We start from the raw sequence: 144,179 nt of genomic DNA on the forward strand, positions 1-144,179 counted from the left end.
GCTGTTTTTGGAATGTCTTCAGTCTTCATTCTTATTTGATGATATCCTGAACGAAGATCCAACTTGGTGAAGTAAATTGATCCATGCAATTCATCCAATAATTCATTAATGATAGGAATGGGAAATTTATCTTTAATAGTGAGCTTGTTGAGCTCCCGATAATATGGAATCATACACCAAGATCCATCCTTCTTGTGAACCAATACTACTGGAGCAGAGAAAGAACTTTGACTAGGTTCAATTATACCAGCATCCATCATTTCTGCAACCATATGTTCAATTTCACTCTTTTGGACATAGGGATATCTGTAAGGCCTGATGTTTGGAGGAACGCTTCCTGGAATCAAATTAATAGCATGATCATGATCACGAATAGGTGGGAGGCCTTTGGGAGTCTCAAATACCTTGGAATGATTATCCAAGACTTTTTGGAGATCTAGAGAAATGGATGATTTTGATGTGGGAACCTCTAGTGAGCATAATTGTGCAATTATGCGTCATTGTTCTTTCTTTAGAATCTTTGTCATTCTGTTAGAGCTGATTATCTTTCTCGGTTTCCCTGCGATACCCCTTAATTCAAGTTCCTTTCGTTCTGAAGCGAATTTCATGAAAAGTTCTTGAAAATTAAAAGCTATTGTACCCAAGGATTGTAGCCATTGGACTCCTAGTACAACATCAACACTTCCCATTGGAATGGAAAGCATTGGGCTATTCAATACATATTATCACATGGATAGCTTGATATTATGGCACTCTCCTGAGAAATTTATGGTTCCTCCACTTACAACCATCACTTGACACTCTGGTGCTAGATATACGAAGCAATTCAATTCCTTGGCTATCTTACAATGAATAAAATTATGGGTACTTCCTGAATCAATCAACACTATTACCTTTTTCTTCTTGATATACCCTTCTATCTTGATAGTTTTAGGAGTGGTAATTCTAGCCAATGCATTACAAGATATGGTCGGATTCATTTACTCTTTTTCTAGGGTTTGTTTTTGGTGTATATCCTCTTCTTTTGATGTTTCTTGTTCCTTTTCTTCCTCCTCTTCACAATCTATGTAAAATAATTTCTTCTCGGCACACTTATGACCTTTAGTGAATTTGCTATCACAACTGCAACAAAGCCCTTTTGCTATTTTTTCTTCCAATTGTTGTGGTGTCAACCTTGTAGGTTGTGGATGGCTAGGGGCAACAACACTTCCATCTTTATGATTGTGAGTGGTAGGCTTCTTTGTTGCCATAATTTTTTTTTCCATTTTTCATGCAAACTTGAAAGCCTTCTCCAATGAATCTGGTTCCCAAAGGAAAACCTCATGTTGGATGTTATCTTTTAAAGTCCCTATGAACACATCACTCCTATGTTCTTCTGGAATATCTTTTACCCTTATATTCAATTTTTGGAAGTCCTCAATGTGCTCCATCATTGAACCCTTTTTTCTGAGATTTATCAATTGCCTAAAACAAGTGTTGCTTTTTGTATCCTCATAGTGTCCTATCATTTCATCTGTAAAAATAGCCCAAGTGACAATTCGTTTACGAGAGAAAAGCCATCGATACCATACAAACTGATTTGGTTCCAAATATAAAGTTGCAATGCATACCTTTTGTGTGTTTTGCACATTATGGAGATCAAAAAATTTCTCCATCTGTAGTATCCATATTCCGGGATCCTTACCATCAAACTTCCTCATATCGATCTTTGGAACATGGTGGTTCTTTGATCCAACATTAGAGTCTATGAAATCATGATTAACATGTATTTTGTTCTCATCATGAGTTTCCTTTACTACCCTTTCGCCATTAGTAAGCATTTCTGGTAGAAACTTTGTCAAATCTGTCTTCAAATATTCCATGCCTTTCTTTAAATCATCCATCTTAGCTTCCACGCCGTCCATCTTATCTTCCACATCATTCATCTTAGCTTCTACGCCTTTCTTTAAACCATCCATCTTAGTTTCCACGCCTTTCTTTAAACCATACATATTAGCTTCTACATCTTTCTTTAAACCATCCATCTTATTTTCTGTTACTTTTTGTGCAAGTGAAATTTGTTGCACTTGGTCTTGTAATTTTGATATATCATGTTGCATTTCTTCCTCTTCTTCATGAGTCATGATAAAGATTTCAGGTTGCTTACTAGGTGTTTCCATTTTCTTTCTTTGGGGCATCAATTACTGATAATAATGCTTCACTATTGCCTTTGAATTCCTTCAAACTAATTTTTCAAACCAAGCTTATGCAAAAATTTAAAAAAAACTACACACCTTTTTTCACTTTGTAGGAGCTCGATATTGAATCTAATGTATATCTGTAATTTTGGATCTCCCAAGACTAAAATTTCTTCCTGTGGTAAACCTATAAGTAATATTTCTAACCCTACAAGTCTGATCAAGATTGGATTCTCCAATGAAGAGTTATGCCAAGTCTCCCACGATGACCTGAGTATAGACTAGTTCAGTAGAGCGAACTTGTACGACATTCTGTGAGTCACTGTTTCAACCTTAGGTTCTGAAAATGATGCCCAAAAAAACTACAGTCCGTTCTCTTTCTATAATTTCTTACGAAAATTCAATCTGATACTCATAGCGAAATTTATGATGATTTTCGCAAGGTGACTTGTTTGGAATGTAATTCGCGGGTCTACAAAAACCCTAACTTCCTCAGATTATATCTCTGAAAATATAGCGAGACAGGATCAAAAATTCGGAGCTGAGGTTCAGACCGATTTCTTCTCAAATGTTTTTTTTTTTTTTTTTTTTTTTTTTTTTTTTTATCTTTTGAAACTTTATAGCGAAAGAGTTATAGTGAAACTTCCACAATGACCTTTTTATATGAAATTTTGGAGCCCACAAAAACCCTAACTTCCTCAGACCATATCTCTGAAAATATAGTGTGAAAAGATCTGAAATTTAGACTCGAGGTTCTGCGTGATTTATTCTAAAATGGGTTTTTCTTTTAGCTTCTGAAACATCGCAGGAAAAATGTTATAGTGAAAATTCCACGATGACCTGTTTGGAGCAGCAAAACCGTAGAATCCAAAGCTCTGATACCAAATGTTACGAAACCAGCTCACAAAAAGATAGAAAAGAAAGATCAACACCTTAGAAATAAGCCTCTTTGAGGGGGAAACCTCCTTTACATTATACAAATGAACAATTCTTGGATGATACAAATGACAAGACCTCTTTTCTATATATAGGATTCTAAGGGGTCATAATATAATAAGAGCCGACATAACAATAATAATGTAAGGACCCAATAATAACAATAGTGGGATTCTATGGGGCACAATAATAACAATATGGGCATTACATGGGCACAAAAATATAATAAGGGGGTTGTACTAATAACAATAAGGGGTTACACTAGTAGTATAGGGACCTAACACAATATATGAGAAGAGAAGCTAAGGATAGGGAGAGAGAAAATAGAGTGGATTTATACAATGTAGTAGCTGAGAGGCCATGGAACTCACTTTTTTTTACTTGGAACCATTTTCAATTTAGAGAAAGAGAGCAAAGCACCCTCACCTTCCAACTAGTTTTTCTCCTCAAAGGGTTTCCCAAGATATAACTTGTTTTCATTTGTGATTTATGAGTTTTATTTTGATTTTCCCTATTTTCTACATAAGTATAATTTTCATGCATACACAACAAACAATAATTTACAGATCTCGAAATCTTAGGAGAAATAAACCCTCATGGTGTAGGTTTTATATTATCTACTATACTTTTGACACATCTATTGTGATTAATTTTCGAGTGGAATATCCATGTAAATTTACAAATGAGTCCTCCCCCATTAGGAAGAAATGGTATCCATTGCATCAAATTCCATCATTATATGGGATTTTTTTTAATATGGCTCTTGGTGAGCCACATGCCTTGGTGAAGAAGCTGCATTTCTTTAAGGACTTGGTAGATTTGTATGTGCTACTAGTGGTATCGTTTGTTTTGGTGTCCATGATCCAATCCACTCTATCATGTGCAAATTTGGTAGGATTGTGTTTTGTTGACACTTAATCCTTGTGATTGGGTGAATATATGTAAATAGATAAATAAGTAATATGAACAGTGAACAGGAGATGAACTGAACAATCTCTCCCTCATGTATATAATGAAGACCTACCTGATGGAATAATACATACAAATCATTTTTTCCTAGAGGTGTTACTGCCTGGCCTGACATGGTATCAGAGCTAGCTCCTTTTTTTAGCTTTTATGCCCTTTGTAACTCCCTATTCTGCTCCTCTGCTCCTCTGCTCTCCATTCAAAAGAGTTGTCCATTCAAAGCGCTGTCTCTCCATTCAAAACCACAGTCCATTCATAATTCGCTGCATACAAATCACTGTCCATAAATGTTGCATACTGAACGTTGCATAGTGACCTTAACGCTGCTACCACGTTCCTCTACTACAACACTAGAAGCATTCCTTTGCATCTTGTTTTTCCATACGCTGCTCACTCCCTATGCATTGTTTTTCCATACGCTGTTCGCTCCATATCTCTGCTCATATCTTCAGGATTTTATGTTCGACTACAGTCCTCTGCTCTCCTCATTATATTTTATTGAATACATTCACGTCTTTAAACTACCACGAACACCAGGACGAGGCTTGTTTGGGTCGGAAGCAAACGTGGCATGTTTGTTAATTATTTTACTTTCCTCGTAGGGAATTTTCGGGTGCTTTGCCTCATGGTGAATTTCCATTGTTTTGATATTAGGGGAAGTCGTTTTAAAATGAGGGCATTCATACTTGGCATAGCCACCTTTCTCAACACCGAGATGATCAACTAAACCCGCCTTTCCTCCCCCTCTGCTTGTAGTTGCTGCATCAACTTTTGCTGCTATTTCCTTGGCTATGTGCTTCTTCCCCTCAGCCCCCACGGAAAAGAATAAATTTGCTGCCAATGTTACAGGGTTAACTCAGAGAATCGTGTTTCTACCACTGTTGAAAGAGGAGTAGGAGATTGTAGAAGAAGAAACCGAAGCTGATTTCTCCTCGTTACCGCAATGCTGGTGCCCAGAGAATCAACAGAACGACAGTGTTGAGGTCGTGTATAGCGTTGCCAATAAAAGAATTGGCAGAGTTGAGATTATAATGCAGCAAGGAACCCATGCGGGTTCCCATCTCCAAGTCACCAAGGGAGCAAGTATTCCATCGGAAAACGATTGATTCTACCTGGATTGTCAAAGATATCGCAGAGAGAAATTGCGGTCTCCAACATAAAGTTATGAAGAATTGTGAGGTTTGATAATTCCAAAAGCTTTCAAAGTATATGCCAACATTAGATTAGAACCCATATGCTTGCTAATGGGAAACACTATATGGAATTGTATTGAAGTTTTATATAATATACGTTGAGATTAGATTGGTGAAGACCAAATTCAGATAGTTTTGTTACCCTTTCATGTAAAACAATTAAAGAACATGGCAAAAAAAAAATGATGAGGAAGAGATTTGAAATCTTTTGAGAATGCATAGCTAATCTATGTTTTATATTTTCATTAAAGACAAAGATAGTACATGGAGAGAATTCCCTTTTGAAATGTAAAAAAAAAATTACCACCAGAAGTACAATTTTACTGTATATTGGCACAAGTATTTTTCTATCAACAGAAGTTTTTTTTTACAGAATGCATTCAATCATATCCATGGTGGGAATAGTTCTCACTCGCAAGGAGAACTATCCTGAATGGTCCCGGATGATAAAACACACCCTCATTTTCAATGAGTTGCGGAAAGGAGTGTGTGTCGGAGACGGAGACAATGAACCAGTACAGCCTACCTCAGACAAAGAGTTCGTCATTTGGGAAAACAAGAACAAAAAAGCTTATGCATTAATCACAGCATCTGTAAATGAAGAGGTGAGTCACCATATTTCATCATATTCAACTGCCTTTGAAGCCTTACAAAAACTGAAAGAACTCTATGAATCACATTCTTCACTTGAAGTTGTTCAACTCATGATTAAACTCTTCACTCTTGAACTGCAAAATAATGATCCTCTTGCTCTTGCATCTGAAGTAAAGTCTATAATGCATGATATCAAATCCACTAAGGTTGAATTGGATATTCGTCCTATCACTTTTATCAAGGCACTTTATCCTACTTACTCCAAATATCTTGAGTCATTGCAAGCAAATGGAAATCTCAAAGATATCACCTTTGACTCTCTTGTGAAAAAGTTTGTTGAAAGAGAGAAAGCTTTTGGAAAGAAGACAACCCCTAAATATTCTGAAGAGGCTATGTGCCTTACTCACAAAGAAAAGCATCCTACTCAAGATTCTTCAAGAGGAAGAGGTAGTCGAAGAGGAAGAGGAAGATATTTCAGAGGCGGGGGGGACAACATTCTCAAGGAGAAAAGGCAGATTTGCACTGCATTCGCTGCAAAAGAAATGGATCACATGATCCCTCTACATGCAAGCTACCATGGGACAAAATTAAACAGAAAAGAAACCAACAGAAAGGTAAAACTGATGATACAGACAAAGGTAAAGCACCTGAATCCGCTCATTATGTTGTGGCACAATGTAACATTGGAGTAAATGAAGATTTATTTAATGCTTCACTTGCTTCTTGGAAAAATGATTGGTTGCTTGATTCAGGAGCAACCTACCACATGACTCATAGAAAAGATTTTTTGAAGATTTCACTAACAATGTTGATGGAGAAGTATACTTTGCACACCAATAAAAAATCAAGCCATTAGGGCTTGGGACAATCAGGCTTAAACTGCCTGGTCTTCCAGACTTTCTTCTGCATCATGTTCTATATCTCCCACAACTCAAGAGAAACTTGTTGTCCTTGGTCCACATCCGCCAGCAAGGTCACTCCATTCATGTGTTTGATGGCAAGCTTGAGGTAAGAAAAGCATCTGACCACTCACTTATCATGAGGGGAATAGAAGAAGAAAGGCTTCTCAAGCTGCAAGGAACCTCTACTCATGCACAACATTTCTCATACAATTCTCATCATGAAGAAGGTACGCTTCCATCAATTTTATTATGACATGCTAGATTTGGACATTTGAACTATGACAATCTCCGCTTGTTGAAGAAAAATGGTGTTGCTGGTTTGCCTACAATTCCTAGAAAACTTAAGCAATGTGATGCTTGCATTCTAGGAAAGCATAGAAAACAGTCTTTTCATGATTCACATTCAAGAGCACATAGAAAACTTGAATTCATTCATTCAGATTTATGTGGTCCAATGCCTATTCCTTTTGCAAATGGAAATAAATATATCATGACATTTATTGATGACTACACCAGAATGTGTTGGGTTTATTTATTGAAGAACAAATCTGATGCTTTTCAAACATTCAAGAATTTTCATAAATGGATTGAAAATGATGCACAATCTCATATTGGGTCTATGTGCACTGATAATGGAAAAGAATACACATCAAATGAATTTGAAAACTATATTCGCCAACATGGGATCAAACATCAAACAACTGTGCCTTATAATCCCCAACAGAATGGTGTAGCTGAAAGAATGAATAGGACAATCTTAAATATGGTACGATCCATGCTCTTCTTCAAAAATGTAAAGATAATGTTTTGGGCTGATGCTGTTCTATGTGCTGCATATATAAAGAATAGATGTCCATCTAATGCTATAAGAAACAAGACTCCATATGAAATGTGGTATGAACATGTTCCTTCGGTAAAGCATCTTAGGGTCTTCGGTTCCACCTGTTATGCCTTGATACCAAAGGTACATAGAAACAAACTTGGTGCTAGAAGTCGTAAGTGTATCTTTCTGGGGTATTCAAACACCTCCAAAGCATACCGTCTCTATGATGAAGTAAATAAAAAGTTTGTTGTATCTAGAGATGTAATTTTTCTTGAATCATCCAAAACTGACAATGTTGTTGAGCAACAACTTCATCGCTTGGATAGATTCGCAAAAGAAAAATCATTTCAAGAATTTGATAATCAGATTCCACACCTTGAAGGGGGGGTTCCTATACTAGATCAACTTGTGGAATCTTCTTCTGAAGAACATTCTCCCTTGCATGAAACTCCAACAACGGATGATGCTTTAAGTGACGTGATTGATTGAATTGGGAGACTCAATCTTGATTCAGTCCCAACTCAATCAACGGAACAGCCTGGACCATTTGAGAAAGGTCCCCCAAAGTGGCTGACAAAGACACTTGAAAGTGTTCATCCCGATGAGGTTGGAAAGACAGGAACTAGAGATTCAAACCGGCAAAATGGAGGTGATGTGGGTGACTCTAATTCACCTATTGATATGGATGTTTCTTATGATTGTGAATTGAACTTCTCTACAAATTTTGAACCAACTTCCTTCAAAGAAGCTGCTTCTCATGATGAATGGAAAGAAGCAATGCAAAAGGAGTATGATGCCCTCATAAAGAACAACACTTGGAAGCTGGTTGATCCTCCATTAGGAACCAAACCAATTGGCTGCAAGTGGGTCTACAAGAACAAGTATAAAGCTGATGGCTCACTTGACAAGCACAAAGCTAGGCTTGTGGCAAAAGGTTTTTCACAGAAGGAAGGGGTCTATTATGAGGAGACTTTTGCCCCCACAACAAAATGGGCTACCATCTGGACACTCTTTGCCCTAGTAGCTAAGAATGGTTGGAAAGTCCATCAAATGGATGTAAAAACTGCTTTCTTAAATGGAGATCTAAAAGAGAATGTTTTTATGTCCCAGCCTAAAGGATTTGCTGTGAAAGAACATGAACATAAAGTATGCAAACTGGTGAAGTCCTTGTATGGCCTCAAACAAGCACCGCGAGCTTGGTATGAAAAACTAACTGAGCATCTTTTGAAACTCAATTTCAAACATTATGATCTTGATGATGCAACTTTGTTTGTCAAGAAAGTTGGAAAAACAGTTGTATATCTTGTGGTATATGTAGATGATATTTTGATGATAGGGAACAATGAAAGCTACATTGCATCCATAAAGAAGGAATTGGGGAAAAGTTTTGAAATGGCTGATTTGGGCTATGTTCATTACTATCTTGGCATTGAAGTAACCCAACATCCGAAGTCCATATTTCTTTCTCAAAAGAAATACATTGGAGATCTGTTGAAAAGGTTTGGCATTACAGAGTGCAATCCTCTTACTACTCCAATGGAACAAAACTTAAAGCTCACATCTATTGAAGGAAAAGAATTTGAGGTTGCAACAAAGTATAGATAGCTTGTAGGAAGTCTCAACTACCTAACTACTACTAGACCGGACATTTCGTTTGCTGTTGGAATCCTCTCCAGGTTTATGCAAAAGCCTTGTGAGGGACATTGGTCTGCTGCAAAAAGAGTTCTAAGGTACTTGAAGGGAACTCAAGACTTTGGAATCAAGTATACACAGGTGGACGACTTCAGCTTGATTGGATACTCTGATTCAGACTTCGATGGAGACAAAGAAACTAGGGTATCTACTTCAGGATATGCTATGAGTCTTGGATTAGGAGCTTTCTCCTGGAGATCACACAAACAATCAGTTCCAGCAGATTCCACAACAGAAGCAGAATACGTGGCAGAAGCAGAAGCAACAAAAGAAATTGTGTGGCTCAGGAAAATTCTTGAATATTTGCAGGTAAAACAAGTACAATCAACTCCACTCATGATTGACAATACCTATACAATAATGTTGGCCAAGAATCGAAAGTTACATTATCGAACGAAGCACATCAATACTAAATATGATCTGATTCAACATCGTGTTGAGGCCAAAACAATCCATCTTTGTCATTGTCCCACAAATGAGCAAATTGCAGACATCTTCACCAAAGCGCCTGGAAGAGAAAAGCTTGAACGATTCAAAATGATACTTGGACTCACCAACATCCCTTCAGATTAAGGGGGGGAATGTTGACACCTAATCCTTGTGATTGGGTGAATATATGTAAATAGATAAATAAGTAATATGAACAGTCATTGGGAGATGAACTGAACAGTCTCTCCCTCATGTATATAATGAAGACCTACCTATTGGAATAATACATATGAATCATTTTTTCCTTGAGGAGTTACTGCCTGGCCTGACATGTTTTCTGGGGGCCGATTGCTCAACTACCTCCAAGGTGTCTAATAGAGGTGGGAAATATAGTCAAACCATCTCCACATTAAATACATGGTGCAAACCAAGGAAAGGGGGGATATTGAATTCAAAAGAATTTTTATCCATATTATTTTTTATTGTGTAAGGCCCATATCAAAGTGGTTTATGATTCATATTATGATATGCAAAGTTCTCTTTCTGCAAATGAAACCACACCTTATCATTGACCTAAAATGTGTATAGAACCTTGTGATGATCATGTCATTTATTGTACTTGGCATTGGCTTTTTGTAGGATATCATGAAACTATTGTTAGAGGTGTTGGATCCATTAAAAAAAATTTACTTCTCTATCTTCCTTGACCTAAGCATGGGAGGAATTCTATGGTGAATCTGCAATGGGTATAGCTACATCAATTAGGTCCAATGGTTGGAACCCCATGCACACTTGAAAAATATTACACCCAATAGGTCTATGAAGGGCTATGTTATCACTATGCTAAACATATGGAAGGATTTTTATCCCATGTACATTAATGCTTAGATTTTTACAAGTGCAAGATATCCACAATCTTCTTGTTGATCACTTCCATTTGTCCATCTATTTGGGGATGAAAGGTTGTTGATTTGGTAAACTTTATATCCATTAGCGACGGTCGTAATCTAGAATTGAAGGTACCGAGCAACCTGTTCTACCTATCTAAAATAATAGTTTAAGGTAGCCCAAAATGAACCCAAAGATGCTTAGAGAAGATTTTATAATTGACTTTAGTTGTTATACTATTCTTGGATGGTGCTAAAATGGCCATCTTAGAGAACTAATCAACAACCACAAACACACAATCATTACCATGTTTGGTGGAGGGAAATCCTACATTTAATCCATGGAGATTGAATCTTAAGGTTTATCTGGGATAGGTATTGGAGTGTATAACCCTTGCTTCTTGATGAAAGGTTTATTAATGGCATAGGTAGTGCATGCTCTAGTCAACTAGTGGCCATCATGTTGAAATTTTGGCAAGTATAAATACTTATAAAGTATTGCTACTATCATTTTCACACCAAATTTCCTTTCAACCTAACTATAATGTGCCTCCCAAAATAGCTTGGAATTCTCCCTTGAAGGAACACAAAGGTGGCTCAGGTAGAAAAACAGAACATCATAGAGACGGAAGTCTAGAACTTTTTTTCCTCCGATTAACACATGGTATGTGGTGGAGAAGTCAAGGTTGTTGTTTTATAATTATTGTTGTAATTTGTGTAGGATTTGAATCAACAAAATCTTCTTTAAAACCATATGGCTTATCCTGTGAAGATGGACAACTAGGGTTTTTTGGATGGGGTATAGAGGCAAGGGCTTCTAAGACATGTTCATGAAAACCCTGTTTAATTTTTTCAGCATGTGGCAAGGTTTTCTCTTGATGCTTCTCTGAGGATTTAACAAACTTATTTCTAAACTAAAAAACATCCCATGAATCCCACAACTAGTTTAATCTAAATTCAACCAATATGCAGATCAATCCTTAATGAAATAGGTTTTGGTCAGGGTTCTTTAAACCCCTTTGCTAATATATGGACATTTTTGTGAGGGTATTTTGCAGATAATAAGGAAAAATCAATTTATAGCCTAAGAACACCATAAGAAACCTAAAATGGTAATAAAACACCAAACCATATCGACCTTCGCATGTTATACATCTTCTAACAATCAAAACCAGATCACGATACTTGGGTTTTAGTAAGTTCATAGGAGTAGCTTTTATACTGTATATGGTTTTATTTGAGAGAAATAATTTGTTCCATGACACGTCCTTAACTGATCAATTATTTGACCAATGTTAACCTTTTGTAGGTAGCTTTGTAGCCTCTTCCATGAAAGCCTCATTCACCAAAATCTCCATATTCCCAATTCTCGTGGCTTTGCCATTATAAGTTTGTGCAAATGCCTTTTGAACTTTAACATTGGGTGCTCTGAAAGATTTAATGAACTCCAACCAACCCACTTTCTTGAATAGGGATAAGTATTCTTCATATGCCTAAAAAATTTCATCTCTAATAGGTTTGGCTCTTACAACCAAAGCCATGGAAAATATGCCTAAATTATTTGTAGGCAGATGGTAGGGACTTGAACCAAGGTATTAGTAATAGAGAAAATAAACTAGTAAGGATTTGGCAGAACGAAAATCAGTGTAATGACATACCAAGGACCTCTATGAAATAGTCAAGGTTTCAAATGAAAAAATGAGAGTATACAAAATCCGAGAGATTTTTGGATATGAGGCAGTTTGAAGTGACATGAGGAAATGGGTACTAGCAGTATAGGGAAACGATAAAATCATTTCATATTAATAATGAAATAAATTGAACCTCGAGATTTTTCTCCACAACCCTATTCCACATGTAGGGTGTGTAATATGCCACATAATCATTCACCACTACCACATAATTGTTGAAATTGTCACAAAGCTAATAAATCCAATCAATGAATTAACTGGAAACCTCGTCACATATGAAACAAAATGACCACTCATAATTTTATTCATTGACATAGGGATAGGTGCAATAATCAAAATTACAATCCAATAAATGTTATCAACTAGCCACCAAATTCATATGTATTCATAGTATAATCTCCATTGATAATTGAAAAGGGGTTGGGACCATACAACTATAGATTTCACCCTCGAAATATTATGTATTATATAGTAGTTTTAATACATCCAACTTAGACCAATCACTGACAATGTTTAGGATAATTAAATAATGATATCATTATAACATAAAGCTGATAAAACACAAATATTTTTATCCTTTTATGAAAAAGGTTAGTCACTAATCACTAGGACCAATTTTTTTTGTAATAATGAAAGGACCTAACCAAAACTTCTAAAATTTTGTATGCTCTCCCTTTTCCTCATGAATTTTTTCCCACTTAAGTGCTAGATCACTTACTTCAAATTTTCTTTCAGAAGAGGAATTTTCATCAAACTAGAGCTTAACAGATTGTTGGGAAAAATATTGGGGGGGGGGGGGGGGGGGGGTGTGAATCAGTATTTTTAAAAAACTCACAATAATAATTTTTCTTTTCTGAAATGTATACACGACTTGACTGAACCCAACTAGCGTAGATATGCGACTGTTGTAAAAGAAACTAGCGTATGCCCAGTAAAATTTGTAAAACAACTAATTATTTCTCTATTAAACTTTGAACCACAATGTAAGAGATTTATCAGGCATTTAGTAGAAAGGTACAGTAAGAACAGAACAAAGTATCACACATAAGTAAACACACATGAACACCAGGATTTAAGGTGGAAACCCAATGTTGGAGAAAACCACCACGGTTGTCATCTCAATATTCAAAACTTATTTATATCAAAACTTTCTATATTCTTGTACTAGTGTAGACTCATACTAGTACGTAGGCACCCACCTACTAAAGGCTACAACCTTCACTCTTTCTCTAGATCCTACTGGAAGGGAGCTCCAACCACCTAATCTGATCACCATCTACTACTTGCAGGAAGCTTCAACTTCCTCATTAAAGGCTTCAACCCTTAGCAACTTTCATGGACCATGTTTCATCAAATTTTCAGACTGGATCCAATATCAACACTTATGTTCAATAATCACTGTAATACAATCATCAATATCTGACAGAAGCAACCAATCACTGAAACTAAAACAAATAACACTTAATAAAAAATTCAACCAATCAACTGGAACAGTTAGACCACTGTAACGAGTACATAGAACCGAACTCAAAATATTGTATCAACACATAGAATCAACTGCAACCCTGATCATTCATTTTCCAAAATTTATACGCTACTTCACTTAAGGCAACCCACATGCATACACACTTTTCTGTAGAGAAACCCACGTACAGATATTAAAATATTGAGAATTGAAAACTTGACCACTATATTTATGAAAAGGAACATTGAATCATACTCAGATCTACTACAACACTATGAACCAATTACAAAACTGTCTCTGATCTTTAATCACAATTAACATGCAATCTTAACATTCTTCAATCAATTCACAATAACATTCAACTTCGTCATTCAGATCTACTTCAAACATTATCACTCAACCCAGATCAACATGAGGACATCATTGACAGACAATAGAGAAACAAAAGGATTGATCAGGTTGATTATTCATTTATGAACATAAACCCCTTACTTTATATATGCGGCTTTGCAGACATGAACTTGCGTGTATACGCACTTTTCCTGAAACCAGCCAATGTATAGATTTGCAAATTTTGCCCTAAAATTCCGCAACTCTTCAGAACTTCAGAAAGACCTGGATCATAATAATCAAAGATAAAAACATGCGTCAATACTTAGATCTAGTCAATCCTTGAACATATCATTTAATAAAAATTCATTTCAGGTCTCATGATCCTGATCCATCATTGTATTCATCGGTGCATAATTATTTAATATCAATGTGACAATTATGGCCTTTACAATGAAAATATACTTCATATTGAAGTATTCCTCAAAAACCCTTTCACTTGCACACTTTAGCACTTTTATCTTCACCTATTTATATAGTTTAGCCCTTATCCAATACCACGGGTCAAAACTACATTAGTGTAAGTGGTAATCTTTTGATGGGATCAATATTTGTTTTCGCACTCATTACTATGGGCCAATACCATGGTAAGGACCCCTGGTATTTAGAATACCATGGTGTAAAAACCATACACTACTTTTCTTCACTGAAATCACATGCATACACGACTTGCCTTAACAAAAGCCACGTATAGTTCTTGAACTTGAAACTTTATCATTCATATGAACTGATTCCTCTAAACTTCCATGCATTCTATGACATCTGTAAACACCTAATGTTTATATCTTTATCATTTTGGTATTCTTTTGTATTCATTATGTCACCTCTGAACTGACCTGTGAATTCTATTATAAGTGCGTTTCCATCAAGGACAACACATACATCATACTGACAACAATCTCCCCCTTTGGACTTGATGGCAACCAATTTGGTGTTTGGTCATCACAATCTGTAAATAACATCAAGCCAAGCACCAAGATTTTTAAAACATCAAGTTATTCTCAAAACACCAAGATACTCTTCCCCTTTGACATCAAGGGCAAAGGGCTAGTCAATGTTAAATGAATACTTCCATATCTCAACTATTGAATATGAATTATTCCCATGCTCCCCCTGAGCACACGCTGAATTCTAAGATCATGCTCTGAAATATCTAACAAATGTTAAATGAAGTAGATGACTCTATGACTCAACTGAATATGACCTTCCTATCACTAAGGACCCATTCTTACATCAATCACCCAACCAAGTGGGATTACATTTAAACAAAACCACCCAACCAAGTGTCGGATTACATATTTGACATGATCTCAAAAGTCCATACATGACTGAATATGACAATTATTACATCATAGGTATTTACATGACCTTTACATCAAATGATAGATATAACATTAATAAATGAGACCAAAAGATCTTAAGAGTAGCATACTTTAGCAACCAGAATGCCAACAATTCATTATATTCTACAAGGCTAATGCTCCCCTTGAACCTGTGCTACCCATTAATCACCAGACCATAAAATCAAATCATAGCTGCCAGAAGCAAGTCAGAGGCTGATCTTGAGTTAGTCCTACTATTTTTCTATTAGAGAAACACATACGTGACTGTTTGCATAGAAAATCACGTATATACATGGCTATACTTCATGAAACCCACGTATAGCCAACAACCTTCTGAATCTTCACCTTTAGACTGAGAAGACTAAATTAATAGCAAGATGAGGTAGAGACAACTCCTAATTTCTGTATGAGATATTTAAATGCTTCTCTAGGAATGGGTTTAGTAAATATATCAGCAACATGTTCTTTGGAGTGAACATACTCCAATTTAACCCTTTTCTCAAGCACTTGTTTAAATTTGTAGAAAGTGATACTGAATAGGAATATGCTTGGTCTTGGAGTACATAACAAGATTTTTCGAAATACTAATAGCACTTGTATTATCACATAGGATGGAGATGAGTGGAGAACATTTGATTTGTATATCTTGTAATGTTTACATCATCCAGAGAAGTTTCGTGCAACAAGATGCGACGACTACATATTATGCTTTCCTTGTAGATAAGGTAATAGAAGTTTGTTTCTTTTTGAACCAAGATACCAATCGGGGCCCCATTTAGAATGCACCTCCACTAGTTCTTTTTCGGTCATCAACATTTCCAACCCAATCCACATATGTGTATGCATGAATGGTAAGATTTGCATCTTTAGGATACCATAGACCAAAGTCTTTGGTTCCTTGGAGATATTTGAATATTCGCTTTACTACCTAAATATGTGGTTCCTTTGGATTGGCTTGGATACGTCCAAAAATCCCAACTGCATGCATGATATCTGGTCTAGTACCTATTAGATATAGTAGATTACCAATCATAAACTTGTACTTTGGTTGGTTTACAACAAGAGAATCATCATTAGAATTGAGGCTACATCCTGTCATCATGGGAGTACATACAGGTTTGCATTCTTCCATCCCATAATTCTTCATAATTTTCTTGAGATATTTTGTTTGTGAAAGAAATATGCCATATTTTGCATGTTGCATTTGTACACCAAGAAAATAGGTTAGTTCCCCAAGTAAAGACATTTCAAATTCTTGTTGCATAACATAAGAAATTTTTTGACTCATAGATTCTTCATTACTGCCAAATATGATATCATCAACATAAACAACAACAATTAGCAGTTTATCACCCTCAAATTTTGTGTACAAATTGTTGTCTATGGATCCTTTTGTGAAACCATGTTGTTGAATATATTTGTCAAGACGATAATACCATGCCCGTGGAGCTTGTTTTAGCCCATATAAATCCTTTTTGAGTTTGCATACAAGGTTTTCATCATCCCCCAAAATGAATCCTTCTAGTTGTTCAATATATACTTCTTCTTCTAGATCTCCATTAAGGAAAGCAAATTTTACATCCATTTGATAAAATTTGAAATCGCAAAATCTTGAAAGTGCAAGAAACATTCTTATGGCTTCAAGTCTTGCTATTGGTGCAAATTTTTCTTCAAGTCTATACCTTCTTGTTGAGAATAGCCTTTACAAACAAGTCTAGCTTTGTTTCTAATGGCTTCTCCATTTTCATTCAACTTATTTTTGAATATCCATTTTTTCCCAATAACATTTTTATGATGAGGTCTTGGAACCAATTCCCAAGTATCATTCTTTTCAATTTGATCAAGTTCTTCATTGATGGCCTTAACCCAACATTTATCTTTACTAGATTGATTTACATTTTGTGGTTCAATGGTGGATATTAAAGCTAGATAACTAGAAGATCCTACAAGAGTTCTTCTTGTTTGTGCCCCAGATTCCTTTTCTCCTAGAATTTAAGTTTCTGGATGATTCTTTTGAACATACCTAGATGGAGCCTTTCTTTGTCTGATGTATCTTCTTTTGCTACTTCATTAGTTTCATCTTCTATATCATTCCGATTTGATGTAGGAAAGAATTCATCATCATCATCATCATCTTTTGATGATGTTTCCCTTTTGGTCCCTATGCATGCTTCATCAATCACAACATTAATGCACTCAACAATTTTCTGAAGTCCCTTATCGTAACATTTGTGTCCTTTACTTCTATATGAGTAACCAATAAGTATTCCTTCATCTACTCTAGCTTCAAACTTACCAAGTTTTCATCATTATTTTTTATGAAACATTTGCTTCCAAAAACTCTAAAATGCTTTACAGTGGGAGGCTTACCATACCAAAGTAGATACAGAGTTTTATCACTATTCACACAAAAATGAGCCTTGTTGCGAATATTTATTACAGTATGTTCAGCATCACCCCAGAAGGTGTAAGGAGTTCCAGAATCATCAAGCATAACACGGGCCATTTGTTGAACAATTCTATTCATTCTTTCTACCAAGCCATTTTGTTGAGGAGTTTTAGCTACAAAAATTTGTCTTTTTATGCCATGTTGTTCATAGAAATCAAAGAATTCATCTGATATGTACACTCTTCCTTGGTCAGATCTGAGACATTTGAATTTTAGATCTAATTCATTTTAAACTAATGCCTTGAAGACTTTAAATTTATCAAATGCTTCAACTTAATGTTTCAAAAGACTGATCCAACACATTTTAGAAAATTCATCAATGAATAAGATATAGTATTGTTCTCCACAAGGTGACTTTTTCCTTACTCGTCCACACAAATAAATATGTACAAGTTCAAAAGGCTAACTTGCTGATCCTTCTTTGGCATTGAATTGAACTCTGGTTGTCTTACCAAATTGACATGACTTACATATGGTACTTTCTGGTATGGTGATGTAGGGTAGATCACGAACAACTTTGAGCCTGCTTGATTTTCGTATTTGATAGAAGCTTATATGTCCCAACCTTCTGTGCCATAACCAATTTTCTTCTGCCTTGCCTAGGTAACATTGTTCTTGGCCACCTCTCATATATATATATATATATATATATATATATATATATATATATTCTTCGGGGTTCTTGTTCCTTGTATTATGGTCTTTCCCATGTCAAGTTCATGAACCACACATTCTTGTGATAGGAATACCACCTCATTTCCTTGATCGCACATTTGGATAACACTCAACAAGTTATTCTTTAATCCAGCAACATACATAACATTACCATCTTTAACTTTTTCTTTTAGAAAAACATAACCTTTACCATTAATGATAGTAGGTGAGTCATTTCCAAAAGTGACATTCTTTTCTTTCTCTAAAACATTGTATGAAATAAGTTTATCTTTATCAACTATCATGTGTTTTGAGCATCCGCTATCAATGTACCATTGATTTTCTTGTCCTTCTGCAAACAATGTTATGCCACAAATTTCAGATTGTAACTCCTTCCTTTTCCATACCTTCGAACTTGTTGATAGTTTCTCCTTTTGAGATGTTGGCTATAAATTTCTCCTGCATTCAGATTCTTCATGTCCAAATTTATTGCAAACAGAGCATTCAATTTCATCTATAAGAGGTGAGAATATATTATAAGAGTTATTCTTGTCTCCTATCTCATTCCTTTGTTTTCTTGCTTCTCTAGTCATGATAGTTTTGTATGCTGTCACATTGAGCAACCTTATGACCAAAATTATGACATGAGAAACATTTTGATTAAAGAAGAAATTATATGACCATAAAATATTTTGCTGTTGTTTACCTTTTTGACTAGTGCTTCTATTGTTGTTCATCCTTGGATTGGAGTGAACATGATTTACCTGTGGAATGCCTTTATTATTTTGCTGAGGACTGAAGCTTTGCTAACTGGGTTTTGTTGCATTACTGAAGCTTTCCTAATTGATTTTTGTTGCATTACTAAAGCTTTGTTGATTGGTTTTTGTTGCATTATTGAAGCTTTGATGACTAGTTTTTGCTACATTTAGATAGCTTTTGGTGGTGGCTGAAGACTTTTCTGGTTGAGATGTTTCTCCAGTGTATCCAAGAACTGTATTCATAAGAGGAGAGCGTTCTACCTTGATAATTTCATTTAGGGTTTTAGATCCTTTAGAAAATCTAAGATTCAGAGTTTTTATTTTCTCAAGTTCCTTTCTTAGACTTACTATTTCACATTCTAACTTCTCATTATGCTTTTCTTTTTCTATGAGTTGATGCTTCAGAGTATCTTTGGCTACTTTGTTTTCTTCCAAGAAAATTTTGAGTTGAGAAATTTCTTCAAAGAAATTCGTTTCTTCTAATGCATCCAAAAATTTATCATTAGAATCATTAGTATTTTTCTCAAAATCCATGAGTAATTTAAGATCTTGATCGGATTCACCTTCTTCACTATTTGACAAGCCATCACTATCTTCATGAGTATAATAAATTCTTCTATTGTCAAATTGTCTCTTATTACCTTTTGCAGAATCCTTCCCTTTGTCATGATTGTCTTTATGAGGAAATTTAGTAGCATAATGACTAACTCTACCACAAGCAAAACATTTGAAGGGAAGCTTACCTTTGAACCTTCTGGTGCCTAGTTGAAGTTTCTTTACAAAGTTCACTTCATCTTCTTCTGATATGTATCCTGATTCCTTGCATTCCTCCTTTTCTTTTCCTTTTGTAGATGCTTTAAATGCGGCTTCTCTGACTTCTGAGGAACCTCCTTTCCTCATTTCAAAAGAAGTCAAGATCCCATGAAGTTGAACAATAGTAAGAGTTTGTAGATCCTTCTTCTCTTCAATGGAAACCAATTTTGACTCGAATTTAGGAGTTAGAGATCTTAAGATTTTCTCTACTAAAGTAGTGTCCTTTATTTCTTCACCCATATTTTTCATGTGATTTACAATCTCATATATATGTAGAAAGAAACTGGCAATACTTTTATCATTATGCATTCTGAGAGTTTCATATTGAATTTTTAGAGTTTGGAGTTTAAAACCTCTTACCTTGGTATCGCCTTCATAACTTTGAATGATTCTGTCCCATATTTATTTTGTTGTGTTTAGTTGCATAAATTTGAAAATTTTTGATTATGTTAGACTTCCCAATAAAGAATTGAAAACTTTGGTATTAGTTTCATACGTCTTCTTTTCTGCTACATCTGTGGGAACTACCACTGGAAATTGGTAAAATCCTTCCACAATTGCCCAAACATGTGCTCCAAGAGACTAAAGATAGGATTTGGTTCTTGTCTTCCAAAATATAAAATTATTTCCATTGAAAAGTGGTGGTATGATAGATGCCAATTCGTCTTGATTGCGCATCTTGGGAGATCTTGCTTCAAGAGATCAAGATGAAGGACCTTCTCTGATACCACTTGTTGGAAAAATACCGAGAGGGGAGGGGGTGAATTAGTATTTTTAAAAAACTCACAATAATAATTTTTCTTTTTTGAAATGTATACGCAACTTGACTGAGCCCAATTAGCATATATACGTGACTGCTATAAAAGAAACTAGTGTATGCCTAGTAAACTTTGTAAAAAATCTAATTATTTATCTGTTAAACTTTGAACCAGAATGTAAGAGATTTATCAGGCATTTAGTAAACAGGTGCATTAAGAATAGAAAAAATTATCACACATAAATACACACACATGAACACCAGGATTTAAGGTGGAAACCCAATGTGGGGGAAACCCAATGTGATGGAAACCCACTGTTGCTGTCGTCTTAGTCTTCAAAACTTACTAATATCAAAACCTCTTACATTCTTGTACTGGTAGACTCATACTAGTACATAGGCACCCACCTGTTCAAGGCTACAACCTTCACTCGTTCTCCAGCTCCTACAGGAAGGGAACTCCAACCCCTTGATCTAATCACCAGATGCTACTGGTAGGAAGCTTTGACTTCCTCATTGAAGGCTCCAACCCTCAACAATTTCCATGGACCACATTTCATCAAATTTTCAGACTGGATCCAATATCAACACTTATGTTCAATCATCGATGTAATACAATCATCAATCTCTAACTGAATCAACTGATCACTGAAACCAAAACAACTGACACTTAATAAACAAATTCAACCAATCAACTGGAACAATTAGACCATTGTAACCAGTACAAAAAACCGAACTTAGAATACTGCATCAACACACAAAATCAACTACAACCCTGATCATTCATTTGCCAAAATGTATACACTACACTTAAGGCAACCTGCGTGCATACGCGCTTTTCTGTAGAGAAACCCACGTACAAATCTTAAAATATTGAGAATTGAAAACTTGACCACTATGTTGTAACTCTTTTATTTTTGATAAGTTAAATATTAGTTTAAAAAATCAAAATTCCATTGAAAAATGATAAGTTAGGATATGGACCAAAAACAAAATTGAAAATAAGAAAATGTTAGGATTTATTATCATTTTAGGTCCATATCATTAAAATGATAGGGTGGTTGCTCTAAAAAAAGAAGGAAAATAAAAAAATGTTAGATAAGCAGTTAAAATAAGAATATTTTCTTTAGAAAATAAAAATTAAGGCTGCCAGCTCAAATGAACCTTTGAAATTGTTGTTTAGTTTAAAATAACATTTAAGTTCCTTAATCGGGGTTTAATTATTGTTTAAACTTGGCTGCTTTGCAAAAAGGTCATAACGTATGGTAGGCAGAAGTGAAAAAATGCCAAAACAATATCAAATAACCACCGAACACCTTTCAAAAAATATCATTCACTATGCTCGGTTCAATGACGAAGGAAGCTTTGCGGCGCCCCTTCGGTCGTTTCTCGTTAACGTGAAGGGGGGGTGGGGGGTCTGAAAAATAGTTTTAAAGGCTGCCCTCTTTTGCTATGTGGCAATCCCGCAACGTTTCGGGCCCCCAAAGCACAAAACCATAAGCCAACGCACCCCCCCCCCAAAATCCCGCCAGCGGTTTTTCCTTCCTTCCAACCATTGACCTTGTTCTCATGCCGTGTCATAGACTCGTTATCCCCTCCTCCATATGAAATCCGCCATGTCACTATTCCCTTATATCTCACCCATTTACCATCTGCCACGTCGCAAAGCCATTGCGCCCTATCCTCCAAAGCCATTGCCAGCATCAGTTAACCGTTTAATATCTCGTTAGACATTAATTCTTGCTCCTCTGCAAATTAATTTCCTACGACTAGATTTAAATAGTATATTAATCATGATTTCACCTACAAATATCCCATGGCTCTACTCTTTACTACTTTTCCGCTTCCATCCATACACCAAAAGCTTTATTCGCCACTCTGTGTACATTTTCCCCTGTCACCGATCTTTAAGATAAAACAGTTTTTGAATTCCCCCCTGCACCAAGATGGCTTCTAAAGCTAAAACAAAGAAGGCTATCGAAGAAGGGAATCCATCCACAACATTGCTTGATTTAGATCACCTTCCCCTTGTAGACTCCCTGTTCAAAGTCATTGACTGTGAATGCGAATTCTATTTCCACGAATTTCATTTATGGTTAAAACAGAAATATCTAGACAAAGAAGATCCCATTCATTTCTCAGAAAGACTTTTGCCATTGTACTCTTTTCCCAAGACTCATCACTTCCCTAATTTAATCTCTTGGTTTCAAGCCAGGTATGATCTTATACTAAGAACAATGATGACTCAGGATGGAAAAATCCTGATCACCATTCCTGCTCATAGTATAAACCAAATGTTAATGATACCTCCATCTAACTACCTCAATCATTTTTCACCAGCAGCTCTCATGGACCTTTACAACAAACTCACCTTCCCACAGAGAGCCCTTATCTTTGAACTTTTTCTACCAGAGGATGCTGAATTACCAAAGAGAAATCCACCTTATTCATCTTCTATGTTCCCTGAAGCCACTAGACATATCATCTCCCTGCTATCATACCTACTAGGCTATGAAAATGATTAGTCTGTTGATGAATCCATCCTTGGATTCTTTTCCATTTTCAACAAAGAATATCAACCAGCTTTCATGTATAATTATAGCTAATTTTTGGTTGATAATATACATGAACAATTTATGAATTTTACCACTATTTCTAGGAAATCTAGTGTCTTTTCGATCTGCTAGTCCCACTAGGATTGGTAGCTGTCCTAGAAACAAACAATCAAAGCAATTTGCGATTTCCTTTATGTATGATAGATAAGAGAGAAGCAAAGGGACCAACTTGGATCTTCTGCTTGACTCCTTGCTTGATTTCTCTCTCCCTGGATAGAGCTTGTGCTTCTTCTCTTACTTATCCTGCTCAGTGAATACCTATAGAGACAAAGTAACAAAACAACATCAAAGCATCTCAATCTATTATATCATAAACAATGCAAAATCAAAATTCATTGATCATACAATAGCATTCACAAATTACGACATTCACAAATACACGATTGTATGGAGGAAAACTCAAAGAACTTTATTAATAGTAGAAGGGATAATTACAACCCAGTTGTTAGATCCAAAATCATCCTCCCAGCATCAAAGCCTTCTTCACCTCATGAAAAGCAAGATCACCCAACAATACAATGCCTTCTCTCAAAGACAAACTATCAACACTTCCTTACAAATTACCAAATTCCAGCCTCTAGATCTCTCAGATGAGGGATCCATTTATAGATGTCTGCAAGGGTGTGAGTCATCTCTGGGTTTTTGATTAGTCTCATTCCACTTGTTGTTCCTAGTTCCACTTGGAGATTTCTTGGATCTCCTACTCATCCCTGGGAGAATTTAGAGAGGCAAGTGTCATAGGAGAAGTTTTTAGAAGATTCCATGAGCATCCACTTAGCAAACAGTCTCTGACATTTGTCCATTCTCGCTCATTGCACCCTACAGAAGGCCTCTTTAGTATGCATCACACCTGGCTAGTGTAGGAGTCAGTATGCATCACACCTTGATAATGGAACAGTCAGTATGGTCCAGTTTTGGCCAGTTCTGAGTGGTTTTTCGGGTGGAACTTTTGTGGAATGATGTAATTAGTTAACCATGATCCTTTAGGGTATGAAAAAATACTTTTAGGGGTTAAAGAGTGCTTGGTTTATTGACATATAAGATTGGAGTTGCAGTGCCCAAATATGTCTATAATAGTTGCCTCCTAAAGCATGAAGTCGTAAATATGTTGATGTCGGGTGAAATGCTTTATCGTGAGGATCCGAGGTAGTCGAACTGGAAGGTGACCTATATAAGTTACAATACAATACATTATCATCATATTGTTTTCATGATCTAGCTGAGGCGGGCATTGCCATGCTAAAATTTATAAATTAATTTTCATGTACATAGGATAGATAATTGTCTGCAGTTGCAGACTAGTGATTCTTCATATGAAGAGTCATCTTCCCTGGATTAGATGACTATCTGTGTAGCTTCTGTGTACATTTGATGTATTTATATCCTAGAATATATTATAGCCTAGATGGATGAACCTTGATTCGGGGTCTTCAAACTCGTTCAATCTTCGCCCAATGTACAAGTCGATCCATGTGAAAAGATGTCTTGAAGTTGAACATGGAAAGACATCGCTTGATTACCAGCCAATAATGTAAGCTATTAACAGGCGCGAGAGGAATCATTGATAATGATAATGACCCTCAAGGTACTATAGTACAATTCATGTGATGTGAATATATGATCTAATGTCGAACACCACGCAAAATCTTTCGGTCGAAGGCCATTAATGTAAACCTGTTGCCAGAAATGAGAAACTGACCATTGAGGCATGCAAGCTTCAAAGTACTGAAAGGGTTGTTTCTAAGTCAACTTCTTGGATAATGAGCTGATGTCGACAAGAAGTGACCCATCATAGGAGGGCCTTGATGAATCCCACATCTACGACACGAAACGAAGCAAATGATTTTCTGGAGGTGAGAAACGATCTGATGATATAAGGTTCAGGAATGGCAGTCATGAAAAATGGAGGTTGAAGGTATTGCAGTGGATGAGACATTAACTGGATGGTGAATTATTTGAATGAATTCTCTTGAACATATTGGTGACACTGAGATGGATTGGTAGTGTTAACCCCAAAAGATGGATGGTATGGAGGACCAATGGTGATATGACCAGTGAATGGAATAACCCAACCCGACTCAATCATGGTGATGGAATGAAAGTGTCATGTTCAAGAGCGACTTGCTACCATAAAATTCTTCAAGTTTTCTCCCCTTTTTCCCCAGTCATTGTTGACCTGTACCTCTTTATTTTTGTTAAGATTGAGGAGGATAACATTTGCTTGTTCTATAATTTGCCCTTCGGGCAAACCTGTCGCTATGTTTTAGCGAGTCTAGCGATAGTGAAACTCGTTCTTGTCTGGGTGGACAAGTTTTTCGCTATTGTTTTAACGAGTTTAAAAACAAACAAAACTTGGTCCTTTTCATGCTTAGAGATTTTGAAAAGGGACAAAAAGGAAACTTCAGCAGTTATTTTTCGTAGCATAATCCCTTAAGCTCGAAAAAGGATAAAATAATACGAAAGGGATGAATTTTCGATCACTTTAGTGAGCCGAAAAAGACAAGCGCTCAAAATTTTTCATGAGATAATCCCTCAGGTCTGAAAAAGATTAAAATATACAGGAGGGATGGCACTTCCCCTTACTTTAGCGAGCTGGAAAAGCCAATAGCTCGACAATCTTTTCATATTTAACGAGTCTGAAAAGAGTTTTAAAGGGGACTTGTTTTTTGAGGAACGAGTGGAGTTTAGGGTAGCAACTGGTTCCAGGTGAGCTTGGAACTTCTCAAAACATGGTGATGTGAAGATGGTGGCTAACAGGACCACTCGTTGCAGCTGTTCGTCAAAAAGGTAAACAATCAAGTGGAAGCATATTATTGGCCAAAAGAATGGAGGTGATGGCAGGAACACAACCAAGGCTCAAAAGGCTAATATGATGGCAATCACAAAGGTTATTTACCTAGGGTAGATTCATTTTTTAACGAGCTTGAACCGTGAGAAACCATGCTCAGTGGTATGTTTATTTTTTAACGAGCTTGAACCATGCGATAACATTGCTCATTTTAGTGGTCAGAAATGTTCAATTCACCGTCTAGCACATTAGATTCTTTTATAGGTCATTCAACCTGCTCAATCACTCCATCAAATTGATTAGAAATACATATATATGCATGATAAATGAATGAAAACTAACATTTTACTTGAAGTATGTGAATAGTAAACATAAAAAGTAGCTTTACCTTTCATTTTCATTATTTCATTTTGAATTTGGGATTTTGGAGCTCTGGAGTGGTTTTCCCCCTCAAATTTCACCAGCTGATTTTGAGAGATTCGGTGGACTATTCTCCGTGCCGTCAGGACCAGGTAGGAGCTAACCCTGATCTCTTCATTTTCATTCCATTCTTTCTTGATTTTGAGCAAGTTTTCCCATTCTTCTGGGCCCCTAGGGTTTGAAGAATTCGTTCTCTATCCATTGCACCTAGCCTATATCAAAAGGAGTGATGCATACTAAGCTATACACTGGCCAGTCAGTATGCATCTCACCTTGCTCAAAGGCAGGGTGCGATGGGCGCAGAAGGGAAACTTTATACAATGATTTTTCATGTAATTTTTGCCTGTTTTTGCTCAAATTTGGATCCTAACTCATCTTTTGTTTGCATTTCAGATTTTTGTTGGATCAAGATGGTTGTCACATGGCGTGAACGCGAACATGAAGAAGAGGACATGATTGCCTTACACAATCAGGGCACAATTATTGCATTACGAAATTGTGGTTTGCTGAAAGTCTTCTGCATATCCAGCATGAGGCAACAAATCAGTTTGTTGCAATATTTTCTCAATGCTTGGGATCCAGTCAACTAGGTATTCCAGATTAGAGGCAAATCCATTCCATTGACAGTCGAGGATATCTACTTTCTGACAGGGTTATCGAGGCGTGGTGCCCCTCTCTCACTATCAGGATCCGCCCGTGGGGGTGAATCTGTGAGAGATTATATTCGCCAATTTTGTAGAGATGGATCTCAGCCCAGTAGGGATGGAAAGATCAATATCCAGGATGTCACTGATTGGCCCTTGAGGACCATTTTATTTACCTTTGCTAGATTGGCTGGCAGCGCGACTCTTCATTTGGCCAATAGATCTTACATGCAGTATGCCCTAGAATGCCTAGAACCAAAGGTGTTCAACTGGTGTGAGGTGGTACTTCCTGTTATAAAAGAACAACTCTCCAAGGTTAAGAATGGGAGATCCAAGAATTTTGGCTATGGTTCCATATTGACTGCTTTTGCCTTGGAGAGGATTCCACTGATGCAACCTCAATACATTTCATTAGGATTGCCAGCATCGGGGGAACCATAGATGCATAGATGGGTTGATCTTATGGCCAGACATGCTGGTCAGTCACAGATTCCTTTCTCTGATGCCTTCTTTGAGTGGTTCAACCATTAGGAGATGGTCTTTGTGGAGTATCCATATGTCGGAATGGATTTCTGAGGCAACCCAGATTTGGCGCTACCGGCTGGTGAGTAGTGGAGTGCTCTAGGTAAAGTGATTCGACCACATCTTTGTTTATCAGCTTTCTAATGTTTTTGTGTTTTTAAATGTTGTCAAGACTAATCAAAATCATATGTGTGTGCAGATATTGGGCCAGTGTGACTAGTGGACAGCCCACGGGTGGCAGCTGACGTTCCAGTAGGAGAGGCTGTAGGGAGGGCTGTCCTTCGTGATCTGGATATAGCAGAGACCCTGGCAGTACTGCAGGATCAGATCGAGGGTCTCACTCTCGGTATTCAGGATGTGAGGACCGACGAGTTACCTCTAAGGCTACAGTGCCATACTACTGGTGTGCTGAGTCGATGGACTAGGCTCTTGCGTATGATCACACAGGCTGTGACATGTTATCACCAACATCATTAGTCTAGGATGATTTTTTTGCATTCATTTTTGAGTTTCTTGGTCATATGACCGATTTTGTCTTGGACACAAAACATTTTGTAAAAAACTATAAACAGTTATATATTTTTGATTTTCAGAGTTTTATTCTAGTTAAGTTATGCAATCCTGATGCAAATATTAATATAAAATGCTTTCTTTACAAATGCTGCAAATGTCTATGTAACACATAGTTTGCTAACGAATCAGTTAACGTGTTTAAGTTTCTGGAAATATGTTGATATTGAATGGAATCAAACTATCTTTCCAAAATCTTGACTCTTGGGAACATGCGATAAATAGCTGGGTTTCGAACAGAATAAATGCCAGTCAACTGTAGAATGATGAGTTGTTAATCTAGCTTGAGAATGAGTCGGTGTATACCATGTGAAATGGTATTAGAGAGAATTTCAATCAACGCACTATATTCAGTGATCTTGTTCGGCGACCGACCAATACATATCCCCTGAAACTCACTAACTCATCGCTTGGAGTGAAAATGGCCCAGGCCGCAGAAGATAGATTCCGCGTACTACGACTAGCTTCGTCGGCATACACAACAAATGGTTCCAAAAAGTCTGACATCTGTAATCAAATGTAAATTGGATTACCTAACCAAAGTGATAACTCTTAAAAGAAAACAAAAATGTAACAAAAGTATATATACAAAGAGTGTACTACACTTAATCAAGCATAGTAATGCTTAAGATACAACCCGTTTCAGGGTTGTGATAGTGGAATCCCATCATAATCGACCAGATCGTAGGCTCCTTTTGTCAATACTCATTTAACAATGTAGGGGCCCATCCATAATGGTTCAAATTTTCCTGCTCCCAATTTGTCAGAGTCCCGATTGTAAATCAAGACCAGGTCACCTTCTGAGAAGACACAAGGTTTGACATTTTTGTCAAATTGTGCCTAGATATGTTTCTTATGTGCTTCGTTAGCCAGTGCGGCATCACAACGGGTTTCATCCAAGTGGATTAGTTCCAAGAAATGAGCCTCTTCCTTCGAAGTTTCGGGAAGCAGATCAATTGCGAGCTTGAGAGACGAAATTTCGCACTGAATTGGTAAGACAGCTTCCAAACCATACACCAACTGAAAAGGCATAAATCTGGTCGCATTTCTCACCGAAGTCCTATATGCCCACAGAGCTGAGTACAGGATTAAATGCCAATTCCGTTTGTGGACTCCAATCATTCTCTGCAGCATGCGCTTAAGGACTTTGTTGATCGCCTCAACCTATCCGTTAGCCTGCGAATAATATGGAGTAGAACTATCGTGGGATAGTCCTAATTTGACAGTTAATTCTACCATCATGTGATTGTGAAAATGTGATCCATGATCTGTGACTATAGCCTGTGGAACACCGAATCTAGAGACTACATGATTGAAAAAGAAAAGAGCAGCCGTTTCGCCATTGTTGTTTAATGTAGGGATCACCTCGGCCCATTTTGTAAAATAGTGGACAACGACTATAATATAACCATGCCCCCCGGCTAAGGTGGGGTTACATGTCATGAAATAAATGCCCCATTTAGCGAATGGCCCAACAACAACTACTGGATGTAGAGGTGCAGGTGGTAATCTAGTTTTGCGATAAAAAACCTGACAAGCATGGCAACTTCTAACTACAATTATGCAATCTTTGAATATAGTGGGCCAGAAGTAACCAGCTTGTAAGATCTTTTGTGATGTAGCGTAACCAAATAGGTGCCCCCCACATGCACCTGAATGATATTCATTCAGAACTTTTTCAGCCTCCTCATGCGTGAGGCACCTTCGCATAACTATATCGACACCACAGTGGTAAAGTGTATTATCGACGATTATGTAGTCTTTGACTTGGTATCGAATACGTCGTTGTTCCGAGCGAGAGGTGTTTGGTCTAAAAGTTTTGGTTTGGAGATAGATCAATATATCTCCATACCACGGATCACTTAACAATATCAGAAATAGAGTCTCATCCATGATTGATGCTTTAGATGTTAAATCATTGGATGATGATGGAAGGTCACAAAGTAACTCCGCAAAGATGAGAGACTTATTTGATTTGGATTTGGTGAATTCCAGATCAAACTCTTGCAAAATGGCTATCCATTTGGAATATTTTCCCCTAGTAATTGACGCGACAGAATGTAGGTCATACAGTTGCAATCTGACATAATGGTAGTTTTGCGAAAGAGTATATAGTGTTGAAATATTTGTACTTCTTGAACAGCTGCCAAAGCTAGCTTTTCAACATAGGAGTATTTTCTTTCTGTATCATTTAAGTTTTTACTTAAGTAATATACAAGATGTTATATTCCATCATTTTATTGTACTAAAACCATAGTAATTGTTGTATCTGTGGTGGCGAGATGTAGGTTAAAGTATTTTTGATAGTCAGGGGCATACATTAATGATTCCTTTATTAGGGAATCTTTTAAAGCATCAAAGGAAGCTTGTGCAACCTAATCCCAGTTGAAGGGTACTTCTTTTTTCAAAATACATGTATAACCTTTAGCAAGTTCGACGTAATGTGGAATGAACCTCCTCAGAAAGTTTGTTTTCCCTTGGAGTTTTTGAATCTGAAGCAAATTTGAAGGTGGTGGCATGTCAAGGATTGCCTGAACCTTACATGGGTCGAGTTGAATTCCGTCCTTAGAAACTATAAAACTAAGTAATCGACCATAACCAACACAAAACACACACTTGTGTGGATTGAGTTGTATCTTGTAGTGTCGGCAATGTAGAAATATGGTTCTCAAATGCCATGGATGATCAGTTCGTTTTCGCGAATGAGCAGGTAAATCATCAAGATATGGTTGAACGATGTGTTTGATGTCATGGAAGGCGTAGTTCATTGCCCTCTGAAAAGTTGCCCCTGCGTTCTTCAAACCGAAAGGTAATTTGTGATATGTGAATGTGTTCCATGGACATATAAATGCAGTCTTTGATTGGTCTTATGGGCGAATATTGATTTTATTGTATCCAGAAAATCCATCCATAAATGAAAAAATTTCGCATCCGGCACATTCATCAATTATCTGGTCGATGAAGGGTGTAGGATAGTTGTCCTTTGGACAAGATTGATTTACGTCCCTATAATCAATGCACACTCTAATTGTTCCTTTTTTTTTCATTACAGGAACAATGTTTGATACCCAATTGGTGAGTGGAATAGGGTAAATGAAACCAGCATGCAAAAGTTTTTCAACTTCTGACTTAATGGCAGCGGCTTTCATCGGGTGGACCAGTCGAAGTTGTTGTCGTACTGGTTTGACATCTAGATACATCTTGATCTCATGTTCAATGATGCTTGAGTCAATGCCTGGCATTTCTTCGTATGACCATGCAAAGACATCTCTGAATTCGCGAAAGAGAGCGCAATAAATTTCCAATTATGATGAAGAACATGATTTTCCAACATGAATATTCTCTACAACATTAGGTTTGGTCGAGATATGAATGGCTATAGTTTCTTCAATATTGGATAGATTTCACTCGGAATCCACTGTATTTATAGTATTTGATAAAAAATCAAAGATTGAAGGATGATTAAGGTCACTTGAATAATCTTCTTTGTTATCTTGAAGGTGGGAACAATGGTGGTAATCTTCCCACGGCATCTCTCCTATCATCATTGATTGATTGATTCCTTCATCTACAGAATGTGTATGAGACCAAGGATTGGAACAGGTACCATACTCGAGAGTCCTATCTATCCAAAAAATAGCTGAGTGTTGATTTGGGTTTGCCGCCTAGGCCCAAAAAATTGATTGCTACAAAGATTCTATGGGGCTTGGGGGCAACACCTCGCGATGATCCATACTATCAAAATGGTCAGAGTTCTTCTTAATCTTTGATGATGTAGAAGATATCATATGATAGGTTTCCACTGTGGCCACTTCCGCCAGATTACTTGGAGGCGGGAGGGCAAAAGTACCCATTAAGGAAGGGTCTTTTAGGAGACCTACTCCAACATGTTGAAGCATTTGAGAATTTCCATGGATCAATGGAATGCTTCCAGTAGCTTGTGAACTGTTGGGGAAAAAGGTTAGTTGGTCAATGATTGTAATTCCACCTTGGAAGGGAAATGAAATCTTTCTAAAATATGTTGACACAATGGCGGCCATAGCATAAATCCAGGGCCTTGCTAGCAAGATATTGTAGTCAAGGTTTCGATCAATGACCTCGACTTCAATTTCTACTGTTTTACACCCGAGTTCAACTTGCAAGTCACTTAATATCCCATATGGAATGTATGTTCTTCCATTGAACGCTTTTAACATCGTTGATGATCGCGACAAGGGTGGTGAGCTTAAAGTTTTCCAGCAACTGATTAACATAATACAGGTAGATGCCCCCTCATCAATGATTGTTCGATGAACAGTTTTATTGAGGGCTTTTACCTGTATGAGGAAAGCGAGTTGGGCCGATAACTGAGGTTCATATCCTTTATGGTTGAAGGCCACAAGATTGGAATCTGTTGGGTCAATCCCACCTATTGCTGATAACAAAGCTTGCTTTTGGGAGGGGCAATTTTGCAGTACTTCAAGTGTTGACATAGCGCATGGCGATTACGCTAGATCTTCCACTATATTATAATTCTGTGTTGTTCAAGCACGAGGATTAAATGTCGATTTATGTATTACTCCCTTTGGTGGCTTTATAGTTAGTTCAAGAATGATGGGCACAACAACCTCTGGTGAAGTTGTTGTCAAACTACTGGGTTGATCTGTAGCCTTGTTGTTCGATGACGGTGAATCCTGTAATCTTTATTCCTTGTTGATATCAAAGCATCATTTTGTTGTTTCAAGATGGATAGCATAAGCACTTGGGATGGGGAAGCTTGATCGATAGCAACTAGATTAGTTTCTGGGTTCGGAAACGGATCAGTCAACACCGCTGAGGTACTTGAAGTCTTTAAAAACTTCGTGACCTCAGCTCGATGTGGAAAATTCTTCATGAAATGGTCCTCATCGCATATGAAAAATGGTTGACGAGGTTTCTTTTTCCCAGTAGGGTTTTCAAAAGATTTTTTAGGAGGTGAATTTTCCTGTTTCTTCCTATTATTTTTCCCTTTCTTCTTGCCCCCTGGTTGCTTTTGATTCTTGCTCTTATCTGATGACATGGCATTAATCTCCAAGGAAATAGGTTCATCATTTTCTTTTTAACTAGACACTGTGAGGGCTTTTTTAGATGGAGCCTTTGCAGTTTTCGTGCTTGAGACCTGATTACACCATCACTGGCGTGAGAGTCCCTGTTTGATTTAGGAGGGGGAGGAACGGAAAATTCTGGTCTAGGAGCGTCAGGAATTTTGTCGTAGAGCATGCCGGACTGAGTATAGATCAAGTCTAAATATTATGCACGAGAAATTACTTGCTCTTCAGTGACAACTCCTCCCTTAGTGACATCCACAGTAATAGAAGGTAATAATGACTTAATAAACCATTCAGCTAGAAGCTGATAAGGAACATACGTCTTTACCATTCGATGACAGTGTCGCCACTCATGACTATGATCAGATATGTGAGTGGCTGTCGTTTGTTTAAAGTTGGTAAGGAGTTCTGTCCCCATTTCGTACCTTATGGGTAACTGAAAATGGGTTAAAAAGGTAGTGGCAAGGGTGCTGAAGTTATTGAACAAATCTCTAGGAAATTCAGTATACCATTTTGCTGCCAGACCAGTTAGCGTTCATTGAAAAAGGTGAAGCCTAATCGAATCATCATTCAGGGTGTTAGATGAGCACCACAAATGAAAGGTCATTACGTGATTCGATGGATCTTCACCCAGATTTCCATTGAATTTAGGAATATTAGAGGGGAGTTTATGAGGAATCGCTGGCCACCAAGGGGCGTATGAAATTGGATCATTTGCCAATTGGTTCAAATCTAGTAATTCTAGAGTAGCTACAAAAGGAAACTGTTGATTCAGGTTAGGTGAAACATACCTAGGATAAGATGGAATTTCCTGAGCAGTAGGTCTTTGCATATCAGCATAATGTATCTGATGCTGGTAACTTTGATAAGGTTTTTGGACATAACCATTATAGTATGGTTATTGATAACCATTTTGATAATGTGGTTGTCTATTACCTACAAAGCCTTGTTGCTCAGGACCTTGGTAGGTTTGCTGGAATTGTGGTTGTTGGTATTGTACCAGCCATGGTTTTTGGACCATCTGTTGTTGCCCAATACTGGAAGATTGACCAAGATGCGGAGTGATCATAGCCATTTGGGCCTGAGTTGTTCCAGGTAAGGAAGCAATAACCTGAGGTTGTGATTGAGCCGTAGAGACAAGAGGCTGTTGTATCGCAACCTGAGGGACTTGAGGTTGACACACCATAGGTAGTGATTGTACTTGCAACACAGTCACAATAGCAGGTGTAGTGGGAATATTCGACACAAGTTGGGTCGGTTGCATCGAATATACAACCCTTGGTTGTTGAGGCAGTATTGGTACCCAACCACTGGATGTAATTCCAGTTGGAGATGAATTCTGTTGTAAACTCTCATATGGTTGTTCTCCAGGAGGGAAAAATGAAAAAGAATACTGCCCTCCATATGGTGGCAGTCCAGTGTTCAAAGGACATATTGGTCTCTGAAGACTGGATTTCCCAAATTGATATTGGCATTCAGGATCAATTTGCTGAGTTTTAACATAAGAAATACCAGATGGGATTGCGGATGAACAAATAGGAATAGACCATGTCATCGAAACAGTCCCTGAATGGAATCCAGCTAGTGATTGGTAACTAGTTGGGACAAATGGTATACCAGCAAACATTGTAGGAATGGTAGCAGGAAGCTCTGATATAGCTGTATCAGATGATATAGTCCTAGATGTTGATCATTGTTCAGACATATTTAGTCTATCCAAAATATTTTCTAGTGATTCGACAGGAACTTGCGATGAAGGATGATTAAAAGAACTAACTTCAGGATTAGAAGGATATAAGTGAATCCCAGTTCCAAAATGCAATGGGGTACTGGATGGAAGATCCTCTACTATCTCTTCTATTGTAATCAGTCCAGGTGGAAGAGGTAGACCGTCAGGTCCGTAAAATACTTCTGGAGCCGAAGAAGGTATTACTTCTGCAGTGACAGATACCGGAGGGGTGACACCTTCTGAATTCTGGAAATCAACTTCCAAATGTTCAGGTAAGTGAACTTCAGTTTCTAGATTAGCTCTATCTAGAGTTGTTTCAGGTATACAAGTGTCTACTGTTACAATAGGATCAGTTCTAATTTCCTCTTGCAACTACAGAATTCCTTTTCTAAAGGTAGATGTACTAGAAATGATCAGAGTATCTGTAGTCTCTGATGATGTTGAAACACAAGTTTCAAATAAATCAGGTGAATTGGACTCAGTTAAACGAGACCGTTTTGCCCGGAATGGTTTCGTTTCTGGAGTCAAAGACGGTTGACTCGCTAGTCTCCGTGAACGATGGGGTTTTGATTGAATTTCCTCCACGATTGCGGATTATTAGATCAACTCAAAATTAAGGGGAAAAATGTTATTCTAAATTTAAATAAATTTTAATGACGCTTTGACACAACTTTTTCTTTTTCAATTTTTAAGAGTAGAGAAAAAGCTAAAGATGACTCTAGTCCCCTTCAATTTTTAATGAGCCTGAAGTGACAAGTGCTCAGATGGACCTTTTCTTTTAAGGAGTCGAAAAGGAATGAAAGTGACTACTCTGGAGATCTAGACAAAGCGATTACCAAACCAATCGAAAAACTACAAAATACACCTTGGTGATAAATTAAAGAGAAATAAACAAGGACTTATGTACGACAGTCAATCTTCCTGAATGCTGTGTTCAATACATTGTGATCGATAGGGTGGCAGACACAACTTTCTATGGATAAAGGATATCATCCTATTGTGGTCTCCCAATATATACTTGACGGTACGAGGAGCACAAGTCCTTACTAGCACTTGTTATATCAAAGAGGAGGAATCACCCAACCTTCGATGAAAACGATAGTTACTAGGTTTTACAACGCCGGAATACGTCTCTAGCCTAGACCTCTAGATATGTTGCATTAGGTTCCAAAGCATTGTTAAGTTCATTGAAATTTATTTTAGAGTTGATCTTGCATAGAAGTTTGCCTTTCAAGGTTCATCGTGTGATGTATATGTAAAATTCCTAAATATGCAATCTAAAATGATAAACAATCGTTGTTTATTTTTTAGCAATGAAAATCCTAGCTACTAAGGAAAGAAGGTTACATTTCTTTCAAACAAAGAGCAAAGAGCACACACTAAATGCACTTTTCCTAAATCATTTTTCGCACACAGTCTAAATGAAAATGCAGATGCATGTATTTGTTTTTCATTCCCTTTAATGTGAGTAATGCCAAAAAAGGAAAACTAAGTATAGATCTGAAATATTTTCTTCAAAGCAATATTTCGACAATTTCTTTTCAAAATGAAAGGAAGACTAAACGACACTTTTCGATTTCGAATAGAAAACTACTTTCGACACTTCAAATATTAACAATTCAAATCAAATACAATGACAAAAGTACAATCGACTATCTAGAGGAGGAATACTTTACGACACTCTTCCTTTTGACTCAAAATGACAGTTACGACAATTTTTTGCATCAAAACGATAGTTCGATTAAGCTACTTTTGACAAAGGATCGTAAATGATGGACAAATACATAAAAACATTTACTAATCCTAATCAATGGAGGCTGAATTATGTAAACGAAGGAGGCTTTAGTAATGAGAAACTGATCATAAGCAGCAAAACAACTGAATAGAGCTGAAAACAAGGAGAAAAAACCAAAATTTCAAAGAGGGAAATAGTATTACTCAGTCATCGCACCTGTGATTCACAGAAACAGGGATGCATCTCACCTACTACACATGGGAGGTGTGATGCATACTGGCTTCCAGTGATAGACAGTGCGATGGGCTAGGGAGCGAAACTGAGGTGGTTTTTGCTCAAATTTGTAGTTGAGTTTAGTGATTTACGCTGAGTTATTATGAACAGTAAAGAACAAAGTATAGGGGTATGATCTTAGGAGGTTATTGAGCTACCAAAAGGTCATTTAGAATGCTTGTAAGTCAGATGTTCAGTTCATAAACTAAACCGGAGATAGACTGAAGCAACATTCATCTACTTTGCAATTGCAGAGAAAGAGCAGTTCGAAGGCTATCTGGCTAACTTCAGGCTCCATCAATAGTTTATAAAGCAAAAAATCAACAATAAACAAACAAACTATTCGCTCCCCAGTGGAGTCACCATTTTGTTTTTGGGAAAACTAGTGTCTTTTCGATCTACTAGTCCCACTAGGATTGGTAGCTATCCTAGAAACAAACAATCAAAGCAATTTTCAATTTCCTTTATGTATGATAGATAAGGGAGAAGCAAAGGGACCAACCTAGATCTTCCGCTTGACTCCTTGCTTTCTTTCTCTCTCCCTTGATAGAGCTTGCACTTCTTCTCTTACTTATCCTGCTCAGTGAATACCTATAGAGAAAAAGTAACAAAACACCATCAAAAAATCTCGATCTATTATATCATAAAATATGTAGAATCAGAAATACATTGACCATACAATAGCATTCACAAATACTAACATTCACAAATACACGATTGTATGGAGGAAAACTCAAAGAACTTTATTAATAGTAGAAGGGAGAATTACAACCCAGCTATCTGATCCAACATCATCCTCCCGGTATCAAAGCCTTCTTCAGCTCATGAAAAGAAAGATCACCCAACAATACGATGCCTTCTCTCAAAGACAAACTATCAACACTTCCTTACAAATTACCAAATTCCAGCCTCTAGATCTCTCAGATGAGGGATCCATTTATAGATGTCTACAAGGGTGTGAGTCATCTCTAGGTTTGTTGGGTCCCTATAATACTAGTGATTACCCAATTACTATTGTAGTTATACCCCTTATTTATATTGTTGTGCCCCTATTACCCCCATATTGTTATTTCTGTGCCCCATAGAATCCCTCTGTTGTTATTTTTGTGGCTTTATATTATTATTGTTAGGTCAGCTGGATTATATTGTGACTCCTTAGACTCCTATATATAGAAAGGAGGTTTTGTCATTTGTATCATCCAAGAATTGTTGATTTATGTAATGTAAAGGAGGTTGCCCCCTCGAAGAGGCTGAATTCTAAGGCGTTGATCTATCTTTTCTTGAGCTGGTTTCATAACATTTGGTATCAGAGCTTTGGATTCTAGGGTTTCGCTGCTCCAAAAAGGTCATCGTGGCATTTTCACTATAACTATTTTTTTGTGACATTTCAGAAGTCGCAAAAAAAACCCATTTGAGAAGAAATCGCGCTGAACCTTGAGACCGAATTTCGGAGCTTTTAGCACGATATTTACGGAGATATGATCTGAGGAAGTTGGTCTTTTTGTAGACTCCTGAATTACATTCAAAACAGGTGACCTGGGGAAAATCGTCATAACTTTCTCTCTGGGGATCGGATTGAAATTTCGTAAGAAGGTACAGAAAGAGGACGGACTGTAGTTTCTTGTATGTGTGTTTTAGATTCAAAGGTTGAAATAGTGACTCGTGGCACATCATACATGTTCGCTCTACTGAACCAGTCTAAAAGCAAATCACTGTGGGAGATTTCACATAAATCTTCCTTGGAGAATCCAATTTGGCTCAGACTTGTGGCATTGGAAAAAGGACGCAGAAGGCTACTACAGGTAGCAATTTCAAAACTGGATAATCTGAAATTACAGAGATACATCAGATTCAATATCAAGCTTCTATAAAGTGAAAAAAGGTGTGTAGTTTTTTTTTAAATTTTTGTGTAAGCTTGGTTTAACGGAATTCAAAGGGCATAGTAAAGCATTATTAACAGTAACTGATGCCCCGAGGAAAGAAAATTCAAACACCTAGTAAGGAACCTGAAATCTCTAGCATGACTCATGAAGAAGAGGAAGAAATGCTACATGATATATCAAAATTACAAGAACAAGTGCAACAAATGTCACACTCACAAAAGCTAACAGAAGCTAAGATAAGTGGCGTGGAATCTAAGATAAATGGCGTGGAATCTAAGATAAAGGGCATGGAAGCTAAGATGGATGATTCGAAGACAGATTTGAAGAAAGACATGGCAGATTTGAAGATATATTTGAAGACAGACATGGAAGAATTGAAGAAGTTGCTACAAGAAAAGGTCACTAATGGTGAAAAGGTAGTAAAGGAAACTCATGATGAGAACAAAAGAAATGTTAATCATGATTCCATAGACGCTAATGTTGGATTGAAGAATCACCATATTCCAAAAATCGATATGAGGAAGTTTGATGGCAAGGATCCCGCCACATGGATATTACAGATGGAGCAATTCTTCGATCTCAATAATGTGCAAAACGCACAAAAGGCACGTATGGAAACTGTATATTTGGAACCAAATCAGTTTGTATGGTATCAATGGCTTTGCTCTCGTAAACAATTTATCACTTGGGCAATTTTTACGGAAGAATTGATAGCACATTATGAAGATACAAAAAGCAACACTTTTTTTAGCCAATTGATAAGTCTCAAACAAAAGGGTTCAGTAATGGAGCACATTGAGGAGTTCCAAAAATTGAACATAAGGGTAAAAGATATTCCAGAGGAGCATAGGATTGATGTGTTCATAGGGTCTTTAAAGGATAATATCCAACATGATGTTCGCCTTTGGGAACCTGATTCATTAGAGAAGGCATTTAGGTTAGCAAGAAAAATGGAAAGCAAAATTATGGGAACCAGGAAGCATACCACTCACAACTATAAAGACGGAAGTGTTGTTGCCCCTAGTCTTCCACAACCTATAAGGTTGACACCACAACAATTGGAAGAAAAAAGAGCAAAAGGGCTTTGTTACAGTTGTGATAGCAAATACACTAAAGGTCATAAGTGTGCTGAGAAGAAATTATTCTACATAGATTGTGAAGAGGAAGAAGAAAAGGAGCAAGAAAGGTCAAAAAAAGAAGATATACTCCAGGAACAAAGCCTAGATGAAGAACAAATAAATCTGACCATATCTTGTAATGCATTGGCGGGAATTACCACTCCTCAAACCATCAAGATAGAAGGACAAATCAAGAAGAAAAAGGTAATAGTGTTGATTGATTCAGGAAGCACCCACAATTTTATTCATTGTAGGGTAGCAAAAGAATTGAATTTCTTCCTATATCCAGCACCAGAGTGTCAAGTGATGATTGCAAATGGAGGAACAATAAATTTCTCTGGAAAGTGCCATAATATCAAGCTATCCATGGGAGAATATGTATTGACTAGCCCAATGCTTTCCATTCCAATGGGAGGTGCTGATGTTGTACTAGGAGTCCAATGGCTACAATCCTTGGGTACAATAGCTTTTAATTTTCAAGAACTTTTCATCAAATTTTCTATGGAAGGAAAGGAAGTTGAATTAAGGGGTATTGCAGGGAAACCAGGAAAGATAATCAGCTCTAATGGCATGACAAAGCTTCTAAAAAAGGAGCAAAGAGGTGTAATTGCACAATTATGTTCGCTAGATGTTTCCACATTGGAATCATCTATTTCTCCAGATCTCCAAAAAGTCCTGGACAATCATTCCAAGGTATTTGAGACTCCAAAAGGTCTCCCACCTATGCGTGATCATGATCATGCTATTCATCTGATTCCAGGAAGTGTTCCTCCAAACATCAGGCCGTACAGATATCCCTATGTCCAAAAAAGTGAAATTGAACGTATGGTTGCAGAAATGCTAGAGGCTGGTATAATTCAACCGAGTCAAAGTTCTTTCTCAGCTCCAGTAGTATTGGTGCACAAGAAGGATGGATCATGGCGCATGTGTCCAGATTATAGGGAGCTCAACAAGCTCACTATTAAAGATAAGTTCCCCATTCCTGTTATTGATGAATTACTGGATGAATTGCATGGATCAATTTACTTCACCAAGTTGGATCTTCGTTCGGGATATCATCAAATCAGAATGAAGAATGAAGACATTCCGAAAACGGCATTTAGAACTCATGAGGGTCATTATGAATTTTTGGTCATGCCTTTTGGCCTTACCAATGCACCTTCAACATTTCAAGGTTTGATGAATTCAATTTTCAAACCATTCCTTAGAAAATTTGTGTTAGTATTTTTTGATGATATACTAATCTACAACAAGTCTTGGAAGGATCATGTTGAACATGTTGACAGGGTGCTACAACTATTGGAGGAGAAACAATTATATGCAAAAAGATCCAAATGTTTCTTTGGAGTCCAGGAGGTGGAATATTTGGGTCATATTGTATCTCATGAAGGAGTTAAGGTAGACCCTAGCAAAATTAAAGCCATTAAGGAATGGAAAATCCCCACATCCATAAAGCATCTGCGAGGATTTCTTGGGTTGACAGGGTATTATCGCAAGTTTGTTAAGAATTATGGGAGAATAGCAGCACCTCTAACAACATTATTGAAGAAAGATTCATTTTCATGGACTCCGGAAGCAACAAAGGCCTTTGAACATCTTAAAGAGGCAATGTGCCAAGCACCAGTCTTAGCTACACCAGACTTCACAAAAACCTTTATTGTGGAATGTGATGCTTCAGGAAATGGAATTGGTGCTGTTCTAATGCAAGATGAAAGACCCATTGCTTTTGAAAGTCGTCCAATCAAGGGAAAGTTTTTAAGCAAAGCTATTTATGAGAAGGAAATGTTGGCAATACTCCATGCACTTAAGAAATGGCGACCCTACCTAATGGGAAGACACTTCAAGGTAAAAACGGATCATGATAGCCTTAAATACTTTTTAGAACAAAGATTATCCTCTGAAGAGCAACAAAAGTGGGTCACAAAGATGTTGGGTTATGACTTTGAAATCATCTACAAAAAAGGGAAGCAAAATGTGGTGGCAGATGCACTCTCAAGAGAGGATGAGGATGTGGAAGCATTGTTGTGTGCCATTTCTATTATCCAACCAGATTGGATAAACGAAGCAAGGGAGGAATGGAAGAATGACGAAGAAGTGTGGGCACTTATTCGAAAGCTACAACAAGATTCCAGTACTTCTGATACATTTAGCTGGCAAAATGATTCGTTATGGTACAAAGATCACTTATACCTCTGTAAGAATTCCCAGCTAAAACAAAAGATTCTTATGGAATTGCACACTTCTCCCTTAGGAGGGCACTCAGGATTTTTAAAAACTTACCACAGGGTTAAGAAGGAATTTTTTTGGGATGGCCTTAAATCAGATATTCAAAAGTTTGTGGCAGAATGTTTGGTTTGCTAGCAAAATAAAGTTGAAACAATTAAGACACCGGGTCTATTACAACCTTTATCCATTCCAAGCCAACGTTGGGAGGAGGTTTCAATGGATTTTATCACAGGTTTACCCAAGTCTGAGGGAAAGAGTGTCATCATGGTGGTAGTTGATAGACTTACCAAGTATGCACACTTTTGTGCATTATCACATCCATTTAAAGCCAGTACAGTTTCTACTGCATTTATGGAAACAGTTCAAAAGCTACATGGAAACCCAAAGATTATTGTAAGTGACAGAGATCCCATTTTCACTGGAAATTTTTGGACAAAATTATTTTCTTGTCTTGGTACTCAGTTAGCTCATAGCTCATCTTATCATCCTCAATCTGATGGGCAAACTGAGATAGTAAAAAAATGTTTGGAAGGATATCTTCGTTGCTTTGTATCTGATAAATAGACACAATGGGTCAAATGGTTGCCTCTGGCTGAATGGTGGTATAACACTTCCTTCCATACAGCAACCAAAATGACCCCATTTATGGCACTTTATGGGTATCAGCCACCATCCATCACATCATATTTAAGAGAAAATTCTAAGGTTCAGGCAGTGGAACATCACATCGAACATCAACAACAAGTCCTCCAACTCTTAAAGGATAACCTCGTGTTGGCACAAAGTAGAATGAAACAACAGGCAGATCAACATCGTAGTGAAAGAAGTTTTGATGTAGGTGATTGGGTATTCCTACGGCTACAACCATATAAGCAAATGTACCTAAAGCAAGCTAAGAAGGATAATAAATTATCACCAAAGTATTATGGTCCATACAAGGTGTTGCAAAAGATTGGTACTATGGCATACAAATTGGAGCTTCCTGCAGCTTCTCGATTGCACCCAGTTTTCTATGTTTCATGTTTAAAGAAGGTTATAGGTGACAAGCTCCCAATTCAAACAATATTGCCAGAACTTGACGAGGAAGGAAAAATTATATTGGAACCGAAAGCAGTCACAGAAACAAGAACTCGACAGCTACGAAATCGATCAATTTCAGAGTATCTTATCAAGTGGAAGAACTTATCCGCTGAAGATTCCACATGGGAGGATGAGAATTTTATGAAGAAGTATCCAGAACTACTCAAGCATTGAGGACAACACTTTTTTGAAGGAGAGGGGCATGTTGGGTCCCTATAATACTAGTGATTACCCCATTACTATTGTAGTTATACCCCTTATTTATATTGTTGTACCCCTATTACCCCCATATTGTTATTTCTGTGCTCCATAGAATCCCTCTATTGTTATTTTTGTGGCTTTATATTATTATTGTTAGGTCGGCTGGATTATATTGTGACTCCTTAGACTCCTATATATAGAAAGGAGGTTTTGTCATTTGTATCATCCAAGAATTGTTCATTTATGTAATGTAAAGGAGGTTGCCCCCTCGAAGAGGCTGAATTCTAAGGCGTTGATCTATCTTTCTATCTTTTCTTGAGCTGGTTTCATAACAAGGTTTTTGATTAGTGTCATTCCACTTGTTGTTCCTAGTTCCACTTGGATATTTCTTAGATCTCCTACTCATCCCTGGGCGAATTCAGAGAGGCAAATGTCATAGGAGAAGTTTCTTGAAGATTCCATGAGCATCCACTTAGAAAACAATCTCTGACATTTGTCCATTCTCACTCATTGCACCCTACAGAAGGCCTCTTTAGTATGCATCACACTCGGCTAGTGTAGGAGTCAGTATGCATCACACCTTGACAATGGAGCAGTCAGTATGGTCCAGTTTTGGCCAGTTCTGAGTGGTTTTTCGGGTGGAACTTTTGCGGAATGATGTAATCAGTTGACCATGATCCTTTAGGGTATGAAACAACACTTTTAGGGGTTAAAGAGCCCTTGGTTTATCGACATATAAGATTGGGGTTGCAGTGCCCAAATATGTCTATAACAACCACACAAGGAGTTTTCAGATATATCTCAATAATAATCCATTTGATTTTGTTTCAACAGGGATATTCATTGCACATTCAACTTAACAAGTAAGATGAGTAGGGAGTGAATTAATCAGTGATTCACTGGACAAAGTTAGTGAAAGAAACGTCAACAAAGTTTACATTCTCTCAGTTCATATATTATTTTGTACATCTAGTTCTTCATTTACTTAATAGCCAGGAAGAGCCTAGAATTGGGGAAGATATTAGGAAGACATTTCACTTATCAGAACAAACCAATACTAGTGACTGGTACCTGTACCAGAACTACACTGAAATTAGAATATATGGCAGTGAGTTAGCTCCATACAAACTGCCTAAGTATGTGCCAATGAGGATATTTTCACTGGAATACATCACGCAGTTTATAAATATGGATGAATTCCATTTTGTCTCAAGTAAGAAAAAGTCACAGTTCAAACTCAAGGATAAGGTAGGAACATTTATTTGTAATACTAGGTCTACAGGTACAGAGGCAGACAGATTATTAAAAAGCATGAAGCTCCAGCCAAGATTCACCTGGTCCTATGATCCTTTTGGGATCACTTTAGCCCTTAGAGTTTAGTTAAGGAAACACCTTACAACCATACTGCCATGCCAGAATTGGAGAAGTTTATGAACCAGGAGCAGTGATCTGAAGGGACTCTTTTAGAAGCAAATGAACAGGTTATTACCACTCCACAGGTGAATACTCCAGTCACTCAGAGTACTCAATATAAAAGAGATAGAGAGGAAACTCAATCAACCACATAATTAGTTAAAGAGTACTATATACTGCAAAATAAATTGAACACCGGATTGTGTAGAAATTCCCATTTGTAGATTAGTTGATAATGCAATAGAGTAAAGCAAAATACTTGATCGACTTCTACAACAAATTTAGTGGAAGCTTAATCGAACATGAGAAACATCAATAAGAATACATATAGTTGATAAGAAAGAATAAATCACACATAACACAAAAGATATAACTTGGGGAAAGCCTCAGCCTGAAAACCCCAACTCTGTATTATCATACATGTGGAAATATAGCCAATATTACAAAAAGAATCAGCTCAAAAGCTATCCTGCTCACTCCGCAACACCTCTGCTACTCATAGATAGTCAAAGGCCTCTATCTAACCTCTGGTCTACCCTCCAAGCCTCCTATTTCTTTGCTCAAATTTTATTAGGGTCCAGTGCAGCCACTTGTGTGAATTAGCCTCTTCACACACTCACTAACCTCTGATCCAACTATACAGTCCTGAAGGAAATAAATCCTCATCATGGATGAGCTTCCTTTATAGGAAAAATATTCATCCAACTGATAGTACATTGTCCCTTCTCTAATCTCAACTGGGTCTCTGTCTGAACTAACATGCATGAGTTATTCATAAGAGAATCTTCAGTTATCTGAAGTGCAGTAGTTATATGCAAGCATGCATTAACTAACTGAACTTACTTAATTTAAACAAACTGTTTAAATCAAATGTAACTGTACTTGACTCAGTTAACTGAGCCAACTAATTACTACTCAATATAGAACTCATCCTTATCTCTTTAACTGATGGATAAATTTCTCAATTAATAGATAAACTGTTGCACATCCTTACATAGATTTCAAGTTTGTTTTTCCTTAACTAATTAACTCAAGATGAATTAGTTAATTAATTTACAAACTATTGTTAATATCAAATTCGAATTTTACTTCCTATGTTTAGTATAGGTACTGACTTAAATAGGAATCCATCTTGAACTGCTAAAAATAGAATGCTATTTTTAGCACTTCCATTTTTCATTCCCTGTTGCTCAATCCAGCACTGGTACCCAAACTGCTATTTATAGCAGTGCTATTTTTAGCATTTCTTGTTGCCATTTTCAACAATCCCTCTCAACAAGAAAGGCTTCCTCTTGAACCTGATCCTATACCTTCGGAATGATCTGCATGCAACACTTCTACCAAGTGTGGTTGCTCCAACAACTCTCAGAACAAAAAAAACTCCCAATTGACCTCTCTATTGGGCTAGAAACATACTTTAACGTTGAAGCTCTACCTACTGCTGACAAGTGCTCACTCTCTGAACTCTACACTACTGCAACATCTCCATGCATCTCGCATCGTTGCACACCTCTCTGTGCCATCTTGCACTGGTGCAACACACTTGTGCCTGTCGCATTGATGCAACTTGCTAGCTCTGTGCTGTCTTGGGATTCCTGCACTGTAGCTCTCTCTACCGCTCCATCCCCATCTGTCTCTACCCAATCAGTCAGTCCTAATACTCCTCATTGGGACTCCTGTAGGAAATTTGAATCAAAGAGGTTGGGTACCTCAAGGATCTTGCCCCTCCTCCTTGGGACAATCACTCCACATCACCCCACCTCCTACCTAGAGGTATGACTGCATGTGATCGCTCTGCCCACCTAGCTCAAATTTCCCCCCTAATGGAGGTCTCTACATGAGTAGATGTATCTACTCAATCTCCGCTTAGCTTCCCCTATTGTGGCTGCTCCACAATCTCCTGAAGCTACTGCACTAATTGTGGCTCCTCCACAATCGTCTGAGGCTTCTTCTAGCATTTCATGTTGAGAGGTAATATACTCTCCCTCTCAACCACCAAGTCTCCATCAGTTTCCTTAGTCCTCAAGGATTTGCATGCACCTTGAACCTCAAAAGAATACATGTTCTTAACCCGTGAACTGATTTCCTTCACCTATCTAGTGATGATGTGTCTAAGGAAAACCTTTCCCTTACTGAAGACTACATCATAGCCTCTGTCTTCCAGCATCGTGATTGACACCAAGTTTCTCTTCAGTCTTGGTACATACTTGACATCGTTCAAGGTAAGGCGAGCTCCATGCTCCCTTTGAAAAATAACCGTGCCTACACCTGAGACACTGTACTTTTCATCATTACCCATCGCTATGAGTATCTGGAGATCTTTCTCTTCCAAAGTACTGAACAAAATCTTGTCGCCGGTCATGTGGAAAGAATCTCCACTGTCAAGAAACCAACCACTTCCCACCATGGATGAAACTATGCATGTGAAGAGTGTGAATCCAACTCAAACAAGCAAGTGACTCACCTTCTAACCCTTCCCCGGATCCCTTCTTGGATTTCCTCTATGGACAACTTGTAGCAAAATGGCCCACCTCATGACAACAAAGCATCACACTTTCGATTTGTCAAACTTCTTCCCACCATGGGAAGAACTGGATTTGGAATGAGAAACCTTTTCCTTCCCCTTCTTCACCTTACTTGCTAAAGCACAATTTTCTTCATCCTCCATGGATGAAGAACCATCTCTGGTGCTTCTTCTTATCTCGTCCTGCATCAAATCCAACCAAAGTCGTTCCCAATTTGATAGTTTCTCTCTTCCATTAACTGAGTCCTGGTAGCAATGCCAGCTCTTAGGAAGACCGAGGAGTGCAAGACTCACCATGTCATCATTAGTTGTCACGATCCCTACACTTCCAATCTCATCCATGCATGTGGTGAGCTTGTTCAGATACGTAGAGATTGTGTCACCCTTTTCACACTTGATCTTCCGAAGCTTGTCTTTCAGTGCCAACTTCCTCTGATCACTGCTATTTTGATATAGATCTTTCAATGTTTTCCACATTGAAAACGGTGTCTCCTTCCCATGGAGACTTGAGACTATGTGATCTCGAACTCCCTCCAGAAGGATTCTCCTTGCTCTAGCCACACATTTCTTCCATTCAGCCAATTTAGCAGCACTAGTTGGCTTGGGGACTTCTTCATCAAAGAAGTCCTTTAGACCGTTATCCTCTAGTGCTGCTTCAATGAGATCCTTCCAGGCTATATAATTTGAATTGCCATCAAGGGAATATTCGAGTCTCAAACCATTGAACGCCATAGGTGAAATAGAGATGTAATAAGAACTTGATTTCTATATTGAGGAATCAAAAACTTCAACTTCTCCCTTCTTGTATATTGTTCTTCCTTGATCACCTGTGCTCTAATACCATGTAGAAATTCCCATCTGTAGATCACCTGATAATGCAATAGACTAAAGCAAAATACTTGATCTACTTCTACAATAAATTTAGCAGAAGCTTAATTGAACATGAGCAACATCAATAAGAACACATATAACTGATAAGAAGGAATCAATCACACATAACACAGAAGATATAACCTAGCGAAAGCCTCAGCCTAAAAACCCTAACTCTGTATTATCATACAAGTAGAAATATAGCTAGTATTACAAAAACAATCAGCTCAAAAGCTATCATGCTCTCTCTTCAATACCTCAGCTACTCATAGATAGTCAAAGGCCTCTATCTAACCTCTGGTCTACCCTTCAAGCCTCCTATTTCTTTGCACAATTTTGATTTGGGTCCAGTGCAGCCACTTGTGTGAATTTTCCTCTTAAAACACTCACTAACCTCTGATCCAACTACGCAGTCCTGAAGGAGATAAATCCTCATCATGGACGAGCTTCCTTTATAGGAAAAATATTCATCCAACTAATAGTACACTATCCCTTCTCTGATCTCAATTGGGTCTTTGTCTGAACTAACATGCATCAGTTATTCATGAGATAATCTTCAGTTATCTGAAGTGCAGCAGTTATATGCAAGCATGCATTAACTAACTGAACTTACTTAATTTAAACAAATTGTTTAAATCAAATATAACTGGACTTGACTCAGTTAACTGAGCCAACTAATTACTACTCAATATAGAACTCAACCCTATCTCTTTAACTGATGGATAAATTCCTCAATTAATAGATAAACTATTACATGTCCTCACATAGACTTCAAGTTTGTTTTTCCTTAACTAATTAACTCAAGATGAATTAATTAATTAATTTACAAACTGCTGTTAATATCAAATTCGGATTTTACTTCGTATGTTTAGTCCATGGACTGACTAAAATAGGAATCCATCTTGAATTGCTAAAAATAGAATGTTATTTTTAGCACTTCCATTTTTCATTCCCTGTTGCTCAATCCAGCACTGGTACCCAAACTGCTATTTATAGCAATGCTATTTTTAGCACTTCTATTTTTAGCATTTCTTGTTGCCATTTTCAACATATTATCACTGTCATCAGGGAGAAAGCCATGAGAAATCATTGATCTTGGAGATTTAGAAGATGTTTCATCAACAGGGACCACTGATCCCAAACCTCCTTCTACTTCTTCAACTCCTTATTCAACTGAACCAGTGGAGATTATTCAGTCAACTGAGACCATCTCAGCAGAAGATACTAATATCTTCTCAACATTTTTGGAAATCAAATAGAAAAATGAAAGTCTTAGATCACAATTATACAGTTAGTTTTGGAAGCAGACATCCACTTCTCAACACAGACTTCTCTTTACCTTTGACAGTGAAAGAGGAAGGATGAAAATGGAATTTTTGCAAGCTCAAATTCCATTTCCCAAATCTATAGCAGATTATAAGAAGACCATATTTTTGTTTGATGTAAACAAGATACATCCTATTGACCAAATGGATTTGCATAGGCAATTAGGGGAAATTTTATTTTCAACTATGACTACAACTGCCATGTCTCTTTCAAAGCTCAGAACTGCCTTATGAAATGTGCAGTCACAACTTAAGATTGAAAAACTATCATCTTTAGCTAAAGATAATAGATTAAAGTCTTTAGAAGATATTATTATCAAAATTCGATATGATCCCCAAGACTGTAAGGAAATTGAAGGAATATACTAGAAGAAGAATATAGAGATAACAACTTTGAAGAAACAGTTGAAACTGCCTTCAACTGAGGATCCTCAAACCAAAGAGATGGTAGAAAATGAACAACATAGGGATGAGGTGTTGAAACTAATTATTGAGCAAAACATATAGATCAAGAAAATGGAATAACAAATAGAACAACTGCTCAAGGAAAAGGAGGCAGCATAGCTTGTCATGATCTCAGTACATATTTAATCTCATCTCCTACTAACATTGCTTCATCTTCCGAAATAGTTGAAGAAACAAGATTATCACAGGAATTATAGGTACAAAAACAAAAAAATGAAAAGATACTCTAGAATTTCCAACCCCTAGAGTCATAGAAGGTAAAGAATGATACCTTTTATGTAGAGGAAATTCAAAAATCACACAGGTTAGAACAAAGGGTCAAACAATTAGAGAGTAATACTTCATATCCCCCACTACTTATTCATTCCCTTCTACTTCTAAACAACCTAAAGAATCCTTCTCTGTATACTCAAACCCACTCTTTGAAACAAAATAAGACATTCACTCAGAGGTTCATAAGCTAGTTATTAGGACTCCCTTAAAATCATTTAGGAGATCTCCTCCTTCATCTCCTCCTTCTTCACCTCCACAAAAATATACACCTTCTCTATCACCATATTCCTCTTTTTCTTATTCATCATCTACATAAACACCTCATACACCATCTTCGACTATGGCATTCCAACCCATTGTACAAGCTAGATATGAAGCTTTAGTTTTGCCTCAAAACCTCGATGCATTCCCTCCTGGATATTTAAAACAACTTCCTATGTATAATAGAGAAACCGGTTCCTCGGTTGAGGACCATCTTCAAGCATTTCTAGATTTTTTAGATAATATGAACATAGAACAAGAAAATATTTATATGAGGTTGTTTGTCTAATCTCTTGAGGGAAATGTTAGAACTTGGCTTAGGCAGTTACCTGCAAATTCCATTAGGTCTTGGGAGGAGTTAATGAATATATTCAAAAACCAATGGGGTGTGAAGAAAGATGATCTTTACTTTATGACTGAGCTTGAATAACTGAAACAAAACTTTGGTGAACCTGTGGCTGATTTTATTAAAAGGTTCAACAAACTTTACCATAAGATGCCTCTTGATTGCAAACCCCCTGTAGCAGCAACCAAGTCTAGGTTTTCAAAATCCTTTGAAGATGATTTTTATGTAATGTTAAGAGAAATAACTTCTAGGACTCTTGAAGACATGCAAACTAATGCTATAGAGGTGGAAGCAAATAGGGCTGCCTCAGCCACCTTGAAAGCTAAAGAGGAAAAGGCCCAAAGAAAGCTTAAATCTAGTCAAGAGGCCTCTACTTCTTCAAAAACTAAAACTGAAGATTCCAAAATTGATGAGATCACTTCATTTCTTAGAAATATATCCAATAGAATTTCCAATATTGAAACTCAACCCAAAACAGTTCAACAGACGGTCACTCGACCTCAAAATCAAAATCAAGGTCAATACAAAAGAACTCCACAATTACAAATTCTACAAAGACCTAGTAACGATTAGCAAGTTCCAACACATTTGCTGATAGATGATCAAAAAACTGATGAAAATACCATGACTATCACCGAAGACATTAACAATATGGATACCTCTTTTGGTCAGACCACTATTGTTACTCTTTCACAAAATAAATAAGTTCAAGAAGATCAAGAATCCTCATAGGTTTCCAAATACCATGCCTTATTTGAATTTCTGATTACAGAGGTAAACAAAATATATGTTCTTAGACCTAGACCTAGCCTTGGCAGACCTCTTAAGGAACCTCCAATAATTCAACCTCATACAAAAGTTGTTGAAACTCAGGCAACTACTATTCGACCATTAAATCAGTCAACTAATATAGTTCAAATTGATAAAACTGCCTTTACTACATTTAATGTTGAAAAGGAGTTAGAAAGAGTTAAGATCCCTATACCACTTTCAGAACTTTCAAAAAATCCTGGATATAAAAATCAAGTTTCCAAATGGATACAAAACACCTCTGTTGATGCTGAAAGCGATGTTATTAGCCTTTAGGATGAAAAACTAGTAGTTGTCTTTGGTCCTAGTTTAGATATGATAGATGAAATAGTACCCCCTTTCTATGTGACACTAAAGAAAAATGACTCCATGTTATATAACTTTATGCTCGATTCTGGAGCATCACATAATCTCATGCCAAAAACCATCATTAATCATTTAAATCTTGACACAACTAGATCCTATCATGATTTGTACACCTTTGATTCCAAGAGGGTACCTTGTCTAGGATTGATTAAGGATTTAGTAGTCACTCTTGCCCAAATCCCAGTAAAGAGCATAGTATTAGATATAGTTGTCACTGATATCCCTCCCAAATTTGGAATGCTCCTTTCAAGGTCTTGCTGTGCCAAATTAGGGGGAACTCTTTAGATGGACATGTCTTATGCCACTATTCCAGTTTATGGGGGAGAACAACTTAGGTTGTATAGAGAAGTTAGATTTGTCCACACTGCATGCAAACCATATCAACCAAAGAACCACCCCATCTATTCTATTGATCAATATTTTGGATCCTTTCAACTCTCTTCAAATCACATACATGAATCTCAAGTAAAAATTGAAGATGTAGTTGAAAATCCGATATCAAATCAAACTGATGTGTGGAAGCTATTTTTTGATGGTTCAGACTAAGGATGGAGTAGAGGCTAGGGTAGCACTAATCTCACTAGAAAAGGAAAACATTACACAATCATGTAAACTTGATTTTGAAGTTACCAACAATGTAGCAGAATATGAGGCTTTCCTTCTAGGACTATAGTTAGCCAAGAGTTTAAAGGTACACAATTTGAGTGTTTCATTGACTCCGAACTCATTGTGAGACAGGTTAGGAATATTTTCCAAACAAGGCATCCTAGGCTTAGGTCTTATCGAAATGAGAATTGGTATTCCATTGAAAATTCCTTTAATGCCTTCAACTTAACTTATGTCCCTAGAAATGAAAACATACATGCAGATTCTTTGGTTGTCTCTGCAAGCTCATTCAAGATTCTTGATCAAACACAAGTGTTATACCAAATCAAGGTCAAATACAGGCCATCCATACCAGATAACCAAAAGCATTGGTAGGTGTTTGAGGATGATGAACAACTAAAATATTTCCTTCAAGTTGTAGGTGAATTTTCTCTTCTGCAAATTGATGAAGACAATCTTGACATGATTAATCCTCAAGCTAATGATGATCTAGAAGTAAACTCCAAGATTACAGACCATGACATCATACAATTATCAAACAAATTCGTTCCTAAAGGGTTAATTCCTTTAGAGAAATTATTTGATTATAATGATGTCTCTCGAAACCCTCCATCCATTTCTCCTGAAGATGATATCGAAGAAATCAATATTGGAACCCAAGAACAAGTGTAAAATATAAAAAACTCTACATCTTTAACCCCATAATTTAAAAATGAATATCTTAAGTTACTTAAAAATTACAAAGATGTTTTTTCTTGGTATTATGCTAATCTTAAAACCTATGACACATCCCTCATTGAACATAAGATCCCATTAAAAATTGAACCTAAACCATACCAAAAAAAAGTCAGAAGAAATAACCCAGTTCTTCTAGCAACTATTGAGAAAGAGCTTAAGAAAATATTAGATGCACAAATTATTCTTCCACTAAGATATTGTAATTGGATTGCCAACCTAGTAGCTGTCAAGAAAAAGAATGGTGAAATTAGACTCTATGTTGATTTTAGAAACTTAAATAAAGCATCATTAAAATATAACTATCCCTTACCTAAAATGGATTAGTTACTTCAACAAGTTTATGGAGCTAACAAACTTTCTATGTTAGATGGTTTCTTTGGTTATAATTAGATTATGGTCAACAAGGAGGATAGGGAAAAGACTACCATCACAACACCTTCGGGGTACTTTCATGTATGCTAGGATGCGTTTCGGTTTGACAAGTGTAGGAGTTACATTCCAAAGAGCTATGGATATAGATTTTGTAGGCCAGGTAAATAAATTTCTTGTTATTTATCTTGATGATCTTACAATCTTTTCTAATTCTGATAAAAAACATTTAAAGCACTTGATGAAGTTTTTTGAAAGATGTAGGAAATTTGGAATATCATTGAATCCAAAGAAGTCTCTATTTGCTATCACAGAAGGGAAATTGCTTGGCCATATAATTTCTAAAGATGGAGTATTCATTGATCCAAACAAAGTATCAACCATTCAGACATTATCATTACCAAGAAATAAAAAGGAAGTTCAAGATTTTCTTGGTAAAATCAATTTTTTCAGAATATTCATACCTAATTATGCTGAAATTGTCAAAGATATAAATAATATTATTAAGAAGGGTCACGAAGTTAAATGGATTGTCTCTTCCAGACATGCATTTGATCAAATCATGAAAGCTATTTCTGAAGCTCCAACCTTGGCCAGTCCTGATTATACTAAACCATTTAGTATATTTTCCTTTGCTTCTAAAACAACCCTTGCTGTTGTTTTACTACAAAAGAATGAAGATTCCCATGATCAACCTATAGCCCTTTTTAACAAATTCATGAGAGATGCTGAGCTCAAATATGACATAATTGAGAAACAGGCTGATGCCCTAGTCTAGTCTTTGAAATCTTTTAGGATGTATGTTCTACATTCAACCATCATAGCCTATGTCCCCAACAATGTTGTTAAAACTATTTTCACTCAACCAGATACTGATGGGAGGATAGGTAGATGGATCACTCAAATTTTGAAGTATAATCTAACTATGAAAAACACAAGGCTCATAAATGGTTAACGATTAGCTAAGCTTCTATCTGAGTCTAACTACAAAGTAATAGGTATGAAATCTATTTTGGAAATACCAAGGGAGAATCCATAAGAACCTTCCAAATATATGAATGAGGATAATCCATAAGAACCTTCCCAACATTGGAATGAGGAGAATCCAGAAGAACCTTTACCTTCAGATCAGGCCATTTCTATACATATTGATGAGAAATTTCTTTTATCAAATTGGTATCAAGATATTGTAAATTTCTTGATTCATTATGAATGTCCTGCATCATTTTCCAAAATTCAATGTAAAATTCTCAAGTTGAAAGCAATCAAATACTATATCATAAATGAAAATATGTACTGGAAATACCCACTCAATATCTTGTTATTATGTTTAACAAAATCAGAGACCGAAGGGATCATTGATCAGTTTCATGCAAGATTTTGTGGAGGACATTATTCTTGGAGAGCAACAACATATAATATATTAAGGGCAGGATTTTATTAGCCAACATTGTTATTACAAGTAGGAGAAAAGGTCAGAAGTTGTGTCCCTTGTCAAATGTTTTCTGGTAAGAAAAAATTGCCAGCTCTTCCACTAATCCCAACACTGGTCTCAACACCTTTTCTCTAATGGGGATTAGATTTTATTGCGAAGATTCATCCCACTTCAAACAATCAACATAGATGGATCCTCCCTGCAACAGACTACTTTACTAAATGGGTGGAAGCAATTCTAGTAAGAAATGCTACTGATGCAGTAGTGATCAAATTCATTGAAGAAAACATTTTATCTAGGTTTGGTTTCCCAAGCCAGATTGTTACTAACAATGCCACAACATTTTCCATTGTTAAAATGATTGAGTTTTGCTAGAAATATGAGATTTTGTTACACCATTCAACTCCATATTATCCTCAAGGTAATGGTCTTGCAGAATCATCTAATAAAAGTTTGGTAAAGGTTATCAAAAAAACTTTAGTAGATCATAAAAAGAGCCAGGACACTCATCTAATTTATGCAGTTAGGGAAAACAAGATTACTCCAAAGAGATCTACTGGAAAATCTCCTTTTTAGTTGGTTTATGGGAAAGATGCAATTTTCCCTACGAACTTGGCTCTCCCTCTAAATCATAAAATTATCAGTATCTTATGTAATTTTAAGCATATTTTGTTTAATTTCTGAACATCGGTCAAAGGTTTTCCCACTTATGATGATTTAGCTTTCTATCTGAAATTTAAAGTAATCATATATCCTTACTATTCTTTCTGCACATCTTGTCAACTTAAATCACCGTGTGAAGTTAAATATCAGCCCTCTGGTTGTTTATTAGTACTATCTAAAAGAGTTAATACATCATTCTTATAATTTATTTTATGTATTGGTCCTCCATAAAGACCAAAACTAAAACCCCAAAACATATATCTTAGATGCTCTGGCATGATCAATTGACCATTATCATCTCAGAGGTACAACACACTATAATTTTGAAAAGGAACACTGAATAATACTCAGACCTAGTGCAATAATTTGAACCAACTAGAGAACTATCTCTGATCTTTAATCACAATCAACAGTTAATCTTAACATTATTCAATCAATTCATAACCACATTCAACTTAATCATTCAATCAGATCTACTTCAGACATTATCACTCAACCCAAATCATCATGAGGACATCATTAACAGACAACAGAGAAAAAATAGTACTGATAAGGTTGATCATTCATTTATTAACATAAAACCATTACTTTATATACGCAACTTTGCAAACATGAACCTGTGTGTATAAGCACTTTTCCTGAAACCAGCCAACGTATAGATACGCAACTTTTGACCTAAAATTGTGTATTCTTGAGAACTTCAGAAATACGCAGAACATAATAATCAAAGATAAAAACATGCGTTAGTACCTAGATCCAGTCAATCCTTGAACATATCATACAATGAAAATTCATTTTAGGTCTCATGATCCTGATCCATCATTGTATTCATCAATGCATAATTATTTCAAATCAATGCAAGAATTATGGCCCTTACAATTCAAATATACTTCAGATTGAAGTATCCATAAAAAATCCTTTCACTTGCACACTTTAGTACTTTTATCTTCACCTCTTTATATAGTTAGCCCTTATCCAATACCATGGGTCAAAACTACATTAGTGCCGGTGGTAATCTTTTGACGGGATCAATATTCATTGTCACACTCATTACTATGGGCCAATACCATGGTAAGGACCCATAGCATTTAGAATACCATGGTGAAAAAACCATACGCTACTTTTATTCACCAAACTCACGTGCATACTTGACTTGGATTAACATAACCCAAATATAGTTCTTGAACTTCCAACTTTATCATTCCTCTGAACTGCCATGCTTTCTGTAACATCTATAAACACATCCTGTTTATACCTTTATCATTATGGTATTCTGTTGTATTCATTTTGTCACCTTTGAACTGACCTGTGAATTCTATTACAAGTGCATTTCCATCAAGGACAACACATGCATCATACTGTCAACACAAATTGTTGATGTCCATCAAGATTTTTCTTGGATTTTTCTCTTTCTTCTTATAACTTGAGCATGGAATAAATTCCAGTCTGCATAGTAGCACACACGGTCTCTTGTACATTTTGAGATAACTGTGATGAAGGAATAAATTATATTAGGAGGAAGTATGGCCTCTCTCCCATACACAAGGAAACATGGTGAGTTTCGAATGGCAGCTTTCAAGGTAACCTGATCATCCCATACTAAAATATTGAATAGGGCTATGTGCTAGTACTTCTAATGACCATAAATAATTCTCTTCAAAATTTTGATAAAATTCTTATTTGTTGATTCAGCAAGCTCATTGCCATGAGGGTAATAATTTGCTGAATATTTAATTTTGATCCCTTTTTCTAGAGAAAAAGAGTTTAGATCAAGATATGAGAAACAGATTGCGTTATAAAAAATAACTAATTTTAGAGCACTAAATCGAGTCATGATATTAGTCTCAAGAAATGATATTACCTGATTTGTGTTTTCCTCGCGGAAAGGAGCTTCTTCCATCCACCTTGTAAAATAGTTAGTTGTTATTATAATGAACTTATGTTGGAGGGATGAGGCATCGTTCATAGGACCAATGATGTATAATCCCCATTGTTGAAAAGGAGCTTCGACTGTGATAGGATGTAGGGGAAAAATTATATTTTAACCCTACGAACAACTTTTTGGTATATTTTACACTTTTGGGTAAGGGTGTGAGCATATTTAAATAGTTGGGGCCAAGATTAGGTAGCTCTTATCACCTTTTGTGTGGTGGTGTCTACACCATAATGACCATCAACAAGTCCAAAATGCAATTCATTTAATTTTTTTTAGAATCCTACCTTTTTAACCAATGGAGCAGTACTCTATCTTATTTATTTAAATATTATTTATCAGCTAAAAGGGAGCCAAATTAAATCTAAGTGCTCTTATTTTCTTCGCATGAAGGTGTGAAAGGGATATACCATGTACCATAAACAATTTTATGTTAGAGTACCAAGAATCATAATTAGATGAATTGCATAAAATTTCATCCTGAACAAAAAATTCATTATTCGAACATGAATATTCATTATGTGGAATAACAGAGTCTGTGACCAACTTATAAAGTCCTTGACCTCTAATAGTTTGTTTAGGTTTGATTTCTAGGTCATACTGTTGAAGGGCTATCATCCAATGTGATATTTTCTCACCGAGCTCCCTTTGTACTAGCATATTTCTCACTAATGCATAAGGGACAATGATATTGGTCTTAGATTTAAGTATATAAGGTCTGAAATGTTTCACTGCCTTAAAAAAAATGAAGGCTTTTTTTTCAACTACTGAATAGTTCATTTCTTTCCCTTTAAAAGTAGAGCTCATGAAGGAAATACAAATTTTATGGTTATGATTGTTCTTCTGGGTGAGAAGAACAACATATTCAGTGTCAAAAGAAAATGTATACAAGGTGAATTTATTAGCGGAAGCAAGACTCATCAAAGTAGGAGCTTCGGAAATGGCTTCCCTTTCTTGGTTACCCCATGTAAAGATAGAGTTCTTCTTGACCAGATTTTGCAATATTCTCATTATCTTTGAGAAATATGGAATGAAGCAACTAAAAAAGTTAATCTTTCCAAGAAAATATTGCATTCCATTTTTACAAGTAAGACATGTCAAACTGGAAATTACATGTGTTCATTCAGGGTCTATCATTATTCCACTTTTAGATACAATGAAATCGAGTGACTTTCCCTTAGTGACAACAAAAATGAAATTTTTGGGGTTATAAGGGAAATGCAAAATTTTCTGCATCTCTCAAATATATCTGTTAGGTGAGATAAATGGTCAGATATATTTTTTTTAAACATGATAACATCATCCAAATAGATAAAAATTGCTTCACTAATTAAGCCAAAAAAAGAAATATCCATTTCCCTTTAGAAAGTTGCCCCAACATTAATTAATCAGAAAGGCATCTTCTTGTATGCAAAGGTTCCCCATGGAATTCGAAATTTTGTTTTAAGTTGATCAATAGGTGCAAACATGACTTGGTTATAGCTTGAAAAACCATACAATAAGGACAACATTTCAAAGCCGCAAACCAACTGTAGGATCTCCCCCATTGGTGGAATAAGATAGTTATCCTTATCAGAGGGTTTGTTTAGATTTCAGAAATCAACAGATAACAAAATATCTCTTTTATTCTTCCTAACGGGTACCTGATTGGAAACCCATTGGATATGATGAGGATGGGAGATTATTCGGGTTACAAGTAGCTTGTTCAGTTTAGCCTTAACAATAGGTTCTGAGATCAGGTGCATATTCCTTAATTTCTATTGAAAGGTCTTAGTTTGTGGTTTCATTGGGATGGCATGTTGCATGATATTCAGATAAAAAGTTTTTAGATCATCATATGTCCAAGCGAATGAATCCTTGTATTCCTTGAACTAACGAATACAATATGATCTTTCTTTAGGAGTATAGTCTATGCCTAAATTAATATTCTAGGGGTTGGATTGAGTTACTAAATTAAGGATTTCATATTTCTTAGAGGAATTATTAGCCTTGCAATTTAACACCTTTTTAAATTTACCATTCAAATCTTAAAAGGTTTCCAAACTCAAAATCGATTTAGGGGTCGAATTTACCGTATTGAATTCTTCTGAAACTGAATGTTGTTTATGGTCTTGTGAGAAACTTCAAATACTTTCATTGTGAGTAAGCCCATTAATTACCGCATCTTGGAAGTTGTATTCCATGTGGAGGAAGTCAATGATCTATTGGTCATTATTAAAGACAAACCAATTAGTAATGTTACTAGGAATGGATAGCCTATAAATAAACACAAAATAAAAATATTTAGGTTCAAAACATTCAACAAGAATCAATCTAGAAGTTACATTCACTAAGAAGTTTTCCTCTTGAATGATAGATCTAGGAATAGAAGAAATATTGAAAGATGGAAAATTTGAAAGAAAATCCCATATCTCATTTTGATAAGCTTTTAAATGGGCAGAAATAAAGTGAATGGAATCTCTTAATTGCTTAACAAGGATATCAGAATCACTAAATATATTCAAAATTTTAACATTCATATCAATAGATTTTTTGAGCCCTTCGATGAGTGCTTCTTACTCTACAATGTTATTAGTGAAATTAAATTATAACCTACAATCAATAAATAATTTATTTCCTTTGGATCGAGTAGTAATCAACCATCACCAATACCTTCCTTTGATTTTGACACATCAAAATATGATGTGTTGGGAATCACAATTGTCGTTGGACCAAATCCCACCGTAGTAGTCAACGATCACATCGCGAGAGATAAGGATCCACAAGAGGTGGTTAATCCATGTCATGAAACACACAGGGAGCGTTGGTTTATCCAATGTACAACAATCTCCCCCCCAACACGATCTAAGTGTGTATCAAACTCGTGACCTATGTTCTTATACCACTTGTTGGGAATCACAATTGCCATTAGACTAAAACCCACAGGTATTAGTCAATGATCACATCGCCAAAGATAAGGATCCACGGGAGGTGGTTAGTCCATGTCGTGAAAAACACTGGGAGCATTGGTTTATCCAATGTCCAAAATAATGACCATACTTCATCATATTTAATTTTAGTAGTTTCAATATAAATCAAAATTTTATTTGGTTTAATAATTTTCATACAAAATACTAGTTAAAATGGATTTCTAGAATTCATAAAAGGGGAAATCTCAGTAGAAAAATTACCAAAATATGTATTGAAAAATTACCAAAATATGTATCAAGACTTTCCATTGCAAAATCATTCATCAGGATTGGCTCATTAAGATCATTGATGTCAATAAAAATCTGTTGCATATACAATTCTCTGTTGATCCTAATTTTACTTGGATGTCCTTTCCAAGGAAACCATAAATGCGACAAATCGACAGTGAAATAACCATTACGACGTTGTGACAAATCTTTTCTTAAAAATAAACTATAAACTTAAGGAATATACACAACAATAATATCTATAGTCAGATGAACTCTATAATATGAAGACAATCTAATAAGGAAATCATTTAACTCCCCTTCCACTTTAACATTTGTGTGATCAATCTATATAATTTTTACCTAGAATGGATTCATGTTGACATTCAACTTTTTACAAAGAGAAATAGACATCACATTAGACGAAGCACCATACTCAATCTTGTAGTTGGGTACATTTATGTTGTAAATTTCGAAGGTGAGTAAGAAAGAAGGGACATTAGCCTTCCTAGTTTGCATAGGGGAATTATCTGAAGGACATATTTTTATAATGATTGGGCTTGTCCCATTTTTATCAAAATTTGCCACTTCATTATTTGGGGCTATTTTCTAACCTTAAATTTTAGCTAAAGTACATTGAGCCTTCTACATCAGCATAAGCATTTTCAACATCTTAAACACTGAAATGTTGGCTTTGAGTCTTTTTTGATCTTTAATAAGGTCATACTCTAAATGTGGGATAATAGTGCTTTTGGAGGTTTTTACCCTTTTTTTCACATTTTTACCTTTAGCAGTGGTAGATGTACTAGATTCATCAACAACAATTTTACCATGAGTGTTGTAAGGATCTTGGTTCATGAAGAGAATTTCATGGTTTTTTTCAAACAAGTTATAAGAACATCAACAAAGTGAACCATAGTAAGAGCGTTTTGATCATCATCATTATTGACATTAGTTTCTTCCACCCCCTCATCTGGTTCTTCAGTTTTATCAATAGAGGATGTGTCAATTGTTGATATTAGTGCTTGAAGAATATTATTAATTTCTTCAACACCTAACCCTTCAACATGAGGGGTAGATTTAGGTGGAATTGTTGATATTAGTGCTTGAAGAATATTATCAGTTTCTTCAACACTTATGTTGGGTCCCTATAATACTAGTGATTACCCCATTACTATTGTAGTTGTACCCCTTATTAATATTGTTGTGCCCCTATTGTCCCCATATTGTTATTACTGTGCCCCATAGAATCCCTCTATTGTTACTTTTGTGGTTTTATATTATTATTGTTAGGTCACTTGGGTTATATTGTGACTCTTTAGACTCCTATATATAGAAAGGAGGATCATCCAAGATTTGTTCATTTATGTAATGTAAAGGAGGTTTTCCCCTCGAAGAGGCTGAATTTTAAGGTGTTGATCTATCTTTTCTATCTTTTTCTTGAGCTGGTTTCATAACATTTGGTATCAGAGCTTTGGATTCTAGGGTTTTGCTGCTCCAAACAGGTCATCGTGGAATTTTCGCTATAATTTTTTTTCTGAGATGTTTCAGAAGCTTAAAAAAACCCATTTGAGAAGACATCATGCTGAAGCTCGGGTCTAAATTTCAGAGTTTTTCGCTCTATATTTGCGGAGATATGATCTGAGAAAGTTGGTATTTTTGCAGACTCCTAAATTACATTCCAAACAGGTGACCTGGGGAAAATCATCATAACTTTCTCTCTGAACATCGGATTGAAATTTTGTAAGAAGGTACAGAAAGAGGACGGATTTTAGTTTCTTGTATATACTTTTCAGAGACAAAGGTCAAAACAAGGACATGTGGCACGTCGTACAAGTTCGCTCTACTGAATTAGTCTATAATTAGGTCACTGTGGGAGATTTGGCATAACTCTTCATTGGAGAATCCAATTGGGGTCAGACTGGTGGCATTGGAAATAGGACACAGAAGGCTACCACAGGTCACAATTTCAGAATTGGATGATCTGAAATTTCAAAGATACATTAGAGGTAATATCGAGCTCCTAAAAAGTGAAAAAAGGTGTGTAGATTTTTTAAATTTTTTCTTAAGCTTGGTTTGAAAAATTATTTTGAAGGAATTGAAAGGGCATAGTAGAGCATTAGTATCGGTGATTGATGCCCTGAGCAAAGAAAATGCAAACACCTAGTAAGCAATCTGAAAGCTCTAGCATGACTCATGAAGAAGAGGAAAAAATGCTACATGATATATCAAAATTACAAGACCAAGTGCAACAAATTTCAGTCTCACAAAAGCTAACAGAAGCTAAGATAAATGGAGTGGAATCTAAGATAAAGGGCGTGGAAGCCAAGATTTATGATTTGAAGATAGATTTGAAGGCAGATTTGACAAATTTTCTACAAGAAATACTTACTAATGGTGAAAGGGGAGGAAATGAAACAAAAGGGTTTAGTAATGGAGCACATTGAGGAGTTCCAAAAATTGAACATAAGGGTAAAAGATATTCCAGAGGAGCATAGGATTGATGTGTTCATAGGGTCTTTAAAGGATAATATCCAACATGATGTTCGCCTTTAGGAACCTGATTAATTAGAGAAGGCATTCAGGTTAGCAAGAAAAATGGAAAGCAAAATTATGGGAACCAGGAAGCATACCACTCACAACTATAAAGACGGAAGTGTTGTTGCCCCTAGTCTTCCACAACCTATAAGGTTGACACCACAACAATTGGAAGAAAAAAGAGCAAAAGGGCTTTGTTACAGTTGTGATAGAAAATACACTAAAGGTCATAAGTGTGCTGAGAAGAAATTATTCTACATAGATTGTGAAGAGGAAGAAGAAAAGGAGAAAGAAAGGTCAAAAGAAGAGGATATACTCCAGGAACAAAGCCTAGATGAAGAACAAATGAATCCGACCATATCTTGTAATGCATTGGCGGGAATTACCACTCCTCAAACCATCAAGATAGAAGGAAAAATCAAGAAGAAAAAGGTAATAATGTTGATTGATTCAGGAAGTACCCACAATTTTATTCATTGTAAGGTAGCAAAAGAATTGAATTGCTTCTTATATCCAGCACCAGACTGTCAAGTGATGGTTGCAAATGGAGGAACAATAAATTGCTCTGGAAAGTGCCATAATATCAAGCTATCCATGGGAGAATATGTATTGACTAGCCCAATGCTTTCCATTCCAATGGGAGGTGCTGATGTTGTATTAGGAGTCCAATGGCTACAATCATTGGGTACAATAGCTTTTAATTTTCAAGAACTTTTCATGAAATTTTCTGTGGAAGGAAAGGAAGTTGAATTAAGGGGTATTGTAGGGAAACCGGGAAAGATAATCAGCTCTAACGGTATGACAAAGCTTCTAAAAAAGGAACGAAAAGGTGTAATTCCACAATTATGTTCGCTAGATGTTTCCACATTGGAATCATCTATTTCTCCAGATCTTCAAAAAGTCTTGGACAATCATTCCAAGGTATTTGAGACTCTTAAAGGTCTCCCACCTATTCATGATCATGATCATGCTATTCATCTGATTCCAGGAAGTGTTCCTCCAAACATCAGGCCGTACAGATATCCCTATGCCCAAAAGAGTGAAATTGAACGTATGGTTGCAGAAATGCTAGAGGCTGGTATAATTCAACCGAGTCAAAGTTCTTTCTCTGCTCTAGTAGTATTGGTGCACAAGAAGGATGGATCATGGCGCATGTGTTCGGATTATAGGGAGCTCAACAAGCTCACTATTAAAGATAAGTTTCCCATTCCTGTCATTGATGAATTACTGGATGAATTGCATGGATCAATTTACTTCACCAAGTTGGATCTTCGTTCAGGATATCACCAAATCAGAATGAAGACTGAAGACATTCCGAAAACAACATTTAGAACTCATGAGGGTCATTATGAATTTTTGGTCATGCCTTTTGGCCTTACCAATGCACCCTCAACATTTCAAGGTTTGATGAATTCAATTTTCAAACCATTCCTTAGAAATTTTGTGTTAGTATTTTTTGATGATATACTAATCTACAACAAGTCTTGGAAGGATCATGTTGAACATGTTGACATGGTGCTACAACTATTAGAGGAGAAACAATTATATGCAAAAAGATCCAAATGTTTCTTTGGAGTACAAGAGGTGGAATATCTGGGTCATATTGTATCTCATGAAGGAGTTAAGGTAGACCCTAGCAAAATTAAAGCCATTAAGGAATGGAAAATCCCCACATCCATAAAGCATCTGTGAGGATTTCTCAGGTTGACAGGGTATTATCGCAAGTTTGTTAAGAATTATGGCAGAATAGCAACACCTCTAACAACACTATTGAAGAAAGATGCATTTTCATAGACTCTACAAGCAACAAAGGCCTTCGAACATCTTAAAGAGGAAATGTGCCAAGCACCTGTCTTAGCTACACCAGACTTCACAAAAACCTTTATTGTGGAATGTGATGCTTCAGGAAATGGAATTGGTGTTGTTTTAATGCAAGATGAAAGACCCATTACTTTTGAAAGTCGTCCAATCAAGGGAATGTTTTTACACAAATGTATTTATGAGAAGGAAATGTTGGCAATACTCCATGCACTTAAGAAATGGCGACCCTACCTAATGGGAAGACTCTTCAAGGTAAAAACAGATCATGATAGCCTTAAATAATTTTTAGAAAAAAGATTATCCTCTGAAGAGCAACAAAAGTGGGTCACAAAGATGTTGGGTTATGACTTTGAAATCATCTACAAAAAAGGGAAGCAAAATGTGGTGGCAGATGCACTCTCAAGAAAGGATGAGGATGTGGAAGCATTGTTGTGCGCCATTTCTATTATCCAACCAGATTGGATAAACGAAGCAAGGGAGGAATGGAAGAATGACGAAGAAGTGTGGGCACTTATTCAAAAGTTACAATAAGATTCCAGTACATCAGATACATTTAGCTGGAAAAATGATTCATTATGGTACAAAGATCGCTTATACCTCTGTAAGAATTCCCAGCTAAAACAAAAGATTCTTATGGAATTGCACACTTCTCCCTTAGGAGGGCACTCGGGATTTTTAAAACTTACCACAGGGTTAAGAAGGAATTTTTTTGGGATGGCCTTAAATCAGATATTCAAAAGTTTGTGGTGGAATGGTTGGTTTGCTAACAAAATAAAGTTGAAACAATTAAGACACCGGGTCTATTACAACATTTATCCATTCCAAGCCAACGTTGGGAGGAGGTTTCAATGGATTTTATCACAGGTTTACCCAAGTTTGAGGGAAAGAGTGTCATCATGGTGGTAATTGACAGACTTACCAAGTATGCACACTTTTGTGCATTATCACATCGATTTAAAGCCAGTACAATTTCTAGTGCATTTATGGAAACAATTCAAAAGCTACATGGAAACCCAAAGATTATTGTATGTGATAGAGATCCCATTTTCACTGGAAATATTTTGGACATAATTATTTTCTTGTCTTGGTACTCAGTTAGCTCATAGCTCATCTTATCATCCTCAATCTGATGGGCAAACTAAGATAGTAAACAAATGTTTGGAAGGATATCTTCGTTGCTTTGTCTCTGATAAACAGACACAGTGGGTCAAATGGTTGCCTCTGGCTGAATGGTGGTATAACACTTCCTTCCATACAACAACAAAAATGACCCCATTTATGGCACTTTATGGGTATCAGCCACCATCCATCACATCATATATAAGAGAAAATTCTAAGGTTCAAGCAATGGAACATCACATCGAACATCAACAAAAAGTCCTCCAACTCTTAAAGGATAACCTCGTGTTGGCACAGAATAGAATGAAACAACAGGCAGATCAACATCACAGTGAAAGAAGTTTTGATGTAGGTGATTGGGTATTCCTACGGCTACAACCATATAAGCAAAAGTCCCTCAAGAAAGCTAAGAAGGATAATAAATTATCACCAAAGTATTATGGTTCGTACAAGGTGTTGCAAAAGATTGGTACTATGGCATACAAATTGGAGCTTCCTGCAGCTTCTCGATTGCACCCAGTTTTCCATGTTTCATGTTTAAAGAAGGTTATAGGCAATAAGCTCCCAGTTCAAACAATATTGCCAGAACTTGACGAGGAAGGAAAAATTATATTGGAACCAGAAGCAGTCACAGAAACAAGAACTTGACAGCTACGAAATCGATCAATTTCAGAGTATCTTATCAAGTGGAAGAACTTATCTGCTGAAGATTCCACATGGGAGGATGAGAATTTTATACAGAAGCATCTAGAACTACTCAAGCATTGAGGACAACACTTTTTTGAAGGAGAGGGGCATGTTGGGTCCCTATAATACTAGTGATTACCCCATTACTATTGTAGTTGTACCCCTTATTAATATTGTTGTGCCCCAATTGTCCCCATATTGTTATTACTGTGCCCCATAGAATCCCTCTATTATTATTTTTGTGGCTTTATATTATTATTGTTAGGTCGGTTGGGTTATATTGTGACTCCTTAGACTCCTATATATAGAAAGGAGGTTTTGTAATTTGAATCATCCAAGAATTGTTCATTTATGTAATGTAAAGGAGGTTGCCCCCTCGAAGAGGCTGAATTTTAAGGCGTTGATCTATCTTTTCTATCTTTTTCTTGAGCTGGTTTCATAACAACTTAACCCTTCAACATGAGGGGTAGATTTAGGTGGAATTTGTTGCTTGAAGGGTATAAAATTACCTATGTTTGATGGCCCTTCACTTGAGTTCTTCTTCAGGTCAATAACCTCATTTGATAACTTGTTTAGGACATTCTGAAGACTCTCAAGACCTAGAGCTCCCTATTCCTTCTTAGTTGAGGGTAGTTTATATGATGGAAACTTTCTTATGTGAGGATGAAGCCTTATTACATTGGATGTCAAGATTAGCGCTAAGGCTAATAATATCCTTTTAAATAGAAATAGACTTCTCAAAGGCTGCTTGGAAGGTTTCTTTTTGGGCTCTCTTCACCCACATGACAATGTCAGTAGGTAAGGCCTTCACGTAATAGGAAACCACAAGGTTTTCAATAGGCATGGATTGAACATGATTTTTTTTTTAAGCATGAAATCTTCCACTGAAATATTTAATTCTTTCCTTGCATTCCAATTTTATTTTAGCTAATTCCATGACTGGAACTTCAGGTGTTTTATCATCCCCAATTTTTTTCTTCTGAAAATATAGTTTCAAATTGAATCCATGAAGTAATGATTTTGGGTTGTTGGGAAATGTACCATGTTGAGGCCTTTTCCTCAAATGTATATGGGAACAACCTACAAAAACCATCTCCATGGCATATTCTCTTTTTTCTAAAAGACAACATGAATATTTTTATGTGATCATTTGCAGGTTGTTTATAGTCAGGACCATATTTTGGGAGAAAGCTTGAAGGATTTCTTGGTAAAGGATGTTGTACACCTGGAACAACAATTAAATCTTGGTCAAGCCATGGGGTGTAATGGTTGTTACCCTAGTTATTTCCTTGATTATCTCCCTAATTGTCTGCCATATGGGGCAAACCTTGTGAATTAGCTAATTCTGTTGATGAGGAACTTTCTTCGCTAGATGAATCCTCAAAAAAATAATATGAAGAGGAAATTGGTGGAGAGGGTGGTGGACCAGATCCTCCTAGGAGAGTAGGTTGTGATTATATGGATTAAACAATAGGAATTTCGAGCTCTGATTGATTAAGGTCAATTTGACCAATAAAAATGTCATGAAATCTATCATTAAATATTCTGGTAGTTTAAGAGTTTCCCGATTGGGGATCAAGCACAATGGGATATTCTAGCTGTAAGTCAATTGGTGTCACCATATGTTGGGAATTTTGCAGCTCATCAGATCTAGTTCTTGCTCCTCTTTCCTAAGCCCTGGACAACACTTTGTCAGAATTTTGGAGTGATTTTTCAATCTCATAACTATCTCATGAAGGTTTAGGAGTAACGGGTTCACTAGTACATTCAAGCTAAGAAGGTAATGTGGAAGTTTGATTACAGTGAGAAGTGGTAGCAATCTCACCCACAAAGTTTCTACAAGTAACTATTGGGGAATGAGTGATAAGAGGTTTCTTATGGCTCCCTTTAGCCATTTAAAGCATGAGAGGCCCTTCTTCTAGTGCCATTTGTTGATGGGAAGAAATGACCACCTGCCAATAGCAATAAAAAACTTGACTGAGGTTATTTAATAACCCAAGATATTTTGGATAACAACTCGTGATAGGTTTTACGGCTCTATTCTCCCAATATTTCCTCCTCTTTCAAGAATGAAATAATTATAGTTCAATTTGGTATCCTATAACACACACACACACACACAACTAATTAGGGGGAGTTAATCGACTATATACAAATATACGCTAAATGGGAATCACTAGAATAGTAACTCTAACTGGTGTGAAGTAAAATTAAAACATTAAAATAATGAATTATATTTTATACTGAAAGAATGATTATAAAATACAATTGACTCTTAATGTAACATAAATGAAATGATACAAGAAAGAACATAACTATAATTGCTATTAATTTAAGAAAAAGGAAATAATTCTCAACTTGCCTTAAAATATTTTACATAAAAAATAAAAAATGAAATGCAAAAACTATTATTTATAAATATGCCATGGACAAATAAAATATGTTAAATTATAGGACTAATTTTGTTTCTTGATTAATTTAGATTAATGATTCATTTAGCACAAAGTAGAGACATCCCTTTATAATAAATAAAAGGAAATAAATAATTCTAGAAAACAAAACATTCCAATTAATCCCATTTTCATTCATGTACATACATGCAATTTACGAAGATATAGCTCATGAATTAAAATAACACATTGTTTTGGCTTATATGCGCCTGACCTAGGATCGTAAGAATTATTTAGCCAAGCAAATCCCGCAACTACCAGCCCTTTCGGTAACATCCCACGAAGCGCAGACTGAGGTCTCACCCGAGGTAGCAGGGGAGGGTGATGGAACCAGGTTTCCGCACCCTTGGGATGTCTAGATGTGGTCTGAGAGGTCCGTGCGCCATCCTGTAGCTTCGCACTGCACTAGATCCACACAGATCCAGATAATCTTAGCTTTTTTTCTTACTACTCTTGATTATAGATCTAATCTATTTGATTAAGTATTATAACCCAGATCTACTTAGAGGAGTCTGTAAGCAAACATTTATTACTTTCATTTAAGTCACGTATTAAGATTCAACTGATTCAAAAGTACTCAATAAGCATACGCGCATAGATAAAAACTGTTTCATTAACCATAAAACTAGAGTTGCGATAGTCCAAGATTAACACAGAATTTAGAAGAAACTTATCTTTATTTCCACTGGTCACCCTTACATCTAGATTTGCCCTGCGCACTTAGCTACAGGGTTCCACGCACATAGCTGCAGACTCTTCCAGCCTCTGCCCACACAGCTGCAGAGCCTCTATCCTCTACCCAATCCCCTGACTCAGACTTACAGACACTCTTTAATTGCCCTTCTCAGACACCCATTACATATCCAATCTCCAAAATCCTACTCAACCAAGAAATGCCTTTCCCCCCATAGAGCCGTGCTCTATTTATACCTAACTATGGTCCACAGACCGACTTACTCCCTATTAGTTTGCATTATTTCTTGGGCGGACAACCGTTGATACCACCACAGTCACTTCTGACCTTTGTATCTTCTCTTAGCACTGTCTGCTACAGCCTGTGTTGTAATTTTGCAAGACCATTGCTGCTGTCTGTAAGATCCCAATTTTGAAGAGATATCAGAGCTGACTTAGTATTTTCATATCTACCCGTGGTCTCCGTCTGTCAATCCTTTCGCTTTTCTGGTGTAGTTTGCTGGCTAACCCCCGGGAGGAGCGACAACATCCAGACTAATTCTGCTTCATGTCTCCCTTTTTCAGGTACATCTCCCACTGTTGATGCTACCATCTACGGGATGCCCGCAATGGTCACCACCATGCGCCTTAGAGAGTCCCGCTTCTTCAGCAGCCATATCACCACCCTCGGGCATACTCCTTGTGCAGAGAGAATGAATAGCCCCATATTGATACCCAGTTTTTCAGGAGTGAATGTCACCCAGTGGATACCCCTCAATGATTTATAAGTCATGCGAATTTCAAATTCACTGATTCTCGCTTATTCTAGTGTCTTCATCTAAAATCTATGGTGGCTCATGTCATATCGGACTCGTACTACCATTCTTAATTGCGTGTTTCCCACTCCCTTTTGCCATAATGCAAACATCATGTCATGAACAATGACAAATACGGTCACCTTTCTTCGTAGCCATGCAGTGGCGCACTTCTGGTCGTGTGACCCCGAACTTATCACTGATCTAGTTTGACGCGTAGTCTGGTATGCGCGCCTTCCTCCAAACTGTTTTACCATCCCGTGCTCTCTTTCAACTGGTTGGAGCGGTGAGACTGTTCCTCGAATGGTTAGTCAGGCGGCAAATTCGCCTGTGTAGAGCTTCAGGCAACTGCCATTCACTTAGCTTGGGAAGGGGTCTCCATTAAGTTTAGCCAGCTGAACCGTGTACCTATCGATAACTTGTTTGATGACGCAGGGTCCCAACCAATGCATTTAGAGTTTGCGAGTGAACTTCTCGAATTTACTGTCGTATAACAATACTAGATCATTCTCCTTGAAGGTGTGCACCTTGATATGGCGATCATGCCATGCTTTTTACCGTTGTTTCTGCACTTGCTGATGGAATCTAGCCAAAAATCATTCCTCCTCCATTTCTTCGAGTTGCACGAGCCATTCCTCCAAAGCCCTATGATCTGCCATACCTATGATTGCTGCGATCCGCAAACTAGGTACAATATATTCCATAGGCATGACGACCTCCTTTCCATAGACTAACTGAAAAGGTGTCTGGCCCATCAATTTCTTGCACGTTGTTCAATATGCCCATAGCATAGCAGGGATGCACATGTCCCAGTAATTTTTTCACGTATTACAGACCTTGGTCAATGCAGTCTCCAAGATTTTTTTGAATGCCTCCACGGTCCCATTTTCTTGTGGGTGGTATGGCATACTTTGTTGATGATATATTTGGAATTCCTCCATGAGTGCGCTGATGGTTTCATTCAGAAAATGCGTTCCCCAATCGCTCAGGAGGATTTTGGGACAGCCAAACCTTGTCAGTGCATTCTCGAACAAAAACTTCGTAGCTATTGCAGCCATGCAATCGTTAACTGGTTGTGCCTCAGCCCATTAGGTTAAATAATCTGTTGCGGTGATGATATATTGCGCGCCAATTTTTCCTTGCATATCAATAGGTCCTACGAGGTCAATTGCCAACTTCTCGAAGGGCTGTAGTGTCATTTGTGGTTGGAGTGGCATTTCATCTCTTCGCGATGGTTTCCCCATCCATTGACAAACGTCACAGGCTCGACAGGGAGATTTTGAATCCTGATGTAGAGTGGGCCACCATAATCCTGTGCGAAGTATCTTCTAGGTTGTGGCATGACCTGCATAGTGTCCGCCAGCAACCCCCCCATGGGCTTCGGCCAGGATCTGTCCTCGCTCGAACTCCGGGACATACTGATGCAGGATCTCATCATTGCCCATTTTGTAGAGGTGTCCTGCAATCACGATGAAGTCTGCTATGTATATCACCAATTCCTTCTTCTGCTAAACAGAGTATCCTTGTGGTGTGGTCCCTATAGTTAAGAAATGGATTATATCTTCAAAATGACCATCCGCTACGTGCACCGCATAGAGCTGAGCATCCGGAAGTCCGTCTTCTAGATTTGTGGGTTCTTCACTGGTCTCAATTCGGGATAGGTGATTTGGGCTTGCATTTAGACATCCTGGCTTAACGACGACCTCAAAGTCATACTCTTGGAATAACAACAGCCAGTGATAGATTCGCCCCCCAAACACAGGCTTATTCACTAGGTATTTTAATGCGAAGTGATCGGTATACATCTTAAAGTGATCTCCCAACAGATAATGGCGGAATTTTTGAAGCGCGTATACCATTTCTAATCCCTCACGCTCAGTGGTGGAGTAATTCTTTTCAGCTTTTGACAACTGGTGACTTGCGAATGCAATCAGATGGTCCAGTCCCTCCACTCCTGGTTGAGTAAGTACCGCCCCTAGTGCGATACATGACGCGTCAACATGCACATGAAACTTGACTTCCCATTTCGGAAAGACCAATATAGGGGCTGAAGCCATTTTTTCCTTAAGCGTCTATAGGATTTTGTTGCATTCCTCATTCCAAAAATAAGTAGCATCCTTCTTCAGCAATTGTTCCATCGGAGCCGTGATCTGGGTGTAACTTTTGATGAACTTTTGATAGTAGCCTGTGTGACCCAGAGTGGCGCGTAATTGTTTGACACTCTGCGGTGCTTGTAGATTGAGTATGACAATGATATTTGCTAGGTCCACCATCAAGCCTTGCTTACAAACCACATGGCCTAACAGGTTCCCGAATGGGATAAGGAAAGTACACTTGTTGAGATTCAACGCAATCTGGTGTCAGCGACAAGTATCCAGCATTAACCGTAAGCTCGCTACATGCTTCTTGACTAGTCCAAACACAGTCCAGTCATCCAGATAGACCTCTAAAAACTTGTGTATAAATTCTTTGAATGCTACTACCACTATTCGTGAAAATATCGTCGACGCATTCTTTAGACCAAAGCACATCATCGTGTACTGAAAGCAACCCCATTCGGTAGCGAACTTCGTTTTACTCCTATATTTTGGCGCAATCTTGATCTGGTGGTATCCTGAGAACCCATCCGTGAACGAGTAGGCTTCCTGACCCCCCACATTTTCCAGTACCTCATCTGTAAATGGTGTTGGAAAGGGGTCATTTACGTAGGCATCATTGAGCTTGCTGAGATCCACGTAGATCCGAATCTTACCCTTCTGTTTCTTTTCCTGCACCACCATTGGACTTACCCAATCGAACTCCTCGACAAGCTCAATGATTCCTGCTGCCAGCATCTTGTCCAGTTCTTCGCGGACCTTTGCTTTATATTTTGGGTTCAATCTGTAGGGCCGCTGCTTAACAGGTTTCACGTCCGGCTTCAATGTTATCTTCATCACTCCCAAGTCCCCTAGGATCTATTTTAGCTCCGTGATCTTTGTAGGAAACAAGTCTCGATATTCGCGGAGAAATTCAACAACCTTTTCTACTATAGCATCGTCCCAATAGTCCCTGAGTGTTGTGTACTTCAGCTCTTCTTCGGTCCCTATATTGACTTGTTTTGTTTTCAATGGCGCCATCATATCAGGATATTCGAATTTAGGTTTGCGCACCTTGTGGTTTCCCTCTGATTCCGGAATATTGACGTTTCGCGGATCATCCTCATCATCTTCTACCTCAACATTATAGCATTCAAGGGCCTGGCTCAGCTGCCGCGACCAGTCGGGCTATGCAGGTTCTTTTAGTTCTATTGACATTTTGAAAATGATGGCCTTTACCAGCTGGAGCACTTCATCTACAGGGTCCATCCATTGATCTTCAAAGAGGAATGTCATTAAGAATCCTTCACGCAAGATATTGCACTCTCTTGTGTCGTGCCAGAGCTCTGCTTCAGTATACCAATTTCTTGGAATGACATCTAGGGTGTGATAGAATAAGTGCACCCATTTTGGCTGAGGTTCCTCTCCGTAGGCCTTGGTCCATCTGGTAAGGACCTGCATGTGTGGGTCATCACGTCCATCGTATTTCTCTATTATATGTACTTCAGGCTTCCCAAATCTAATCTTCATCATATGCCTGTAGGCGCGCCAATCTTCGAATGTTCCTTCATGTGTGCCCCACCATTGTGCATGCATCATGTGCAGTGCCCATTTCATCACGTCAAACCGTTGGTGCTATGGTACTGTGGTTTCAAATTTGGTTAGAAAATCATCCACCATCATCAACCCATCATAGTTTGGCAATTCATGATCCTGGGCCTTTACGTAGTACAACGATTTTGTCACCATGTTGCAGTGAAGCGTGGTTACTCCGTTCAACCTATTATGCCACCGCTCGTCTTCCTCATCTGAATCATCAGTGCAGGATTCTCCATCCCCTTGTGATATTCTTCTATCCTCCAATGTCTTCACCCATCCTCGCTCTTGGGCAGTCACTCTGTAACTACAATCTTCGTCATCATCACTGTGCACCGGTTCGATGTAGCGCGGTCCTTCTGCTGGATCTAGTGGAAAAACGATGCGTAGCGCTTTTGTTTCAAATATCATTGTCCTATTCTTTAGATTAATAACTCTGTTCATGTCGGTAGCCCAATCTATTCCTAATAGCACAGGATAGGGCGTATTTTCATCCATGAGCTCAATAACTTCAAAATCTATGTGGGTATTGGCCCCATCAAGGTCTACCATCACCCCGTGTAGCCTTCCCATGGGCAACACCTTCTGTTGATTTGCCAGCCGCAATTGGATAAGGGAACATTGTAGTGTAGGCTTACCCATGCGCTCCCATGATTGTTTTGGCAATACCTTAGCATCTGAGCCTAGATCCAAAATGACCTGCTCCATCTCATAATTGTTGATCTGTGCTGTTAACTGCATTTCCCTTCCGGTCTGTGATGCATGTCTTCCCAACTTTCGAATGACGTGAGGCTCACTCCACCCTGTGCACCTATTTATCAACTTCTGTAAGCCTTTAACCGCCCTGTTGTCGCGAAGAAATTTTATACATGTCTCTAAAAGGGTAGCTATCATCGAGGGATCCTTGTTTGTTTTAGGCTGATCGCTATTACCTGGGGTAGAGACCTTCGGGAAGCTTCCTAGAGCCTCCCGATACATCCCCTTATCGCCTCCTGGGTTCTGTCCATCCGCTCCTGTGGCTGTGCCACTCCTTAGCATCATGTTGACCTTAGGATCTTCCTCGCGGGTTCGAACCTCATCATCTGCACATTCTGGGTCGTTGTTGGTTGTGCTACCCTCTTTTCCCGAATTTGTGCTATCAACGAAGGACAGTCTAGCAGGTCATGATCGAATTACTCACAATAGCTGCACGAAATTCTGGTTGGGTTGGTAAAATCTTGCGCGTAATGTCCTGGTCCTCCATAGTTGTAACAAATTAACTGCCCGTGACCCCTACCTGGTCCCATTCTGCCACGTCCTTGACCGCGCCCTTGGAACCCACCGCGCGCAATCGCCACAGCTGGATCTTGACTTCCCACTGCCATCTGCATTCTATAGGTAGATGACTAATCCATCAACATTTGATAGCTACAATAATCCTTTTCTTCGTGGCCCACTGAGCTACAAAAGTTGAAAACGAGCTGCTAGGGGGTCTGGTTTTATTTTGGTAATAGATGACAGTTATCAGTGTTATGCTTTCCTCCCACCTGACGGATTGCGCACCAGAGCGGGGTGGTTGTGCTCGGTCCTGCCTATGCCTCTGGTCGCAATGGTGTTGGTGCCCTTGTTACCACAAAGTTCATTGAGACCAGACAATAATCTTTATCGTGTCCCTGGCTCTTACATCTTACACACCATACTTCCTCCCAGACTTCTGAGTGCGGTGTCTATTCTTGTTTTAATTTTTACATTTCCATGCATAAGTTTTGGACCTGCGCTTGAATTTTCTAAACTCCCAACCCTAGATTTGGTATTTGGGTTTCGTGTAGATGCATTTTTGCCTCCAACGCTTCAGCTTGGGTTGAGATCTTTTGTTGTAACAAAGCTGACTTTAGATATGGCATTAATGATGCAATGAACCAAGCACAGCGCTGCTCATCTGTCAATGTGATGTTGGCCTCGCAGATAGCGCTTTTCAACCTCTGATCCAGATCCCACGGAGTTTCACCCAGAATCATTACAATCTCTTTGAACCATACAACCGACTGTTTTCCTGACTTCAGCCATCTAAATTCCTTTTTTAGTTCGGTCTGGATTTCTGCTACCCCCACTATTGGGTTACTGCTCGAATACTTCATGTACCATGTCAGTGCTTGGTCCTGCATTGCGATGATTAAGGTAGCTTTCCTGATATTATCATCAGCAATTTTCTGCACGTTCCATACTAATGTTAGCACAAACCAAAATTGCTCCGAGTCTTCACCTCTTGCTCCCTTGAATACCAGCAATTGAATCGTGCCTGCCATACTTACCTTTGATCTATTACCATCCCTGATCCTTCTGATCCTTCAATGTGTTTTCTTTCTGTGTTCCACACCAGACACCCCTTAGGTAGATTCTTGTCTCGGCAATGGAACCATTTGTTGGCTTATATGGGCCTGACCCAGGTTCGGAAGAATTATTTAGCCAAGCAAATCTCGTAGCTACCGACCCTTTTGGCAACAGCCCGTGAAGCACGGACTGAGGTCTCACTCGAGGCAGCAGGGGAGGGTGCTGGAACCAGGTTTCTGCACCCTTGGGATGTCTAGATGTGGTCTAAGAGGTTCGCGCACCATCCTGTAGTTTCGCACTGCACTAGATTTGCGCAGATCCAGATAATCTTAGCTTTTTTTCTTACCGTGCTTGATTACAGATCTAATCTATTTGATTAAGTATTATAACCCAGATCTACTTAGAGGGGTCTTTAAGCAAACATTTATTATTTTCATTTAAGTCACATATTAAGATTCAACCGATTCACAAGTACTCAATAAGCATATGCGCATAGATCAAAACTGTTTCATTAACCATAAAACCATAGTTGCAATAGTCCAGGATTAACATAGAAATCAGAAGAAACTTATCTTTATTTCCACTTGTCAGCCTTACATCCATATCTTCCCTGTGCACTTAGCTGCAAGGGTCCGCGCACACAACTGCGGACTCTTCCAGGCCTCTGTGCACACAGCTATAGAGCCTCTATTCTCTACCCAATCCCCCGACTCAGACCTATAAACAATTTTCAATTGCCCTTCTCAGACACCCATTACATATCCGATCTCCAAAATCCTACTCAACCAAGAATTGCCTTTTCCCCCATAGAGCCGCGCTCTATTTATACCTAACTATGGTCCGCGGACCGACTTACTCCCTATTAGTTTACATTATTTCTTTGGTAGACAACCCTTTTACTCGACCTTTTACATTTCTCTCTCCACATACTTCAGAGATTTTACAATAATTTACTCCTAATTTCTAGGCTTTCTGTCTCAAAACCGTTACGCAGGACCTCGGCTACCCAACACATTGTATGTAAATTAAGTTATATTTCTATCGATGACAATTATAAGAAAAATATATTATTTGAAGTACATGCAAACATAACTAATTAGTGACATATGGATGAATAAACATAATTAACACTAGCTCACTGAAACATAATCGAATGAGTGATGCTATATAAATTTCAAGACCTTTTGAAACATAGTCAAGGATATATTTGAAATCGAAAAACAATAATGAACTTATTGAAACAAAAGTATAAACTATATTAAATTCATTTAATAAAAACTTATAGTATATAATTCAAAGTATCAATGTCACCAAAAATTAAACTCCATCTATATGTCCCACCGTTATACAATATTCATGTTGCCCCCAGACAAAATAATTTCAAATGAAAATAGAGATTTTTGTTCCTGGAATATCGGTATAAAGATCCATCCTACAGATACAACCACATTGGTCATAACAATAGTTTTTTAAAGATAAACAAATATTATGACTCAATAAGGCATGTTACCAAACAATGATAACCAAAAATACCAAGTAGGAAAATGATCATTCAACCACATGGCTACAAGAAATACCTCTAGAATATGAGATAGATATAATTAAAAAATAATCATCTAATTTAAACAATGGCTACAAAATCAAATATTTTGTAGCTATTATTAACAAAGTTTATCAAACAAACATATAATAATTCGTACTTTTCAAAGACAAAATAAAAAAATATTGACTTTGAACAACATTCATTTGGAAGTAGTAAATCCTTGAAAATATGGAGTGACTATCACATTGACACCGTAGGATTTGATAACAACTTTCTTTTCAACCACCTTTTGTTTTTCTCTAAGTTCAATATTTTTTTTCCATGTCGCTTTGTGAGGGATTTATTGTGTGACCTTAAATGTTCATTATGTTCATTATGTTCGTGTAATTTTTAAATTATGTCTTTCAGGTAAGGGACTATATCCATGTAATTTTCTTGCCAATGCCACATCTGGAAGCACTTGTGAGAGTCTTTATGTTTTCTATATTTAGTATCAACATTGATATTAGATTTACTAGAAACAGAGTTGTCTTCACCACCCTTGATAGATTCAACTTGTGCCTTTTCCTATTTCAATAAAACCCTTCAGGAATCTCTATATGAATAGTTGGAGATGTCTCCTTTTTATGCCTATTTATTTTAGCCCTTGAAATCATCCTAGAAAGTATTTTGATTCTAACCTGGGTTGATGAAATGACATTTTTCTAACATTCCACTATGTTGTTAGAAGGTTCATAATGGAAAAAATGCACTGACTCATTGAATTGGATCTCAACATTTCCTACCAGAGTTGTGTCAAGGTTTTGCTCAGCAGACCTAATTCTTATTCATTCTTCCATGCCGCGTGTGATTCAAGCAGGAGCTAATTTGAAAAACTCTTCTTTAAAACCATAGGGTGTATCCTATGAAGTTTGACAGCTAGGGTTTTCTATCCAGGGTGGAGAGGCAAGGGTTTTTAAGACAACGTTCATGAAATCTCTATTCAATTTTCTCAACCCGGGACAATATTTTCTCCCAACACTTCTCTGAGGGTTTAACAAATTTATTTCAATTAAGAAAAACATCCAATGAATCCCCCAACTAATTTAATATAAAGTCAACAAATATGTGGATCAACCATAATGAAATATGTTGCGGTCAAGGTTATTTAAACCCCTGTGATAAAATATGGGCATTTTTGTGAGGATTTTGTGTAGTTAATAAGGAAAATTCAATTTATAGCATAAGAACATCATAAGAAACCTAAAATGATAATAAAACATCAAACCATGTCAGCCTTTCCATGTTATATACCTTCTAACAATGAAAACTAGATCACTCTACTTAGGTTTTAGTAGGTTCACAGGTGTACCTTTTATATTGTATGTAATTTTATTTGAGAAAATGAATTTGTCCCATGGCACATCCTTAACTGGGAAATTATTTGACCAATGTTCACCTTCTATAGGTAGCTTCGTATCCATTACAATGAAAGCCTCATTCATCAAAATCTACATATCCCCAATTCACCTGACATTACCATTTTAAGTATGTGTAAATGCCTTTACCACTTAAAAATTCGGTTCCATGAAGGAATGTATGAACTCCCACTAACCAACTTTCTTAAATAGGGCTAAGTATTCTTCATACACCTTAAATAGGGCTAGGAAGGTGCATGGAGTCGCCTACAGGTTGGAGCCTGTGAACACTTCAGGGTGGTAGGTTGATCTAGGATGTTGAAGCATCCATTCAGTTCACTACTAAAGAAACCACGGAATTGGGGCATCCTTCAAGTGGGAGTTGGAAAAGAATTATTTTCTAGCAATATAGGAAGTTTTAACTTTCATTTCAGTTGGGGCTGAAGATTAAAGAATTTATTAGAAAAGCATTTTGGTGGTTTTTGACCCAGAGGAGGTTTTCCACCTAAAATTATTTGTTCCTACTGTGTTTTATTGTTTACTATTATCACTGGATAAATAATAATAATAATTGAAGATTAACTAATGCTCTAAAACTATTTAAAAGTGCTAATTTCTAAGGAATACCAATTCACCCCCCTCTCAGTATTTCCAACAACTAGGATCAAATCTTGGTTCCTTCAATATAAGTCTAACAACTAGAAGGAGATCATGGAATATACTAAGAATAGAGTTCCTTTGTTCAATGGAAATAACTATGCACTTTTTAGTGGAGGAATGCAGGTTCATTTGCTGGCACAAGGATACGAAGTATGGGAAATCGTTGACAAGGGATTCACATCGACCTCAAATGAATAAGGTAAGAAAAATGTGGTATATGATGCAAAGGTGAAAGATCTTATTAACAGTGGGTTTATCGGATCTACCTATCATAAGATATTGAGTTGTAGAACTACTAAAGAGTTATGGGGTAAGATTGAAAATATATATGCAAGTGACTCAAAGGTGAAAGAAGCAAAGCTTCAAATTTACAGGGAAAAATGTGAGCAACTCAAAATGGAGGAAGATGAAAATATTGCTGCATATTTTCAGGTTATTGATGAAACAAAAGACACATTGGAAGTTTTTGGAGAACCTGTCGACACTAAAATTGTTGTCTGAAAGATCCTTAGAACCTTTCCAGGAAGAATCAACCAAAAGGTATCTATCTTGGAAGATAGATCAGATCTTACCAATGCCAACATAGATGAATTGAAATTAATTCTCATGGCATATGAAATGAGGATTGAAGAAGAGAATGGTACATGTTACTTAGAAACAACCTTTTCCGCATCCAAGAAGACTAGTAAGGACAAGCAGACTCCGAAAGTGAAAATTTTTATTTGTAAAGATGAAGAAAAGGAAGAACATGAAGAAGAATTTCCAGATAAATAATTTGCCTACTTCACATGAAAGATGTGAACATGTACGATAAAATTCAAAGGTAAGCTTCCATTGATATGTTTTGATTGTGGTGAGGTTGGGAATTTTGCAGCCAAGTGTCCTCACAAAAATGAGGTTGTTCTCAAAGGAAAGAAAGGTACTAGGAATTTCAACAAGTAAGACAAGAAGAAATGGTCTAAGAAGAGTTTCTTATCCAAAGAAGATAGCGCCTCATCTGATGAAGACAATGATGATGAAGAAGAAATCAATGGAATAGTATTGTTTATGGCCAAGCACAATAAGCAATATGCATCTGACGAAGAAGGAGACGAAGAAGAAGAGATGACTGAGATTTAATTTAATAAAAAAGTAAACAAGGTTATCAAAGAGCTCAATGCCGAGAAGAAGCATATCAACACTCTTGAAGACGAATTAAAGATAGAAAGGGAACATGTCCTAAATCATAAAATCAAGGTTGAAGAATACAAACAAATTGAAGAATTTCTCAGGAAAGAATTAAAGGAAAGCAAAAAGGAAAGAGAAGCATTAGATGCTGAAATAGTCTCTCTACGAAAGGAAGTAAAAAATGGAAAAACTCTTCAAAACTATGCCAATAGCTTAAAGGAATTGGAAGAACTCATCAGCAATCAATGATCATGTAGTGACAACACTGGTCTTGGTTACAAAAAAAAATCCGAAAAGGATTCAAGTCATTCTATGACAATAAAAGATGATGGATATGCAAAATCGACTAAGCAGGCATACCTCCCAGATAAATCAAGAGATCAAGATTCGTAGGAAGAACCTTGGAATACAATTCCTCGAAGAATATTTTCTCCCAGGTATCAACCTATCTTTTATGGTCATTATTATTCATGTGGAAAGTTTGGACACAGAGGTGTAGAATGTGGCACATATGTTTGAAACGAATATAGTTCTAGAAGATATTTCAGAAATAGATATTCCAGAATTTAGTAGAATATCAACATATTTGATCATTTGAGAGATGATGTCGAATATTACAAATGTAAAAATTTTGGACACCTGGCTAAAGATTGTAGACTTGGAAGTTCTTCAAAGGAATTCTTACAAAATCAAAATGAACAAGTGTGGAAAAAGAAGATTGAAAAGTGTGTTCTCACTCTCAAGGCTCAAAGCAACCAAAACATTTGGTATGTTGAGATTGGTTTCTCAACACATATGACTGGAGATAGAAATAAGTTCATACACATGAAGGAAAAGAAGGACGAAACAATTTCTTTTGGAGATGACGGATCTTCAATCGTCATAAGAGAAGGTACGGTTGCACTTGGAAGCACGGATGCATTGCAAAGGATGTGTTGTTGGTTGAAAATATGAATTACTATTTTCTTGGTGTTGGACAAATGTGTGATCAAGGACACATGATGCTATTCAACTCTAAGAAATGTGAAATCAAGAAAGGCAAGTTTCGTAAAATTGTAGCTACAAAAAGCAGAGCTCCAAATGACATATATATTTTGGATGAGGCACCTAAAGGTTGATTTTTGGAAAAACAAGATGAAATTTGGTTGTGACACAAACAAATGGGACATATAAATTTTAACAATTTGGTCAAGATCAGAAAAAAGGGAGTAAGAGATATGTTGAAAATTTCAAAACCTACCAATACAATATGTGAAGATTGTAGGCATGATAAACAAACAAAAGTTGAGTTCAAGACAAGAGAACACTTTGTATCATGTCCATTGGAATTAATACATACTAATTTATGTGGTCCTATGAGAACAAAATGTTTAGATAGAGAATTATAATTTATGCTAATGATAGATGATTACACTAGAATGAAAACCGTCAGTTTCTTAAGGAAAAAGTCAGAGGCATTCAAGTGTTTTAAAATCTACAAGGAATTGGTCGAAAATGAAACCAATTTGAATCTCAAGTGTATGAGATCAAATAATTGCGGAGAATTCACTTCGAAGGTATTTCAATAGTATTGTGATGAAAATGGAATAAAATATTAGTTCTCAATAGCCAGAACACCACAACAAAATGGAGATGCTGAAAGAAGAAACATAACCATATAGGAAATGGCCAGAACAATGTTAAATGACTCAAAATTAGATGATAAATTCTGGGTTCAAGCAATTGATACAACCATATTCATTATAAACAGAGGTATGCTCAGGAACATTTGTAACATGAATCCATACAAAATATGGAAGGGAAGACCAACTAACGTCAAATACTTCAAAATATTTGGAAGAAAATGCTACATCAAAGGAGAAGATAAAAAATTGGGCAAGTTCAATTCCCGTGTTGATGAAGGTATTTTCGTTGGTTATTCACACAAAAGGAAGGCTTATAGATGCTACAATTTGAGGCAAAAACAAATAGTGGATAGCATAAATGTTACTTCTGATGATGATTGTGGTCCAAAGGATAACGATGAGATTATCGCTTCAAGCAAATATAAGGGATTTGAGGAAGAATCTGTGAAGGATGAAGAAGAAGCTCCATAACAATACCAATCAAATAAAGAAACAACAATCAACCAAGAGGAAATAAGAGATGATTAGGAGGATGTACAAGAAACTTCTCCAAAAGATTTGAAAGAATGGTGTCGGAAGAATAGTCCGTCAAATCAAATCATCAACAACATAAATGAAGGAATTAGAACCCAAAGAAGTAAACAAATTTTTTCATCACATCAAGCCCACCTTGCTCTTTTAGCCACTTTTGAGCCTAGCAATTTTGAGGAGGCTATTCAAGATGAATGCTGGGTAGCAACTATGAATGATGAACTGGATGAAATTGAGAAGAACGACACTTGGGAATTGGTTCCACGACCAAAGGATAAAAATCGTATTGGAACTAAATGGGTCTTTAGAAACAAATTGAATGAGGATGGACAAGTTAACAGGAATAAAGCAAGATTAGTCTGCAAAGGATATGCGCAAGTTGAAGGAATTTATTTTGAAGAAACACTTGCTCCCGTTACCAGAATGGAAGTTATCAAGATTTTTCTCACTTATGCATGATTGAGAAAAATCAAGGTCTATGAAATGGATGTTAAGTTAGCCTTTCTAAATGGTGAATTGGAAGAATAATTTTACATTGAACAACCTGAAGGTTTTATGCTCTCTGACAAAGAAGACCAAGTCTGCAGATTAAAGAAGGCACTATATGGTCTCAAGCAAGCTCCTAGGGCTTGGTATGCTCATCTTGATGGATATCTTCATCAACAATTATTCAAGAAAGGAAGCAATGACAAAAATCTGTATGTGAAAGTGGATCAAGATAACCTAACGATTATTGAGGTATATGTGGATGATATAATATTTGGAAGAAATGATGATATATTATGTAAAAAATTTGTTACAAAGATGAAAAGTGAGTTTGATATGTCTCTACTTGGCAAGATGACATACTTTTTAGGGCTTCAGATATCTCAGCAGGATAAATGAATATTTATATATCAAACCAACTACATCAAGGAAATGCTCAAGAAATTCAAGATGGAAGATTGAAAGCATGTCCTTACCCCAATGGTAATATGTTGCAACTTAATCTTAGAAGATTCGTCAAAGGATGTGGACCAGAGGATGTATAGATTTATGATTGGTAGTATTTTATATGCGACAGCCTCTCGACCATACATAATGTAAGCATTTGGATGAGTATCAAGATTCCAAGCCTCACCAAAAGAATCTCATATTATTGGCATCAAAAGAGTTCTTCGATATCTTAAGGGCACATTAGAATATGGTTTATGGTATCCCAAATGAAATGATCTTGTTATCCAAGCTTACATAGATGCAGATTGGGTAGGAAGTGTTGATGATCGAAAGAGTACCAGTGAAGTATCATTGTGTCTAGGTGGTTGCCTTATTTCATGGTTAAGTAAAAAGTAGTCTTCAATCTTGTCATCCACAGTGGAAGAATAATATATAACAAAAACAACTTGTTGTAATCAAGTTCTCTGGATGAAGAAAACTTTGCAAGATCTTCAACTCATGTTTGATGAGCCTATTCCCATCTTCTGCAATAACACTATGTCCATCAGTATCTCCAAGAATCCTATGATGCATTCCAAAACAAAGCACATTCTGATCAAACATCATTTTTCTAGAGAGTAGGTCACCAAAAAGAATTTCAAGGTTGAATATGTTAGCACAAAGGAACAAATCTCTGACATCTTTACCAAACCATTACCTCTTGAAGCATTTGAGTATCTTCACCGCAAGCTTGGGATTCTCCCAAGTTCTCATTAAACTCTTTCTCTTATCTAACCAAGTAGAAAGGGGGAGTGGAGGTGTGTACATGTCCACAGGATGAAAGTTTGTCAGGGGGAGTTACCCTTTTCCATTGATGAAAAAGGGGGAGAGAAGGCAGTATGAAGAGGTGTCTTGATCGTAGGTCGAGTACTTGTGTTTTCATCAATGCCAAATAGGGAGATCATTGATCAGTGGTTGTCATTGATGTCAACCCAAACAACACTAGGGGCTACCTTGATCTTACATGGAAATTTTGACCTGAAAAATCATTCCATATTGAGTCAAGGATCTTCTCTAGATGGTTTCTACTCATTGAGATGTTTCCGTTGATATATGGAACACCACACAATTCTTCACAATTTGAAAGATATTCGTTGTTCAAGTTAGTAACCCCAGTTAGTGGGCTAAAACCCCATGGGGTTGTGGCATGGAACTCATCATTCGTTGTGGTCATTGAATAGTCAATAATTAACAATTTTTTAAACTCCTAAAATCCCTCCAACATTCATTGTTGAAGCCCATTTCAACTCAAGTGTTTTCTATAAATTGTGACCACCATATCCTCCTCATGTAAGCACTTTCAACACACTATCTTGTGAGAAGACCTATGTAATTTTTCGGCCCTCCTGAGATTCTAACGTAGGATTTGTTGTGGGGAGTTTAAGGTTTCATCGAGATCTGGTTAGGACATAAAATTATTATCAAGTTTGAGGTTTGTTTTGAAGAAAGTTTAGAGCTTTGGATTCTTGGATTTTGGTGCTTCAAATAGGTCATCATGGAATTTTCACTGTAACTTTGTTTATATGACGCTTCAGATGCATAAATTAAAACCCATTTGATCCAAACTCTTGATGAACCTTGTAAATGAATTTTAGATATTGGTTAGCTATATTTACAGAGATATGATCTGAGGAAGTTAGGGTTTTTGCAGGCTCCCGAATTCCATATGAAATAGGTGACCATGGGAAAATCATCATAAATTTTTCTCTGAAAAGTTGATTCAAATTTCGTAAATAGTGAAAGGAAGAGGATAGAATATAGTTGGTTGGGTATTATTTTCATGGCAGAAGGTCAAAACAACGACATGAGGCACTTCATACAAGTTTTCTCTACTGAAACATCCTACAATCAGGTCATCATGGGATATTGGGCATAACGTCTTCTTGAATAATCCAATTTTGATTAGACCTATGGGGTTGGAAACAAGATGGAGAGGGTTACAACAGGACAAAATTTCAGATGTTGGAGATCCGAAATAGCATAGATACAACATATTGAATATTGCTCTCCTAGAAGGAAAGAAAAAATATGCATTCAAGGATCACTGTAGCAAGGACCACACATAAACAATCAAGGTTAAGTCTGCTATAACAAGGTATGTATAAATAGTGTTTGCACTTGAATTTTGAATATCATCTCTTACGTGTTTTTGTAGGACAACGTAAGTATATTTTTTTGTATTTGTTTGGGTCTTTCTTGTTAATGCATGTGCAGGAAGGAGAACACTTTAGGAAACTTGGAAACATACTAGAAGGTCATGCAGTGCCAAAGTACCATTACTTGAAGCAAGCATGATAGTACCTCAGAAAAAATTTATCCAAGAAGCCATGTCAAGTCAAGCATGAGTTCTTGTTAAGAGTTAGTCTTGTAAAAGATCATCATTGTAAAATTGTAAAAGAGTCATTATTTTAAAAGAGACAATCTGCCTAGAGTTGAAGAGTAATTGTTGGGAGGTATAGCAGTCATTGTTGGGATGATGTCATGATTGGGTTGCAGGTAATAATGTTATTGGGTGTTCAGGAAAGTACAAGAAAATCATTGTAAATAATATTGTATCGTGGATCGTTGTCCCTTGTATGGGAGTACACACTCTTGTCTCATTTATAATTGTTATAGGGTGGCAGGGAGGTGCTAAGTGGTTGCATGAAGTCATCCACAAGTTGGAGCCTGTGAACACTTCAGGGTGGTAGGTTGGTCTCGGATGTTGGGGCATCCATTCAGTTGACTTCTGAAGAAACCAGGGTGTTGTGACATCCTTCCAGTGGGAGTTGGAGAAGAATGATTTTCTAGAATTCTAGGAAGTTATAACTTCTGTTTTAGTTGGGGATGAATATTAAAGAAGTTATTAGAAAAGTGTTCGGTGGTTTTTGACCCAGAGGGGGTTTTCCACCTAAAATTCTTTTGCCTAGTGTGTTTTATTGTTTACTATTGTTACTAGATAAGCATTAATAATAATTGAAGATTAACTAATGCTCTGAAAATATTTACAAGTACTGATTGCTAAGGAATACTGATTCACCCCCCTGTCATTATTTCCAACAATTGGGATCAGAGCTTGGTTCCTTGAATATCAGTCTAACAACTGGAAGGAGACCATGGAATATACTAAGAATAGTGTTCCTTTGTTCAATGGAAATAACTTTTCACTTTGGAGTGGAAGAATGAAGGTTCATTTGTTGGAACAAGGATACAAAGTATGGGAAATTGTTGACAAGGGCTTCACATCGACCTCGGATAAACAAGGTAAGAAAAATATGGTATATGATGCAAAGGATAAAGATATTATTATAAGTGGGCTTATCAAATCTATCTATCTTAAGGTATTGAGTTGAACAACTGCTAAAGAGGTATGAGGCAAGCTTGAAAATATATATTTAGGTGACTCAAAGGTGAAAGAAGCAAAGCTTCAAATTTACAGTGAAAAATTTGAGCAACTCAAAATGAAGGAATATGAGCCTCAAATTTACAAGGAAAAATTTGAGCAACTCAAAATGAAGGAAGATGAAAATATTGCTACATATTTTCAGCTTGTTGGTGAAACAACAAACACATTTGAAGGTTTGGGAGAACCTGTTGACATGAAAATTGTTGTCCAAAATATCCTTAGGACCTTGCCAACAAGATTCAACCCAAAGGTATCTGTCTTGTAACTTAGATCAGATCTAACCAATATGTGCATAAATGAATTGCATGGAATTCTCATGGAATATGAAATATGGATTGAATAAGATGATGGTACATCTCAAATAGAAACAATATTTTCTGCATCTAGGAAGACTAGTAAGGACATGCAAACTCTGAAAGTCAAAACTTGCAGTTGTAAAGATGAAGAAAAGGAAGAAGATGAAGAATAATTTTTAGATAAAGAATTTTCCTACTTCACACGGAAGATGTGAATAGGTACGGGAAAATTCAAAGGTAAATTTCCATTGATATGTTTTGATTGTGGTGAGGTTGAGCATTTTGTAGTCAAGTGTCCTCACAAAAATGAGGTTGTTATCAAAGGAAAGGAAGGTCCTAGGAATTTCAACAAGCAAGAAAATAAGAAATGGTCTAAGAAGAGTTTCTTCTCCAAATAATATAGCTCCTCATCCAATGAAGGCAATGATGACAAAGAAAAAATCAATAGAAGGGTATTGTTTATGGCCAACCATAATAAGTAAGAGGCATATGACGAATAAGGGGATGGAGAAGAAGAGATGACTAAGGTTGAATTTAAAAACGAAGTAATTAGGGTTTTCAAAGAGCTCAAGGCCAAGAAGAAGCACGTTAACACTATTGAAGACAAATTAAAGATAGAAAAGGAACATGTCCTAAATCTCAAAATCAAGGTTGAAGAATACAAACAAATTGAAGAATCGCCAAGGAAAGAATTAAAGGAAAGCAACAAGGAAAGAGAAGCATTGGAAGCTGAAATAGTCTCTCTACGAAAGGATGTAAAAAATGGAAAAACTCTTAAAAACTATGCCAACAGCTCAAAGGAATTGGAAGAACTCATTAGCAATCCACGATCATGCAGTGACAAGATTGGTCTTGGTTACAAAGAAAAATCCAAAAGGGATTCATGTCCTTCTATGAAAACAAAAGATGATGGATATACAAAAGCTACTAAGCAGGCAGACCTCCCAGCTAAATTAAGAGATCAGACCTCGTAGGAAGAACTTTGGAATATAATTCCTTAAAGAATATTTCCTCCCAGGTATCAACCTATATTTTATGGTCATTATTATTCATGTGGAAGGTTTGAACATAGAGTTGTAGAATGTCGCACATATGTTTGGAATGAGTATAGTTTTGGGAGATCTTTCAGAAATAGATATTCCAAAACTTAGCAGAATATCAACATATTTGATCATTTGAGAGATGATGTTGAATGTTACAATGTAACAATTTTGGACACCTGGCTAAAGATTGCAGACTTGGAAGTTCTTCAAAGGAATTCTTGCAAAATCAGAAAGAACAAGTATGGAAAAAGAAAACTGAAAAGTGTGCTCTCGCTCTCAATGCTCAAAGAAAGAAAAACGTTTGGTATGATGATAGTGGTTTCTCAACACATATGTCTGGAGATAGAAATAAGTTCATATCCTTGAAGGAAAAGAGGGACGAGACAATGTCTTTTGGAAATGACGGATATTCAAATGTCAGAGGAGCAGGGACAATCACACTTGGAAGAAATGATGCACTAACGAAGGATGTGTTGTTGTTTGAAAACATGAATCAAAATTTTCTTAGTGTTGGATAGATGTGTGATCAAGGACACATGATTCTATTCAACTCTAAGAAATGTGAAATTGGGAAAGGAAAGTTTGGTAAAATTGTGGCTACAACAAGTAGAGTTCCAATTGACATATATATTTTGGATAAGGCACCTAAAGGGTTCTTTTTGGTGAAAGAACATGAAATTTTGTTATGGCACAAGCGAATGGGACGTATACATTTTGACAATTTGGTCAATATCATAAAAAAGGAAGCAGTAAGAAATATGACAAAAATTTCAAAACCTACCAATACGATATGTGAAACTTGTAGGCATGGAAAACAGAAAAAAGATGAGTTCAACACAAAAGAACACTTTGCATCACATCCATTGGAATTAATACTTATTTATCTATGTGGTCCTATGAGAACAAAATGTTTAGATGGATAATTATACTTTATGCTAATGATAGGTTATTACACTAGAATGAAAGCTGTCAGTTTCTTAAAGAAAAAGTTAGAGGCATTTGAGTGTTTTAAAATCTAAAAGGAATTGGTCCAAAATGAAACTGATTTGAAGATCAAGTGTCTGAGATCAGATAATGGTGGAGAATACACTTCCAATTTATTTTAGCAGTACTGTGATGAAAATGGAATAAAAAGGCAATTCTCAACAGCCAAAACACCACAACAAAATGGAGTTGTTGAAAGAAAAAACAAAACTATACAGGAAATGGCCGGAACAATGTTAAATGATAAATTTTGGCTTCAAGCAATTGATACAATTGTATTCATTATAAGAAAAGTTCTGCTCAGGAACAATTGTAACATGACTCCATACGAAATATGGAAAGGAAGACCAGTTAATGTCAAATACTTAAAAATATTTAGAAGCAAATGCTACATCAAAAGAGAAGATAAAAAATTATGCAAGTTCGATTCCCGTGTTGATGAAGGAATTTTCATTGGTTATTCACGGAAAAGGAAGGCTTATAGATGTGACCATTTGAGGCGAGAACAAATAGTGGAAAACATAAATGTTACTTTTGATGAAGATTTTCATCCAAAGGATAACGATGAGATTGTATCTTCAATAAAATGTAAGGGATTTGTGGAAAAATCTATGAAGGATGAAGAAGAAGATCCAGAACAACACCAACCAAATAAGGAAACAATAGCCAACCAAGATGAAATATGAAATGATCAGCAGTATGTACAAAAAACTTCTCCAAAATCTTTACAATAATGGTGTCAAAAGAATCATCCGTCAAATAAAATCATTGGAAACATAAATGAAGGAATTAGAACCAAAAGAAGCTGACAACTGCGTTCATCACAACAATCTCACCTTGCTCTTTTAGCCACTTTTGAGCCTAGCAATTTTGAGGAAGCTAGTCAAGACGAACACTGGGTAGTAGCTGTGAATGAAGAATTGGATCCAATTGAGAGGAAGGTCACTTGGGAATTGGTTCCATGACCAAAGGATAAAAATGTTATTGGAACTAAAAGAGTCTTTAGAAAGAAATTGAATGAGGATGGATAGGTTACCAGGAATAAATCAAGATTAGTCTGCAAAGGATATGCACAAGTTGAGGGAATCGATTTTGAATAAACATTTTCTCTCGTTGCCAGAATGAAGCTATCAGGATGTTTCTCACTTATGCATGCTCGAGAAAAATCAAGGTCTATGAAATGGATGTTAATTCAACCTTTCTAAATGGTGAATTAGAAGAAGAAGTTTATATTGAACAACCTAATTCTCTCTGACAAAGAAGACTACGTTTGCAGATTAAAGAAGGCACTATATGGTCTCAAGCAAGATTCTAGGGATTGGTATGCTCATATTGATAGATATCCACATCAACAAGGATTCAAGAAAGGAAGCGCTGAAAACAATCTCTATGTGAAAGTGGATCAAGATAACCTAACGATTATCGAGGTATATGTGGATGATATAATATTTGGAGGAAATGATGACAGATTAAGTAAAAAATTTTCCACAAAGATATAAAGTGTGTTTTAAATATCTCTACTTGGTGAGATGACATACATTTTAGGGCTTTAGATATCTCAACAGGATAAAGGAATATTTATATATCAAACCATGTACATCAAGCAAATGCTTAAGAAATTCAAGATGGAAGATTGCAAGCTTGTCCTTACCCCAATGGTAATAGGTTGCAATTTAATATTAGAAGATTTGTCAAAGGATGTGGACCAATAGTTATATAGATCTATGATTGGTAGTCTTCTATATGTGATAGCCTTTAGACTAGACATAATGCAGGTAGTTGTACAAGTAACAAGATTCCAAGCAACACCAAAAGAATCTCATATTGTTTCCGTCAAAATAATTTTTCAATATCTTAAGGGCACAAAAAAATATGGTTTATGGTATCACAAATGAAATGATCTAGTTATCCAAGATTATACAGATGCATATTTGGTAGGAAGTGTTGATGATCGAAAGAGTACTAGTGGAGTAGCATTCTATCTAGGTGGTTGCCTTATTTCATGGTTAAGTAAAAAGTAGTCTTCAATCTTGTCATCCACAACGGAAGAATAATACATCGTAGAAACAAGTTGTTGTAATCAAGTTCTCTTGAGGAAGAAAAATTTGCAAGATATTCAAGTGAAGTATGATGAGCCTATTCCCATCTTCTGTGATAACACCAGTGGCATCAGTATCTCCAAGAATCCCGTGATGCATTCCAAAACAAAGCACATTCCAATCAAATATCATTTTGTTAGAGAGCAGGCCACCGAAAAGAGTATCAAGATTGAATATGTTGGCACAAAGGAACAAATGGTTGACATCTTTACCAAACCCTTAACTTTTTAAGAATTTGAGTATATCCACCAGAAGCTTGGGATTCTCCCAAGTTCTCATTAGACTCTGTCTCTTATCTAACCAAGTAGAAAGGGGGAGTGGAGGTGTGTATAGGTTCGCAGGATGGTAGTTCATTAGGGGGAGTGAAGATAGTAAGAAGAGGTGTCTTGATAGGCAATAGAAAGAGGTGTCTTGATCGCAGGGGGAGTACTTATGTTGCCATCAATGCCAAAGGGGGAGATTGTTGATTAGTGGTTGTCATTGATTTCAACCCAACCAGCACCGAGGGCTACCCTAATCTTGCATGGGCATTTTGACCAGATAAATTATTCCATATTGAGTCAAGGGTCTTCTAGATGGATTCTACGCATCGAGATGTTTCCGTTTATAAATGGTACACCACATAGTTTTTCATGGTTTGAGAGATATTCGTGTTTCAAGTTAGTAACCCCGTTAGTGGGCTAAAATCCCATGGAGTTGTGGCATGGAAATCATCATTGGTTGTGGTCATTTAATAGTAAATAATTAATGATGTTTTAAGCTCCTAAAATCCCTCCAAATGTCACTTGTTGAAGCCCCTCTCAACTCAAGTCCTTTTTATAAATTGTGACCCTCATATCCTCCTCATGTAAGCACTTTCAACGAACTATCTTGTGGGAAGATCTCTATAATTTTTTGGCCCTCATGAGCTTCTAATGCAGGATCTATTGTAGGGTGTTTAAGCTTTCATTGAGATCTGGTTATGGCACAAAACTATGATCAAGTTTGAAGGTCTCATTTGAAGCAAGTTTAGAGCTTCGGATTCTAGGATTTCACTGCATTAAATAGGTCATCGTGGAATTTTATCTATAACATTTTTTATACAAAGCTTCAGAAGTTGAAATTAAAACCATTTGAGCTGAACTCTTGATGAAACTCATGACCAAATTTCAGATTTTTGTTCGCTATATTTTGTGATATATGATCTGATGAATATAGGATTTTTGTAGGCTCCCAAATTCCATATCAAATAGGTGACCCTGGGAAAATCGTCATAACGTTCTCTCTTAGCATTAAATTTAAATTTCTTAAGCAATGTAAGAAATAGGACAAATTTTAGTTTTTTGGGTATTGTATTTAGGTCCGAGGGTTGAAACAGTGACACGTGGCACTTCAAACAAGTTCGCTCTACTGAAACAATCTAAAATTAGGTCATCGTGGGAGATTGGGCATAAATCATTCTTGCATAATCCAATCTCGATTAGACCTTTAGGGTTGGAAAAAAACTTAGAGGGCCTCCACAGGAAAACATTTTAGACCTTAGAGATCCGAAATTACATAGATACAATAGATTCAATATTGAGCTCCTAGAAGACAAGAAAATGTATGCATTCAAGGATCACTACAACAAGGACCACACATCAACATTCAAGGGTAAGTCTACTATAGCAAGGTAAGTATAATTAGTGTTTTCATTTTAATTTTGAATATCATCTCTGACATGTGTTTTTGCAGCACAAAGTAAGTATATTAATTTGTAGTTGTTTGGGTCTTGCTTGTTAATGCATGTGCAGGAAGTAGAACACTTTAGGACACTCGGACACATACTATAAGGACATGCAACACCAAATTACCATTACTTGAAGCAAGCACGATAGTACCTCAACAACTAAAAATGATCCAAGAAGCTGTGTCAAGTCAAGCATCAATTCTTGTCAAGAGTCAGTCTTGTAAAAGATCATCATTGTAAAATTGTAAAAGAGTCATTATTGTGAAAGAATCAATCTACCCAGAGTTGAAGAGGCATTCTTTGGAGGTATAGAATTTATTGTTGGGATGATGTCATGGTTGGGTTGCAGGGCATAGTGTGATTGGGTGTTCGATCAAGGACAAGAAAATCATTGTAAATCATATTTTATCGTGGATCATTGTCTCTAGTAAGGGAGTCCACACTCTTGTCTCATTTCTAATCATTATAGGGTGGTAGGGAGGTGTTAGGCATGTGCATGAAGTCACCTATAGGTTGGATCCTGTGAAAACTTTATGGTGGTAGGTTGGTCTAAGATTTTGGGGCATCCATTCAATTGACTACTGAAGAAACCAGGGCATTCATGCATCCTTCTAGTGGGAGTTGGAGAAGAATTACTTTCTAGAATTCTAGGAAGTTGTAACTTTCATTTCAGTTGGGACTAAAGATTAAAGAATTTATTAGAAAAGAATTCGGTGGTTTTTGTCTCGAAGGGGGTTTTCCACCTAAAATTATTGTGCCTACTATGTTTTATTGTTTATTATTGTTACTAGATAAACATTAATAATAATTGAAGATTAACTAATGCTCTAAAAATATTTAAAAGTGTTAAATTCTAAGGCATATTGATTCATCCCCTTCTCAATATTTCCAACAAAACATCTTTTGTACATTAAAAAAACAAAACATAAATAACATATGAGGCATATATTACAAAAAAATGATCTTTTATAAAGGTGTACAACAATTGGTTGCTAACTAAGGAATTCCTTATAACCATAGGCATTAATGTTCTAGGTCTCTTAATAATAGACCACCCCCAAGTTGGGTATATGACATCATAAGGTTAGAAAAGACCTGCATTAGCTAGCCCAAAAGTCCTAGTGGATACTATACAATAACACTCACACAACCATCCCAATATCGAGTTCTCGTTTCCTCTCTAGTCTACACAACCCAAGAAGGAATTCTCCTCTTTGTAATGTGTTATCTGATGTTATCTGATATTATATGAGGGATATAGTGTAGGATTGATAGGAAAAACTTGGTGTTGAGATACCAAGGATGTCTAATGATAACTACAGAACCAATTTCCCTTACAATCAATTTCCACTTCATGCTTCTTATTCTTTCCTATTCCCTTAGTATTAAAACTAGACTCAAATACAACAATTAAAATAGTGATAATGAACATGAAAATCCCCCCCACAACTCTCAAATCTAGGGAATATGTATGCATGCATCTATCTTTTCCAATTACTCGGACACAAATCCCAAGTTTGGTTCCCTCTTTACATAAATTAAGGTAAGTGTATTTTGGGTCATAACAAGATAATAATTATTTTGGCTTTGGCCCCCTTGGGGACTAGGTTCAAAGCCTTATGTGCTCGTATGCCATGCTTTTCCTTTATTTGAACACACTCCATCCAAGTCAAAATTGTCTACTTTGTATTCCCATCCAAGATATCTCACTGATGTAGAATCCTCATTAATTAGTTTCCTTTATAGTCATTCTTATGCAATTTTACCTTGAATAAACATTTTAGCATTTGTATGAACTTCCAAGATTATTGCTGAATATTGAATCCTTATTAAATAAATTTATTCTCCTTTCTTTCCTAATTATCCTATAGACTTGATTTCATTAATTCACATTTCAGCACATTGTAGTGATACATTTTTATGCCCTTTTTAAGCTTCATATTATCAACCACAGTGTTTTTGAAACTAATTGCAACTTCAAAAAGTCCTTACATCATTCATAGGTTTTGCAATCAATGATTTCTAACTTCATTCTTTATATTTCCAACCCTTAACAATCAATACCCATTTCAATTCTATACATATTCTTCCTTTCATTTCATTGGCATAATATTTCACTTCAAGAAATCAATACTATTCCTTTTATATTCTTCTTGGGTTTGTCAGCCCGTTGGCGGTGTTGGACACCGTCAACATATAGGGGGTCTCCTTGATGTGAAGTCCCAATTAGACCTTGCACCATTTGGAGAAGGATCCCCATCTGAAGATTGGCCTAGACACCATAACTTAAGGTTTTCCTTGGATGCAGTGGATAACAGAATAGAGTATGCACATAACCTTTGAAATTAGCAAGTAAGTTGACTATATGAAACACTAATTACAATGTGTAAAATGAGGCCTTCACAAGAGGGCAGAGAAGAGTGAGTCTCTGGAAGGAAAGTAGTAGTAGTATCCTAAGGGAGGCATACAAGAGAAAGGAAATATTCGTTAGTTATCTAGCGAAGTAGTTCACATAGTCATAACACTCATTAAAGAAAATACAGCACACATTCACCAAGATGAGCACTAAATCCAATGAAGTAGTTCAATTTCTTTATTACATATTAACATAACATATACCACAAATATCTAAAGAATATTCTGACAACATTCATGATACATGCATGAAAGTGTGTTGGCTTAATGGGCTTCTAACTATTAGGTGATAGATCCAAGTACATAATTCCAATGGTGATAGACTAGCTCCAATAGTGGAGCATTAAGTCACTTCTTGCTTATCCAAGGAATGATCTTCTCTCCTATGCGAAGCTAAAGAAGGCAAGGCTAGCTCTCCAAATTCTAAGCCTCCAAAATCCTTTTGCTTGGGTTACGAGGGTGTGTTTATAACAAAAGGAATGACCTTTCATATCCTCTATGACTCTTGAGCTACCCTCATGAATCTTGGACTCCTAAATGACTTTTGTACTTTTGTTTGACTCATTTGTCCATATGTGACTTTTCATATTCCAAATGTGATTCTTGGACTTCAACAAATTACATTTGTACTTTTTCTCTTGATGATTACATCATTACAATCTGCAAATGATGTGGCATGACACTATGATGAAACTTGTACAAGCCATGAATTGGCATTGATATCATGGAACTTCATGATAATGTGGAAATTCCAAGCTACTCTTTTTGGTACTTTGTCTTCAATATTCATGAGAGATATGCTTTGTTCTTCATCTTCACCCTCCAAAGGGTCATTGATAAATATTGAAATCCTTCTGAGTCAAAAAGAAATGTCTTCAATATGTTTTGGTTCAGTATCTCTTCATGTCTTCATGATGGTCCTTCTTTGTGCTTCTTCTCTACAAGTGCTTCTTTGCTTCTTCTCCTTGAAATATTCCTTAACCATAACCTTGTCATGCTAGGATGGTGCAGATTCCAATAAATATCAATCATGACAAGGCAACATTAATCTGAAAAAACCATCTATTTTATCTCTATATTTCTCATAGAAGAAAGTTCTTGTGATAGGCCAGTGAAAAGACTGAGAAGAAAGGGTGTAGTACATGTAGGGGGGATAGTATGGGGTACAGAGGGAGGTACCCAAGGGAATAATGTAATAATGGAATGGGTCATAGTAATAAATAAAGTAGTTAACCCGCATCATGTAAGGGACCACAAGTAGTTATCAATAATGTGAAAAGCCCATGGTATTAGATTGATGGTATTGAGAGAACCATGGTAATGACCCATGGTATTGTATGTATGAATCCTATATAGAGGCTAGAGACTCCCCACTAAGAGATGTCAAGGAATATTACATGAACAAGCATATGGCTTGTGGAGTGTTCTCCTTCCTTAAGGAGTGAACGTATGGTGTTACCCTACCTCAAGGGTTTGATATCAATAAAGAAGCATTTCATATTATATTATTGGATCGATCTTGTTATTTCTGGGTATATTTTTATTTTGATATATTTGCAGGTTAGATCTATAACAAAGGGCTTGATGATGAGGGCGCAATTGAGCTCAACAATGGCTTAGGAAAGCACTACGGTTCACTAAAAATTTTCCATGTTCTATGAGGAGGGGCTCTTCAGGGTCCAACACATTAGACAAGTGCAAGAGGTAGATGTTATGAGCTTATTGACTAGAAGTATGATTTACACTAGGCTTAAGGGAGGAGGAGGTAGTGATAATGCATGTGAGATTGACAATGAGAAAGGGATGACCCCACTGCTCACTAGAACTATGCCATGCACTGAGGAGGTAAGGAAGGGCAAGTCTTGGTGTAGTGAGGAAGTTTAGTGGAAAAGGTTTGAAGGTTTGCTGACTAAAATTGTGCCATGTGATATGGATGAGAGAAAATCTTAAAGGAGGGCGCAATTTTCTTCAACAATGATTGAGAGAGGGTCACACTATCTACTAAAAGTGTACCATGCATTAAAGAGATATATAAGATCAAGGGAAGGCACAATTTTCTTCAAAAATGCTGATTTTTCACCAAAAGTGCACCTTGTGTTCTAGACTGGAACAATTTTCTTCAATAGTGGTTAACTATTTAGTAAAAGTGTGCCCTGTGCTCAGGAAATCTCATCGTAAGAGGAAATTGCGCAGTTGGCTAAGGCAAGTCACATTGTCCAAGGAGACATTTAATGCACTGGGAGAGGGAGGAGACCTTGTATGTTGCAATTTTCTTCTATAGATGGCCTTTAGGAATGCTTCATGCTCTATACAATGCATATATACTCATAACATAGTGCAATGAGTTAGTAGAAGTAAGAAGGGTTAGGGTATTATGCTTTGAAAGTTCTGAATGTGCATCCATATGAGATGACCTTAAGAAAGACTCAATGCACAAGTCTATGAGGAAGATATATTATCAATGAGGCTCATGAATAGGTATTTCTCATCACCTCGTGAAGGATTGAAGCTTTCATAACTCACACTGAGTAGGAGGACCAAGAAGAGCTCAAAAAATGGCTAAATGTGGGACCACTAGAGTAAGAGAGGGAAATGCATCTGAAAAAGATTCAAACATGGATCACATACATGAATGAAATTAATACAAGCCAGGAAAATTTACAGGACTCGTGAACAATAATCACACCTTGAAGCAACAAAAAAGAAACACGTATTTCTAAGTGTGGCAGTTAAGACAACACGTTGCAGCACTAAAAGTACAAGTTGCGACACATACATGAGTGGAAACTACTAAAAGTGACACCCATGACAGTAATAAAACATGAAAATGACACTTGCAAGTACTAAATAAAGTTAAAGTGACACATCCCAGAGTGAAGATAACATGAAAATGACACTTGTTAAAGTGAATGCAAGAAAACAATAGTCACAAACATGAAAGTGATACTTCTGAAGGAAAAGGTGTGAAAAAGTGACAATTGGGAAATCTCATCGAAATAAAAGTAAAATTGCAATTGAAGTGAGGGATAATGTCAATGGAGAGTGCACACCGACTGTCGACATAGGTTGAACATTGTGTAGACACTATCTCGATGAACAACGTTATGCCTGCTCAAGATTGCATAAAGGAAGTGTGCTTATGAATTCATTAAGGTATGAGCATGTGTGAGAAAGTGACTTCGAAAATTAGAAATTGGGAAGAAGGCTTAAACACTTAACAAAGCATTAACTGACCATGAAGTGACTTTGCAACAACAGATCGTAATATCCTTGATAGGATCCAAAATTCAAGTGTAGGCAAAATTTTGGAGAGTGTTGATTACAACATCACAACATCACTTTTACATTGGGAATTCATTCAAAATTATCTACATTCATCAACCATTATCATTTATTCCTATCATCACCCTCTGAATGTTACCATATAATCTTACTAAATTTTCATATTATGGGCCCTTCTACTGATATTTCAAGTTGTCCCAAACTTGATCACATTCTAGAGTCCACCTCGTTTAATATGATAAATCTCTTTGAAGTATTGAGACCATTTCCATTAAAAATGCATATATTACCCAATTGATTATATTTTATAAAATTGTACAACAATTGGCTGCTAACTAAGGACTAGCCATAGGCACTAATGTTCTAGGTTTCTTAATATTAGCCCCCCCAAGGGAAAACAGGGAAAAACAAGGCCTATATCACTTTTTACAAAAGTCCCATTAGATACTCTACTAGATCATTCATACAACCATCCCAATCTCCATCTCCCTTTTCCACTTCAATCTATGCAACCTAAGAAGGGATTATACTTTTTGTAATGCAATATCATATGCTATCCCACCTTCTAGTAGGGCTACAATGTAGGATCATTGGGAAAACCTTGATGTTGGGATACCAAGGATCTAAAATGATAGCTACACAACCAATTTTCCTTACAGTCAACTTCCATTCCAAATTTCATACTCTTTCCTTTTCCTCCAGTGCTAAATGTAGAGTCAAACACATCAATCGAAATGGTGAGAATCAACATGAACTCCCCCCCTCAAATTCCAATGATACGGAATATATATGCATGCATCTAACTTTCCACTTGGCATATTTTTAAACTAATGGGACAAAAATATGAAGGTTTATTTCCTCTTTACATAAACTAAGTTTGCATTAGGTCATAATAAAATAATATTTAACTTGGATTTCCCCCCTTGGATCCCTTTGGATACTAGGCTCATGTGGTATTACTCTATTCTTTTATTACATGTTTTTCATTTATTTGAGGACCCTCTATCCAAGATAATTTGTTATACGGAATCTATGACTTCATAGAGAAGTATCTTCCTTAGACTGGGTGGCCTCGTCTAGAATAGCAGAAAGTAAAGAAACCAATGTTCTACTCACAGTAAATGGACAATGGAATGAATCCTACCTAGAATCCATCATGAGACTCATTCCTTTCTTAGATTGTATGCTCCAATCCTATATTCGATCGCTATAATTAGAACTTGCACAATCAAACAACACAAGCCAAACATCTACAACATCTACATAGCATCATCCAATCACTTCATTCAATAAATCAACATGGTATTGAAATATAAGAAATAATAACATCACATATAGGAAAACAATGAACTCTTTGTATTAATAGAAATGGAGAGAGTTAAAACCAAATATAGAGTTGATCTTGTAGAAGAGGTCCTCCATGTTAACTTTTACTTCGTTGTCACAAAGTATATCACTATGTCACCTTAATACATCAAATAATGACTCTCATAAAAATAGCATGAGGGTATAATTGATCTCCAAAATACAACCCCTAACTTGTAGATGGCAGTAAATATATAGAAGAGGATGGTAGGATAGGAATTATTATCCATTTACCAATCTAGGCTTGAGATCCACTCTTGATGGGAGGATGAGTTCAAGGTATAAGGGGTGAAATATCCAAAGTAGGATATGATAGGATTCAAGACTTTCATCTAAGGTAAATGGTTATAAAAACTCCTGGAAGCTTCTAGAAGAGGAAGCTATAAGATTCCTTTTATTTTTCCTTAGCGAACCCCCAGCAAGGGGTAACTTGTTGGTGATCAATGCAGGTCCAATGAGGGTCAACCTGCTAGTGAACATAGTCTCCTAAGGAAGCAAGATGCGTTGGGCCTTACAATCATTGAAATGAAGTAGTTAGAGGCAAAAATTATGGGATTAGGGAGATCCATGATTAAGGCTTTGTGCAAAGCTGATGAAAAGGGGTACAGGTATGTTGTTAGATCTAGTTAATAGACCTATTGACCATATGTGACAAAATGGCCTATAACGGATTGAACCCTAAAGGAAAATTTATAAATGACATCTGATGACTGAAGTGTTTTACCTTGTGACAAGTCGGGATCAAAAACAACTGGAGAGATCATTATCTATTACAATACATTTATACCATGATATCTCTGCTGAGGGAGGCATACCCATGCTTAGAATATAAGCTAACATTACATGTACAATGATCAAAAGACACATCCATTGATGATAAAAGGTGGACCCATGACTAGATGACAATCTGTATTATTATAACCATGATACACTATGATCTCGTATTAATCCTAAAGTTGCAGCCCATACAGATGGAACTAGAGCTCGAGTCTTCTATCACGTTCACACGATCATCCAATGTATGAGTCTAAACATGTGAATCAATGAGCTGGAGTTGAGCATGGTAGACACCATCTAATTACTGACCAATGATGCACCCCATTAACATATGCGAGAGAAACTACCAATGATGTTAATGGATCGCAAGGTACTGTAGTACAATCTATTGTGAATGAATGAATTGAATTCAAACACCAAAAAAAATATGTTGGTCAAATTCCAATGATGTAAACTTGTCGACAAGAGTGAGGAAAATTGCTATTGATGTATGCAAGGAACAAGGCACCGAAGGGTGAGTTTATAAGTCAAATTTCTAGAAAATGAGTTGATGTCGAAAGGAAGTGCCTCATTGTAGGAGGGCCTTGATGTATCCCCCATCAATGACACGAATGAGTATCATGATTTGAGACAGAATAATGGTGATGTGGAAATAGTTCAAGAACAACAGACGTGGAATGAAGGCTTAAGAGTATGATAGCAGATATTAACTAAATGGATTCTCTTGAACACATCAGTGACACTGAATGGAGTTGGGAGCATTGACCCAAAATAAAAAATGGAGGCTTTAAAATGGTATGATGAACCAAAATACAAGCAGATTTCCCAACCCAACAACCATGGAGATAAAGTGAAAGAGTGTCATGTTTAGGAGTAACTCACTGCCATTACAAAGTGGAGTACCATGTTTTCCCAATTTCCCCAACCATTGTTGGATAACATATGATTGATCTATAAGTTCATCCTTCAGATGAATCCCTCTGAGTATATTTAACAAACCATGAGAAGGAGTGGTTCAGTCCCATCATGATTGACGAGTCCACCATTGTTTGATGTTTTAACGAGTGTAGTGAAGGTATAACTCGACAAATTTTTCATGTTTAGAGAGTTTGAAAAAGAGATGAAAAAGAAAACTCAAAATGTTCCTTTTTGTAAATAATACCTTTAGTCTAAAAAGTTAGAAAACAATACTTAGGAGAACCTCTTAGACATGTTTGACTAAGGTATTCCTTATTTGTAGTTGGTCTATCTCAGTTTAGAAAAGGGTTAAGCTTATATCGAGTTGACATCTTTTCATTTACTTTAACGAGTTCAAAAAGACAAGTGCTCGACAATCTTTTTATATTTTGGGAGTCTAAAAAGAGTTTAAAGGGGAATCCATAGGGAAATTTGGAAAGCAAGGTACTCCACTTGTTAATGGCTTCGAGTCGCTCTTGGACATGACACTCTTCCACTTCATCTCTGTGGCTGCTGGGTTGCGAAATCTGCTTGTCTTTTGGTTCATCATACCATTTCAAAGCCTCCATTTTTTTATTTTGGGTCAATTCTACCAACTCCACTTAGTGTCGTTGATGTGTTCCAGTGAAGTTATTCATTTAAAGTCTACTACAATACTCTTAAGCCTTCATTCCATGTCTGTCGTTCTTGAACTAGTTTTGTATCATCATTATTTTATCTCAAACCATGATACCCATTTCATGTCGTTGATGGGGGATACACAAAGGACCTCCTGTGATGGTTCACTTCCTGTTAGAATAATCTCATTATCAATTAAGTTGATTTAGAAACACCCCTTGGTACCTTGGTTCTTGTATACATCAATGGAACTTTTCCTCACTCTCGATGACAAATTTACATTATCTTCCTTCGACCAAAAGATTCTGTATGGTGTTCGACATCAACTCATTTATTCACACCATACAGATTGTACTAGAGTACCTTTAGATCCATTAGCATCATTAGTAGTTTCTCTCGTGTCTATTAATGACTTACATCATTGTCCGATAAGCAGATGGTCTCTACCATGTTCGACTCCAACTCATTGATTCACATGGTTAGACTCGTACATTGGATGATCATGTGAATGTGATAGAGGACCCTAGATCTAGTTCCATCCATCTGGGCTGCGATATTTCAGGATTAATACAAGGTCACAGTTTATGATGGCTATGATCGTATAGACAGTCATCCAGTCATGGTTCCACGTTTTTTCATCAGTGGGTGTGTCTCTTGATCATTGTACATGTAATGTTAGCTTATATGCTGAGCATGGGGATGCCTCCCTTAGTAGTTATTCTTGATTTCGACTTGTCACAAGGTAAAACAATTCAGTCATCAGATGCCATTATTAACTTTTCTCTTTAGGGGGAAATCTGTTATAGGCCATTTTGTCACATCTCATCAATAGGTGTGTTAATTGGATCAATCAACATGCTTTTACTCTTTGTCACCAACTTTGCACAAAGCCCTAAGCATGGCTCTCCCTAATCCCATAATTTCATCCTCTGACTACTTCATTTTAGTGATTTTAAGGCCCAATGCACCCTCATGTCTTAGGAGACGGCGTTCACCAGTAGGTTGACCCTCTCTGGACCTGCGTTGATCACTAGTAGGTTGCCCATTGTTAGGGGTGTGCTGTTTCTATAAATTTAGGAAAAATATAACGAATGTTGAAGCTTTCTCTTCTAGAAGTTTCTAGGAGTTGTTATAACCATTTATATTAGACAAAAGTCTTGAATCCTCTCCTATACTACCTTGGATATTTCACCCCTTAACCCTTGAGCTCATCCTCCCATCAAGAGTACATCTCAAGCCTAGATTAGTAAATGGATACGAATTCCTAACCTACCATCCTCTTCTATATATTTTGATCCATGTGGATGTCGGTGGCCACCCACCTATCCCACTTGGACCCCCACAACTGTCCCTTTCAATTTTTCAGTTTCCTTAATTGTAGCACAATTTACTATTTTTAGTAGTTTTTCAGGTCCTAAACTTTTGGAGCCGTTTTGAGGCCCTAAACGATGTTGTTTTGGCAATCTACCACCAACGAATTTTTCTAAATGATTTTTTTTGTCGTATTCCTCAAAGAGATCTTTCCAATGGGGTATCATGTGCATCAAACGAAGCTAATATGACCAAGTCACGACCCTGGGAAGTTGGCTGCCCAACTAACCCCAATGGGGCCCATAACTCTTGGTGTTACATCTCCTCGGGTTAGGGTTTTGGTTGTTTAGGGTTTGCTCTTATTTTTAAATAATAAAAAGGCCCTTAAGCCTCATTGTAACATAGTTCAGAGGGATGTAGCCACCACTTCTCTTCTCAAATATAAGCCACCATCGCCGAGCTAGTCTCATTTCCATACTATTTGTAAGAATATTTCATTATTTGATATTAATAAAAAGAAGTGTTATTTTTGTTGCATCTCTATATTTATGGTTATATCTGTAAATTTGTTGCATTCCTGTTCAAATTTAGATTTTGCAGATCAATTCTACCCTCATGTTGTTGTTGTGAGAGTCATTATTCCATGCATTAGGGTGACATAGAGATACACTTTGTGACAAGGAAGGACAAGTCAACTTGGAGGAGCTCTTCAACAAGATCAACTCTATATTTGGCTGTAACTCTCTCCATTTCTATTAATACAAAGAGTTCATTGTTTTTCTATATGTGATGTTATGATTTCATATATTTCAATACCATGTTGATCAATTGAATGAAGTGATTGGATGATTCTACATAGGTGTCATATATCTTTGGCATGTCTTGCTTGATTCTACAAGTTCTAAATATAGCGATCGAAGCTAGGATTGGAGCATTCAAGCTAAGAGAGGAATGAGAGTTACGATGGATTCTAGGTAGATTTCATCCTATTTTCCATTTACTTTAGGGAAAACATTGGTTTCTTTGTTTTCTATTGTTCTAGACTAGGCCACCTAGTCTACGGAAGATACTTTTGTCCATAGTCATAGATTTTGTATAACATGATTATTATTTTATTGGCTTACTACATACTCGTTGTCTCTCGCATAGTCAATTGAATAAACATTGTAACTACATGTAATGTTTGTAATCCTTATGATTCTTTGCTTTGTGCATGCATATTTCATATGATTCTTGAGCACTGTCTTCAGGATTAATATTCAGATCCAATTCTTAGGACTTCATGTGACTCATAATATTGATTATAATTCCCTTGTTTATGTAGTATCCCATTATAATATTGGGGTCTTTCCTTATGGTTTCCTATGTAATTTTATTTACACGATCAATCAAAATAAATGTCTTGTTTGAATTCTCTCCTTTTATTATTACATTAGCTTCTTGTACACCTTCCATTTTTCCTTTCAATTTGAAGTCATATCTACCATATGTTAACATACTTCTATCCATAGCATTTGATTTGAACATACCTATCTCAAACCTTGCTTGGAGGCCCTTATTGATGATCAATACTCAATCATTTTTATTTCCATGTTTTTCAATCTTCAATTGGTCATTTTTACCCTTGTATGGGTGACATTGTAGGGTAATTTCTTCTTTCCTTGTTTCATAATCACATATAGGGTGCATCTCTATTTTCTAGAATTAATCATCTAATAGTAAGTTTTACTTTGGAAATCTTCTTCATTGAACAACTACATGGTTCAATGAGTCCAACCATCTTGTTCATGTACCCCTAGAATAAAATAGATACATCTTTGGAAAATGGATCATTATTTCTTTTTCTCCTCTATATTTCCTTTCTGATTACTATCGTTATGTAATTTGAGTTTTGAGTTGAAAATTATAGCTTTATGAATATACCACTTCTACTCAAGTATACCGATTATCTTCACATAATTTTTCTAAGAATTATGCTTCTCTATTAAAGATTATGAGTGAAATATTGGATTCTTCTCTTCAACATATTTCCAACGAATATATGTATGCTCAGTTCTAATGTGTGAGAAAAATGTTATAGTCATCTAAATTTTACCAATTTTGCTAACATTTATATTTTTTTTACATTAGGAATATTCCTTATTATATCCTAATTATTTAAAGAATGATATCCCAATTTTGGCTCCATAAGTTGACTCTCCAATCCAAGATATTTCCATTAACTACTTATGTTCTCAATATGGATATCTAATATGGAATTTATGCCTCTTGGAACTGAGCTAGTACTTGCCCCTCTTTCTACACTAATATAGGTTTAATGTTTTCTTTAACATCCCTTGGTAGACATTGTGCAAAATTACATAAGGTTAGAATTTTTTTTCCAGATTCACTAGCATGTAACATTCTCAATTACTTATCCCATATTCATTAACTAATTATCAAATGATATAATTATGATCATTAAGTGAAGTAATCTTAGAAAATGAATTGAAAATCTCATGAAGTAATAACCATGAATGCAACTTATTAACATAATGATTTCTACTACAACTTTGCATCATTAACAGTGTTCATTTAGTTAGGGTAGTTAATAACACATTTGATGATGTAAGTTTCAACCTCATGCAAGGTATAAATATTGTCAAATAATAGAATAGGAAAACACATAAATGGACATCGATATACCATGGAAACCCTAAAAGGAAAAACCAACAAAGGTTTATTTTATTAAACATTTTAGTGAGGGATTTCTTCCCCCACTGAATTGAAGCAAGAGAGTAATCCCTTATCCATTATTGAAATTTTAACAAAAGAAGCATAATGTTTAATTTGAGAATAGTTAACTAGAGGTCATTATATTAAAAAAGCTATGACACATTACCCAACAGTTTTTCGAGCACAATGTCTTCATGGCATGGTTGTTTCCCGTAGTAAGGTACCCTTTGTAAATTTTGTTAGACAATATTTTACTCTACATGTGACAATAATTATGCATAATGACCTCATCACCTGCAATAGTATTAGTTAAAATCCATCTTTTGATCACTACAAAAGAGGTTAGTTTAGACACTATCACTCCATTCTTACGAAAGTCATGATTCTTTCCTGCAACATTATTGTCAGTAAAAATATAACATCATGATGATATGAAATATCAATTTATCAAAGACAAAAAATTTATGAATTTTTCATCAAAGATATAATTCAATATCTACATGTTCTCATTTCCATGTCAGAACCACTAATAATATTCTACAAATTATACCTTTTGGCATGAATACCTTATTGCACATGTATAAATAAATGTAAAATTCATATACATAACTACTTTTTTCTTTCAAATGCGTTAATAAATGCATACAAAAAACATTCCTATCAATCCATTATATAAATGCACAACTGAGATTATAAAAGCATACCTATTCATCCATATTTCCCAATAATTGCGTAAGGGTTATAAAAGCTTGCCTATTTATAAATAATTCACATGCATGCTTTTAATGTAAAATCCAACACCCATTGTGATAGAAATATCATCACACAAAACAAAACAAAAAATATTATAATGAGGAATTACTCAATTCCATACTATTAATAACCAAAACAATATAACACTGGTAAGTGTAGTTCCAATCAAAGTAATTCTATTCCATGTCTAAAGAGACACCTTCCACCTCCTATTGGCACTCAAGATTGAATCCTGTTGGCATTAGGGTTTAGGGTTTACTACATGGGATTTTAGTAAAATTAGAAAAAAAATATAGTAACCATTTTAATTAATAAAAGTCCTATATAGTTGCAGGTTGAAGGCTTGCACAAACCACAAAACATAATCTATGTATATATACACCAATTTCCATTGAATGCAAATGTAATTTTTCTTTGTGTATATATTATATGCATGGAGACCCTAACCAATATTCCCATGCCAATTTATATATACATTGTCAATACATCAATAAAACACAACACAATTCATGATGTTCTCTTTATGCGATGATTCAGTTCTCAATTACATAAATGAGTGGTTAGCATATTTGTTTTGATAATTTTGACATGACTTGCATAAATGCGCTAATGTTTTTTATTAAATTGTGTGGATGAATAACTATGATGGCATTAGTGGAAACTTCAAACCCATTTCAATATAGGTGGTATGCCTGTGCATAACATGGTGTACATTTAAAAGTATCCCTTCCTTAGAGTCACATGACATATCAACTTCCACACAAATCGACCTAATCCAATTCACATACTAGTCAAACAAAATAACATATATGAAGCCAAAGGTCCCCATATTTTAATTGCATAAGGGTTTAAGTCATGTGTGGAAGATGATTTGGACTTGTAAGAATCAAAACCACGACCATGTCCATCCTAGCTTAAGTAAAACCATACTACATGGCATTTAAAAAAAACATAATCTCAAGGGAAAGAAACGATTTACCGCTTACCAAGATCTTTGGATATGGATCTATCAGATCTATAGACATTCCCCGGAGTGCAGAGATTTCCAGTGCTACAAATCTATAGGTGATGATGAAGTGTTCCACGAATTATGTTTGGTAAAATTATCCAGTAGTGAAAACATGCAATAGTGTTGCATGAAATTGTTCCATTTAAAAACTCTTCATCTCTATACATCTAAATATTTTAGATACCTAAAATTTGTTTGTGGAACCTTTCTCTCTCAGTCATAGATATTCACTTCACTACAATACACAAAAAAGCATACAGAGAGAAAAATATGCATTTACGGTCCCCATGATGAACCTTTGCTACACTATTGATATCTACATACATAAGAGATGACAAATAAATGAAAGGGCCACCATTTTTGAGGCCAGTGGGAGTGAGCTCATCTTCCTGTCTCTTCTTGACCTGATGAGTGACCTAGTTACAAACGGTTCCGTAACAATTTCTTGATATCAAATAATTTCATTGATTTCATTTTTAATTTAAATCTCTTACCATCTAATAAATTATGGCAATTAGCTACCTCTGAAACTTCAATGCTATTAGGGCTTGCACGTCAAGGAAAACGTGGTTGATCTTACAAAGACTTTATTTTCATTCACAATCCTAATAATTGATTATTCAAATCCAAACCGCGTGCATCTAAGGTATGCGTAAAGTATGTTAGAAATACTGAGAGGGGGAGGGAGGGAAAATAAGTATTTCATGCCCAATTAAAAGTTTACTTAGATTATACTTTTCTTTTCAATGTATCTGATCCATTGGTTTATTATCAATATTATGTAAGATATATCTGAGATTATGAGAAACATTAATCATAAAACATGTAAACCATAGAATGCAAGAAACATCAACACATCAACATAAGACACATAGGAATAGCCAGATTTTAGGTGGAAAACCAATGTGGGAGAAAAACACCACTATTGTCATATATGTCTTCTTTATTATCATATAAAGAAATGATTCATTATGTCTTGGTCTTGTATTGGCACCAACTCTTTTCGGAACACATGCTTCTACCTATAGGAGGTTACGATCTCCACCCATTCTCCAACACACACTTGAAGGGAGCTACTACTCCCTAATCAAGTTTAATGACTCCTACCGGAAGGAAGCTTTGACTCCCTCACTGAAGGCTCCAACATGCAACACCTTAGTGGACCACGTTCCAAAATATTTCAGACTGGACCCACCTATCAATCATCAAACAACTTGTAGGCTACCTTTCATCATATTTTCAAACTAGACCCACACTTGTAATAAGCTAAAGCCAAGTACCAAACTAAATACCAAACTAAATCATTGAATAAAACTGAATAAATGAATCATTAAATACAAATAAATCACTGAATAACCAATACCAACTCACAACCGACTACACTGCAACTAGATAAAGCTAATATATTAATTATTCCAATACCAAACACTGAGTATGAAATATTCATTCACCATAACCATTGTCTTGTCAAATGCCAAACCAAGCCAATATTGTATATGTCAACTCAGGCCAATATCCTGTCAAACCCTTGCCAATTTTACCATATAGACCAAACAAGATGCAACATCAAGTGTCCAAAAGACTCATCATCATGATCATAATCCTAGAAGATGAATAAGAGAACAAACAACAACAAAGATGAAGGATCCCTATCCAATAGATCACAAAACAATATGTTCTACAAAGGATTATCTCATCAATAATCAACAACCCATATCACTGATCCAAATATTTTCTTAAGGTATCACCACCATGCTCATCAACATAAGATATTATCCTTTAGTAGATGACAAAACCTATATAAATATGGGAAAGATCAATTAGATATTTTTTTCATTAAATCTTTGTGCCAATCATACTAACATTTAGATCCAAACATCACCAAGTCATATGTAATATGAAAGAAATACTTTTGTCTTTGTGAAACTCTTCTTCACATCAAGTTACAAAGATATCATTCAATGCAACAACTAAATTCATTCCATTAACATGAGCCACAAGTGCAAGGACAATTAACAGATATATAAAACTTCAAATGGAAGAAAAAAACAACACTATTAGACTCATACAAAAAATTCCTTTGTCCTGCACATACCATTCAATTAGAGACTTCACTGGACATGTATCCCTACATACAAGATGATTAGTTCTACGAAGTTTTTCTACCATATAATGTCATCAATAAATGTCAAGTTATTTTCTGCATAAAACCAATCTCAATCCATAAGGAATCAATGAAAGCACATCATTAACCTATGCATATAACCTTCAATAACTTCATAAAGACAATATTTGCATACTATAGGCCATTCTCTACATCACAAATAGCAAGATCCAATATCCTTCCCTACAAATAGCATAAGCTTTTATAGGAAAATAATAGAGCCATGAGTCAAGCTAATATTTGCATTCAAAAATATTGATCTCTACATTGACCAATCAATATGAGCATCGATATGATTTGTTGAGCAATCAAAGGCATATCTCTATCATTGCAATGGATCTCTGCCCAAACAAGTTCTGGTAATAACAAAACACTTAGTCGCTACACATTGTGTTCAGATCTCTACAATCCATAACAACCTCTGCTCTGTTCTCTATATACACATTACTCTCACGAAAAAAACCTTTCCTAATGCACATAGGTCAAAATGATACTATAAGAGTCAAGTCATATAGGGAGAAATAAAAATCCCTGCATACACATTAATCCCATCGAAGTTTGCATCAAGTCATTGCTATGATTAATTATTTATTGTATTCAGAAACTTAATTTATGAATCAAATAATCGTCAAACCCATTAATGAATCTTTGTCAACACATTACTGATTTTTGTAGTTATAATTTTGTTGGGTGATTTAATTGTGAGTTAAATTCATGTCATTTAATTTGTCAACCTGGGGTTTATAGAACTGACGAGGTATACTTGTACTATATGTACTAGGTAGTTATTTATCATAATAGATTAATCTAATGCAATTAAAACTAACTACAAAGTTAATTAAATCAATCCAATCAAAACCAAACCAAACATAAATAAATTGAAATCACACTTGAATAAAGGAAATCACACTTGCACAATTGAAAATCACACCACACTTGAATAATTGAAAATCACACCACACTTGCATGATTGAAATCACACTTGCAGAATTGAAATCACACTTGAAGAATTGAAATCACACCACAATTTCATAATTGAAATTCACATCACACTTGCATAATTGAAATCAAACTTGATGAATTGAAATTACACTCACACCTACTAAAATGAAATCACACTTGTTGAAAGGAAAAGCACACTTGCATAAAATGAAGACACACTTGCTAAAAAGAAATGAAATAAAATAACTAGCAATATGTACAAAGGTGCACAAACTGTGGTTAATGGGGGTCCTCCATTCCTCAACAAGCACACTAAACAAACCATCACATCTTGAAGATCAAAGTGGTAGTATGTATTTCATAAAAATGGAATTACAAGATATTACAAGAATTCTTTATCCTCACTTTACAAATTACATCTAGAACTTGGAACCTCCAACTAGCAACTAGCAACTGACACTAACACTCTCAACCTGTAACTTGCATCTAACCATTAACAACCCTTTGTATGAAGGGTGCAATCCTATTTATACAAAAATTGAGGATAAATATACAATAAATATAGATCCTTAGATCTCTCCTAAATCCACATTTATCTCTTGTGGTTACAACCAATCTCCTAAAAATGTAAGATACAAATCCTCCCAAAATCCTCTCATCCATGATTCTTCTCCTTTGGATGTGCATAGTTAATGATCCACATATTCTACAATCATTCTACAAATTCTCATGAGTTTGAATTTGAAATTCAAATTTGTGGTTGGATGGCTAAGTAGGACCCTTCTAGAATCTCCAAGTAGACCTACAATATCACAAAACTCATAACAATTTTAGATATATATGAAACCATGTTAATTTCCTAATATTTAATCACAAATGTAGGGTTATGGAGTTACATAGTTACATAATGAGGGTAAAATGATGGAAATGAAGGTGAAAATGGATGACATGTTGGAGACTCAAGCTACCCCTCAACTGAAGATGTTGCATGTCCTCATGCAACTATTGCATTGATTCCCTTAATCATAAGTTGATCGTCTCGAAATGTTTTTCTTCTATATGAGCTTTGGCTTTGTATTGATTCTCTTTTAATTTTGCATAATCATATCATTTGACAATTTTACTCTTTTTGCAAAAGTGTACTTTGAAATGCATTTGATTGCAACATATATTTTTATGGTTGGTTCTTGTGTGACAACCAAAATTTTATGAGTATTGGTTCTTGTGTAACAATACTTTTATTATTTTTGTTGCATCAAAATACTTGAAAACATTGAGAATTACCATAGTAGTTGTTAGCAATTTAATGTGCTTATCAATTGATCATTGCAAAACATATAAACTTTTTGAATCAAAATGCAATAATAGTTGATTTGGGAAAAATATGTCCATTAAGATGAAATGAAATGTGACATGTGGCATGAAATATGAATATCCCTTCCCCCCAACTTAAGGTGTTTTCATTTTTCTTGCAAATGAGAAAGGAAATATGAATGTTGTGAGGGATTTTCCAAAATCACAATTTTAGCACTTAAGGAATTACATGATTAAAAATTAAAAAATTACATACCTTCACCTACGTGAAAAGTGGACAAGCTATGTATATAGAAGAGTTTGACTGCTACTGTTGGATCATGGAATGTGAAGTAAAAGAATATGATCTATTTCTTATTTCTCTTGGTTGTATGAATTGAGGATGAGATTGGAATCTTTATTGCTATGGCTGCTGATTTGGGTCCTGCTGCAAACTGCTAAAATCATGTAGTCTTCATTCATTTCCATTCAGTGGCATAATTCTTATCTATGTGAATAAATGTGTCGATGTCGAACATAGAAAATAAAGTGCTAGATTACTGACCATTAATGAATGCCATTAACCAACATGAGACTACTCATCATTGATATCAATGGGAGTCAAGATGCCTAAGTACATATTACTAGGTATGAATAGATGTGTCATAGTCGAGTCACCTAGAAGATACAAAAAACATGGGACATTGATGTATTCCTAGTCTTTATAAGCAATAGAGCTTTCCATTAAGGCCAGCCTCAAGGTACTTGAAATATCTCTAGTCTTGATCCCAGATGATGTGTTAGAGTCGATGGGTCAAAACGTATTAGACGAGAGGCCTTAATGAATCCTCCATCATCTAACGTGAGTATGAAATAATAATTTGAAGGACTATAAATGAAAAATTTGGAGTGAAGCAAGGTTTATTTGACATAAAGGAAAGGGAAAAATGGGGTGAATCAACTTTGTAAGGGAGCTGAATGACTTTATATCTAGGTTAAGGGTGAGTGAAAATGAGGCAAGAAAATATGAAGATTGCAAAGGTAAATGAGTTTTTGGTAGTAGGGAGATGGAAAGTTATGGATCGACTACAGTCTTAGAATGAGTAGCAATGGTAAAATTGGTATGTGTTTAGTAGAAATGGTGTAGTAGATCTAATTTTATATTGAATGACCATGCTCTTCTGAAAGAAACTTGGTCTTAAAAAGGTACTCATGCATATAATGTTCTTCATTCATCATTTGGGAACCTACAAAAACTTAGCAATTTCTACAATAAAATGGAATACTATCAAAAGAGAGATGTGACTAGTCCCTCTTAATTTGATATATACACAAAAAATTAATAAATAGTACCAATAAAATAAATTCAAGAATGAAAAATTAAATGCACTTTTACCTAATTAGTACCATGGATCACCTATTATTGTTTTGTTGGTTACTTCTTCATTGTGTTTCTAACCAATTTTGAAATTGGTACCTCTTCTCCACACACTTAATGCTTCATCAATAAATCATAAAACATTTTTTCATAAGCTACTGAATTGTGTTGATTTTGCAGCTACCAAAAACACGAATTGTTGCATTGCCTCAACACTTTTACAACTTGCATTTAGACTCAGTTGGTGGTTTGTCAATAATTTCAGTTGGGGTTTTAATGTTTGTAGGTTTTATGAAATTTGAATCCCGTAATTGCATTTGTTATTTTTCCCTAGTGCTCCACCTTCACCCATGATCTTGTGGAACAAGAAAATGCTCAAAATTCAAAATTCTTGGATTAGCTTGCAACTAATTCCAAAGTGTAGATCTCATTGTTCTGAATCCAACACACTTTGTTTCACTAAAGTCCGACTTCGGATGCTACTGGAATCGTGTTCCAATTGTTTTGTGAAACAACTAAAAAATGAATTTTTGAGTTGTAGGAATGCCTAGTCGGAAGTCCACATGCTAACTGGGTCATGAAACTTGGCAAGTTTTTTATTAGTTTTCATTGTCCAATAAGTGTTTGACACTTGGCACTATTTTACTGATTGACATGTGTTTGTTTTTTATTGGTTTACAGGTTGTTGTGGTGGCCCAATGAGGGAGCATCACGTGGACCAACCAATGGTTGCCACATAGCCTCCTCATGGTGGGCCAAAATTTTGTTGGAGGTCGAATGGCCTCCATGAGACTCAAAACCATAACCTCCAACTTACCAATAAAACACTTAACCAACTCAACTACCACATGTTTCTTATTGACAAACCATTCCAACTACCTTTTAAAGTTTGATGGCACATAATTGGAGAAAGGGGTCAGGGCTAAGCCCTGGCCCCTGGACCTCCAACGCCATAGGACCACAAGCAGGGGCCAAGGGCTAGGTCTTAGCCCCGACCATGATCCCATGAAAAGTGCAATGTGACCAGGTGCTAGCATATAATGAAAGGGGCTAGCCCTTGGGCACATGGTGCCATATGACTAAGGGCATGGAAAAAAAAGGGCGAAGTACGAATTTTAACCGTCCTAAAATTTCAACCACAGATTCAGACTATAGGCTAGTTTTTCATTTGGTTTCTGCGTTCGAGGCGCACGGGCCCGGTTTAGGTTGAATTGTAGGATTATTAACAACAGAACTGGGAAAAAACTTAAAACAATGATATTTTACTCATTTTTTGCCAAATGAGTTGCAAAAAGAGTCAAAACAGGGGTTTTTGATAATGCTGGATCCATTGGAGACATTATTTTTGTTTTTTGAGCTTTCTAAAATCCCTTAATTATACTTTTTATTATGAATTTAGATTTATTATGAAATTTTTATTGCAAAAATTTAAAACTAACCTTGTTCAATTATATTTTCTGATATTCTAGGTCATGGAGAGTGCAAGAAGAGATCATACTCAGCAATATTGAAACTCTTTATTAAAAAAAAAGCAAAAGGATTTGATTTCTGACTTCAAATTGTGGCTCTCAAAACTCTATTTGTCTCCTACTTCTTTAATATTCCTTCTCATTATTCATCTTCATACAATTGATTAGTGAGCTGGGTGGCTCTTACTGCACCACCAATAAATAAAATTGCAAATAAAATGAAATATAACTTTAAAAAATTTAAAATAAAAAACACATCACCAAACTTGGTGTTTATTCATTGCTTCTATCCTACTTTACTCTACTGGAAATGGAAAAGTTGATCAAGTGTATGCATGTTTCCAGTGTAACCATGTGCTTAACAGGAGTAAAAATATATTCATGCTTAGTTTTGAAAAATATGCATTAAAATACATCAAAGCATGAAAGACCAGTTGTTTTGATAATGCAATTCAGAAGTAAGGAAGAATGAAAGAGTGATGTGACTTGATACTTGATTGGAACCATATTTGAATAAGTTCATGAAATTCCTGATTCCTTTCTTGGTTTAGATAACATTGAATACCCTCCTTTATTATGAATTCCTCAATCTTAGATTCTAGTGGTTTCTCCCCATCAAAAGTATTGCATGATTCTTGAGTCTCTTCAACTGATTGACAAGAGGAATCAAAATAAACTTGTAGATCTTCTTATGGAGGTGGAGAGACAGACAAGTTTTTGCACGCAGTTAAAATATATTGTTCCTGAGAGCTAGATACCCCAGTTGTTGCTAAGATTCGAGAATGTTCTTGGAAGAACATTCTTCAAACTCTTAATTGTCTGTGGATTGCTCCAACTAGTTGATAATTCCTGTCGTGCACACAAATTAATTCAAAATTTTGAAAAATTATTGAAATTTAAAATGCAAAATGATTTTAATATGATTCTAACCATGCATTTAAAAATGAATGCAACTATAATGAGTCTTATAAACTTCAAAATAAACACCTATTTATACCTTCCTGGAAATGACACCAAAAAGTTTGGTGATTTAATTGTGAGTTAAATACCTATCATTTAATTTGTCAACCCGGGGTTCGTAGAACTAACAAGGTATACCTCTAGTATATGTACTAGGTAGTTATTTACCAGAATAGATTAATATAATGCAATTAAAACTAACTATAAATTTAATTAAATCAATCCAAACCAAACCAAACCAAACATAAAAAAATTGAAATCACACTTGCATAAATGAAATCACACCACACTTTCATAATTGAAAACCACACCACACTTGCATAATTGAAATCACACTTGCAGAATTGAAATCACACCACACTTGCATAATTGAAATTCACACCACACTTGCTTAATTGAAATCACACTTGCTGAAGTGAAATCACACTCACACCTGCTGAAATAAAATCACACTTGCTGAAAGGAAAATCAAACTTGCATAAAATGAAAATACACTTGCTGAAAAGAAATGAAATAAAATAACTACACTATGTTACCAATATGTACAAAGGGGCACAAATTGTGGTTGATGGGGGCCCTCCATTCCTTAGCAAGTATACTAAAAAAACTATCACGTCTTGAATATCAATGTGGCAGTATGTATTTCATAAAAATGGAGTTACAAGATATTACAAGAATTCTTTATCCTCACTTTACAAATTACATCTAGAGCTTGGAAACTCCAACTAGCAACTAGCAACTAACACTAACACTAACACTCTCAACCTCTAACTTTCATCTAACCATTAACAACCCTTTGTATGAAGCGTGCACTCCTATTTATACACAAATTGAGGATAACTATACAATAAATATAGATCCTTAGATCTCTCTTAAATCCACAATTATCTCTTGTGGTTACAACAAATCTCCTAAAAATGTAAGATACAAATCCTCCCAAAATCCTCTCATCCATGATTCTTCTCCTTTGGATGTGCATAGTTAATGATTCACATCTTCAACAATTATTCCACAAATCCTCATGAGTTGGAATTTGAAATTCGAATTTGTGGTTGGATGGCCAACTAGGACCCTTATAGAATCTAGAAGTAGGCCTACAATATCACAAAAATCATAACACTTTTAGATATATATGAAAACATGTTAATTTCCTAATAGTTAATCACAAATTCACTTATAATACTTAAAATCAATGAATTGGAAAATAAGAATAATAAACCCATATGATTATGAAAATGGTTACTAATGTAGGGTTATGGAGTTACAAAGTTACAAAATGAGGGTAAAATGATGGAAATGAAGGTGAAAATGGATGACATTTTGGAGAATCAACAAAGTTATTACTAATACTTGTATAGACAATGATGTCTATAATAAATGTATTCACAATAGATCTAAATAGATGAAAGAAAAAATTCAGAGATATATAAATTATTCATTCCTTATAGCATAGTTCTGCTTCTTTGGCTCATCATTACCCTTGCAAACCACACATAATGCATAAAAAATAATTCACTAAATATCTTCTCATCATTCATTCTACATATTTCCTTCAGATACAATAGTGAGGAAGAGAGATAAGTCTCCTCTTGCCCCTGGTGCTCACCTGCATCAAAATTATATCACAAGAATTTCATTTAGTGCATACACTTTTCTCTTGATCGACCTCTTTTATATAAAAATTTGATATCCAAATACCTCAGGGAAAAATAAATGTATTTTCATTACCACGGGTAGGTAAAAAAATGTAATTCATTGATCGTGTCAATACAACCTTGCGCGCAAAATTCAACTAACAAAAGCCTTGGTTTCATGCACAAATTTTTAATTTATTCACTCTACAGGCCCAACGGCACCCACAGGCTCTCTTCCATGCCATTTGAATGCCTCTCGCCACACCCACATGCATTATCCCATGCGGTTGGGGCTTTCTGGCTACACCCTTAGGATTTCCTCCATGCAACTATGGTTTGGACTAGGGAAACACCTCTTTTCTTGGTCCAAAAATTGTGCAATTTCTGCTATATGCTTTTCAACACCTATTCATTCCTATGAACTCTCTATATCATCTTAGAAAATCTATCTAGGTCTCAATAACTCAACGATTCAATCACTTCTCCAATATTGCACTAATTTTTCAATAACACTTCATTCCTGCACCAATCATCAATTTGGTACTAGATTCTCCAACCTCATTCAAGTCTCTGCAACACAACCATTTATCTTGCGCTTGACATTTTTGTTAACCATCATTAACCTTTTATAATTCATACATGTAGTCATATCAACTACATATAATAATATATGAACAAATAATTCTTCATGTATACATACTGATAAGACATATTCTATCAACTATCTTGCTCTGATTAAACACATAAATCTTGCATTAGGACATATATGCACATTAATCCATATAATTCACGAAAGCATCAAGCACAAGATAGGGTAGACATCAATGTAGGTTGCCATCAAGGACAACACCAAAGCCATAATACCAACAAAGTATACTTGATGATCTCTAAATATTAGCATTATATTTTTTGTAGTGATGTCAATAAATTCAATTATGAATATAAAATATGTCAACATAAATTCTAACTTTGATATTATGTCTTATTATTTGTAGTGGTTGTATGGATATTACATTTTAATACCATCTCAATTTTTTGTGCATAGTATCTCGTTGGAAATATATAACAAGGAGCTACCATTTGTCTATAAGATCTATGCTCCAAGGGATTCAAATCCCTTAAGAAACATCATTTAGGTCCTCAAAAAACCTTGGAAGTCTAGGATCTAGAAAAACATGAGAAAATAATAATGAAAACTCTAATTTAGTGTTGATGAGCATAAATGACCAGTCGTCAACAAGAGGAAACAACTTGGACCATGGTTCTTTAATAACCCAATCCATTTGGGATAACCGCTCTTGATGGTTTTTATGGCTCTGTTATCTTGATATTTCCTACTCTTTTGAGAAATAAATGATTAGAGTTCAACTAAGTATCCTATTGTATATATATGCAATTGGTTAGAGGGAGTTAATCGATTATATAGAAATATACACTAAATGGGAATCACCATAAGAGTAACTCTAACTTGTGTGAAGTAAAAATTTAAACATTGAAAAAATGAATTATATTTTATATGAAAGAATGATTATAAATACAATTGACTCTTAATGTGACATAAATGAAAATATAAGCCCCAAGGTTTACTTCAACTGGTCGAGTCCCCATTTTTAAGTACCTCGCCGATCAGGAAGTCACAGGGTCAACTCTCCTCGATGCCCTTGGGGTTAGGCCCTGTTAGTATGGCCGACGAGCTTTAAAAGATTCCATCCGAGGTTAATTTTCCTAGATTTTCCTATGGGAAAAAAAAACATAAATGAAAATATGACAAACAAGAAGATAATTATACTTGTTATTATTTTAAGAAATATGAAATAACTCTCAACTTGCTTTAAAAGATTTTACATAAAAAATTCAGAAATGAAATAAAAGAACTATTATTTATAAATATTTTGTGGCCAAATAAATATATTATATTATATGACCGATTTCATTTCTTGATTAATTCATATTAATGATTCATTTATCAGAAAGTAGAGACACCCCTTCATAATAAATGAAATACAATAAATAATTCTAGAAAAAAATAATCCAATTAATGTTGTTTACATACATGTAACAATCTCAAGTTATGAAGACACAATTCATGAATTGAAAGAGCACATTGTATGCAAATTAAGTTATATTTATGCAAATGACAATTGTAAGAAAAATAAATTAATACGAAATACAAGAAAACATAACTAATTAGTGATAGATAAACATATAAACATATTTAACACCATCCCACTAAAAAAATACTCGAATGAGTGATGTTGTATAAATTTCAAGACCTTCTAACACACAATCAATGAAATATTTGAAATCCCAAAAGAAACAATGAACTTATTGATAAAGAATTGTAAATGGTATTAAATTCATTCAATATAACCTTACAATATATAATTTAGAGTATCAATCCAAAAATTAAACTCCATCTATCTACCCCACCCTTATACAGTATTTGGGTTCCCTCCCTTTTTTCAAAGTCTATCATGTATCTATATCAAAGGGTCCCTATGTAAAAGAATTACAAATGAAAATAGAGTTTTTTATTCCCAGAATTTTGGTACCAAGATACATCCTATAGATATGACCACATTGGTCATAATGAGAGTATTTAAAATACAAAAAAATATTATGAATCAATACATCATCTCACTAGGAAATGATAACCAAAAATATCAAGTAGGAAAACGATGTTTAACCGCATGGTTGCAAGCGATACCTCTAGAATAAGAGATAGATATAATTAAAAAATAATCATGTCTAATTTAAATAATGGATACAAAATAAGAGATATTCTATAGCTTTTATTAACAAAATTAATCGAACAAACATATAATAATTCATTCCTTTCAAAGACATAAAGTAGAAAAATATTGACTTTGAACAAGATTAATTTGGAAGTAGTAAATCTTTGCAAATATGAAGTGATTACCACATTGACATTGAAGGATTTGATAATGACTTTCTTTTAAACCACCTGTAGTTTTTCCCTAAGTTCAACAACTGTTTTCCATGTTTATATGTGAGAGACTTATTATGTTACCATAAATTTTCATTTCGTTTATGTAATTGTTGATTTTTTTTTTTCAAGTAAGAGACTATGACTGTGTATTTTTCTTTCCAATACCACATATGGAAGCAATTATGAGTGTATTTATGTTCACTATATTCAATATCAACATTGTTATCATATTTATTTAAAAAAAAAAAATTATCTTCACAAGCCTTAATAGGTTCAACTTATGGTTTTTCCTATTTTGGCAAAGACCCCTAAGGAATCTCTATATGAATGGCTAGAGATGGCTTCTTTTTATGCCTATTATTTTAGCTTTTAAAATAATCCTACCAACTCTTTTACTTCTAACCTAAGGTGATGAAATCACATTTACTCACATTCCACTATGTCACTAGTAGGTTTAGAATAAACAAAATGCACAGATTCATTCAGTTTGGTCTCAAGATTTCCTACCAGTGTTGGGTCATGGTTTTTCCCAGTAGACCTAATTATAATTATTTTGGCCATGTTTTGAGTGATTTGGGTAGGATTTGAATTGACAAACTATTATTTAAAACCATATGATGTATCCTATGAAGATGGAAAACTAGGGTTTTATAGGTGGGGTGGAGATGCAAGGGTTTCTAAGACATGTTCGTGAAAATCCTGTTCAATTTTCTTAGCCTATTGTGATGTTTTCTCTTGACACTTCTTTGAGGGTTTAACAAAATTATTTCATCACTAAAAAACATCCCATGTATCCCCAAACTAGTTTAATGTAAATTTGACCAATATGTTGATCAAACCTTAATGAAATAGGTTGTGGTTAGGGTTCTCTAAACCCGTTTCCTAAAATCTAGACAATTTTGTGAAGCTTTTCTACAGATAATAAGGCAAATTCAATTTATAACCTAAGAACACCATACGCAACCTAAACTGATAATAAAACGCCAAACCATATTGGCCTTCACATGTTATACACCTTCTAACAGTCAAAACCAAATCATGCCACTTGGGTTTTAGTACACTCACATGAGTACCTTTTATATTGTATTTGGTCTTATTTGAGAGAAAGAATTTGTCCCACGACATGTTTTTAACTGGTCAATTCTTCAACCAAATTTTAGCTTATGCAAGAAATTCTGTAGCCTCTTCGATGAAAGCCTCATTCACGAAAATATCCAATATCCCCAATTTACGCGACTTTACCATTGTAAGTTTGTGCAAATGCCTTTGCAACTTCAACATTAGGTGCCTTGAAAGATTGCATTAACTCCCACCAACCACTTGTTTGAATAGGGATAAGTATTCTTCATATGCCTTGAAAATTTAATCTTTAATAGGTTCAGCTCTAACAACTGGACCCATGGAAAATATGCCCAAATTATTTGTAGGGAGATGGTAGGGACTTGAAATAGGGTATCAATAATAGAGCAATGAGGAAATTGGTAAGGATTTGGCAGAATGAAAATCAGTGGAATGACATACCAAGGGCCTCTAGGAAATAACCAGGGTTTCAAATGAAAAATAAATCATAGTATAGAAAATTTGAGAGAGTTTTGGAAATAAGGCAGTTCGAAATGACACGAGGAAATGGTACTAGTAGTACATGGCAACAATAAAACCATTTCAAAGTCATAATGAAACAAATAGAAACTTGAAAATTTTCGCCATAACCCTAGTCCACATGTGGGGTATGTAATATTCCACGTAGCCATTCATCACTACCAAATAATCATTGACATTGCCACATAACAAATAAATCCAATGAATTAACTATAAGCCTCATCACATATGAAATAACATGGTTGCTCATAATTTAATTCATCAACATATGGATAGGTGCGATAATCAACATTAAAATCCAATAAATGTTACTAATGAGCCACCCAATGCATATCTTTTCATAGTATAATCTCCATTGATAATTGAAAAGGGGTGAGGACCATACAACTATATATTTCACCCTCAAAACATTATGTATTATACAACAATTTTAATACATCAAACAAGTTCCAATCCCTAATAATGTTTAGGAGAATAAAATAACGATAATATTGCTATAACATAAAACTGATAAAACATAAGTGTTTTTATCCTTTTATGAAAAAAGTCAGTAATAACCTTGTCATTCATAATGTAATTAAATACTATTATTTAGGCTAGTGAGCTGGAAAGATATTGTGGGGCCAACACGCCCAGATATTTATAAGTCTATAAAGGTTGTGAGGCCTTGGAGCCTGACTTATAATTAATGTAATAAAACACTATAATAATATACAATAAGGCTAGCCGCAGAGCCCACTCCATGGAAAGAGTATGGGGGGCGCAACTCCAAAGAAAAATGAAACATTTATATTCTTTTAGTGAAAAGTGTGCCTTGGGCCCACATGGCCCCAACGAGTACCACTTGGTTAGCTAGGGTCATGTAATTATAAAAGGATTATTATTCATTCAATTATCCATTCAGCCACAGATGCTGGAGCAAGGAATGATAGTTAGTGAGTCTTGGGGTGAGATTTTGGACTAGACGAGGCATGGTTATTAAGTTAACCATGATGTATGGATGCATCCTATTTATGATGTGAGCCCCTATGTTAGGTTCAGGAGCTTAGTGCTCGAAGGGTTTGTTGACCCTGTTTATGGCTTGGTGGCCTTGGTGAGAACATAGTGTCGGTTTATGGCCTAGAGGGTGCTTGGAGGCGTGGAGCAGCATGACTGTTGGGTTGGTACCTTGGAAATTAGACTGGAGGGTGCTTGGAGCACTAGATCAACATGTTTGTTATGTTGGCACCTTTGCCATGCATGTGTGGTATTTTTCGGTTACTGTTGCCTATGAAGTTGCCACCTCAGCTCGGAGGTGACTTGTTGTTGAATTTATGAGCCACACGATCTATGGCAAGGAGGAACGTGTAGTGCACGCAAGCCAGTTGGACAATTTTGACAAATAAGTGAACTATACCGTGACATGATTATCTGTATTTCTATGTGTTTCTATATGTTATGCTAATAAACCCTAGAGTGGGTAATTATTGTATTGCAAATGTATGTCATTGTGTGATTACATGTATCTTTAGTTACAAAACCTAGTCAAGGCCTGAATACAAGTGTGTGTTTTCGCTGTGAATATATGTTTATAAAATTAATGTGTTGCTTAATTCCTAATGAAGAACAATTATCCCCACTCCATTATTTATTTGATTATATTTTATATACATTGAGAAGCACATATACGACATGGGGTACTGTGTTCATATTACCAGAGATTTTTGGGTACAATAGCATTCCTGGTTGGATTGAGATATTGGCACTTCCATAATTAATTACTAAGGGTTTTTGCAGTTTTGTTTGGTGGTGTTGTCTGGTTGGGGTGCAGGGATGTTACAAAGTGGTATCAGAGCCAAGTTGTCAACACTAGGTCTGAATTGGGCCAAATTTACAGATTATCTGCCACATGTTTAACAAAAGTGGTGTATGGTGGAAATGACATTTTTTTTTCTTATAATTTCCATAGTAATGCCTTCAAAGGATGTCTAACAGAGTTTGAAATAATTGTAGATTCAGAAATCGCTAACTTTTGACCAAAGTTGAGTTAGAATTTGAGATCTATGGGTTTTCTACCAACCGTTTGACAAAAATCCTTGTGTTGAATAATATAATTTTAACCTGGAATTAGAATATAGGTGCCAATAAAATCTGGTAATGGATAATTCAATTTAAAATGATGGGAAAAACCGAGAAAAAAATTGATCAATTTTAAAAGTCCATGTGCACACATGGCTTCCTTGAAAAATAAGGGTTTTAGTGTAACAATTTTAAATACTAAAATATAATTATATATATAATTGTTTGTATATATATAACACCTCCTTTGTGAAAATTCCATTCATTTGGGGCAGAGAATTCGGTCGTAATTTTATCTTCATACATATAAAGAGGGTTTAATTCTTTGTTGTAAAAAACAAATTATATACGTATAAATATGTAATTTTATTGATATATGTATGAAACCCATAAATCAAAAGTGGCAGAATGAGGGCCAGATTCCAAGGATGGAACCATAACCCGTCCGGCCAGCATAGATTCGAGGGGATTGGTATCCGTTAAAATCCATGATGTAAATGTTTGGGTTAAATAATTTGGTTTATATGCTCCTTCGCCATGTATATATGGATACTTTTAATTGAAATGATTTACCTAGCTTATTTGTAATGTTTTGGGAGGGTTATATGGTAGCCGGTACTTATGGATTAACTTAAATATAGTTTGATAAAATAAAAAAATAACAAAGGTAAAAATTTCATCATAAAAATAAAACAACTAATTTGTTGAATACTATTACCAAAAATTAAAAAATAAGATTAACTATTATTGTTTATATTAAAATACATATATTTATATGTGTGTTTTATTTTGATATATATATATATAAAAATTGTTTATAATTAAATTTATTGAAATATGTTTTTAATATAATACTATGTCACTTTAAATTGAAAATATTGTGAAAAGTTATAATTCATGAAAATAGAAATAATAGAAAAAAATATATATATAAAAAAAAAAAAAAAAAAAAAAAAAATTAGTAACTAATAGAAATAGAAGTTACTAAACAACCTATAATAAGACCTCAACTGATCCTTTTATTAATAAATATATTTCAATAATAATAATAAAAATATAAATATAAAATATTGTGGAGAAACTAGATTACTTAGTGCAACAAAGGCTTTCTAGCTCGAAGTGATAGTCATTGAAATTAATCTTGGCAACACAAACTCGTGTGCAGCAGTAATGGAAAGCAAGAATCCAAAAAGTGGTTGAAAATTCAGTGGTGGCCTTCAATCAGAATGGAGAGATACTTATTGGCACCGCTACAAAGCGCCATGCAGTGACAAGCCCAACTAACCGACTGTTTGGAAGCAAGCTTTTGATAGGAAAAAGATTTGGTGACTAACGAACACAGAAGGAGAAGAAAAGAGTTCCATATAAAATTATTAGACCTCGAAATGGTGATGCTTGGAATGGAGCAAATGGACAACAGTATTCGCCCAGTCAAATTAGTGCATTGCATTTGTTTTGGGAAAAATGAAAAACAGTAGAGAATATTATCTTAGGAGGACTGTTGCAAATGTTTTAATACCTGTTCCAGTGTATATTGATGATGCAGTGCAAACGCAAGAAACAAAAGACGCGGGAAGAATTGCTCACATGATAGGGAATAATGAATGGAGCTGCTGTTCTGTCAATGGATGGGAATAATCAATCGCGCTGCCGTTTTGTTGTTATTGGGGAAGTATGATGTGTAATTTTGTTAGTCCCTTATCAAAGTTGAAATTTTGTTTATTTTGACTAAAATAAAAATTTTAAAAAATCTAAAATAACGGCGTAGATTTATTTAATTCTGTATTTATCATGAAATCTTTTAAGGTGTAATTTTTTTGTGCAGTGTAGAATTTGAGAAAAAGTTTGTATCTCAAGAAAATAAGGGCCTTAGATTTATTTAACTCTGGATTTATCATGCACCAGAAATCTTTTGAGGTGTAAAAGTTTTGTTGGAGTGTAGAATTTGAGGAAAAATCTGTACCTTTAAACGCATACCGATAAATACAAAATTAGATAAATTTAAGCTAATTCCAGTTACAAACAATTAAAATATAGAATACTGTGGGGAAAATAGATTACTTACTAAAATAAAATTGTTTATATTGACTAAAATAAAACATTTAAATAATATAAGCTCATAAAAAAATTGTACTGAAAAAATTAGATCTCTCTTGACTCATATCAGATAATAAATCATATCCTTATTTAAAATAAATCTACACTGATTTATCTCAAAGAGTGTGTTTGAGGTAAAAGCTATAATCGTGATACTTTCGTAGGTGTTGGGGATTTTGATAAAGCATTATTGCAGTATTTAGTCGTTGAGTTCCAAAAGTAAAATAAAATTAAATTAGAAAACATCGATTTATCCAGAGATAGGCTTGTTGTACAGAGGTTGCGAGAAGCGACTGAGAAAGCTAAGATAGAACTTTCTTCAACCACCTTGACAAATATTAATCTTCCTTATATCACAACAGATGCCACTGGTGCAAAATTGTTAAGGATAAAAAGGTAACAAAGATGGAAATTTACGTTAGCACTCCAGATGACTCTTCTCAATACACTTCACCCATTGCTGATGTGAAACTCAGCATGTAGGCAAAGTCTTTTCCATGTAACGAAATTCATGGTTTGTATAACTTTCGTATGAAAGGTTGACACTACAAAAAAAAAAATGTTTGAGAGGGAAGGTTCTCTACGTGAACAATGGAAACTTTTATTTCCAACTCTATAGAAAAGTATGCGCTCTGACATGCGAGGCAAATAGCGCTCGTCTTCTCTCTCCACGCTGTTATCTCAATTCACGTGCTGTCACTCAGAGGACGAGCCAAAACGCATTTACTTTTCTATAAAGTTAAAAATAAGAGTTTCAGTGAACAACCACCGTGCAAATTCACGTGCTGTCACTAAACGTATAAAAAAATAAGAGTTTCAGTGAACAACCACCGTGCAAATTCGACGTTGAGAGAAGCAGAAATATTTGTGGAAGCATAGAGAAAGTTACGAAATGGAAATTTGCTTTTTGAATTGTCAGATACTGAATGTACTGAACTTAAAAACCTAACCTAACCTCAGGTGGATTTGTTTTTTTTATTACAAAAAGTAGCACCGTCCAAATAGGAGTTTCACGTTAAACGTTGCAGAAATGACTGCGCTCTCTTCTTCTAGATATTGAGTTGGAAGAATTCGTAGAGAAGTTTATTGCCATCATTCCAACGAAGTCTTCTACCCCCACTTCGGCTAAGGTGGTGTCTTTTTGTTTTTCTTGTAATTCCCCAGCCTTTACGTATTTTATTTGTTCCGGAAGACAAGCGGCTTCTCACGACCAGAATGATTCTGGGGTGACCCCAACATTAATGAGGGAGGGTAAAATAACTGTAATGGTGGGAAATCACCTTGTGAATGCTACAAACTCTACTCTAACCCATCACATATAAAATTGCCATACATGTTTCATGGTTTTGTTTCGTCATAATTAGTGTCCTTATCTTTAAATGTAATGACCAAGCAATGAATGTTAAGGTGAAGAGGTTTCTATTACAAAAGATAAACCAATTTCAATATCAATTACATGTACAAGGGTTCAGGGTGAGAGAATGGATTAGAAAAGTACAATGCATGTTATCTTGAAATCCTACCGGAAGTCTTCAAAGCTCGATTTCCATCAGAAGAACAAGGCATGATTCTATCTCATTGTTTGGAGGCTTTTTTACAAGAAGAGCCATTAGTGCTCGAAAATATGTGGTATTTCCCTTTCTGCAAGGAACATTGCTAGACTAGCCGTATGTTGGATTTGTGGAAGTTACCCAAAATTCTAATACTAAGTTTATTGAAGAGATTTTTATACACATGAGTTATTAAACATAAACTGGAAATGAATATTAACTTTCATGTTCACGACTTTGACCTAATAGGATATGCACCAAGGAAGAATGGACTTTAGGGGCATATTTATAAATATGCATATGAATTTAAAAATGTTTGCAGATTAGTGATTGTTAGATTTTGAAACGAGTTACATGAACCTCATCTTTTGACACTTGTACATGATAGGATTCTTCCAAAAGTCACTTGAGAAAATCAACACAAATATGTTAAATGGTTTTGGGGATATTTTTAAACAAACCATGGTTAAGGTACCGTAACATGAATAAAATGAGAATATAATTCCAATATAATAGGTTATAACCAGTTTATCACTTGGTGGAGGAATAATTAAATGCAGATTTTGTCACAAAGATACAGGTATGATGACCAAGATACAAGTAGTATAACATAATTCCTATAGGGAGTAACAAGTAAGTGACATGTATGTTACAAGTTATAACAAGTGTCACAAGTAAGTGACAAACATTATAATAGGTATAATAGATTGACATGGGTAGATTAGTCACAAGTGGGTGACAAATCCTTTACGGAATTATGACAAATTTGTCATCAATGGGTGACCAGTCTACTATAGGTTGTATAACAAGGTTAAATACAAATTGTCATAGGTTGGTTAGTGGAAAGGTAATGACAGGATTATACTAGACCTATATCAAGATTGTGGTAGGTTATAACACATTTATAACATATCTTGTGGTTGACTTACTAAATGCTAATAGCAGGTTGTAGGAGGTCTACAACAAACTTTTAACATGTTTTATGTATAGGATGTGAAAGGTCTTCTAACATAGGCTTGATAGGTCATGGGACCATGTAGGTGTATGAAAAAATTAATGATAATTTGTGTCAGGGTTATGCCACAGGTCATAACATGTTTGGTATAGCTTTGGTAATGCATTTGATTAAAGTTTGACTCTAAGTTCGAGCTCTAATTAATCACCACCAGGAAGGAAATAACCATCTTAGTAGGGATTCAGAGAGGGAAATGTGTGAACTTGAACATAAATTCCAAAAAAATCAGAGCAAGGAGAAGCTTGAGATGGTTCTAAGAGATTGGAGATGCTTAGCAACTTAGTGACATAAAAACTCTACAATAGTTAGGTTAGTTGAGTATATTAACTAATCATTGTATGTAGGAATTGTATACAACAAACACAGTGAGTAAGACTGCATGGTGATTATATGCATTAGTACATATATGCAGTGATTATATGTGGTGATTATGTTGCGAATTTAGATGAATGTTTGCATGCATATATAATGTTGGTGGTGATGGAAGTGCACACTCGTCGGCATGGGGCATAGACCTCTAGATCCTGCTAGTGTGTAGTTAACATCAAATATGTGGAGGGTGCTCCAGGTTGAAACATTATACGAGGACATGGACTTGCAACTATAGAGTGGGAGATCAAGTCATTTTGCATTAAAAAAATTAGCTTGTGGATATATCATGCATTGAGGACAACACATAAAATAAGGTGGGGGGGGGGGGGGGGGGGGGGGGGGAAAGGGGGGGGGGAATGTAATAACCTTTTCATTCATAATGTAATTAGATACTATTATTTAGGCTGGTGAGATGGAATGATATTGTAGGGCTAGTGTGCCTGAATATTTATAAGTTTGTAAAGGTTGTGAAGCCTTAGAACCTGAATTATAATTAATTTAACGAAATTTTATAATAATATAAAGTAAGGTTGGCTGCAGAGCCCGCTCCACAGAAAGAGTATGGGGGTGCAACTCCAAAGAAAAAGGCAACAATTATATTCTTTCGGTGAAAAGTTTGCCTGGGCCCACATGGCCCCAGTGAGTACCACTTCGTTAATTAGGGCCATGCAGTTATAAAAGGACTATTATTCATTTAGTTATCCATTCAGTTAGGTATGGATGGAGCAGGGACTTATGGTCAGTGGGTCCTATCTTAGGATTCTGAATTGGCCAAGGCATGATTATTAACTTAACCATGATGTATGGATGCATCATGTTTATGATGTGAGCGCCTATGCTAGCTTTGAGAGCTTGGTGCTTTGAGGGTTTGTTGACCCTGTATATGGCTTGGTGGCCTTGGTGAAAAATTAGTGTCGGTTTATGGCCTAGAGGGTTCATGGAGCCTTGGAGCAGCACAATTTGCTGGGTTGGTAACTTGGAAATTAGCCTAGAGAGTGCTTAGGGCCCTAGAGCAACATGTTTGTTGGGTTGGCGCCTTGACCATGCATGTATGGTATTTTTTAATTACTGTTTCCTATGGATTTCTCACCTCAACTTGAGGGTGACTTGTGGCCGAATTTATGAGCCTCATGGTCTATGGGTGGGAGGAACGTGGGGTGCATACAACCAGTTGGAACATTTTGACTGATAAGTGAACTATACCGTGACCTGATTTATGGGTATTTATATGTGTTTCTATATGCTCTGCTAATAAACCCTAGAATGGGTAATTATTATATAGCAAATGTATGCCATTGTGTGATTACATGTATATTTATGTACAAAACCTAGCCAAGATTTGGTTACAAGTGTGTGTTTTCACTGCGAATGTATGTCTATAAAGTTAATGTGCTCATTAATTGCCGATGAAGAACAATTATACCCATTGAATTATTTATTTGATTATATTCTATATACAATGAGAAGCACCTATACGACATGGGGTAATGTGTTCATATTATCATAGCTTTATGGGTACGGTAGCATTCGTGGCTGGATTGAGATATTAACGCTTCCACAATTAATTGCTAAGGGTTTATTTTAGTTTTGTTTGTTGGTGTTTCCTAGCTAGGGGTGCCAAGGATGTAATAAAGTCAATCACTAATCACTAGGTCTAATATTTTCTATAATAATGAATGGACCCAACCACTAACTTCTAAAATTTCGTATGCTCTCCCTTTTCCTTGTGAATTTTGTCCCACTTAAGTACTAGATCACCTGTTTCAAAGTTTTTTTCAGAAGAGGATTTGGCATCGGACTAGCGCTTAACAGTTTGTTGATGTTCATCAATATTTTTCTTGGTTTTTTCTCTCTCTTCTTCTATCTTGAGAAAGGTATTAATTCTGGTATGCATAGTAGAACACTTGGTCTCATGTACCTTTTGAGATAACTGTAATGAAGGAAGAAACATATTAGGAGGAAATATGGAATCTCTCCCATACATAAGGGAAAATGGTGAGTTTCCAAAAGTAGATTTCAGAGTAACCTTATCAACCCGCAATGCATTTAACAAGGCATTGTGCTAGTACTTATGATGATCATACATAATTATCTCTAAAATTTTGATCAAATTCTTGTTTGTTGATTCAACAAGCCCATTACCCTAAGGGTAATATTTTGTTGAATATTCAATTTTGATCCCCCTTTCCAGAGAAAAAGAATTTAGATCAAGGTATGAGAAATAAGATGCATTATAAAAACCAAGTGATTTTTGAACACATAATTGAGTAATGATATTAGTCTCCAAAAATGATATTACCTGATTTGTGTTTACCACTCGAAGAGGAGATTCCTCCACTCATCTTGTAAAATAGTCAATTATTGTTACAGTGAACTTATGTTGGAGAGATGAGGCAACTTTAATAGGACCAATGATGTCTAAGCCCCTTGTTGAAAAGGAGTGTCAACTATGATAGATTATAGGAGAAAAACAGGTTTTTTAACCTTACCAGTAGCTTTCCAGCAGATTTCATATTTTCGAGTAAGGGTGTGAGCATCTCTCAATAGTGTGAGCCAATAATAGCAAACCCTTATCACCTTATGTGTAGTGGTGCCTACACCATAATTACCACCAATAGGTCCAGAATGTAATTCATTTTTTTTTTTTAGAATCCTCCTATTCTAAATAATGAAGCAGTATTCCATCATAGTTCTTTCAAAAAAGAATATTATTTATTATCTAAAAAGGAGATTATTTAAATCTAAGTGCTCTTCTTTTCTTTGCATCAAGGTGTGACAAAGCTATACCATGTATCATAAATAATTTTATGTTAGAGTACCAAGAATTAGAATTATATGAAATGCATAAAATTTCATCCTGAACATAAACTTAATTATTCAAATATCTGAGAAGTTTTGAGGTCTAAGAAGGGCCTCCTAAGGAATATTATAAAATAATACTAGAAATAATAAAATAAGATTATATTACATCATCAAATTTTAGATGGAGCACTCGATGGATGCATAATTGGACGAGTACCGGTGTTGCATACTTTTGGTGGACCTTGCTACACAAAAAATGAGAAATACATGAAAAACATGATTTCAAACAAGTTTTTCAGGTATTTCCCATATTTCGTGTAGCCAAGTCCATCAAAAATATGAAACATGGGTACTCCTTGGATGAGGAATTAAATTATGCATCCAATGAGTGCTCTTGATCGAAATTTGATTAAAATCATAGGGAGATAAGTTTTAAATACGAGTTGAAAAAGTAGTTTTTATTTTGTTATTTTATCTTTTTACTTTTTTAATTCAAAAATATTGAATCATCCCTCATGGTTGGCATCATCATCTTGAATCCCATTGTTTCTTATAAATTTTATTTTAGTTGTACATTTTTTCTTTGATGTCATTTTAGACCTCAAAATTTCTCTAATGAGGAACCTTTGTTTTTTGGAATAATAGAGTCTATGGCCAACTTACAAAGTCCTTGGTTTCTAATAATTTTTACAAGTTTGATTTCTAGGACATACACCTAAAGGGATGATATCCAATGTGCTCTTTTATCACTGAGATCCTTTTATACCTGGAGATTTCTCACTGCTGCATAAGGGACAATGATTTTAGTCTTAGATTTCAGTAGATAAGGTCTGGAATGTTTCACACCCTTAAAGACAACGAAGACGTGTTTTTCAATTGTTGAATAGTTCATTTCTTCCCCTTTAAAACAAATCTCATGAAGGAAATAGGAATTTCATAGTTATGATTGTTCTTTTGGGTGAGAACAACAACATATGCAATGTCATAAGCAAAGGTATATAGGGTGAAGTCCTTAGTGGAATCAAAGCTCATCAAAGCAGGAGCTCAGAAATGGCTTCCCTGATGGTTTCAAATGATTCCCTTTCTTGGTTACCCCATTTAAAGACATATTTCTTCTTGAATAGATTTTGCAACAGTCTCACTATCTCTGAGAAAATTAGAATGAACCAACTAGCAATGTTAATCTTTCCAAGAAAATATTGCATTGCCTTTTTTAGAAGTAGGATGTGTCAAATTGACAATTTCTTGGGTTCATTATGTTGGGTGTGTGTTATATTATTTCCATGACTACCCCATGCGCAGGGGAGTCACAGGGGGGCCGACACCCCTTGTGTATGCTGCGCTAGGTGCAACAACGTGTCGAGATTTTTTTTTTGGACCCTATATTAGGTGGGCAGACCTACGTATGGTTTTGTGCATGGATTTCACACATGGTTTTGGGTATGATGGTTTTCTGTCCATGGTATTGTGTAGATCCAGTGAAGAGAACTATGGTTATGTCCTAATCCAAGGTTAATGAATTGAGGTTTATGGATGTTTCGACATGCACACACACACACACACACACACACACACACACACACACACACACACACACACACACACACACACACACACACACACACACACACACACACACACACACACATATATATATATTGTAACATTGGAAGGAATATAATGAAAATTCAATATGGTAGTCCCGATTTTATGTTTTGTGTTTTATGGTAAATCTATCTATATATCTGTTTTATGTTTTATGCTCTCAACATTGTTTATTTTCTATTTTTTTTAGAATTCATATGCAGGTAATTTCTATATGGGGTTAAAACCTACACATTAAGGGTTTATCACTATTTTTTTTTAAATATAATGAAACCGAGTAGCTTTCTCTCGACGATAAAAAAATGGACTTTTAGGGATTAAGGGAAATGCAAATTTTTTTGCATCTCTCAATTGCAACTCTCAGGTGAGATAAATGGCGAAATATCCTTTTTAAAAATACGATGACATCATTCAAATAGGTAACAATTGAGTCATTAATTAAGCCACAAAAAGAAATATCCATTTCGCTTTGGAAAGTTTCCATAACATTAATCAATCAAAAAGGCATATTGTTTTATACAAAGGTTCCACATGGGGTTCAAAATGTGGTTTTAACTTGATTAGCAGGCGCAAATACGACTTGGTTATAGTTTGAAAAACCATCTAGTAACGACAAATTTTCAGAGTTAGAAACACATTGCAAGATCTATTCCATGGGTGGAACAAGATAGTTATATGTACATGAGGTTTTGATCATATTTTAGGAATCAACACAAAAGTTATCTCTGTTCTTCTTCCTAATAGGTACAAGGTTGACAACCCATTGGGTATGACAAATAGGGAAGATTATTCAGGCTACAAGTAGTTTGTTCATTTCAACCTTAATAATAGGTTCTATGTTACAGTGCATATTCCTTAATTTATGTTAAAAGGGATTAGCTTGTGGTTTCATTGGGATTACATGTTGCATGATATTGGGATCAAAGGTTTTTAGATCATCATTTGTACAAGCGAATGCATCCTTTTATTCCTTGAATAGACAAACGAAATATGATATTTTCTTAGGGGTATAGTCTATCCCTAAATTGATATTCCAGGGGTTGGATTGAATTCCTAAATTAATGATTTCATATTTAATAGAGGGACTATTAGTCTTGCAATTTAACACCCTTTTAAATTTATCATGCAAATCATAGAATTTTTCCAATCTCAAAGATGATTTAGGGGTCGAATTTAGTAGATTGAATTCTTCTGCAACTGAATGTTATTTATGGTCTTGTGAGAAACTTCAAAGGTTTTTCTCTTGAGTAAGCTCATCAATCATCACATCTTGGAAGTTTCCTTCCATGAGGAGGAAGTCAATGATTTGTTGGTCATTATTAAAGACACACCAATTAGTAATGTTATCAAGAATGGATGGTCTATAAATCAACTCAACATAAAAAGATTTGGGCTCAAAGGCTTTAGTAAGAATCAATCTAGAAGTTAAATTTTCTAACAAGTCTGCCTCTTGATTGTTAGATCTAGGAATAGAAGAAATATTGAAAGTTGAAAATTTTGAAATAAAATTCCATGCCGCGGTCTGATAAGCTTTTAAATGAGAAAAAACATAGTGAATGGAATATCATACCTGCGTAACAATGATCTCATAATCATCAAATGTAGTCAAAATTTTAACCTTCATATCAATAACTTTTCTAAGCCCTTCGATGTGAGATCATACTGTGAAATTTTATTAGTGAAGTTAAAATCTAACCTACAAGCAATGAACAATTTATTTCTCTTTGGATCGAGTAGTTTGGAACTAGTGTCAACACCTTCCTTTGAATTTGACCCATGAAAATAAAATCACCATACTTCATCATCTTTACTTTTAATAGTTTTAGGATTAATAAATGTTTTATTTTGTGTAAGAATTTTAGTGTAAGAAACTAGTTCAAATGGTTTTCTAGAATTCATAAAAGGGGAAATCTTAGCAGAAAAATTACCAAAAAATGTATCAAAACTTTCCACAACAAAATCATTAATCAAGATTGGATTGTTAAGATCATTGAGATAAATAACAATATGTTTCATATACCATTCTCTGTTAATCCTAATTTTATTTCGATTTCCTTTCCAAGGAAACCATAAATGTGACTAATTATTAACGAAATAACCATTAAGATGTTGTGATCAATATCTGCTCTAAAGCAAACTTTAAGATTTGGGAATATTTATAACAATAATATCTATAATTTGATGAACTCTATGGTTTGAAGATAATCTAATAAGGAAATCATTTAAATCGCCTACTACTTTAACATTTGTGCGATCATGTTGTATACTTTTTACCTCGGATGGATTCATGTCCACATTCAACTTTTTACAAATAGAAAGAGGCAACACATCAGAGGAAGAAGGAGAATCAATCAAGTAGTTGGGTACAATTCTGTTGTAAATTCTGAAGGTAAGTAGGAAAGAAGGGACATTATCCTTCTTGGTTTATATAGGGGAATTATCTGAAGGATGTTTTTTTTATAAGGATTGGGCTTATCTAATTTTTATCAAAATTTTACACTTCATTATTTGGAGCTATTTTCTAACCATAAATTTTAGGTAAAGTACGTTGATCCTTCTGCTACATCATGGGAATTTTCAGCAACTCAAACATTGAAATGTTGGCTTTGATTTTTTTTTCATATCTTTAATAAGGTCGTACTCTAAATGTGGGATAATAGGGTTTTTGGAGGTTTGTAACTGTTTTTTCATAATTTTACCTTGAACAGTGGTAGATGGAATAGAGTCATAAACAACAATTTTACCACAAGTGTGTGGGGATGTTGGTTCATGAAGAAAATTTCATGGTCTTCTTCAAACAAGTCATAGACAAGATCAACAAAGAGACCCATAGTAAGAGGGTGTTGATCTTCATCATTATTGACATTAGTTTCTTCCTTTCCCTCATCTATTTCTTCAATTTTATCAATAGAGGATGAGTCAACCACTGATATTAGTGCTTGAACAATATTATCAAGTCCTTAACACTTAACCCTTCAGCAGGAGGGGTAGATTTGGGTGGAATTTTTTTCTTGAAGGATCTCAACTTACCTCTACTTGAGGATGACCAATTTCTTCTGTGAGGATGAAACCTGATCACTTTGGGTGTCAAGGTTAGCCTTGAGGCTAAGAATATCCTTTTTAACAACAATAGCCTCTTCAAAGGCTACTTCGATGGTTTCTTTCTGGGCTCTCTTCACCAACATGGCAATGTTGGTAGGTAAGGCCTTCACGTAATAGGAAACTACATAGTTTTCAATTGGCATGGATTCAACATGAACTTTTTTTTTAAAGTAAGAAATCCCACATTGAAATATTTAATTCTTTCCTTCCATTCTTTTTTCATGTTAGACAGTTTCATGACTAGAACTTTAGGTGTTTTATCATTCCCAATTTTTTCTAAAAATTCACTTTCGAATTGACTCCATGAAGTAATGCTTTTGTGGTTCTTGGAAATGTACCATGTTGACGCCTTTCCCTCAACGGTATATGGGAAAAATCTATAGACACCATATTCATGGTGTACGCTCTTTTGTCTAATATCTAACATGAATCTTTTTATGTGATTATCTACAAGTTATTTAGAGTCGGGATCAAATTTTGGAAGAAATTTTTGAGGATTTCTAGGTAAAGGATTTTGTACACCTGGAACAAAAATTGCATCTTGTTCAAGCCATGGGGTATAAGGGTTGTTTCCATGTCCATTGCATTGATTATTTACCCAATTATCTTCCATATGGGGTGAACCTTGTGAATTAGTCGATTTTGTTATTGGGGAACTTTCTTCGCCAAATGAATCCTCAACAGAAGAATATGAAGAGGAAATTGGTGGTGAGGTTGGTGGACCAGGTCATCCTTGGAAAGTAGGTTGTGATTGTGATCCAGACTTATGTAGTAACACAAAAAAATATAGATATAAGCATGAACACAAAGATGTAGTAGAAATAAAACTTCGTTTCATTAATATCAAAGAATTGAAGTATGCAAACATACATAATGGAAATAAACTAGCTCGGGCCATGGTAGCTTATCTCTAAGAAGAGATGTGGTGGATACATGCCTCTAAAATATGTTAAAATGAGGCTCAAAGACCTATTGATTATTGAGAAACAATGGAAAACCCTAAACATAGAGAAATCTAACTGTAGGAGATGAAGCGCCAAAACTATGGGCCCTGTTTAGGTAAATTGGTACATCAACTTCCTGGAGTGTAACTTTGGCATATGATCTCCGTTTGACGTGAAAAATACCTCGTTAGAAAAATATATTTGAGGAATAAAATTTTTGGGTGGGCAACATGGGTCGGTGACCCATGTTGGCCCTGTTTTTCCCCCAAAAATATTGTTTAGGGCCTCAAAACAACTTTGAAAGTTCAAGACCCAAAAAACTGCCAAAAATAGAAAATCATGCCACAATTAAGGAAACTAGAACACTAGAAGAGATATTGGTGGGGTCCAAGTAGAATAGGTGGGTGGCCACCAACATCCACCTGGATTAGTCCTCTCCCCTTAGGAAGCAATGGTCCCCATTGCGTTGAGTGCCTCCATGAGATGGGGAAACTTCTGTTGAACTTGGTCCCTAGTGAGTCACTTGCCTTGGTGCAGGATTTGGTCAACTTTGAAAACCCAATATAGTTGGAGCTTTTGTTGATGAGTGTTCTTGACTTGTGTGTCCAATTCAATTAGTTGTCTCTTTTTCCATGCAGTTTGGGTTTAACTTTGTTGGTGTGAGTTGTTATGAAATGTCTGATGTGTCCAGTAATGGTGGGAAGTATGGTCGAAGGTGGTCCACATTGAACACTGGGTGCAGGCCAAGGGATGGGGGAATGATGAGCTCAAAAGAATTATCTCCGATAACCTTGTTAATGGTGTAAGGACTATATCAGAGTGGTCTAAGCTTTCGATGAGCTCTAGTAAGGCGTTCTTTCGGTAAATGCAAGCAAACTTTGTCGCCCACCTAAAACTTGTGTGACCCCAATGTTGATCATGTCGCTGCTTGTACTTGGCATTTGACTTCTCCAAAATGTTGTGAACTTACTGGCGGATGTGTTGGATGCATTGAATAAATTTGGTTACTTTATCAACCTTGAAAAATACATGTGTGCATTCTATATGTGTAGTCGCATGAAGCATGTAAACATCAATCAGACATAATGGTTGAAATTCTAAACCGACTTGAATGGGACTGCGACCAGGTTCGAGGATGCTTGGAGTTGTACAAAAGGAGTATGTGCACTATTATCCTATTGAAAACCTCCATCTGACCATCAGTTTGGCGATGGAAAGCAGTCGACTTGGTGATCTTGGTGTCCAATAGTGTCGACAGGCATGAATAGAATGTGATTAGGAACCTACTATCCCGATATGATATAATATTCTGTGGGATTCCAAAATGTACCCATATTCATTCAAAAGAAGAGTTTAGTAGTGTCCTCTGCCGTGATACTCTTCTTGTAGACCACTAATATAGCCATCTTAGAAAATCTGTCCATGACCATAAATACATAGTCATTACCATTCTTGGTAGCAGGGAGGCCAGACATAGAGTCCATGGATATGGATTCCCATAGCTCGATGGGAGTAGGTAGAGGAGTGTAAAGGCCTTTCTTCTTGACGGTTGGCTTGGTGATGGCATAGGCAATGTAGGATCTGATATATTTCCCAACATCTAGCCAGAGTTTTGACCAATAAAAGTACTTTTGCAGTACAACCACAATTTTCTTCACACCAAAGTGTCCTCTGACCTGACTGTAGTGTGCCTCCCAAATTAGCTTGGAACACTCACTTGAAGAAACAAAAAGTTGGCCTAGGTAGCATATTAATGCATCCCTGAGGTGGAAATTAGGAACTTGCTTTCCATCTACTAGCCTTTGGTATGGGGGTGAACTTTGGATCATTTTTGTATAGTTGTAGACATCCAGAGGTCTCATGACCATAAGAGCTGAGAATATTAGTCAGCGGTGTAATTGGGGGCTGACTGAGGTAGTCTACAACATGATTGGTGTTGCCCTTTTTGTATTTAATGTTCAAGTGGAATTGTTACAGATATGTAGACCACTTCTGATGGCGATTATTCTGCAACTTCCCTTGTGTCTGTATAAACTGAAGAGGTCGGTGATTGATGTGGATTATTGTCTCCTTCCCTAGAATTTAGTGCTTCGATTGTCGTTAATCCTGCACAATGGGATACATCTCTTTATCATAGGTGGTGTTCTTCTGAATTGTATTAGAAAGTGTCTCACTATGATAGGCCACTGGATGTCCATGTTGAGTGAGGACTACACCAATAGAATAGTCCTAGTCATTTGTCTCGATTTCAAATGTTTGCTGCAGGTCTGGCAGTATGAGTATAGGTACAGAGTAGAGGTGGTGCTTCAATTTAATGAATGCCTTATGTTGGGACTCAAACCAGGAAAAATTAACTTTCGCCTCGCCCTTAGAAATATGACTCAAAGGCTAAGTGATATGGGAGAATCCCAACATGAACCTCCGATAAATATTTGTAAGGTCCAAAAAAGTACGAACATTTGTTAGAGTGGTTAGGGTTGGCCAATCTCGAAGCACTTGGATCTTAGTTAGATCCACATGCACTCGAAACTCGTTTATGATGTAACCCAGATATTGGACCTGGCTCATGCCAAAGGTGCATTTCTCCAAGTTGGCACATAGTTTGTGTTGCCAAAGGGTTTGAAGGACCTATCAAATGTGTTGCAAGTGTTCTTCCCAACTCTTGCTAAAGATGAGGATTTCATCTAAATAAGAAACCACAAATGAGTTAGTGAAGGGCCGCATGATGTCATCCATTAGCCTCTTAAAAGTAGCAAGGTAGTTTGTCAACCTGAAGGGCATAACCAACCATTCAAAAGGACCTTCCTTGGATTTGAAGGCAATATTTCATACATCTGTGGGCTCTATTGGAACGTGGTGATAGCTAGACTTCAGATTAATCTTGATGAAATACGTGGCCCCGTTGAGTTGGTCCAGAAGGTCATCAATCCATGGGATTGGATACATGTTCTTGACTGTGATTTTGTTTAGTGCCCGATAATCAATGCAGAGCCTCCAAGTCCCGTCCTTCTTCTGTACAAGTACAATCAAGAAACCATAAGGTGAGGAACTCGATAGGATGTTCCCTTTCTAAAAAAAATCCTTTATTTACCGCTTGATCTCTTCATTTTCCAGAATGGAGTGATGATATATCAACCCGTTGGGTAGAGGTAATCTCGAAGTCAGATCGATCAAATTCTTGACCTAATAGTGCAAGGGTTCCCTTGTGGGTGAGGAGAAGATGCCATTGTATTCTTTCGTGACCTTATCCACCTACTTCTACTGCGTGGAGGAACCGTTCTCGGGGGCCATGGATGTGGCTATGGTCTTCCCCTTACTTTGAGAGAGAATCATAAATAAAACAAAATTTCTAGTCTGGGAGATGATTGTACTACATTGCTTAGGAGTGATCAAAGAGATGACAGTAAGTGGGGCTACTTTTGGTATCCTCTATAAATTATTACTAAAATAAATAATTACAAAGCGAGGTATAGACTCATATACAACATGCCGCTTCTAGAAGTATTCTTTTCCGAATAATACATCACAAACTTCAAAAGGAGTGACATCACACAATACCTCATCCGTAAAGGGTTTGATGTTGAATGGAAGGAGACATTGCTGGTTGACGTGGAGATCTCATCCTTGGTGAAGCCACCAAATGGTGTATGTGTTATGAAACCAGCTCAAGAAAAGATAGAAAAGATAGATCAACGCCTTAGAATTCAGCCTCTTTGAGGGAGCAACCTCCTTTACATTACATAAATGAACAATTATTGGATGATACAAAAGACAAAAACTCCTTTCTATATATAGGAGTCTAAGGAGTCACAATATAATCCAGCCGACCTAACAATAATAACAAAGCCACAAAAATAACAATAGAGGGATTCTATGGGGCACAGAAATAACAATATGGGGGTAATAGGGGCACAACAATATAAATAAGGGGTATAACTACAATAGTAATGGGGTAATCACTAGTATTATAGGGACCCAACATGCCCCTCTCCTTCACAAAAGTGTTGTCCTCAACGCTTGAGTAGTTCTGGATACTTCTGCATAAAATTCTCATCCTCCCATGTGGAATCTTTAGCGGATAAGTTATTCCACTTGATAAGATACTCTGAAATTGATCGATTTCGTAGCTGTCGAGTTCTTGTTTCTGTGACTGCTTCCAGTTCCAATATAATTTTTCCTTCCTCG

General features: G+C 36.0%; 1 protein-coding gene across 1 annotated transcript; it reads right to left on the reverse strand.

The window, feature by feature from the left end:
• Positions 1 to 4,587: 4,587 nt before the first annotated feature.
• On the reverse strand, positions 4,588 to 74,298 carry LOC149153955 (uncharacterized). The gene is made up of 2 exons (XM_089443987.1): positions 74,016 to 74,298; positions 4,588 to 4,913 (listed from the first exon to the last, which is right to left on the reverse strand). The coding sequence occupies exons 1-2, from the start codon at positions 74,296 to 74,298 to the stop codon at positions 4,588 to 4,590; spliced, it is 609 nt and encodes a 202-aa protein (XP_089300113.1).
• Between the last annotated feature and the right edge of the window lie 69,881 nt (positions 74,299 to 144,179).

The sequence above is a fragment of the Pinus tabuliformis genome, chromosome 9, assembly GCF_031772625.1.
Source record: "Pinus tabuliformis cultivar Carrire ecotype Pingquan chromosome 9, CPIR1, whole genome shotgun sequence".
NCBI classification, from domain to species: Eukaryota; Viridiplantae; Streptophyta; class Pinopsida; order Pinales; family Pinaceae; genus Pinus; species Pinus tabuliformis.

Excerpts from the sequence above, each read along its gene's own strand:
- LOC149153955 (XM_089443987.1), bottom strand. The coding sequence starts at position 74,298 with ATGCTGGCAGCAGGAATCATTGAGCTTGTCGAGGAGTTCGATTGGGTA. Across the intron at positions 4,914-74,015 it reads GAAGTTCGCTACCGAATGGG|CAAATTTATTCTTTTCCGTG; the intron begins GTTGCTTTCAGT and ends TAACATTGGCAG.